Source organism: Bos javanicus, chromosome 16 (assembly GCF_032452875.1).
Source record: "Bos javanicus breed banteng chromosome 16, ARS-OSU_banteng_1.0, whole genome shotgun sequence".
Lineage (NCBI taxonomy): Eukaryota > Metazoa > Chordata > Mammalia > Artiodactyla > Bovidae > Bos > Bos javanicus.
In genome coordinates, this window is record NC_083883.1 from 76,367,111 (window position 1) to 76,503,432 (window position 136,322).

Below are 136,322 nucleotides of genomic sequence, written 5' to 3' on the forward strand. Positions count from 1 at the left end.
CAAATGTAAAATAAAAAAGAAGCTTAAAAATACTAATTACTGGGTAGAGACTTTTACAGGCAATTTTAATATTCTTCATATTTTTCTGTATTTCTGTGCTTTCGATAATGAGCCCACATTATTTTAAAAATAAGTTATTTTAAAATGGTATAGAAAGTAAGTGCGTTGAGTTCCAAAGAATGATATCACTTTGCACTGGAGTTATTTGGGAGGGTAAGTGAATTCTGAGCTGGTTATGCAATTTAGATAGAAGAAAGGTGAAATGTGTTTTAGACAGGCAACCTGGCGGGAATGAGACCAAATCCAATGATGTTTTCAGATCGCCTATGAAATATTTTTTCATTGAACTCTTGGAAAGACAATATTGCTTCTGGGTCTGTTCTGTTTATATTTGGTGACAACATGGCTGCCTATGGAACAGATTTGCACAACTTTTCCATCCTAGCATCCCAATATCAAGAATCCCTCAGAAGAAATGGAGTAGCCCTCATAGTCAACAAGAGTCTGAAATGCAGTACTTGGGTGCAATCTCAAAAATGACAGAATGATCTCTGTTTATTTCCAAGGCAAACCATTCAATATCAGAATCTATGCCCCAACCACTAATGCTGAAGAAGCTGAAGTTGAAGACTTCAATGAAGTCTGTGGAGACCTACAGGACCTTCTAGAACTAACACCCAAAAAAGATGTCATTGTCATTATAGGAGACTGGAATGCAAAAGTAGGAAGAGATACCTGGAATAACAGGCATGTTTGGCCTTGGAGTACAAAATGAAGCAGGGCAAAAGCTAATAGAGTTCTGTCAAGAGAATGCGCTGGTCATGGCAAACATTGTCTTCCAGCAACACAAGAGAAGACTCTACACATGGGCATCACCAGATGGTCAATACTGAAATCAGATTGATTATATTCTTTGCAGCTAAAGACGGAGAAACTCTATACAGTCAGCAAAAACAAGACCAGGAACTGACTGTGGCTCAGATCATGAACTCCTCATTGTAAAATTCAGACTTATATTGAAGAAAGTAGGGAAAACCACTAGACAATTCAGGTATGACCTAAATAAAATTGCTTATGATTATACAGTGGAAGTGAAAAATAGATTCAAGGGATCAGATCTGATAGACAAGAGTGCCTGAAGAACTATGGATGGAGGTTCATGACATCATACAGGAGGCAGGGATCAAGACCATCCCCAAGAAAAAGAAATGCAAAAAGGCAAAATGGCTGTCTGAGGAGGCCTTACAAAAAGCTGAGAAAAGAAGAGAAGTGAAAGGCAAAGGAGAAATGAAAAGATATACCCATCTGAAAGCAGAGTTCCAAAGAATAGCAAGGAGAGATAAGAAAGCCTTCCTCAATGATCAATGCAAAGAAATAGAGGAAAACAACAGAATGGGAAAGACTAGAGATCTCTTCAAGAAAATTAGAGATACCAAGGGACCATTTCATGCAAAGATGGGCTCAATAAAGGACAGAAATAGTATGGACCTTACAGAAGCAGAATATATTAAGAAGAGGTGGTGAAAATACACAGAAGAACTATACAAAAAGATCTTCATGACCCAGATAATCACGATGGAGTGATCACTCGCCTAGAGCCAGACATCGTGGAATGTGAAGTCAACTGGGCCTTAGGAAGCATCACTATGAACAAAGCTAGAGGAGGGGATGGAATTCCAGTTGAGCTATTTCAAATTCTAAAAGATGATGCTGTGAAAGTGCTGCACTCAATATGGCAGAAAATCTGGAAAACTCAGCAGTGGCCACAGGACTGGAAAAGGTCAGTTTTCATTTCAATCCCAAAGAAAGGCAATGCCAAAGAATGTTCAAAGTACCACACAATTGCACTCATCTCACATGCTAGCAAAGTAATGCTCAAAATTCTCCAAGCCACGCTTCAACTGTATGTGAACCGTGAACTTACAGATATTCAAACTGGATTTAGAAAAGTCGGAGGAACCAGAGATCAAATTGCGAACATCTGTTGGGTCATTGAAAAAGCAAGAGAGTTCCAGAAAAACATCTACTTCTGCTTTATTGACTATGCCAAAGCCTTTGACTGTGTGGATCACAGCAGACTGTGGAAAATTCTTAAAGAGATGGGAATACCAGACCACCAGACCACAACTGAGTGACTGAACTGAACTGATCCCAATAGCAAAAGAGGAATGCATCACCCCTGAGCCTTAGGGGCCCAAAGCATCTCTTGAAGCACAGTATTCTCTCTCTTATTCATCTTAGAATATCCTGGCTTATTTGTCTTCTGCTCCCTTATTATATATTTGTTTTAATATAGAAATAATGCTGTTTCCCATTTAAACTACTGAAATAACATTAGAAAAAATATTCTCCCAGGAAGCCTTGCCGTGTTTATTGCATTATTTCTATATCCTATTTGTATAGCAGCCAAGCACTCCCAGGACATATGCAAACACCCTTAGAAAAGCATTGTTAAAGCTTCAAAAAATAAATGACCAATTCGGAATTTTTAAAAAACAAGGCATATTTCATTTTTTCCATTAACAGTCATGAAAAACAAGCTGCTTGACAGAAACAAACTGACTAGCAACCAGAAAGTAAACATGTTGTTCAGTCACTCAGTTGCGTCCGACTCTTTGTGACCCCATGGATTGTAGCACGCAAGGGTTCCCTGTCTATCAACATCTCTCATAGCTTGATCAAACTCATGTCCATTAAGTCAGTGATGCCATCCAACCATCTCATCCTCTGTTGTCCCCTTCTCCTCCTGCCTTCAATCTTTTCCACCATCAGTCTTTTCTAGTGAGTCGGCTTTTCGCATCAGGTAGCCAAAGCTTCAGCATCAGTATTTCCAATGAATATTCAGGGTTGATGTCCTTTAGGATTGACGGTTTGATCTCCTTGCAGTTCAAGAGTCTTCTCCAACACCACAGTTCAAAAGTATCAGTTCTTTGGTTCTCTGCTTTCTTTATGGTCCAACTCTCACATCCATACCTGACTACTGGAAAAACCATAGCTTTGACTAAATGGACCTTAGGTGGCAAAGTAATGTCTCTGCTTTTTAATATGCTGTCCAAGTTGGTCATAGCTTTTCTTCCAAGGAGCAAGTGTCTTTTACCTTCATGGCTGCAGTCACCATCTGCAGTGAATTTGGAGCCCAAGAAAATAAAGTCTGTTACTGTTTCCATTGTTTCCTCATCTATTTGCCATGAAGTGATGGAACCAGATGCCACGATTTTCATTTTCTGAATGTTGAGTTTTAAGCCAACTTTGTCACTCTCCTCTTTCATTTTCATCAAGAGGCTCTTTAGTTCCTCTTTGCTTTTTGCCATAAGGGTGGTGTCACCTGCATATCTGAGGTTATTGATATTTCTCCTGGCAGTCTTGATTCCAGCTTGTGCTTCAGCCCGGCATTTCACATGATATACTCTGCATATAAGTTAAATAAGCAGGGTGCCAATATACAGCCTTGACATTCTCCTTTCCCAATTTGGAACCAGTCTGTTGTTCAATGTCCAGTTCTAACTATTGCTTCTTGACCTGCATATAGGTTTCTCAGGAGCAGGTAAGGTGATCTGCTATTCCCATCTCTTGAAGAGTTTTCCACAGTTGGTTGTGATCCACACATCCAAAGGCTTTAGCATAGCTGATGAAGCAGAAGTAGGTGTTACATAGGCCTTTCCAAATTCATTTCTATTTAGGAGAAAATTGACCTCATCCTGTACATTATTGTTTAGAAAAATTTGAATTGCATGTAACTTAACTGTAAAATGTCTCTCCCATTTCCTTATCTTTTCCTGTGGCCCCTTCTATTGTTCTCTGTTAAATTTAGAACTTCAAACATGTACGTAGATATAAAATCCAGATTTGGATTAATGCACACTGATAGGGGAAAAGGGTAGGTCATAAAGAAAGGAAATTTACTTTAAAAGGTGATGATTTTGTTTCTGCTTCTACAGCAATGGCCTAATCCCTTTCTAGTGCTTTCGGTATGGTTCCTGAAAATGCCCTAAGGATCTTATGGATAAGAAATTTTAGGACTCCTGGCCATAGCTGGTGAATTACTCTATAATAAAGGCAACTGAAGTTTTGCATTTACAAGAAAACCAAGAATTGAAATGAGATACCCTGTGATTACAGAAAAGATTTGAGAGGATGAGTGTCTGTTGGGAGAAAGACCTTCTTGAGAAAAGGGTGTAAAGCCACGGCTTAAAGGAGAAAAATTTTCCCTTGAGAAAAATCTTGATAGGCTGATATGATAGAGTTCAAGGGTTGACAAACTTGTCCTTTTATGGGCCATAAGTCAATATTTGGCTTTGTGTGTCATGCAGTCTCTGTGGCATGCTCTCAGGTCTGCTGTTGTGATGTGAACGAGCCGTAGACGTTGAGTAAGGAATGTATGTGCCTGTGTTTCAGGATAGATATTTGCAAACAGTGGTGTTTAGTTCAGTGTTTCTGCTATTCAGTCTCAGGTGTGTGCCCCTTTTGGTTGTAGCCTAATTTCCCTTTCCACTCCAAACCCTAAGCAAACAGGGACATGTGTATTACAACCGCTTCTGGTAAGGCTACTTTCAGTAGGTGGGATGATGGATAAGGTCTGGTACAAGCCCAAGTGGAGGAGGACAGAAAGGAGAAAGCAGTCACCGGAGGCCAGGAGAGGCCAAGAATTCAGTGGATGTCAGAGCAGCGGAGGAGGTAAGGCCAGAGTCTCCACAGGACCCTTAAGAGGTCCTGCACGTTTAAGGGAGTTGGAGGGCTTGGGAACTTGCCCAAGGAGTCATGCTTAGATTCCACACGAGAAAGAAAAGCTTACTATTTCTCCAAGTTTATAGCATAAATGCAAAGTATAGGAATGTTTTGGAAAAAAAAAACAATCAAAAGCACAGTGCCTGTGCACAGCCCTGACAGTTATCACCCCTAATCACTGGAAAAACAAAAACCCAAGAAAACAACAACACTTTGTTACCACTTGTCCGACTAATGACGATTCATATTCAAATCCTGTTTTCATTTCCAACATTTAAATTGTTGAAAAACATTTGAGTTCAGTGTGTGTATTAGGTGCTTGATATTTTCTTAATTTGCAGAGTTTGAGGATGGACAGTACTGCTTTCTTTGAAATGTAATTGGATAATCACTTTTTTAGATTTTTTTCATCTGTTATTGCTGATTGGCGATGGATAAAAAAATAAGAAAAGCTTATCAATTATATGTTTCTTATAATTCCTTAAAAGAAATTATTAAAGAAGGAAATGGCATGCTAGTCCAGTGTTCTTGCCTGGAGAATCCCATGGACAGAGGAGCTTCAGACTGTAGGCTACAGTACATGGGGTTACAAAGAGTCAGATGCGACTGAGTGAACTAACAATTTAAAAGAAATTAGATAGTAGCTTTCATTTTTAAATTTAGAGCATAATTTGCCTTGAGTTTTTGAAATATTTGCAGTGTCTAAAAGGAAAAACATGACTAAATCCCAGCTTTCAAGGCTAAATACTTATTAGGAAATAATAATAAAACCATATCCACTGTGTCTGGGCTTCCCTGCTGGCTCAGTGGTAAAGAATCCACCTGCCAATGCAGGACACATGGGCTGGATCCCTGGGTCGGGAAGATCCCCTAGAGAAGGAAATGGCAACCCACTCTGGTACTCTTGCCTTCGAAATCGTATGGACCGTGGAGCCTGGTGGGCTAGAGTCCACGGGGTCTTGAAACAGTCGGACATGACTTAGTACTAAAGAACAGCAATCCACTGTGTTAGAAGAATCTAAATTGCCTATTAGACCAGGGCCCATGCCTTAAACAATACCTTTCACTATTACCAAAGTAATGTGATTACTAAATATTATTCACCACAACATTGTGACATGCAGGCTTCACAATGTGAATGTCATTGCGCTGCAATCTTACAAGGCTTCCTTCTTCCCCTGTAGTGAAGATACACGTTCTGTTTTCTGTGCAGTTAATACCCACAGTTAGGAGAGCGGCAGTAGTTGTCCTGAAGGTATACGAGAATAGAAGGTAAACAGCAAATAGAAGTATTGTATTTAATCGCACTCTTAAATGTCAGTAATTTTTCCTGACATCAATCTGAGACCCTGTGTTAAATGAAGTAGAAACTTCAATTTTCCGTATTTTATAAGCAAGGAAATTAGAATTCAGGTAGGATAAGTATCTGGATGGTCTCATAGCTAGTCAGTGGGTGTGAACACGGGTCTTAGCGATTGCAGAGCCCAGCGTCTTACCTAATACTCCTCTGCCTCTTTGTGGGCCATTTAATAAGCACTTCATTTTACATAAGTGAAATGATGAATCATGCAATACCAGTACCTTTCGACTTCAAGTCTGGGTTGGCGTTAGAGATTTAAGAATAGAAGCACAAGAAGGTCCCTCACCCCACCGCTTCCAGATACGTCCTCACTCCTCAGTTACTCTCTCCCTCCTGTGGAGGTTAGATGATGGCATCACTTGAGATGGAAGCGGAGACTGTGAGTCAGGAGCAAAGTTTCCACAGGATAAGGAAGGTCAACTTGAGATTAGGCGTGAGGGAGCACAGACGGCTGGACAGTGGGCTTCCAAGGAGCAGTGACTAAGTGCTTAGGTGAGTAACGGCACGAAAGTGGTCGTGGGTGCTGGGAGGTACACACGGTGTGAGAAAATACAACCTTAGTGAGTATGTGTTCAAAGAATGGCTGAGCAGGTGATTGATGGTGGCTAATGTGAATTTTTTTTTCCAGTAGTTATGTATGGATATGAGAGTTGGACTATAAAGAAAGCTGAGCACTGAAGAATTGATGTTTTTGAACTGTGGTGTTGGAGAAGACTCTTGAGAGTCCCTTGGACTGCAAGGAGATCCAACCAGTCCATCCTAAAGGAGATCAGTCCTGGATGTTCATTGGAAGGACTGATGCTGAAGCTGAAGCTCCAATACTTTGGCCACCTGATGCGAAGAACTGACTCAATGATTCTAGGAAAGATTGAAGGCGGGAGGAGAAGGGGGCAACAGAGGATGAAATGGTTAGATGGCGTCACCGACTCGATGGACATGAGTTTGAGCAAGCTCCAGGAGTTGGTGATGGACAGGGAGGCCTGGCGTGCTGCAGTCCATGGGGTCGCAAAGAGTCGGACACAACTGAACGACTGAACTGAATGTGAATATAGGGCAATGCAGAAAGCCTTTCCAAAGAGCGGCCTTAATAGTTTTGAATTCTACACATAATACTAATGAAGACCTATGGCTTTATCTGACTGTGGACAAGATAGTGTTTTGTACAGAAATGAGAGTGGATTCAAGGCGGAAACAGAGGCAGAGATTAACAGGCTCTGTGGAGCAGTCTAACATTATTTCTCAGTAATCAGTGCATGACTTATCTTGTTTAACACTTGTCACAAATTATTGATGTATTGTAGTAAATACAGAGTAAAATATCGAATATGCTGATAACAGTATTTTTTTTCACCATTGCCCTGAGTGGTAGGGCTTGGGGTAAGGAGTTTGGTGGTGACCAAAAAGATGACAGAGGATTTGATGAGTGTGGAAAAACCCAAAGCAGAGGGTGGGAAATACACAGGCTAAGTAGACATCCCGAATCTGGGAAAGCTGAGGACTGAGGAGTCATGTGAAATCCTCAGTAATGTGATGTATCTAAAGCAGTTTGCTCACTCAGCTCAGTGTTCGTAGAGTGAAACGGTGAAACCTGGGGTGAGTTTAGGACAAGTGGGAGGTGTACCGTTTAACATGGCAGCAAGTTGTGGCAGCATTTCCTGAGGGACAGGAGTGGCAGTTTCATCCATCAGAACCCTTCATTCTCAGGGCACAAAACCCCTAGAAGGCATTGCTAACTGATCACCACGCCACTTTCCTCTGGATACTAAACACACCTGAGCTCACTGACCAGTGTTTGTAGCTGGTATTTCCCCTGCTAACATCGCTGTCTGGCTGCTTCATTCCTAGTATCCTCTCTAAACTGGGCATGAAAAAGTATCTCCTTAAAAAAAAAAAAAGCAATTAGATGTTTTACTAAGAAATTAAAATGAGAAAAAATAAATATACACACACACACCCAGGAAGATCTCAGTGAGGTCTACTCTAACCATTGTGTTAAAGATTGCACGTCCCCCACATGCGTGTTCCTGAGGTCTCCTCCTCTGCTCGTTTACTCATAGCATTTATCCCCTGTGATATGGGTGGTCCAGGTGGCTCAGTGGTAAAGAATCCACCTGCCAATGCAGGAGCCACAAGAGACCCAGGTTCGATCCCTGGGTTGGGAAGATCCCCCGGAGAAGGAAATGGCAACCCTCTCCAGTATTCTCACCAGAATAATCTCATGGACAGAGGAGCCTGGCAGGCTGGAGTCCATGGGTTCACAAAGAGTCAGATGTGACTGAGCAACTCAGCGTGTACACACGCGCATCCCCTGTAATATAATTCATTAATTAAGTGTCTTGTTTCTAGTGTCTTCCTCCACTAGAACAGAAACTCCTTCTAGGCAGAGAAGAAACTTCTGCATTCTGACTATTTAGGCTTAGAATGTCCTTCTCTACTTTAAGTCATGCATTATTTGTAAGATGAAAATAAATGACATTTTGTTACCCCAAGAAGTGAATCAAACAAAAAATATTTTTTTAACATTTTGAAATTTTCATAAACAAAATTTAATAGGTCTCATTCTGAATTGCTTGTTATCCCAAAAAGTGAAGCAAGCCAAAAATAAACATTTTAAAATGTTTTGAAATTTTCATGAATTACACATAATAGGTTTCATTATGAGATGTTTACACATTTGGGAGGTTTGCTCTCTGACCTTTAAGATCAAAGAGGACTATGATCTTTTCCCCAGCCACACTCTCGGTTGCCATTTGTCAGAGAGAGAATGCTCCTCCATGGACGTTACATGTTTATAGAACCTGAAAAAAACAGCAGGCAGGTCTTAAGAGATGGAATACACGAAGAAATGGTATGTGATCTAAGATTGATCAATAAGATTATAAGATAATGATTTCTAAAGAAGTGCTTTTATGAAACGGTTATCAAATCTTGTTTATGTTTGTGGATGACTAATATGAGCTTATGATCTTAAATTACCTGGGTGAAACAAGTCCACAGTTAGACTTGGGAATTTGACCCTCCAGTTGATGAGCAAGGTGTAGGGATGAGGATGAAATAGTTGAAAGGGAGGAGATCCTTCCCTTTAGGTCACTGGCATGTCCAGGCACAGCCTTAAATACCAGGAGGCATTAAGAATATAATAGGCAGCTTGGACAAGGAGAGAGGTTTGAGAGAAAATGAGGGAGCTGAGGCAGAGTTGAACAAGGTTTATTTCCTACATGAAACTATTCCTTCAATATTGAGAAAAGTGTTTATTTCATCTACTATAAATAACCAACACAGAAAGCCAAACAAAATGAAGAAACAAAGGAATATCTTCAAATGAATGAACAAAATAAAACCTCAGGAAATAATGAAATTGAGGTGATTTATTTACATGATAAAGAATTCGAAGTAATGGTCATAAAGATGCTCACCAAACTGGGGAGAAGAATGGATGAATGTAGTGAGAATGTCAACAAAGGTTTGGAAAATAGAAGAAAGTAAATAAGATAGAAGTCACAGAGCTAAAGAATACAAAATAACTGATCTGAAAAATACAATAGAGGGACTCAACAGCAGACCAGATGAAGGAGACAAAGAATCAGTGTGTCGGAAGACTGGGCAGTGGAACTCACCCAAGCAGAGCAACAAAAAGAAAAAAAAAAAAAAATTAAAAAGTGAGTATACCTAAGGAATCCATAGACCACATCAAGAAGACTAACATTCATATCATAGGGATCCCAGGAGGAGAAGAAAAAGAGAAAAGGGCAGAAATCTTATTTGAAAAATAATGACTGAAAGCTTCCTTACCCTGGGGAAGGAAACCAACATCCAGTTCTATGGTGCCGGGAGAGTTCCAAATAAGGGGAACCCAAAGACACCCACACCAATACACATCATATTAAAATGTCAAAAGTTAAAGATAAGAAAATATTATAGTGTCCAGAGGTGTAAAACACCTCGTTACATACAAGAGAACCCCATAAAACTAAAGCTGGCTTTTCAGCAGAAATTTTGCAGACCAGAAAGGAACAGCACAATGTAAAGTGATTCAAAGTGATAAACGAAAAAACTCCCAACCAAGACTACTCTTTACCCAGCAATGTCATCACTCAGAAATGAAAAAGAGATAAAGAGTTTCCCAGGCAAGCCAAAGCCACTAGATCAGCTTTGTAAAGAAATGTTAAAGGGACTTCTTTATGCTGAAAGAAAGGGAGCTAATTTAGCAAAAAGAACATACGTGAAGGGATACATCTCACCGGAAAGGTAAGTATATAGTAAAGGCTGTGAGTTAATCACTTATAAATCTTGTGTGAATTTTAAGAGACAAAATTAGTAAAAGCAGCTATGATTACAACAATTACTTAAAGGATACTCAGAATAAACAGACGCAATATGCAAATTAAAAACATAAATTTGAGATGATAGAGTAAAAATGCTGATTTTTACAGTGGAATCCAACTTAAGTTGTTATCAACTTAGACTGTTATGTGTAAGTTGCTGCTGTACATAAGCATCAGATATCTCAAAAAACAAACACCCATAGTAAATACACAAAAGATAAAGAGAGAGGAAATTTAAGCATACCATAAAAGAAAGTCATCAAACCACAAAAGAAGACATACCAGGGATAAGAGAGAGTAGTAAGCAATAGCTTAGTTTGACTTTTTTTTAAGTTAACTGTTTTAGAGCCTTTGAGGTTCAGGACAAAATTGAAGGGAATGTTCAGAGATTTCTCGTATACCCACAACCCCAATAAAAGCACAGTCTCGTTATCAGCACCCCTTACCAGGGTTACATTTGTTGTAATTGATGAACCTACACTGACACATCAGAACCACCGAAAGTTACTGTTTACATCAAGGTTCACTGTTGGTTTGCAGAGGTTCTCAGTTTCGACAGACACGCAACGTGCCTCCGTCACTACGGTGCCAAACAGGGCATTTGTATCTCCCTAAAATTTCTCAGTGCTCTGCCTGTAGCCCCTCCTCCGACCCAAGCACTGGCAACCACTGATGCTTTTATTGTCTCCAAATTCTAGAATTAATTTTTTAAAATTATGAATGATTTTACTATGAATTAAAATAACAAAATGAATCAAATGACTGCCTAAATAATTAAAGTACGGTTCTTCTAATATTTGATAGTATTCAGACATGTTGTTAACATCATTGAAATTTTGTGTGTGACTGAGTTCTGTACATAATTATTCTGTGTAAAAATATCTATTATGGTTTACAGATTTGTGATTTTCAGTAGATAATCTCTGTCATTATTATTTTCTTACTGCTGGACTGTTTTTGTGATTGATTACTGAAGGAACAGCAGGACAGATATACTGCCTTTGATACTACTCATGAAGAAAACAGAGAAAAGAAAATATAATAAAAGAGAAGCCAAGAGAAATTATAATCACAGAATCAGGGGTAATAATATAATGAAAACTGTTCTCTCATAATACATTTAAAATATTAGCATAATTGGTTACATGTATGTTTCCATAAATGTATATAATCAACATTGACTCAGTTAAATGTTTGTTGTTGTTCAGTTGCTAAGTTGTAAATCATGTATATTCAATAAGGGCTTAATATCCAGATTATATAAAGAAGGCATACAACTTAATATCCAAGACAAACAATGCGATTAAAGCATGGGCAGAGAACCTGAGCATCCTTCCAAAGAAAATAAACAGACGGCCAGCATGAAAAATGGCCCATATCACTAACCATCATGGAAGTGCAAATCAAAACCACTATGAGATATCACTTTACATGCTTCAGAACGGCCATTATCAAAAAGACAGAAACACGTGATTGGTGAGGATGTGAAGAAGAAAGATGCCTCATTCACTGTTAATTATAAATTGGTGTAGCTACCATGGAAAACAGCAGGGGTGCTCCTCAGAAAATTAAAAATAGAACTACCATATGATCCAGGAATTCCACTTGTGTGTATTTACCAGAAAAGGTAAGAATGCTAGAAAAGATATATGCACCTTGTGTTCATTGCAGCATTATTTGATCTAGTCTTTAAGCAACCTGGTGAAAGAAAGAAAACGAAAGTGAAAGTCAGTCGTGTCCCACTCTTTGTGACCCCATGGACTAGTCCATGGAATTCTCCAGGCTAGAATGCTGAAGTGGGTAGCCTTTCCCTTCTCCAGGGGATCTTCCCAACACAGGAATCAAACCCAGGTCTCCCGCATTGCAGGTAGATTCTTTACCAGATGAACCACACGGGAATCCCAAGAATACCAGAGTGGGTAGCCTATCCCTTCTCCAGTGAATCCTCCTGACCCAGTTGAACCAGGCAACATCTTTACCAGCTGAGCTCAGGGAAGCCCAAATGTCCATCAACAGATGAATGGAGTTGGTATAGGTATACAGTGGAATATTACTCAGCCGTAAAAAATGAACTATTGCTGTTTGTGACAACATGGATGGGCCTATGCGAAGTGAAAGATTACAGAAAGACAGACTCTGATTCCATGTGTGTGTGGAATCTAAAAAACAAAACAAGTGAGCAAACAGAACAAAACAGAAACAGACTCAGAGATACAGAGAAAAACCCAGGGTTGCCAGAGGGAAGGGAATGGAGGAGATGGGCAAAATAGGTGAAGGGGACTAGGAGGTAAGCACTTTCACTTACAAGTGGGTCGTGGTGATACGATGCACGACATATGGAACATAGTCAATAATACTGTACTGAATCTGTATGATGACATGGTAACGAGACATGCTCATTATTTCATAGTGTATATAATTCATAAATTATCAAAATAATGTGTACAATATAATTGCTATGTTGTACACCTGAAACCAGTAATATCATAAAATACTTCAATAAAAGCTCGAGAGGGACTGTCTACTAGTCAACAACAAAGAGCTAAGAGAATGACCCTTTATAAGGCCAAATAAAAATGTGAAGGAAGATGAAAAATGAAGAATGACCAGAGGCTTGCGGAAATTATTTCATTGTTTGGAGAAGAATAATGAGGAAGTGAGTGGCATAATTCCTGGGCTTGTATTGCTATTTTAAGAAATAACACAAACAGAATTAATTTTCTCTAATATCTTTTAATTTCATCACTAAGGAGAATGATATTTATACTGGAAAGGATTACTATCAGAGCAGAGCAATTTTAGCTTTTTAAACCCACAGTTTCTAATAAATTTCCTCCTTAAAAAAAAAACAAACAAACAAAAACTAGAAGGGCCATGCAGTACATTATAGCAATTTTCAAATATCTGAGAGATTACTCTGTGGAAGAAGAATTAGAATTTTTCTTTCTAACCCCGGAAACAAATCAGGATCACGTGGAGGGAGTCATGGGAAAACTTACTGACTCACAAATAGGTTCCTTCTTATCCCAGCTGATCTCACTGCCTGAGATGAGACAAGCAGCAGAAGGGGAACCTGTGAGTCAGTACCCAGAAGCTAAGAATCAGACACGATCACACTCTACGCATATTTCCCACTTAAATCACCATGAAAAAATAATAGCAGGAGGATGTTACAAATGACTAATTGGGCATGGGAGACCACAAAGAAGAAGAAAGCCCATCTCCACCTGCAATATGTCCTTTATTTCTAAGGACAAGCTTAAATTCTTATCTCTTTAATTCATCTTCACTCTGGTCTCCGCACAACTTAATGCAGTAGTTTCCTGATTCATCTTGAGACTTTTTTTTTACTTGTCCTTAGGGAACTTCATAAAGTTATTTGTGTGTATTTCTATCTGGGGAATTATAAACTCCTTGATAACAGGGAAGATGGCTAATTGAAATGTGTGCACTCTCTGATACCTAGCCTAAAGACGGTTAAGCTTGGGGTGCTCAAAAAATATTTGTTGGTTTAAGGAAAGAATGATGCCTTTGCCCTGAAGACTGAGTAAGACTCAGAGGAAATAACCATCCTGACTCTTTGCAACCCCATGTGGACTGTAGGCTCCTCTGTCCATGAGATTTTCCAGGCAAGAATACTGAAGTGGGTTGCCATTTTCTCCTCCAGGGGATTTTCCTGACCAGGGATTAAAGCTGAGTTTCCTGTGTCACCTGTATGGCTGGCAAACTCTACCCACTGAGCCATCAGGGAAAGCCCAATATAAAAGGCAAAGGTGCCATAAAATCATTTAGAGTAGGCCCCAAATTTGGAACATTTCATTATTCCATTTTTCATCATTTTGACAGTCTCTCAGTACCATGAGAAATGTCAGGAAAGATACTCAGCCAAGCTCTTCATGTGTTCCAATGTACAATGGAGCTAAAGCCGATAAAGTACAAGGTAAGAGGCACAGTGCAAAGTTATATAACTGTGAGGTAGTTACGGGAACCGCTGAGAACTCTGCGTCTTGATTATCCAAGACACGGGGTCAGGGTAGTCCCCATTTGTGGCAGAGACTGCTGAAATGCTGAAATCTCTTTTATTCACTTTCCTCTTCTTCGTTAGTAACAGGACCCTGTACTTTTCACTGGATCCTTGGCCACCTTCCTAAAGGCTTCATTTCTCAGCTTTCCTTATTGCCATGTGACTGTGTTCCATCTAGAGAGATGCAAGTGGGGTGTTTTGAAAGTGTGTTTAGAGGGATCAGTGCTCCCTCCCTCCAGTCTTCCTCTTTGCTGAAGTGCATTTGGACCATGAGTTGAGATGGACACTGTCATGGAAGGTCCCAGGTTTCTCGGCCTCTTAGAGCCACCATATGAGCCCTGGGCTGCCGATAGTTCTTAACCAGAGAGAGAAGTAACCTGGTATCTTTTTCCCCTTGTCTTTTACAGCTTTTCCCCCCTATCTTTTATGGCTTTCCCCCGCTCTGTCTTTTACAGCTTTTCTAATCTTAACAGATATACCAGTACTTCCTGGAACAGTGACATATAAAGATGACGGGAGCCATGTGAGTGTAGCCGTGACAGGGAATATTTTTGTAGACAGAGTGAGTCAATTTTGTATTTAGTTAGTGATTAAATTTTGCTTAGTGTTAACTTCTTTTTTATTGGCTATCTTGTAATCTTTTAAGCGTGCCAGCATGGCAACTCACTCCAGTACTCTTGCCTGGAAAATCCCATGGATGGAGGAGCCTGGTAGGCTACAGTCCATGGAGTCGCTAAGAGTTGGACACGACTGAGCGACTTCACTTTCAATTTCATTTTCATGCATTGGAGAAGCAAATGGCAACCCACTCCAGTATTTTTGCCTGGAGAATCCCAGAGACAGAGGGGCCTGGCGGGCTGCTGTCTATGGGGTCGCACAGAGTTGGACACGACTGACGCGACTTAGCAGCAGAAGCAAATATTTAATCTTCAGAATTTCTGCAAATAGTTATTTTGAGAACCACTTGAGTAACGAAGAATAATCCTTGCGCTCCTCTGTGTTTCCCTCTGCCGGCCTCCTGTCATACAGTTAAACCTTGCCTTAGGAGCACAGGGTCCTGGGTGTCCTCAGAATTTTGATGTCTAAAGGTTGCTCTTAATGTTCTCATTGTGACTAAGCTAGAGCTTTGAAATAAAAATATGAAGCAAGCCCCAGCCTCTGTATGACTGTAATGTATTGTAAAACACTAATATACTATAGCGGTGATTATATGGTAATTTTTCCCGACCTGGTTTCCCATCTCTGAGAAATACTTTTATTGGAGCCCACGTAGCTCCCTTGAGTACTAGAAATCTGGGTAGCTGTGAATCTAGACTTGTTCAAGAAGAGTCATGAGATTCCTCTTGTCGTTGCTGTTGTTTACTCGCTAAGTCGTGTCCGACTCTTTAGGACCCCATGGCTGTGGCTTGCCAAGCTACTCACTCTGTCCATGGGATTTCCCAGGTAAGAATACTGGAGTGGGTTGCCATGCCCTCCTCCAGGCAACCTTCCCAACCCAGGGGTTAAACCCACATACCTTGCATTACAGGCAGGTTCCTTACTACTGAGCCACCCAGGAAGCCCAACAACGGAGTTTTTCTGGGCCTCTCATTTTTAACCCTCCAAGAAACCTTTCCGTCTAGGGGCTTTCTTTTTCCTTTTTAGTTCTAAAAGAGAACTATTTTCGTCCATCATTTCTTCAATACTTCCTTCTTTTCATTTCTTATTTCTATGGTGCTGGAGAAGACTCTTGAGAGTCCCTTGGACTGCAAAGAGATCCAATCAGTCAATCCCAAGGTCAGTCCTGAATATGCATTGGAAGGACTGATGCTGAAGCTGAAACTCCAATCCTTTGGCCACCTGATGTGAAGAACTGACTCATTGGCAGAGACTCCGACGCTGAAAGAGTGAAGGCCGGAGTAGAAGGGGATGACAGAGGATGAGATGGCTGGATGGCATCACCGACTCGATGGACATGAATTTGAGTAAGCTCTGGGAGTTGGTGATGGACAGGGAGGCCTGGCATGCTGCTGTCCATGGGGTCGCAAAGAGTTGGACACGACTGAGCAACTGAACTGAAGATTCCTATTATTCATATGTGAGTACCGCTATATCTATTCTCCTTATCTTTTAGTTTTTCATTTATATATTTTTTCCTTTGTCTTTTTCTCCTTTGTTCTGGGAGACTTCTTCAGTCTAGAAATCTAATTCATTCAACTGTATCCATTCTATTATTTCATCCATCTGATGTGATGATTATTTTTTTTTAATTTCAACTTTTGTATGTTTTAAGCCAGCTATTTCTGCTTGGTTCTCTCAGCCTCGGCTTATTCTTGTTTCAAGTTGCTAATATCATCCCTATTTCTTTCAGGATGATTATCTGTCTAACTTTGAATGCTTGATCCATCTCTTCTATTATTTCTGTTCTCAGTTGTGTCCGACTCTTTGCGACCCCATGGGCTATACAGTCCACAAAATTCTCCAGACCAGAATACTGGAGTGGGTAGCCTTTCCCTTCTCCAGGGGATCTTCCCAACCCAGGGATTGAACCCAGGTCTCCCATATTGCAGGCAGATTCTTTACCAGCTGAGCCACCAGGGAAGCCCAAGAATACTGGAGTGGGTAGCCTATCCCTTCTCCAGTGGATCTTCCTGACCCAGGAATCAAACTGGGGTCTCCTGCATTGCAGGTGGATTCTTTATCAACAGAGCTATCAGGGAAGCCCCTTTTCTGTTCCAATGAAGCCTATATACTGTCCTTTTTTGAAATACCTGTGCTCTTCAGCATTCTCTTATTTTTCCCTGGAGGACAGCAGCTCTTCTGATAGGGGAAGCATAAGGGAGGAGACCAAATTCCACTCAGTGTGAGTCACAGTAAGCTGAGTAAGGCAGGAACTGAGCACTAAGAAATGAGACTCCTTTACCTGCACACGTCACACACTAGAGAATCATACTGAAGCTTTGGAGAGCCCTTTAAGGAAGATTCGAGAATCGAGGGCTAGGATGGAGTCATTTTTATCTTTTCCTTTTGTTCATGCATCTTGGAATATTTTGTAGTAGGAGAAATTGACAAAGACATTAAAGGAGTTGAAAATTATTAAAGAGAGTTCACAGATATGAATCCGTGGCAGGACTTTTTTTTTAAGGAAACTTAGAACTTTATTGGATTATAAAAGCTGATGTATATTCATTGTAGACATTTTGGAAGTCATGAATAACCCAAAGATCAAATAAGCCACCACCCATAATTCTACCACTCGTTATAGTTAACATTTTGTTGTGACTTGTTCTAGCTTCTTTATCTGAAAATACATGTTAACCCAGATATCAACTGGGCTCAGCTACCTTTACAGCAAGAACTGGTTAAATCGGACACAAGCAGCAATACCACATCTGTAAAGACTCCCACCTGCCCTTACCACCCATCCCCCAAATGCGAGTTCTCAGATACCTTAGGGGTTACTTTCTCGTGTTTTATCTGTTTCTTTACCTCTGTGTCCATATCTGCTGGCTAAGCCAAAGCTTCTGTAGGCTTTTGTAAAAAAGTGACTCAAATTCAATTATTTTATGACTTTATTATGTTTATTGGGAATTTGGAGGATATTCACTTGAACAGCACCTCTATCCATCTTTTTGGCTTCTCTTTTCCTAAGACTCCTTCTCTAGAATAATAAATATCTCATATGTATCTTTCACAGTGCCCTCACATTGAGTTTCCTCTTTTGCTTTGAGTATTTTCTAAATAAATGCAATTCCTTTCCTAAAAATGATGAGTATAATTTTAGTTTCTTTAAACCTTTATGTATAGTTATCATTTAAGCCAAAATGTTTGAACTCACACATTATGCAGTCTTATAACCTTCTTTATCTTTATCAGCTATATTGTGAAATTTTTCCTCATAGTTAATAGTACTCCACAGCATCGTCTGTAGTGGTTGTTTACTGTTATTACTCGGACGGTCCATCATCTAGCTATCTAATTACCTATTCTTGGAAATGAACTACTTTTTAATTTTGATCATTAGAATAAGCACCACAACACACACTCTTGTAGATATAGAAAGAAATGAGGTGGAAACTTTACTGACTTCAAAGAAAGCTCTAGGATTCAGATCTTAAGGGTTACCTAAGAGAGAAGGTTGGATGGCTTCACTGACTCGATGGACATGAGTTTGAGCAAGCTCCAGGAGTTGGTGATGGACAGGGAAGCCTGGCGTGCTGCGGTTCATGGGGTCACAAAGAGTCGGACACAACTGAGTGACTGAACTGCACTGAAGAGAGAAGAGTTATAGATTTGAGTGAAAGGCTATGCCTTGTTTTAAGATTTTAGGTACCTATTTCCAAACTACCCTCCACAAAGTTTTGACCACAATTACTAGCGAGTCAAAGCAGTGCCTCCTTTTCTGAGCCTTTATTACTAGTTTTTGTCAGTTTCCCTGTCTCTTAGGCAATTAAGGTATTCCATTTCTAAAGTGCATTATTTCTCATGTTACCAGTGAAGCTAAACCTTTTCCATATTTTTTTTTTACTACTTCAACTTTCCTTTTATAAATTATTTGTTTTTAATTTGTTAAATTTTTATACTTGGATGTTTCTAATTTTCCCATTTGTCTATTACCTTATGTTTCTATGTACAAAGTTTTATTTTGTATCCATTTTTTAAAATCTTGTCTGTGGTAGAATTTTCCCTTAAGATACATCTCTAGATCTCTCATATCAGAAAGATATTTGCCTATATTTTCATGTAGTTCTGTTATGGTCTTATTTTTAACATTTAATGTTTAATCCATATGGACTTTGCTCTGGTGAATAACCTGAGGCAGGAATCTAACTTATATTTTCAGATAGTTGCCTTATTAATAATTCCAGTTTTCCATGTCTTGAAATACCATGTTAATTACTGTCAAATTCTTACAAAAACTTGTGCTATTTCAATGGATCTGTGTTTAGTTTATGGATCTATGTCTTTATCCCTGCATCATATCAAGTATTTTTTTTTAATAATTTTTAATATCATTTATATTTTGTTCTGGAGCTGAACACCCTTCTTTTTCTACTTCAATAAATTCTGTTGATCAGTCTTATGACATTTATAGTTATTTCATCAAATTAAAAAAAGAATGCCATTGAAACTCTGATTGAAATTACATTAAATTTGCCTTCTAATTCAGAGATAATTAACATCTCCACAGTATTAAATCATCTTTTAAACAAAAATTCAGAGATAATTAACGTCTCCATGATATTAAATCCTCTTTTAAATAACATTTTCATTATTTATTTTTTCAAGCATTTTTTGTATCCCTTCCAAAATGTTTAAATGTTCTAATTTGTTTCTAGATGACTTGTTGCTATTGTGAATGGTACTTTCCCCCACTATATTCACTTGGTAGTTACTCAGATAAAGAATGTAACTAATTTATGAATATTCACCTTTTTACTAGACACCAACTAATATCTCCAATTAACTCTGATAACTATTTTGGTCAAGCAGGAGATGGCAAGAGTGAGCACTGACATTTTAAGAAACAGTGAACAAAAATGGATGGGAAGGGGCAATTTAATTTAGATGACCATTCTATCTACTATGTGGGCAAGAATCCCTTAGAAGAAATGGAATAGCCCTCATAGTCAACAAAAGAGTCTGAAATGCAGTACTTGAGTGAAGTCTCAAAAATGACAGAATGATCTTGACCCATTTCCAAGGCAAACCATTCAACATGATGGTAATCCAAGTCTGTGCCCCAACCACTGATGCCAAAGAAGCTGAAGTTGAACAGCTCTTTGAAGACCTACAAGACCTTCTAGAACTAACACTTTTAAAAAAAAATGTCCTTTTCATTGTAGGGGATTGGAATGCAGATGTAGGAAGTCAAGAGATACTTGGAGTAACAGGCAAGTTGGCCTTGGAATACAAAATGAAGCAGGACAACGGCCAATAGAGTTTTGTCAAGAAAACACACTGGTCATAGCAAAGACCCTTTTCCAACCACACAAGAGACGACTCTACACACGAACATCACCAGATGGTCAATACAGAAATTGATTATATTCTTTGATTGATTATATTCTTTGATTGTTTTTTTGATTATATTGATTATATTCTTTGCTGCCAAAGATGGAGAAGCTCTATACAGTCAGCAAAAACAAGACTGGGAGCTGACTGTGGCTCACATCATGAACTCCTTATTGCCAAATTCAGACTTAAATTGAAGAAAGGGAAAACCACTAGATCGTTCAGGTATGACCTAAATCAAATTCCTTATGAATATACAGTGGAAGTGACAAATAGATTCAAGGGATTAGATCTGATAGAGTGCCTGAAGAACTATGGACGGAGGTTCATGACACTGTATAGGAGGCAGTGACCAAAACCATTGCAAAGAAAAAGAAATACAAGAAGGCAAAGTAGTCATCTGAGTAGGCCTTACAAATGGCTGAGAAAAGAAGAGAAACAAAAGGCAAAAGAGAAAAGGAAAGACATATCCAACTGAATGCAGAGTTCCAGAATAGCAAGGATAGATAAGAAAGCCTTAAGTAAACGATTTCAAAGAAACAGAGGAAAACAATTGAATGGGAAAGACTAGAGATCTCTTCAAGAAAATTGGAGATACCAAGGAAACATTTCATGCAAAGATGGGCACAATAAAGGACAGAAACTGCAGGGACTTAACAGAGGCAAAAGAGATTAAGAAATGGCAAGAAATCACAACTATTCAAAAAAGGTCTTAAGGACTTGGATAACAATGATGGTGTGATCACTCATCTAGAGCCAGACATCCTGGAGTGTGAAGTCAAGTGGGCCTTAGGAAGCATTACTGTGAACAAAGCTAGTGGAGGTGATGAAATTCCAGATGAGCTATTTTCAAATCTTAAAAAGATGATGCTGTTAAAGTGCTGCACTCAATATGCCAGCAATTTTGGAAAACTCAGTACTGGCCACAAGACTGGAAAAAGTCAGTTTTCTTTCTCATCTCAAAGTAGTGTAATGCCAAAGAATGTTCAAACTGCCATATAATTACATTCATTTCATATGTTAGCAAGATAATACTCAAAATCCTTCAAGGTAGGCTTCAGCAGTACATGAACCAAGCTGCTGGATTTAGAAAAGGCAGAGGAACCAGAGACCAAATTGCTGCCAGCCACTGGATCATAGAAAAAGCAAGGGAATTCCAGAAAAATATCTACTTCTGTTTCATTGACTAAGCTAAAGCCTTTGACTATTTGGATCACAACAAACTGTGGAAAATTCTTAAGGAGATGGGAATCTACCAGACCTCCTTACCTGTATCCTGAGAAACCCGTATACAAGTCAAGAAGCAATAGTTAGAACCAGACATGGAAAATGGACTAGTTCAAAATTGGGAAAGGAGTACATCAAGGCTGTATATTGTATATAAGCAGTGTTTTCGTCTTAAACATATTGCCTTCCAATCCCTGAATGTGGATGTTTTTATATTTATGTCCATATTTTTCATTTCTTTCAATGACAATTTATAGTTTTCAGTGTATGTCTGTGTTTCCTTGGTCAAATATATGTCTACAGTGTTATTCTTTTTGGTAGTATTATAAATGGAATTTTCCTATGTCATTTTAGTTTAGGAATGTGTCTTCAAATATCATGTAGTTTGAAGTTTTTTATTTAGTGTAGTTAGAAAGTATAGTCCTTCAAAAGGGAAATGTAAGCCATTTGCGTATACTTTCATACCTGATATGTTTTTGTGTTTGATCTTGCTTGTAGAGTTCTTTCCTTTTTATTTATTTAACAATCCCAAGGACTGAACTCAGCACTGTACAAGACCAACTTTGCTCTTGGTCTGCTGATGCTGTTTTCAGCAAGAGATATAGAAAGCGTCCCCATTCTTCATTTCCTCATTCCTCTTTTGTTACATGGACCAAGTGGTTTTGCTGTTTTGATTATCTTTGTGTTTTTAAAGTTGCATTTTTCCATTTTATATTAGTGTTGAATATCGTTTTCTCTTTATCATGTCAAAATAGGTTTTTCCTATTTTACTTATTCCATATGTATTATAAGTTAAGTACAGTTTTTTTTTCCGTTACTTCATCCTCAACTTCCTAGTTGTATTGACAAAATCTACTACTTTATATCAAGCTTATTATTTGTGTTTTCATTGCCCATGAGTTCTCTTTTAAGATTTGTCATACCATTAAATCTAGTTTCAGATCCATATTTAAAAAAAAAAATTTGGTTACACTGTTTAACTAGTCTGTGCCTCATTACTATTTTATTGATTTCTTCCTTAAAATTCCCCCTGGGTGTGTGAGAGTTTTTCTTTTCATGGGAAGACTATCTACTAATAATTGGTGTGTGTTTTGGGTTCTTGCCTATGTAAGACTATTTATCTGTGCCTTGTAGATACATGATAGCTTGGGTGAGTACAGAAATTTTATGCCACATTTTCTCTCAAAACACTAATTTCTGGTGTTTAGTTATGAAAGACACATTTGATACTGATATGTACTTTCTCTTTTTCTGTTTATTTTATCCCTAGATACTTATAGTGGAGAAGGCAATGGCACCCCAGTCTAGTACTCTTGCCTGGAGGGTCCTATGGACGGAAGAGCTTGGTAGGCTGCAGTCCATGGGGTCGCTAGGAGTCAGACACAACTGAGCGACTTCACTTTGACTTTTCACTTTCATGCATTGGAGAAGGAAATGGCAACCCACTCCAGTGTTCTTGCCTGGAGAATCCCAGGGACGGGGGAGCCTGGTGGGCTGCCGTCTATGGGGTCGCACAGAATCAGACACGACTGAAGCGACTTAGCAGCAGCAGCAGCAGATAGTTATAGTATTTTTCCAATATATGAATTTTATCAATTTTCTCCATGTAGGGCAGGGTCACTTGTCATTAAACTGGCATGTGTTTAGTTAGCCTTAATGACTCAACCTAGATAGCATATTCAAAAGCAGAGACATTACTTTGCCAACAAAGGTCCATCTAGTCAAGGCTATGGGTTTTCCTGTGGTCATGTATGGATGTGAGAGTTGGACTGTGAAGAAGGCTGAGCGCCAAAGAATTGATGCTTTTGAACTGTGGTGTTGGAGAAGACTCTTGAGAGTCCCTTGGGGGATCCAACCAGTCCATTCTGAAGGAGATAAGTCTTGGTATTTCTTTGGCAGAAATGATGCTAAAGCTGAAACTCCAATACTGTGGCCACCTCATGTGAAGAGTTGACTCATTGGAAAAGACTGATTCTGGGAGGGATTGGGGGGAGGAGGAGAAGGGGACGACAGAGGATGAGATGGTTGGATGGCATCATCCACTCGATGGACATGGGTTTGGGTGAACTCCGGGAGTTGGTGATGGACAGGGAGGCCTGGCGTACTGTGATTCATGGGGTCACAAAGAGTCGGACACAACTGAGCAACTGAACTGAATGAGTCAACTAATGGAGTCTTTCTCCTCTTGATCTGGGAAATTAATCATACTTATTTGTTAATTCATACTTCACCTCTTCCTGCTTTCTTTTATTTTCTCATATCTAGGTGTGTGTACACACACGTGAGCTCAAGTGTCTGAATGTATGTGTAATTTATAGTTACACATACATTCAGTGCATAGTTAGTTGGGGCTTCCCTGGTGGCTCAGCTGGTAAAGAATCCGCCCCCAAGGCAGGAGACCCAGTTTGATTCCTGGATCCCGAAGATTCCCTGGAGAAGGGATAGGCTACCCATTCCAGTATTCTTCCCTGGAGAATTCCATGAACCGAGGAGCCTGGCAAGTGCAGAGGGTCACAAAGAGTCGGACATGGCTGAGCAGCTAAGCACAGCACCATAGGTAATTATGGAGAATTTAAGCTTATTTTCTCATGATCTCTTTGGTGTTTCTCTTTCTGGATTCAATCTCCTGATTATTGTTGCTTTTTAGACTTCCTCATGTTTTATTCATGTGTAAAATTTTTGATGTCAAGTCATTAAATCTTGCAAATGGCTCCTATTTTTTCATGAATTTTGTGTTACAAAAATATGAGCAGTTTCTACTATTCTGTTTTGGACTTGTTGTCCCCTTGTGTATTTTAGTACATTGATTTGTAGAAAAGTACCATGTCGGATTTTTTTGATTAGTCTCTCTTATTTTCAATTGCTGTATCTTCCTTTGTGTTTGGTAATGTTTTGTTTGCCCCAAACAAACTTAGAGCTACTAAGCCTAAAGGCTTATTCACAATAGGAGGTGGGAAGGGATTGGTGATAAGATAATGCGTCAACCCCCCAGGCTCAGGAAAAGTGAGAAGGGGCTAATATTGATTTATATTAAACTCGCCTGATTACAGGTACAATAACTTGGATAGAATAAGATAAGACCCGTGACTAATTTTTGCAGGAAGTTTTGATATAGTTTTACCTCTGAAATTGATTTGCAACAGCTGCAAATTAATACGCATTCTTTAATTGTTCTTTCTAAGTTGAGGTAATGGCTCTGAGCATGGTTGCGGGTCTCAGGGCAACGTTAGTAGCAGGAACTCTGTGAAGGCTCCCACTCTGTGTGTGCTTTAACACTTATATTCCACAGAGGTGCTGCAACATTTAAGATTACCCTCCCAAGTCCTGTTCCAGGGCCTCTAGTCAGCTATGTACCCACTGACCTCAAAGATGCTTGCCTGGTTTAACCAGCATTCTTCCTTTCATTTATTTGGCAGGCTGCTCCTTTTATCCAGTGAACATCTTGCTAGGTTTCTCACGTACTGCCTTCAGCAGGAGCCTGGTGCCCTCCTGTAGTTTATTATCCAGGTACAGACTGCTCCTTCATGTTATATTCCTTGGTCATATGCTTTATGCTCAAGCTACTGTCTCAACTTTTTGAAGTACAGATGCCATTAGTCTGGTCTCCATATCTAGGACTGGATCAGAGGTTGGCATTGGTGTTCTGGAACTCCCATTCCAAAGACAGTGCTCCCAATTCGTGCTTCATTTGAAGCACTAATTCGAAGCTACTAATTCGAGCTGGGCATCTGTGTTTATTTGTACCATTTCACAGAAAAGTTCTGGAGGTTTTGCACATGATTTTCTTCCCGTGTAGCTCAGCTGGTAAAGAATCTGCCTACAATGCAGGAGACCTGGGTTCAATTCCTGGTTTGGGAAGATCCCCTGGAGAAGGGAAAGGCTACCCACTCTAGTATCCTGGCCTGAAGAATTCTATGGACTGCACAGTCCATGGGGTCGCAAAGAGCTGGACATGACTGAGCAACTTTCACTTTCACTTTTCTTATGAAACAAGCAGAATTCAAGACCAAGTGTAGAATTCAAAACCCTTTTGTATTTAAGATTCAGCCTGGAGTGTAATGTACTGAGTGGCCTGTATGCTTCTGATTGTTCCACAGAATGGACCCCTTTGAGCAAACACTGTACAACCTTAGAATCAAGCAGATAGAGAGCACACTTTGAGAAAGACTGTACTGCGTCTCCCAGTAAAAGTCATCCCTGATGGAAGAAGTGTTCTCTCCTCCCATGGGGTGCAGAGTCTGGAGCTGATATCAGAAGTGCTCGGGCGTCCAGCACGGATGCGGCAGGGCAGTTCATCCCCGGCATCTTCCCACTCCCGCAGCCCTGCAGGGGAGACCACGGAGGCCCCAGTGTGCTGGAGAACAGAGCAAGTATCAAAGAACCCAGTCCCTTGCAGAACCAGGCACGCTCCCATCTCCACCCAAGTTTAACGTGTTGTCCAGTCAGTAACAGCCCCCTTCCTTGCAGAAGTGTTGCCTAGGACTGTCCCCCACCCTAAATCTTGCTCATAATTAAGTTCAAGAACAGAATTAGACAATAGTCAGACTACAAAGCAGGCAGCAGTGGGCAGGGGGCAGGAGCACAGACTCTGGAGTCAGACCTGGGATCGACACAATTCACTAGTCATGTGATTATGGACAAGCTTTTGAACTACAGTGAGGATCAGTTTCTTCTGCAAAAACGGGAATAATCCCTGCTTCGTCAGACTGTGGTGAGAATTGAAGAGCACAACTTGATGTTTGCATTTTATTTCCTTCTTGTCCCTAGAACAGCATGTAATGTTATTTCCAGGAGGCAGAAAAAGCATAAGACTTTATCTAGAGTCCTGAATAATTGATAAAAATTTTGCGTCTCTTCTTTTTTTTGGTTATGGTATCAGAGGAAGTACAGTCATATTTTCTCAGCTTCAAACAACCACATAGGACAGTACAATTAGGAAATGGAGAATCTCATTTGAACACTGTTTGGAATCTTATTTACAGGCAGAATTCGAAAACAGGACAAAAGAAAACTCCATTCTTGTATTGGAGGATCATCTACTTAATGCAGTTACAGAACACTAACATTTTTTCTGGCACATTAGAGATAGATAAGATTGGCACTTATCGGGGTCTTATTTGAATGATCTGAACACTCATCTGTGGCTACAGAGGAGGAGCCTGTGCTTTTCCTGCCTAGGACACTTGGAAGAGTTGCACACCTGGCTCAGATGACACTTGCCTGTGTGTAGTGGCTAGATCCTCCCAGGCAAATAGGCTGTTTGTTCCCTGAAGAAGTGAAATAATATCAGAAAATGCTTTACATACTGCGAGATAGTTTACAAAGCAGAGAAATGCTAACTTAACTATTAACACAGTTTAATAACAGCTTTGGCTATTTTATTTTGTCATATATTATGTAGGGACTGGTTGTGGAACTAAATAAACTAGCCTAGAATTCATGACTTGTGAATTGCGATTGTAAATTATCAGCTTTGACTTTCATGTCCTTTGAGCATCACTTCGTAACTCTTCTCTGTGCCTTTTGAAGGGACCCTTATGTTATGTCCTGTCACAAGTATAACTGCAGTAAGACATCTTTTGCTCAGGCAAAGGCTGGGTCTTCTGATCGCATCTCCCTCCTTTCTTCAGTGAGAATCCTCTTCTTCTGGAAGCTGGTTTCACATGGTGGCTTAGATTTTTCCATCTTTGTATCTAGCACCATTTGAAATCAGTGTTTTAGGAGTAAGAATTGCAGCACAGCCAAAGGCCACCTTCAGAGGAGCTGCTGCCCTGGGACCAGCTCCCCTCCTCCTGCCAACTGAGCTGGTTCAAGAAAAGAAGAATTGGAGAAGAAAAGTATATTCTTGAACATGTTGGGTTGGGAAAGGGGGACAGTGCAGGGATGGGGCTGTGTTCAGTAGAAACTCAGAGGCTTGAGCAGAGCCAGGGTTTGTGATGGTCTTCCTATGGACAGGTAGTAGCAGCCACCAGTAGGAACCTGTTGGTGGGGCCTTTCAGCGTGTGACTGGGCAGCACTGGGTTGGGTACTTGATCAGTCGGCAGTGGGAGGGCCGTGGACCGGAAGGACTCTCTCATCACACCAGCACTGTCCACCTGCTCCTACACGCCGTGGAACATTCAGCTGCAGTTGCTGAGTAGGTGAAATCAGACTTGCCACCTGTACCATCAAGGTGTGGACCCCACTGAGCACCACCGGACCCATCTCTTACACAGGCTGACCGATTTCTCCTGGTGTTCAGAGTCTGTTTTTGTCTAGCACCATTTGAAATCGGTTATGATGTAGGGGGAAAAGCAGCAGCCTCGAGGTCTCGTGCCAAGTCTGGTCAGCAGCAGCCTGTGGCTTCCTGGAAGATGGATGGGCAGAGAGAGGGGGAGGGAGGTTACACCTTTTCCTACTGACTTCCTTAACTACATCTACAATACTTTATGCACATTGTTGCATTTAATGTATTTTTTAAAACATATCATTACAATGTATCCAGTGTCCTCAGTTTGCTGAAATGTGGTAATGCTGTTCAGTTCAGTTCACTCGCTCAGCCGTGTCGGACTCTTTGCAACCCCATGAATCGCAGCACACCAGGCCTCCCTGTCCAGCACCAACTCCCGGAGTTCACTCAAACTCACAGCCATCAAGTCGGTGGTGCCATCCAATCATCTCATCCTCTCTCGTCCCCTTCTCCTCCTACCCCCAATCCCTCCCAGCATCAGAGTCTTTTCCAATGAGTCAACTCTTCACATGAGGTGGCCAAAGTAGTGGAGTTTCAGCTTTAGTATGATTCATTCCAAAGAACACCCAAGGCTGATTTCCTTTAGGATGGACTGGTTGGATCTCCTTGCTGTCCAAGGGACTCTCAAGAGTCTTCTCCAACACCACAGTTCAAAAGCATCAATTCTTCAGCACTCAGCTTTCTTCACAGTCCAACTCTCACATCCATACATGACTACTGGAAAAACCATAGCCTTGACTAGACAGACCTTTTTTGGTAATGTCTCTGCTTTTGAATATGCTATCTAGGTTGGTCATAACTTTCCTTCCAAGGAGTAAGTGTCTTTTAATTTCATGGCTGCAGTCACCATCTGCAGTGATTTTGGAGCCCAGAAAAATAAAGTCTGACACTGTTTCCACTGTTTCCCGATCTATTTCCCATGAAGTGATGGGACCAGATGCCATACTCTATAAATTTCTTGCTGTTAAATTACCTTTCTGTTAAGAGGAATCTGTAAATGCATCCTGAAACATTAATAGATGTTTTGGTACATTTAATTTATCATATCTTTGTTTCCCATCTTTTATTTTCCACTCATAATTCTATGGTGATGAGAATGGGGTCCCCAAAAAGTTAATTTTATGTGCAGATCTTACCTTCTTCATAAAGAATTTGAAGTCTGTTAAATCAGAAAGATATTTAAAATGTCCATTAAGACAAGAATAAAATTCTCTGAGGCAAGAAATAAAATGAGAAAAAGATCACAGAAGAGAGAAGTGTTGCAGGCCTGGAATGAAGGACGCTATTGCTTGAAGGGGAAACTAACCTTGCTTCCTGCTGAGCAGCAGCCCGGGAGCCTTTGCAGTCAGCCTTCAGGCAGAAACGTTTGCTTAACGGAGCCTGTACTCATGTGGCCCCTAGAGGGAGGTGCGCCAATGAATTCAGCGATGTTAGGAGAGATGCAGGCGTTCTCTACTTTTTTTCTTCCTTTCTATCAACCCTTGAAGACAGAGTGAATCAGTTCTGTAAAGGTGCTCAGAGATGAGCCAGATTTGACTTCACAGGGGTTTCACTTGGGGGGGGGGGTCTTCAGGCTGGAGAGCTGTGTCCCCTTTATTGAACTTTTTGAGCAGAAACTGCAAGGCCAGCCCTGACCTACCTGCAGGACTTTGACTTCACACCTGTTCTCTATACGTGGTGGCACTTCAACCACCTGGGAAGCCTTTCGAGGTCCAGTTCCTGCCAGTCTCCCCCCAGCTGGCTGCCCTGCCTGGTGGGGTGGGATGAAGAGGGTGAAGCATCTGTTGGGAAAACTTCCCTGGGAATTGGGGGGCACCTCCCACTGTAGCTGCAGGGCTGTGTGGGGCTGTTGACTGGAAAATTCAGGTTCTGGTTCCCAGGATGTGATGGGAACAGTTAAGACCCTGGATTGTTTTCTTCACTTCTCTGCTGAGGTAGCTACAATAGATCTATGGGGGTAAAAGCTTTGGGTCAATTGTAACAAACTAGACAGCTTCTGATTCACCTACTGCGTCATTAGCTCCAGCCTATGTATTCCAAATAAAACAAGTAACTCACGGATTCTGCCAGCAAGTTGCTGGCCTTCGGGTTCTCAAATGAGGGTGATTGATGTTAATACGAAAGCAAAATTGCAATGACTTGGAACATCTTTTCCGTAAAAGTAGTTTCTGGTGTTCCCATGAAAGCTTAATTTTAAACAGCGCTCATGGCTGTGTCATGAGAAGCAAAGTGTGTGAGAAACCTGTTCCTTCTAACTGAGGGGCCACTCCTGGAGGAGTGTTTTTCTTTATTCATCTGGACGTTGGGCTCATTACCTAAAATTGGCATTCCTAAGTGGTTTCTGCTAAAAAAAAAAAATGCTAAGCAGAATGTATCTTTTGGAGACATCTTGAGTTTGTTCTTTTGTGACCATGCTTTCCATTTACATAGAAAATTCTTTGCCAGGCATGGTCCTCCTTATCTAAGTTTGACCACACGGTTATCATCTGATACAGGTTTTCTCGGGCTAGCAAATAACAAATTAGGGTGAGTAACTTTCTCAATGTGATCCATTCTTAAAGGGATTTGGTCACCTTCTGCTGGTATGTACACCAGAGAGAAAGAAAATAGTTTATTGACCACAGACCCCTATATCCTACTTAACTCATACATAAGCCAAAAGGGAAAGAAGTTTGTCTCTTTTAAGAAGTTAATTTCTTAGAGGTGAATAGAAAAGAGGTAGTTAATTAAAATAAAATTGAAAATGGCTTCTAGGTATCACAGCAGTGACTGAAACCTCTAAATAATGCAAAGTTTGAACAACTAAGCAAGTTCAGTTCAGTCGCTCAGTCATGTCCTACTCTTTTTGACCCAATGGCCTGCAGCATGCCAGGCTTCCCTGTCCATCAGCAACTCCTGGAGCTTGGTTAAACTCCTGTCCATCGAGTTGGTGATGTCATCCAACCCAACTAAGCAAGGGGCTTGTCAAATACCCTCATGGTCTACAGGAAAGCAGCGGTGCTATGATTCTGTAAAGTCTGCCCACTACATTCCAGGGTGATATTTTCTAGAACAGCCTGGAAATGATGAAAGCAATGCAGCTTAGGAAGAAAAACAGAACTGCTACATCTTTCTGTGACTATCACGTTTGACTCATTTCTGAAAGTCTGTAGACTATGTTAAATGTTGTTCTTTAATACAAACATGCACGTTTTAAAAAATAGGCATAAAAGTTAATTTTTGGATAAAATGCTGTCAGGCATTACGACTTTTAGAATGCAGCGCCAGATTTGCCTATTTTCTTAAATCCTGCAATGTACTTTATCAATCAAAATTCAACTTCCTACCTACCTCAGGTCTCTTCAGAATTCTTACAGAAGACTTTTATGATCACATTAAAAGCTATCTCTGTATATTTTATGACAATTAAAAAAGATACAGTAGTCTCAGGTTATAGGAAAGTAAAATTTGACAAAATGTTTTCTTTCTTTATAGCCAAGCTAATTTTCACCTGGTGTTGGTGTTAGAAAGTTTGCTTTTTTTTTTTTTTCTTAAACTACAGATGGCTTCCTTTGATTAGCCAGACATCAATATCTTAATTTGAGTTTTAGTCGTTTTCTGACTTCTTTAATAATTTTCTCTTATACATATAAGCACTGACTCTGGTCTTTAGGGCTTCTCAGGTGGCAGTAGTGATAAAGAGCCTGCCTGCCAATGCAGGAGATGTAAAAGACTTGGGCTCGATCCCTGGGTCGAGGAGATCCCCTGGAGGAGTGCATGGCAACTCACTCCAGTATTCTGGCTGTGGGTAACAAGGTAGGGCTGAACGCCGTGAGCAGGGGAGGCACGAGGCAGGCTGGGAGGGGAGAAGCCTGGACAGACTTCAGGCTCTGAGACTGGAGGGCTAGAAGGGGTGACTGTGGGAGGGGAACGCTTCCAGAAGGTGGGCCCGATTAGAGGCGCACTCTCATGTGAGATAAAACACACTGGAAATAAACGCATTATCACAAATGAAACTTCTCCACAATGACATTTTATTTTTTAATAGTTTTAAAGATCCAATCAATTCTCAAAAAACAAGCAATACAGACATGAGACTTCTCAGTCCACTGGGGATTCACTCTTGCAGTTTTAAGTTTAAATTCAAATACATCTTTCCCTCTCATTCAAACAGCATTTCTAGAGAACAACGGTTTCCCCATATATTTAAGTAATTGACAAATTATTTGCTAGACAAAATAATTTATATTTGCACATATATTTCAATCACTTATAAATATATAAAATTGGAAAAACTAAATTTTAAGTGGAAACTACTATGAAAGTAAATTTATTTTAGTAAGCATAAAATACTTTGGTTGAAAAAACACCTCCTGAGGGCTTTTAAAGTCTAAGTACTTAGGGCCACCCCCTTGCTTCTAAGAAAGAGCTACAGTCTTGAAAAGCATGTGAAAGTAGGGACAGTAAAACGTCAATGTATAATTTTTTAAGAATTCCTGAATTTATTCTGTTCAAGCTTATACTCCTGAAGTGCCTCACTAGGGATTACCAAGGGAAGAACCATTTACAGAGCCTTATCAACATGTCCTTTGGGAGTAAAAATAATATTTACATGGGTGCACTTTTGATTCCTCTCTCACATCCTTCTCAAGGCCATGTTTCTTTGGCCCAATTGTGCTACTAACTGTGAAGTTTGAGGACTTTCCTGGTGGTCCAGTGGTTGGGTTTCCATGCTTCCGCCTCAGGGGGCATGGGTTTGATCCCAGTCTGGGAAGTTCTGCATGCTGAGGTGCAATCAAAAAATTTAAAAAAAAATTTTTTTTCAAAGGTGTACAACAAAACCTGTGAAAACATAATTTGAGTTAGAGCAGAGTCCCTCCTCTGTGGCCGCTGGTGTGAGGACAGAGAAGCGGGCTGGGGTCTGTCCTGCCCGAGTGTCCAGAGCCACCTGAGCTGTTTCCTCTTTCCTTCCCTTTGCGTGATCTACAGCTAATCCACGGAGTTGAGTGTGCTTTTCTGAAATACAGGGCTTCATTTTTACTCTGCCCTTTACAGATGAGGTGAGGAACCTCACCTCATACAGAAGCCTGATTCTGAATGATTCTTGATTTGTTAGACTGCCTCATTGTTCTTAAAAGGGGTGAAAAACAAATGCCAGCCATAAACTTCATAGCTTCTCTAGATCAACATGAGGTTACAAAGTTCTTAAAATGATATTTCAACCTATTAACTGTAAGAGTGTTTTCTGGTATTATTCTTAGTTAAGAAAGTCAAATTTGTTCAAATTCCCAATATTCAGTGTTTTTACTGTCTAAGGTCTGAAGTAGTGCCCACATGTTTGTAAATGCTTTTTAAATAAACAATATATAAAAAGGATTTTGCAGTGATTGAACAATGAATATTAAGAGTTGGCTTTAATCTTTGAATGCTGCTGCTAAGTCACTTCAGTCGTGTCCGACTCTGTGTGACCCCATAGAAGGCAGCCCACCAGGCTCCCCCGTCCCTGGGATTCTCCAGGCAAGAACACTGGAGTGGGTTGCCATTTCCTTCTCCAGTGCATGAAAGTAAAAAGTGAAAGTGAAGTTGCTCAGTCATGTCCGACTCTTCGTGACCCCATGGACTGCAGCCCACCAGGCTCCTCCGTCCATGGGATTCTCCAGGCAAGAACACTGGAGTGGGTTGCCATTTCCTTCTCCAACGCATGAAAGTGAAAGTGAAGTCGCTCAGTCATGTCTGACTTCTAGTGACCCCATGGACTGCAGCCTACCAGGCTCCTCCGTCCGTGGGATTTTCCAGGCAAGAGTACTGGAGTGGGGTGCCATTGAAATGATTTAAAAATCACTTTCTTTACAAATGAAATTTAATTAATTTCATTTTGAAGCATATTTCTCTAAGTTTGGAGATTTTATTTAAAAACCACATTTTCTCACCTAGATACTACTGGGGACTGTCTTGACTTGCCCTATAAATACAAGTGTTATTGAAGTGAAAACAGGCAAGGTGTTCAACTCCAAATTCCTACATGTTTCAGAGAAATGTGAAGGATGGTGAGCACATTAGAGCCCAAAGTAAAATGTTAGCACTGTGAGGTAGTTGCATTCATGAGCGTGAAAGAAATCAGAGAATAACTTCTGTAGATTGCTTTTTTCCCTTCTGTTTTCACTGAGACGTAATTGATATACAGGCATACCTCGGAGACATCCGTGGGTTTGATTCTAGAGTGGCTCATTAAAGTGATTTATCCCAATAAACTGAGTCACAGGAATTGTTCATTTTTTCCAGTGGATGTAGAAGTTCTGTTTACACTATCCTGTGGTCTGTTAAGAGTGCAGGAGCAGCGTGTCTACACAACAAAGTACATGGCTGAGCTAAAAATTACCTTATTGCTAAAGATGTTAAACATCACCTGTGCCATCAGTGAGTTGTAGCAGTGACATCCAAGGTAAGTGAGCACAGATCACCATGACAGAATCGTAGCTTTAAAAGCTTGAATTATTGTAAGAGTTACCACAGTGTGATACAGAGACCTGCAATGAGCAAATGCTATTTGAAAAATGACACTGATAGAATTGCCGGATGCAGGGTTGCCACAAACCTTCATTTGAACACACACAAAAATGCAATATCTGCAAAGGGCAGCAAACCAGAGAACAAGTGAACAAGGTTTGCTTGTGTAACGCTGTACAGGCTTAAGATGCTCAGCATGATCTGATAATGAGACATTTGTGAAATGATTGCCACAGTAAGTTTTCTTAACATCTATTAACTCACATGGTTACCAAATTTTTTTCATTGTGATCAGAACATTCAAGACCTTCTTCCTTAACAACTTGCCAAGGTAGTCACCCCTTGATATCCAAAGAGGATTGGTTCCAGATCCCCAACCACTTCCCTGCAATTAAAAATCTGAATCCTGCAGACTCATATAATATAGCATGGCATTGCTGGCCCTCTGTATCCAAGGATGCTGATGCAGAACTATTGGATGCAGAGTGTGGACTGTATACAACACAGCATTACTAGTTATAGTTACCCTGCTGTATACACTGGGCTTCCCTGGTGACTCAGCCATGAAGAATCTGCCTGCAGTGAAGGAGACCTGGGTTCAATCCCTGAGTTGAGAAGATCCCCTGGAGGAGGAAATGGCAACCCGTTTCAGTATTCTTGCCTGGGAAATCCCACAGACACAGGAGCCTTGCAGGCTGCAATCCGTGGGGTCGCAAGAGTTGGACACAACTTAGCGGCCAGACCACCACCACCGCCACGTACATTGTATCTTTGTACTTGTTCATCTTATATCTGGAATTTTGTACCTTTTCACCCCCTTCACTCATCTCACCACCACCTCTCAGTCCCCACTTCTTGCAACCAAACATCTGGCTTCTTTTTCTGTGAGTGCGGATGTCTGGATTTCGAATACTTATGAGATCGTACAGGATTTGCTTCTCTCTGTGTGACTTACTCACTCAGCATAATTCCTTCAAGGTCGTTGTGTTGACACAAAGGGCAGGGTTTCCTTACTTCTCGCGGCTGGATAGTACTGCAGTGTGTGTGTAAACCGTGGCTTCTTTGTCGTCCCTCAGCGGACGCTTCCGTTGTTTCCATGTCTTTGTTATTGTAAATAATTCTGAGGTAAACAGAAAGGTGTAGTTACATCGTCCATGTGGTGGTTTCATCTCCTTCAAATACATATCCAGATAGAACCGCTGGATCATATAGTGGTTCTGTTAATTTTTTGAGGAAAATTCATGCTGTTTCTCACAGCAGATCTTAACATTTTAAAGGAATCAAAGGGTAAAGGGACGCATGGATTTATGGAAACCTTTTAGTGTGTCTGTACTACAGGAGTGGTCAAATTTTTCTAATAAGTGGTGGATGGAGTGCTAAACTCTGTTTCCCTACAAGGTAAGGTAAAAAGACAGCATCAGAGATGAACAGAATTAAGTACATAAATTAAATTCCAGCAGTCCAGTTAGAAAATGGACAATTAAAAAACAACTGCATTTTGCAGTAAGTCACTGAACAAAGGATTCTTTTAAAAACACACATTTTTCTAACATTGCAATTTAAAATGTTGCTCTGAGGGGGAACCTTTAAAAAGGTAATGATTCTGAGTGTTCAATTTCAGGAATGCCTTGCTTACCCCTCACTTGAAGGAAATCATGTGTTCTGGTTAGAGTCTCCTAAGTAACTAAAACTTACATCACATTTTTTGGTGACAACAGACAGCTTTCTAAAATTTATTATTCAATTCCAGCATTGTCCAAAGAAATATAATGCAAGTTACGTAGGTAATTTTGAATTTTCTAGAAGCCACATTAAAAAAAAATGAAAAGAAGCAGGAAAATTAGTTTTCATATATTTTACTTAACCCCCGTGCACGCGAGCTCACTTTACGTAGGAGGAGCCAGTTTAGACATTGGCAGCAGCCACTCAGGACCACCGGCTCTGGAGCTGGGAAACGCAGTTCCACTCCTGCTTCGGAACCGGACTACAGCAGACAGACTACAACCGAACGCGGAGGCGCCGGTTACTGACAGTGTGCCCGCCCAGCGAACCCTCGGGTGCCTGCCTCATGAAGAGCTGACCATGTGAACGCCGGAGACTTCATTATTCCCCTGGAGGGGAGGCTTCACTATGAGCCGGCGCTGCCGCGCGCGGTACTTGTTACATGGCCGTGTCCTCAGGTCTGCTGTGGAGAGCGATTCAACAGTCAGGCCTCTCACTGAATCCTTGAAGATGACTATTTTTCTATTTTTTGAAGCAATACTTTTTTTTTTTTTTTTCTGTTATAAGGAAATGCTTCTCTTTAAGTAGTATTTTAAATAGAAATCTAATGTTTGGCAAGGATGCATGCGTGCATGCTAAGCGGCTTCGTTCATGTCCAACTCTTTGCAACCCCATGGACTGTAGCCCACCAGGCTCCCCTGTCCATGGGGATTCTCTGGGCAAGAACACTGGAGTGGGTTGCCATGTGCCCTCCTCCAGGGGATCTTCCTGGCCCAGGGATTGAATCCGCGTCTCTTACGTCTCCTGCATTGGCAGGAAGGTTCTTTAACAACTAGCACCACTTGGGAAGCCCTTGACAAAGATAAATAAGTATTACTATAAACTTAAACAGCTCATTTGATATAACAAAGAACCTGATTAAAACAACGAAGATGATTAAAATGTGAGCTAATTACAGTTATGTTAAATTACCTTCAGCATTCCTTAAGTCTACTCCAAGTGTTCACAGACACTTGAACCTCATGGGCTGTCTGAACACTCTTTCCTGGTTGGCTTTAGCCTCTAAGGAATTCTTAGAGAACCGCACGGAAACATAGGGCTGGCTAGGCCCACATGCCGTTCTAGATGGGATTCTTTGTCTTCACCTTTTACCCTGTGATGAAAGACACCGCTGTGCTCTTACTAAGAAGTTGCCCCTTACCGGCCTTTGTAGAATCTGCTCCCAAAGTTGTGACTGTAACCTAAGGTAGCACCACACATCACAGGTTATGTAAAATTCACCTCCTCTCTTCCCGGCTCTGTGGACACACGTTCTGGTCCCCCCAAAAGAACTTCTAATTCATTTCATTCAGAGACAGAAAGTAGAGGGGGGTTACACATCTAAAGGCGATACATTTCATGATTTTCCCAAACCGATGGATTTTTGTTGGTGGTGGATTTTATTACATGATAAAAATATCCTGGTCAAGGAATGCCTTTGCAGAATTAATATTTACAAGTTGAAAGTGAATTTCTTTACAAAATTAAGTAAAATGTATAGTGATTTCTATTTTAAAAAAACCCCAAAGTGAATATAAAATGAACAGATTCTGTTATTATTTCTCACTGGGCTAAAAAATTCCCCCATGTTTTGGATTCCCAGCTCCTAGAAGGTAGAGGAGTTAGTCTGATGGCTAACTCTGTGGTCAACAGTTATTCTAATAAGTAAGTAAGTGTTAGTCACTCAGTCATGCCCGACTCTTTGCGACCCCATGCACTGCAGCCCACTAGGCTCCTCTGTCCATGAGATTTTCCAGGCAAGGATGCTGGAGTGGGTTGCCATTTCCTTCTCCAGGGGATCTTCCCAACCCTGGGATGTAACCCGGGTCTCCGGCACCACAGATTCTTTACTGACTGAGCTACAAGTCTCCTAAGTCAAAGCAAAACGTGTGAGTGCACATTATTTTACACAAAAACAGGGAAGGTAGGAGAAAACATCAATAATCTAGCAAAGGGAACGGGAAACCAGGTATCCCTTGGATGTCCACTGCCAAATTAGCTTAGTGTCAACAGCCAAATATTCATTGAACATCTCTGAAAAAAATGTAACAGAAAAGAGATACTTTTCAATGGTAAAAGCAAACCTTTCTCTCATCTCTTCTCAGAGGGAAATAAAATTTCCTTGTCTGTAGCTCTCACCAGTTAGGTATGTGCTGAACAGAAGGGGAGAGTGCTGAATGAAATAGTGACGTCACACAGAAAGGAAGCAAGGGTGGCATAAAAAAGGGATGAAATCAATGAGGGAGGAGAAGGGAAGTAAGCTGACAATTAAGTTTATACATCATGGCTCTCCTGATTCTCATTAGGAGCCTGAAACAGGAATTTGGTGCAAAAAACCACTTTACCTCCAAAGTCTTATAGATCATTCAGCAGATAAATGGATTGTAAGTTTGTGTACAATCTGTTTGCCCATGAAACCACTTAGCCTCAAGTGACTAATGTAAACTCTTATTTTCTCCAAATGAGACGGGATGAGGAGAAATGGTCCTGGCCTCTAACACCTTAGATTTTGAGGGACGCACAGAGCAAGTATTAATTTCATGTAATGTTGTCTCTGAAATCGATTTTTATGACGCCACACATTTTGAGATGGATCTTTTGCGTTGAAGACAGTTTCTTCCTGCGCCACAGTTTTTTCCACCTATACAGCTTATTATATAACCTTTCCTTTTCCCGACATGGATCTAAATTTTGTACATGCGCTCTCTCAACTAATCAAAAAAATCCTTGTTATTAGTTTCTGTTTAAATTTTTTTTGAAAAGTTTTTTGACTGCTCAAGAAGAATAGCCAACTAGAAAAAAGTTCCAATTAATTTGATCCTTCAAGTTTTTGCTGCATAGCTTACACTCCCACTGCCTGCGTTGGATTTATTGACTCCAAAAAACTTTAGGAAAGCTCATTTAAGCAGACAGCTTAAAAACTACAGTTTCTGGATGAGTCGTTATTTATATAACATTAAAATAATTTTAAGTTTTAACGAATAAGGGACTCCAATCAAAATGGTGAAATAGGAGTTATAGCTCACCTCCTTCCTCAGATACAATCCTCACAGAATGCCTCTTAAAATGCTGACAGAAAATTTCAGATACCTAAAAGTACAAAAAAGATCTCCACCTAACTGGGTGGCGTGAAAAAACAAAACAAAAAGGAGGCAGAAAGTTGCCTGCATGCACGGGGGGAGGGAGCCGTAAGAGGGAAGGTTCCTGCGCCCTGTGAAGTCCCTTCACTGGCTGGGACGGAAAGAGAGCTTCGAGGAGTCAGCGGAGAGCGCGCCATTCAGTTTTCCGCAGGCAAACCAGACCTGCGCTGACGGTCTGTGCCGCCGCCCTGCGCTCCCCAGCCTGCGACGTGCATCCGCTGATGCAAGCGGGGCCAGGGCACCGAGACTATGGAGGATTGACCCAGAAGAGGACGAGGGCTGGCTGCAGGCGTTCCGAAGGGCCTGGAGTGTAGTATGGCGGCCACCGGCAGGTGTATATGGAACAAACCTGGGCTCCCCCTAGAAGTGAAGCGCCGCTGTCAAGGGTCACTGGAATGGAGGGCAGGGTCTGAAAACAACAGCCTGACTTTTGGTGTGCTCAGAGTGGGTGTGGTGCCACCCCCGAAAGCCCATTGTTCATGAGCACAAGCACAGGGAAGGGAAGGGCCTGCCAGAGCAGCCTCTGTCCCATCGAGCTCCCAGCGGACTCTGGACCACCTCTGGGAGATTGCAAGAATGCAAGCAGCAGGGAGGTGCCCTCAGGCAGAGGCGGGGGATGGAATCAGAGCTGATCCGTAGAAGATGCTCTTTGAGAACAGAGCTGAAATCTGAGCCCTCTCCGCTTGGCTGTGCTATTCACTGATTGAAGCCGCTGATACCTGCTTTGTAATCTGAGCACCCACGGAACCTCCGAGTGGACAACAGGTGCTCTCACAGCGGGGAAAGGTCTAGCCTTAGCCTCCAGTGGGTGTGGGCACATAGAGACAGGGCCAGGCCAGGGTCTGGGTTGCTTCCATAGCTCCCAATGTGCATCCATTTGCACAGAAGTGGCACTCATACCTGATATCAGTGCATAGACACTTAGCGATCGGCACTGATGGTCTTGTGAAACCCGTGCCTGAAGGATGACAAGACTGATTGCTGGTATCATACCCATGACTGACGTGGGGCTGAGGGCAGTACTTGGTGAGCCCGCACAACAGGTGACAGGTGACGCCACAGTGTGCGCGCCTGTGGGCAGAACCAGTGGAGGAGTACTGGGCGGTTCATCTCCCAGGGGGCTCCCAGTCCCGCCTGCTTCACACCACAGCGCGGAAACATATCTGGGGCCTTCTGATCCAGCAACTAAGGAGCAGACCCTGCCCCCTTTCTGGTTGTAACAACCACAGAACAAGGACAAGGTCCTGCTCAGTATCTAGCAGAGGCTCTGGCCACCACTATACCAGTCACACACTCTTTCTAGAGGAGAATGGCCAGCACACACTGAGGAAAGAGGTAGCAGTCATCCATAATAAAAACAGCCCTTCCACCAAAAATATTAAACCCATGCAGGCTAGACAGGGATGGGCCCACGTGAAAATAGTCCTCCAGGGCCACAGTAGGTAATTGTTTCTACCAAATTCATAGAGGAAGAGAATTTAAGCAAAATGAGGAAGCAGAGGAACTCCCAATTAAAAGAGCAAAAGAATTGACCGGAAATAACTGATAATGAGTCAGAGGGAGCCCAGATAGACAAAAGGAGCCCACAAAAATTAGAAAACTCATTTCCTGGGACAAAAACTGACCTAAAGCCAGTAAATTGAAGATTGAATAATGCAGAAGAATGAATAAGTGATCTGAAAGATGGAAAAATGAAAATCACCCAATCAGAAGAGCAGACAAAGTCAAGTGAAAAACAAAATGAAAGCAATATAAAAGACCTATAGGATAATATAAAGTGGCCAATTTATGCACAATAGGGATTGCAGAAGAGGAAAAAGAAAAGGGGAGTGAAAATATATTTGAAGAAATTATGGCTAAAAACTTCCCATACCTATCGAAAGAAGCATATCCTGGTATACAAAGCACAGAGTGTCCCAAGCAAGATGAATCCCAACAGTTCTACAACAAGCCATGTTACAATTAAAATGGGAAAATTAAAGATAAAGAGAGACTAGTAAAGGTAGCAAGAGTTAATTGAACAAAGAGTTAATTACAAAGACTTAAAAATAAGATGTGTGTGTGTTTGCCTGTGTGGGTTAGTCACTTAATTGTGTCCAACTCTTTGGGACCCCGTGGACTGTAGCCCACGGGCTCCTCTGCCCATGGAATTCTCCAGGAAAGAATACTGCAGTGGGTAGCCATTGCCTTCTCAAGGGGATCGTCCCAAACCAGGGATCGAACCTGGGCCTCCTGCATTGTAGGAAGATTCTTTACCATCTAAGCCACCAGGGAAGTCCTGAGCAGTCTTTAAAAAAAAAAAAAATACAATTACCTTGAACCACTGAAACATTTTCCAGTAAGCCTGGTGATGTTTCTTCAAAGTTAAAGAGCGTGGGCACATCAGTAACAGTCTACACCCTGGTTTCTCTCAGTGTCGTTCAGGCCCAGCAGCAGCCTCACTGGGGAACTCTTTAGAAATGGGATCTCAGAACTCTAATGCTACTGATATTGGTGGTAGGATGCTCATATAATTGCTTGGCTTTAAAAAAACTCATTACAGTGAGAGACAGTTTGGTTAATGCTTGAGAACTTTTAAGCATTTTGCTGATGTTTTAAACAATGAAGGAGTAAGGAGCAGAAAGCTATTTTGCTTTGCTTCTTTAGAGGTTATTTCTACAACAAGTCTTTTGGACCTTTAAAAATATCCTTTAAAAATATATCATCAATTTAACTTTCTCTTAGACTTCTGTGTATACATAATTTAAAAGTACTGCTGATAGAGAAATCAAATATGCCTATCATGCATTCCATTAATATAAGACTTAAGATTCATATCAAGGCATTTTGGGTATTTTAAAAAAGATTATGAAACAACATTTAAAAAATTTGAAAAAAAAAATTTGAGCTCTAAATGAGTGAAGAAGTTACTTTTATTATGTAGTCCAAGCTCACTCATTAATATAAAAATGTGTATATTAAAACCACAAGTAAACTAGGAGTACTAGGAGTTCGTCAAGGCTGTACATTGTCACCCTGCTTATTTAACTTCTATGCAGAATACATCATGAGAAACACTGGGCTGGAAGAAGCACAAGCTGGAATCAAGATTGCTGGGAGAAATATCAATAACCTCAGATATGCAGATGACACCACCCTTATGGCAGAAGGTGAAGAGGAACTAAAAAGCCCCTTAATGAAAGTTAAAAAGGAGAGTGAAAAAGTTAGCTTAAAGCTCAACATTCAGAAAATGAAGATCATGGCATCTGGTCCCATCGCTTCATGGAAAATAGATGGGGAAACAGCGGAAACAGTGTCAGACTTTATTTTTCTGGGCTCCAAAATCACTACAGATGGTGACTGCAGCCATGAAATTAAAACACGCTTACTCCTTGGAAGGAAAGTTATGACCAACCTAGATAGCATATTCAAAAGCAGAGACATTACTTTGCCAACAAAGGTCCGTCTAGTTAAAGCTATGGTTTTTCCAGTGGTCACGTATGGATGTGAGAGTTGGAGTGTGAAGAAAGCTGAGTGCTGAAGAATTGATGCTTTTGAACTGTGGTGTTGGAGAAGACTCTTGAGAGTCCCTTGGACTGCAAGGAGATCCAACCAGTCCATTCTGAAGGAGATCAGCCCTGGGATTTCTTTGGAAGGAATGATGCTAAAGCTGAAATTCCAGTCCTTTGGCCACCTCATGTGAAGAGTTGACTCATTGGAAAAGACTCTGATGCTGGGAGGGATTGGGGGCAGGAGGAGAAGGGGATGACAGAGGATGAGATGACTGGATGGCATCACTGACTTGATGGACGTGAGTCTCAGTGAACTCCGAGAGTTGGTGATGGACAGGGAGGCCTGGTGTGCTTCAATTCATGGGGTCGCAAAGAGTAGGAGACAACTGAGCGACTGAACTAAACTGAACTGAAACTATGAGTTGCAAAAAGCCTTAAAATTATTAGTTTGATTTGAAAGCTATTTCCAAAGCATTATAAAGGGAAATTACTAAAAATCATGAATTTCAAAACACCTTATCTTAGTCTATGCTTCATGATTTATTCTAAGTCTTTTGTTGTCAGTTATTTCATTACAATTTAAGCTTGATTAAAAAACCCTATTCTCCTCACAAGATATGCATTTATATATATTTAAAAAATCTAAGTCCCCCTTCCTTTTTTAAATTTAGATATAAAAAGATATACAATATTAATGAGATGTCTTGTAAATCTTAACCTGCCGGGGTCCAGCCCCGGCTGATCCAGGGAGTTCGAAGTGGGGACCGTGACAGTGAGGATCAGGATACAATAGCTTCAGTTAGATGTTAATTAAAGATATAAAGAGTAATAGAATGAGGATAGCTCAGTAGGAAAATTCAGTGGAGAAAAGAGGCTGAGTAGCTTGGTTTACGCGGGAGACCAATAAAACTTCAAGACAAGAAGTTTGCACCACTTACGTAGGCCGCAGGCGTCCTTCCGTTCTCCCGAAGGAGAGGAGACATTGAGGCCTCCCCAGTCGGATCTTAGAAGCCCAGGTAAAATTAGTAAGCTTGGTGGGTTCCTCGCTCCAGATGGAGACTCAGCCAGAGTGTAACAGAGAGAGCAACATGAGACCAGTATTTTGAGAAACTGATCCCCATTCTTTATTTTCCATGGTCTACTTTTATACACTGAGATGTTATGCAAGAGTCACGCGGGGTCAGCAGTCCTGATTTTTATCAAAGTCAGGTGCTTCATACAAATGTATACAGAGGTCTTAGGGGTGTTACATCATCTTCTGGCCAGAGGGCCTGCTGACAATTTATGACCCTCTCCTTGTGACAGCGGTCAGTCAACCAGGACACTTATTTCTCCAGGGGTGATTATTCTTAAAACAGACGCCACCCAAATAAAGTTACATTCCTATAGGGTGAGGGTATAGTGGGTTTTAGTTAAGGAAAGAATTTACTTAGCCTAAGGTCTAATGTGATTTATATCAAAGGTTAATACTTATTTCTTCTATATATTCATTAATGTGTGTAAGGGCAGGGGATGTGGAGACTTAGCAACAAATATTGGCTCAACAAATGAAAAACCCTTCACCAATACAATTTCTAATCAGCCCACTATACTTATACTAATGGTTTTCTAACTTTTCTAAGGAACCTGTTTTTAGAAGGTTTAAAGCATCTTGTGCCTCTCACGGTTGGGAGGCTGTGAGCAATCACATGTGGCCGGACAAGCCTGTCAGGCAGGCTAGAGAATCTTCAGAGGAGTTTGTAGGTTAAAACACTCTTGTCACGCCCAGGAGATTTTATTAACTGGAGCTCTAAGTTAACTCCTTCTCCGAAAGAGGTGGTGGGGGACAGCCCCCCGTAAAGTCAGAGGTGTAGGTGAGAGCACAAGTAGTAAAGTAGGCAGGCTCTGGTTATGGGGGTAGATGCTCAAGGATTTCCAGGGTGACTCCTGAGGCTCGATCCCGCCTTTGCGTATGTCGAGCCTCCTTCCTCAGAGTGCCTCACTCTGGCCCCCAACATTAACCCACTCAGCAACTTAGTTTAACCCCATCAGTTTTACTGCTACTTAGTAAATTAAAACAACATAAGAGGGAAATCAAATAGTGTTGCTTTTAACCCCCAGTTTAGCCTGGATAAATAACAACTCTAAATGAAAAGAAATCAAACAGGGTATTTGAATTAAATACCTAAGGAGCTTCTTAAAACTACCTAAGCTATACAGACAAATGAAACATTTACCATAACAATTTCAGCGACTACAGTTTTCAAGTCTCCACAGCTAACCATTTTAAATTTAATTTTGGCTATCTGTCCAATCTAGACAGTAGGGTACATCTAGGGAGGGAAGACCCATGACTTGCTGCAGCACTTAAACCTCTAATCCCACAGAAATTTTTCTTAAAATAGCTGAAGTGACCAGCATGGTCACTCTTCTTGAGTTGATATTAACAGCAGATACAGACATTTTTAGTGAAGAAATTCTACCCCAATGGCATACACATGCACACATTTTTTTTTTTAAAGTCAGCATGGAAAATAGAGTACAAACAAAACTTCACAGAAGTATGTCAAGAGTGAGAAGGACAAGTAAATTAAAGAAACATGCTTTAATGTACCCTCTCTGTCCGCTCTGCGGAATATTTGTACAGGCAGGCAGTAACTATTCCAGCAGCAATAACTACAAAAAACCAGGAAACAAGGGACATGTAATTGAAAAATCACTTCCAAGATTCAAAATCTAGCAGAAGAAATAAATGTTGGTTAGATTTCCATGGTCAGAAAATGATATTTTATTTAAGCAAGTACACATTTTTATTCTGTTTTTCTCTTCACTTTCTGAATCCAATTCTCTGGAATCACTTACATAGTTCACAGTAAGTCAGAGAAGCCCTAGATTAATTTCAAAAATGACCCACAGCATATTTGGGGTGTAAACTCATATGGCTATGCATCTTGAAACAACATATATTATTTAGGGTTTGTTAGTAAGTGGACATATACAATATAAAAGAATATATACATAAAAGATAGTATATTACATGAAAGTTTATGTTTTCCTAAACTGGTTTACTTAATTTCACAATATTAAAACTAAAGAAATGAAAAATCACTAAAAAATTAATGCACTTCTTCAGAGTGATATCTTGATTTAAGTGGTATCAAAGTTTGGAATACTTACGTACAGAAAGAATAATCACAGCAATGACTGCTGCATCTGAGAAAAACAAAAACACTTTGATGATAATTGAGCACGTAGGTGTCTCCAAATAGCTGTTGCATCTTAATGTGTAGATCCGCTATAATTACAGCGAAGAAAAAATTATCAATCTAGTTTTAGCATGACTGCAAGTGCATCCATGTCATTCTGACCACAGAACTTTTCAAAATAGATTCCTTTTGAAATTCTTAACAGGACCCTTACATTTTAACATTGTGTGCTGCAACTACCATCCTAGGTTATTCAGTAAGGTAGTGGGAACAATTAGAATTCAGTAGATTAGAAGAAAATTGTTTTAAAACATTTTATCCAATTGTAGTTCAGAAATATCAATAACCTCAGATATGCAGATGACACCACCCTTATGGCAGAAAGTGAAGAGGAACTTAAAAGCCTCTTTATGAAAGTTAAAGTGGAGAGTGAAAAAGTTAGCTTAAAGCTCAACATTCAGAAAATGAAGATCATGGCATCCGGTCCCATCACTTCATGGGAAATAGATGGGGAAACAGTGGAAACAGTGTCAGACTTTATTTTTCTGGGCTCCAAAATCACTACAGATGGTGACTGCAGCCATGAAATTAAAAGACACTTACTCCTTGGAAGGAAAGTTATGACCAACCTAGATAGCATATTCAAAAGCAGAGACATTACTTTGCCAACAAAGGTTCGTCTAGTCAAGGCTATGGTTTTTCCTGTGGTCATGTATGGATGTGAGAGTTGGACTATAAAGAAAGCTGAGCATAGAAGAATTGATGCTTTTGAACTGTGGTGTTGGAGAAGACTCTTGAGAGTCCCATGGACTGCAAGGAGATCCAACCAGTCCATTCTGAAGGAGATCAGATTTCCCTGGGATTTCTTTGGAAGGAATGATGCTAAAGCTGAAACTGCAGTCCTCTGGCCACCTCATGTGAAGAGTTGACTCATTGGAAAAGACTCTGATGCTGGGAGGGATTGGGGGCAGGAGGAGAAGGGGATGACAGAGGATGAGATGACTGGATGGCATCACTGACTTGATGGACGTGAGTCTCAGTGAACTCCGAGAGTTGGTGATGGACAGGGAGGCCTGGTGTGCTTCAATTCATGGGGTCGCAAAGAGTAGGAGACAACTGAGCGACTGATCTGATATGATCTGATCTGATTAAGTCTATTCCCTATGATTTTGTTAGGAATTTTACATACTTTTCCCCCAAAAGTGTGATTGTTTAATAAACCATAATGAAGTTCTGTAAGTCTATCAAACATATGCTATTTGCCATCTTCACAAATGATAGCTTTATCTTATCATCACCCCTCTATTTCCCTGTCCCTGGAATTAAGATACAGTCCTAATTATAAGGAGATTTTCTCTAATAATGCAGATGAAACATCAGGGCACATGGATAAAAATTACACACCAAAATGTAAACATGCATTTTTTAAAAACTATCCAGAGAACAATAAATAAACCACCAAATGGTAATTCTCAGAAATGTCTATCAGTAGCACCTCTGCTTCTAAACTACCATTATTTGTATTATCTAAAACTCAGACCATAAAATGTCATGTTAGGTCCCGCTCTTTTTATTCCATAAACATTATGAAGTATTAGCATCTGAAACAGAAGATATGAAGAGGTGGCAAGAATACACAGAATAACTATACAAAAAAAGATGCTAATGACCTGGAAAACCGCAGCGGTGTGATCACTCACCTAGAGCCAGACATCCTGGAGTCAAGTGGGCCTTAGGAAGTATCACTACAAACAAAGCTAGTGGAGATGATGAAATTCCAGTTAAGCTATTTCAAATCCTACATGATGATGCTGTGAAAGTGCTGCACTCACTATGCCAGCAAATTTGGAAAACTCAACAGCGGCCACAAGACTGGAAAAGGTCAGTTTTCATTCCAGTCTCAAAGAAAGGCAATGCCAAAGAATACTCAAACTACCACACAATTGTCCTCATTTCACATGCTAGCAAAGTAATGCTCACAATCCTTCAAGTCAGGTTTCAACAGTATGTGAACCGAGAACTTCCAGATGTACAAGCTGGATTTAGAGAAAGGCAGAGGAACCAGAGATCAAATTGCCAACATCCATTAGATCATAGAAAAAGCATAGGAAAAATCATCTACTTCTGCTTCATTGACTACTCTCAAGCCTTTGACTGTGCGGATCACAACAAATCATGGAAAATTCTTCAAGAGATGGGAACACCAGACCACCTTACCTGCCTCCTGCAAAACCTGTATGCAGGTCAAGAAGGAATGATTAGAACCAGACATGAAACAATGGACTGGTTCAGAATTGGGAAAGCAGTACGTCAAGGCTGTATCTTGTCACCCTGCTTATGTAACTTACATGCAGAGGACATCATGTGAAATGCCAGGCTGGATGAGGCAGAAGCTGGAATCAAGATTGTGGGGAGAAATATCAATAACCTAAGATATGCAGATGACACCATCCTTATGGCAGAAAGCGAAGGGGAACTAAACAGCCTTTTGATGAAGGTGAAAGAGGAAAGTGAAGAAAGCTGGCTTAAAACTCAATATTCAGAGGATGAAGATCATGGCATCTGTTCCCATCACTTCATGGCAAATAGATGGGGAAACAATGGAAACAGTGACAGGTTTTTTTTTTACTTTGGCTCCAGAATCGCTGTGGACAGTGACTGCATCCATGAAGTTAAAGACGCTTGCTCTTTAGAAGTAAAACAATGACAAACGTAGACAGCTTATTAAAAGCAGAGACATTACTTTGCCTACCAAGGTCCGTCTAGTCAAAGCTATGGTTTTTCCAGTAGTCATGCATGGATGTAAGAGCTGGACAATAAAAAAGGCTGAGTGCCTAAGTTTGATACTATCAAACTATGGTGTTAAAGACTCTTGAGAGTCCCTTAGAGAGCAAGGAGTTCCAACCAGTCAATCCCAAAGGAAACCAACACTGATTATACATTGGAAGGACTGATGCTGAAGCTGAAGTTCCGATACTTTGGCCACCTGATGAAAAGAGCCAACTCCTTGGAAAAGACCCTGGAGCTGGGAAAGGTTGAAGGCAGGAAGAGAACGGGACGACAGAGGATGAGACACTTGGATAGTATTACTGACTCAATGGACGTGAGTCTGAGCAAACTCTGGGAGTTGGTGATGGACAGGGAAGCCTGCGTGCTGCAGTCCAGGGGGTCGCAAAAGTCGGACATGACTGAGTGACTGAACAGCAGCAAGAGTAGCCTCTGAAGACAGCCCTGCAGAGTGGTAGTGGCAGTCTGGCCACAGTTTTCAGAGGGGAAAATGTAACAAGCCTCAACTGCAGTTTATAAAAAGATTAACCCGACTAAACTAGTCTAACGTAAAGAAAAATAATAGCTATTTCTCTTCATTTTCTTATCAAGAAATATTTATATTTCATTTAACTGTCACCACTATAATTCACCAAGCTCTTAAACATATATTGTGTGAATTATGTGAGAAAAGATATAGTGGGCAACTCCTGCCTGTTGTAGAAAAAATATTTCACTTGTCCATGAGGCTTGTGTATACAACATAGCAACAGAAAGAAAATCTATCTACAAATCTACATCACAAAATAACTCTATCAAATGGCAAGCAATACATTTTAATGTACACACGACCATAGCATTTAAGAAAGTTACATCATCCCATTGGAAATCCTAAATTGGGACACATCTTGAAAACTGTGTTATCTACATGTCTACACATAATGCTACTTACATTGGTCACGGGATTTGCACTGTTAAAATAATAATGTATGTCAATAACCACCAATATGTGACATGATGTTTCTTCTCTAATTACAGATCATTGAAATAATTTCATGTAGAACACTAGGGTTTCACAATGCAAGGTTATTTATAACCAAAATAATACCGAAGTCCTCAAAATATTCAGGCTCTAAGTCAACAGTTGGAGAGACATATGCTGAAAAAAGAAGAAAAAATTGGTATAAGAAAAAAGGTAGAAGAAGAAAATTATAAAGGTTAAAAGATCTATAAATTTAAGGGGTTTGATTTGTTTCTAAATTAAATCCCTAATTTCATTTTCCCCTGCATGAATTATACTAATGCTTCTCTTTAAAGCTAGTGTTATAAAATCATAAATTTATATTCAATGTCAAAGCATTCTTCTTCCTATCCATCAACATTTCCTAGGATAATATTATGTGGTACAGAAAGCAAATTTATCATTACTATAATGCCAAAATTAGCTATGAATTTAATGTGATTTCACTTAAAAGTAAAAGATGTAAGATGGCTTAAATATCATTTAAAAGTTTATCTGCAATAGAATGAAATTCAACATAATAAAGATCATTTATGAAAAACCCGTAGCTAACAACGTACTCAATAGTGCTTTTGTGCTCACTCAGTCGTGTCTGACTCTTTGAGACCCCGCAGACTGTTGCCCGCCAGGCTCCTCTGTTCATGGAATTTCCCAGGAAAGAATACTGGAGTGGGTTGCCATTTCCTACTCCAGGGGATCTTCCCAACCCAGGGATTAAACCTGTGTCTCCTGCATTCTTTACCTGTGAGCCACCTGGGAAGACCCATACTCAGTAGTAAAAGATTGATTTTTTTCCCTTAAGTCACAATACAGGATGCCCACGTTTGCCATTTCTATCAATATAAAATGATATTTTAATTTCTTTTTCTTGCCTAATCAGAGCAATTAGGCAAGAAAAAGCAATAAAAAGCATCCAAACTGGGGAAGAAGAAATAAGATGATCTTGTTCCACATTAAATAATCTTTTAAGTGGAAAACTCTAAAGATTATACACACATAAATGCACAAATACACACAAACCTATTAGAAAAATTAATTCAACAAAGCTGGAAGCTACAAAATCAACAAAGAAAAATCAGTTGCATTTCTATACACTACCAATGGACAATCTAAAAGTGAAAGTGTGAGTTGCTCAGTCATGTCCGACTTTTTGCGACCCCATGGACTATACAGCTCATGGAATTCTCTAGGCCAGAATACTGAAGTGGGTAGCTTTTCCCTTCTCCAGGGGATCTTCCCAACCCAGGGATCGAACCCAGGTCTCCTACATTGCAGGCAGATTCTTTGCCAGCTGAGCTACAACAATCAAAAATAAAATTAAAAAAAAAAAAACCAATAAAGTAGCATCAAGAAGGATAAAATACAAGAGGGATAAAAGTAACCTAAGAGGTGAAAGACTTGCACACTGAACTACAAAGCATTGCTTAAAGAAATTGAAGAAGACATAAAAATATGAACGCAAATCCTGCATTCATGGATTGGAAGACAATATTCTAAAGATGTTAATACCATACAAACCAATATACAGATTAAATGCAACCCTTTGACCATACTGAAAATGCGTTTTTCATAAAGAGACAAATTAAACCTGTAATTTATATGGAATCTCAAGGGAGTAGAATAGACAAGAAAATCTCCCGATAAGGAAATGCAAAGTTGAAAAGACTCACTTTTTCTAACTTCAGAATTTACTTAAAAAACTACAATAATCAAAACAAATTGTATAATCACAGAGGAAAAACACACGGACCAATACAACAGAATGGAGAGCCCAGACACAGCAGGATATATTGTACAGCACAGGGAAATATGGCTATTATTTTGGAATAACTTTAAATGGAGTATGAGCTTTAAAAATAAAAAAATCACTATGTTGTACACCTGAAAATAATATAATACTGTAAAATAGCTATATTTCAATTGAAAAAAAAAAAAAAAACAACAGAGACCCCAGAAATAAACTTTCACTTTTACGGTCAAATGACAGCTCACAAGGGTACTAAGGAAATCTGATGGTGAAAGGACAGTCTTTTAAAAGTGAATCTTGGGAAACTGGATGTGTGCTAGTTGCTCAGTCGTGTCCGACTCTTTGCAGTCCCATGGACTACAGCCCACCAGGCTCCTCTGTCCTTGGGATTCTCCAGTCAAGAACACTGGAGTGTGTTGCCATTCCCTTCTCAGGGGATCTTCATGACACAGGGATCGAGCCCAGGTTTCCCACATTGCAGGCAGATTCTTTACCAGCTGTGCCACCAGGGAAGCCTGATTTCAGTATTGACCACCTGGTGATGTCCATGTGTAGAATCCTTTCTTGTGTTGTTGGAAGAGGGTGTTTGCTATGAGCAGTGTGTTCTCTTGACAAAACTCTGTTAGCCTTTGCCTTGCTTCATTTTGTACTCCAAGGCTAAACTTGCCTTTTACTCCAGGTATCTTTTGGCTTCCTACTTTTGCATTCCAATCAAGGAATTTTTTGCATTCCAATCTGTGTTTTTTTTTTAATTTTTTTTTTGGTGTTGTTCAGCTTCTTCAGCATTAGTGGTTGGGGCATAGACTTGGATTACCATGATGTTGAATGGTTTGCCTTGGAAACGAACCCGAGATCATCCTGTCATTTTTTATTAAAGAGATTAGATCTGGTATATAGAGTTCTGAAGAGGTATGGAAGGAGGTTCCAAACATTGCACAGGAGGTGGTGACCAAAACCATCCCAAAGCAAAAGAAATGCAAGAAGGCAAAGTCATTGTCTGAGGAGGCTTTACAAATAGTTGAGAAAAGAAGAGAAGCAAAAGACAAAAGAGAAATGGAAAGACACACCCATCTGAATGCAGAGTTTCAGAGAATAGCAAGGAGAGATAAGAAAGTTTTCATAAGTAAACAATGCAAAGAAATAGAGGAAGGCAATAGAATAAAAAGACTCGTCACACTGTTTATTTAATTTCTATGCAGAGTACATCACGAGAAATGTCTGGCTGGATGAATCACAAGCTGTAATCAAGATTTCTGGGAGAAATATCAACACCCTCAGATGTGCAGATGATACGACTCTAATGGCATAAAGTGAAGAGGAACTAAAGAGCCTCTTGATAAGTGTGAAAGAGGAGAATGGAAAAGCTGGTTTAAAACTCAACATTCAGAAAACTAAGATCAAGGCATCTGGTCTCATCTCTTCATGGCAAATAGATGGGAGAACAATGGAAGATTTTATTTTCTTGGGCTCCAAAATCAGTGCAGGTAGTGCTTGCAGCCATGAAATTAAAAATGCTTGCTCCTTGGAAGGAAAGGTATGACAAACCTAGGCAGTATATGAAAAAGCAGAGATATCACTTTGCCAACAAAGGTCTGTATAGTCAAAACTTTGCCGGTAGTCCTGTATGGATGTGAGAGTTGACCACAAAGGTCATGAAGTGAAAGTTGAAGGTGTTAGTCTCCAGCAGGCAGATTCTTTACAGTCTGAGCCAACAGAGAAGCCCCCAAAAGGTTGAGCACCTATGAGTTGATGCTTTTGAATTGTGGTAAGACTCTTGAGCATCCCTTAGCTTGCAAGGAGAGCAGACCAGTCAGTCCTAAAGGAAACAAACCCTGAATATTTGCTGGGAGGACTGATGTTGAAGATGAAGCTCCAATCCTTTGGCCACCTGATGTGAAGAGCTGACTCACTGGGAAAGACCCTGATGCTGGGAAAGACCGAGGGCAGGAGGAGAAGTGGGCAACAGAGGAGGAGACAGTTGGATAGCACCACCGACTCAACGGACATGAATTTGAGCAAGCTCCAGGAGACGGTGAAGGACTGGGAAGCCTCCCATCCTGCTGTCCATGGGGCTGCAAAGAGTCAGGCACGACTTAGCAACTGAACAACAAATGGATGAAAATGACCTGAAAACTAGCATAAATGATCTTTACAACGAAAGATATAAAGAAGGAACCAATGTGAGACAGGAAAGAGGACCAGAGACATAGTATAAACAGTAACTGTGACTCTGGGGAGCTGACCCACAAACTTGGCGACCATTACAATTGCAGAAGCTCTCCCCACAGAAGGAGGGGTCTGAGTTTCACATGGGATTCCCCAGCCTGGGGGTCCTGCACCGGGACAAGCACCCCTCACCCCAGAATGTTGGCTTTGAAGGCCAGCATGGCATACTTCTGGGAGGTCCAGGGAGTTTTAGGAAATAGAGATGCCACTCTGAAGGGTGCGAATAAAATGTCATATACTCTCGAGACCCAGGGCCAAAGCAGCAATTTGAAAAGATCTCAGCTTAGATCTACTTGCTGATCTTGGAGAGGCAGAGGACAGAGAGGACTCACTCTGGGGACCAGAGGCTGGCAGTAGCCACTGTTAGGAACTCATACCACAAAGACTCTGGTGCTGGCAAGCATCATTTTGAAATCCTCACTCTATCTGATTAGCACCAAGACTGTGATATGAACCTTCCCCCCAGGAAGGTGGGCAAAATGGTCTCAACACTGCAGACTGAGCAGTTATTGGGGTGGTAACACAACACCACCCACAAGCAGGGAAGTGTCATCTTGCATCCTCCGGGACCCATCCTTGCCCTCCAGACGGTCCAGGACCTGACCCAGTACGCTGCAGTCAGACCCTAGTCCCTGGCTTTCCTCAGCAGTGGGCCAGCACGAGTCCTGGAACCCCATGGGCAGCAGCCCCACCAACTGCAGCCTGATACCAGCTCCAGCAACTGTCAGCCCCTCAGCCAGCTTCCCCAAGGTCAGACCCCATCCAGCAGCAGGACAGCAACAGCTCCAGGACACCCTGACACTATAGTCAGCTACGTCAGGATATGACCAGCTCACCAGGACCCTCCAGGCCACAGCCCTATGGACCAGAAGGCTGACACCTGCTCTGAGGCCAACAGCCTGTTTCCCCAGCTCTACCAACGAGTCAGCCAGTACTAGCCCTGCTACAGTAAAATCATCTATATCCGCCATAAATAGTTAAAAGATGAGCAAAACAAAAATATGATGGGACAAACATTAAACGTGATGGAATGGAGTAAAAATCCAGCGTTGTTAGAATTAGTTCGAAATTAAGAGTTTAGCAACTAAAATAACCATATGTTGGATATTTTTAAATCTCATGAGAATCATGAAACAAAACTCTATCATAAATACTCCCATAGGAAAGAGTAAGGAACCCAATATAACACTAAATATAGTCATCAGAGCACAAGTGAAGAGAGGAAAAGAAGAAAGGAACAAAAATGAACCACGAACTTTAGAGCTAAAATTATGAAACTCTTAGAGAACACGGAGGCCAGCTTCAGGATGTGGGGTCTGGCAGTGATTTCTCGGATGTGACACCAAAAGCCCAAACACACTGGGTTTCATCAAAACCAAAGACTGATGTTTAAAAAGGGACACTGTCATCAGAGAGAGAGCAGTCCACAGAATGGGAGGGAACAACTGCATTATATATCTGATAAGGGACTAACCTTCAACATATATTATGAGCTTTTAAAAATTGAAAAAAGATCCAAATCAAAATTGGGCAAAGGACTTGAACAGACATTTCTCCAGAGAAGATACAGAAAAGACCAACAATATGCACATGAAGAGATAATCAATCACTAAGAATTGTAGAAATGCAAAGAAAACCACAGTGAAATACTGCTTCTCATATACTGGTATGGATTGTATAAAAAAAACAGGAAATAACACGTGCTGGCAAAAAGATGGAGAAATCAGAACTTTTATGCATCACTGGAGGGAACATAAAATAGTCAGCTGCTGTGGAAGACTTTATGGCTGTTCCTCAAAAAAAATAAACATAAGACTACTATATAACCCAGCAATTTATTCCTAGGTACATAACCACCAAATTAAAAATAGGGACTCAGATACTTGAATGCCGATGTTCAGAGCAGCGTTATTCAGAATATCCAGCAGGTGGAAACAAACCAAGATTTCAACAAATGAAAGAATTAAGGAAATGTGGTTTATATAATGGAATATTATTAAATTACAAAAGTAATACAGTTCTGATACATGTTACAAGGTGGATGAACCTTGAAAACATTATGTGAAGTGAAATAAACCAGAAGTGATTCCAACTCTGTGAGGCACCTCGAACAGTGAAACTCATAGACACAGGCAATGCTTAGCAGGGCTAGAGGAAGGAGAAGGGAGTTACTGTTTCATAGGCATAATGTTTCATTTTGAGATGATGAAAAGCATTTGGAGATAGATGGTAGTAATGGCTGCACAAAAATGTGAATATACTTAATGCCACTGAAATGTACAATTAAACTAGTTAAAAATGTCAGCAAAATAAAACAGAAGTTTGTCTAGAAAAATTAACACAGAGAGTAGCCTGAGCATCTGAAAAGGAAATGTACTGCCAGATATTAAACGTATCATTGTGCTGTAATCAAAACATCGATTTGGTGCTGGCGCAGGAATGGGCAGAATTCAAGGGAACAGAAAGACCAGATCACACATGAATTTAACGTGTGATAAAAACTGGCACTTTCACAGCTGGAAAGGAGATGACTTACTCAACAAATGGTGCGCTTCTTATTGGTGTCGGGACCAGCCCAACAACGAACTGACCTGAGCGAGTGGTGCCGCAGAAGAATAAGGAAAAATAAGACTCAGACATAAAGTGGGGATCAGGGGGCTGATGCCCTTCGCAGGCAAAAGCCCAGATCCTAATCCTCGCATGCCTTTTATTTTTAACTTCTACTTCCTTCTGCAGATATGCTCTAGAGATATCTGTTCTTTACAATCTCAGATCCCAGATAAAGATAAACAATGCACAGTCCTCAGTTTCAAACCTTCAGGCCTTTGACGACTTTGTTTAGCTAGTGACGCCCTTTCTCAGCAACTCCCTCAAGGCTCTGGTTACGGGAACAGTCACTATGGTTTTCCATCTCTCTCATCAGTACTTCAACATCTTGTTTTCAACATGTCTTTCCACAATGTACTTTTTACTGCTCCCAGCCCTTCATCTGGGAGTGATGAGAAAATCATTTTTATTTTTCAAAGAGGCCCTGTTAATTATAGTACAGGCCTGTGCACAGCATATTCCCTACAACTGGATGAAGGTCGGTGGAATGAGGAGGAGTGCGATCTCATTTCCCAGGGCATAAAGAATGTGAGATGAATCAGTGATCTAATGCAACCACACAGTTACATTGTGGAAAATTTATAAAATTTAGCATGGAGAAGATCTGAAACTTTTTTTAAGAGAGACACAACACTCATAGTCATTAGGGAAAACATCAATGCATCCAACTTCCTATTAATGTAAAAATTCTGCACTCATAAATTACCACTGAGATAATAGTTGAGTGAAATATGGTACATGTTAAAATCATCATTTAAAAAGATGGGAATAAATCTAACTACAGCTCCAGTTCAAATGGAAAAAGTGCAAATTTCAGAAAAATATGAACAGCATAATGACATTTTTGGATAAAAAAGAAAAAAATGCTAAAATATGTATAGAAATAAGAATGCTGATGTGTAGAAATAGATTAAAAAGACACCCTAAACTCTAAAGATATTAGCTTAGATAATAGATCAGAGAAAGAGGTGGAGAACTAATCTTTTACTCTGTATGCTTTTGCAACGTTTGCAATTAGCTCAGATGGTAAAGAATCCGCCTGGAATGCAGGAGACCCAGATTTGATCCGTGGGTTGGGAAGATCCCCTGGAGAAGGTAATGGCAACTGACTCCAGTACTCTTGCCTGGAGAATTCCACAGACGGATGAGCCTGGGCTACAGTCCATGGGGCTGCACAGAGTGGACACGATGGTGTGACTAACTTTCAACTTTCATTTTTCCTATTAGTATCTACTTATATAATTAAAAGCTGCAGAAAGCAATCTATAGGAAATAGAATAAAATCTTAAAAGAAAACTGACTAGTAAAATAAGGCAAAGAAAAAACCTAGAAGAAAATTCCACTTCATGTTAAAAGAGCTTAAATAATAAATTGACCAAAAAAAGATTTCAGAAACTTCATAGAAAAATGAACAAAGTACCAAAATACATGACAGCAGATAAAAAATTCAGCTTTACTGATAATTTAAAAATGTAAATTAGTATATTACATCATTTTCACTAATCACCTTATTAAATTCTAACCAATGTTAGTAAGATAAAGAGGTACTGAACCTGTATGACTTGATGTTGCAGTTGTAGCTGGACGAAGACCTGGAAAAATTGATTGGATTTAATTCACTCATTTCATCAATACAAAATTATAGATTTAATTTTGATGTTTCACTCTTTAAGATTATTTCACAAAATGAATGACTTCTCAGAATGAAAAACATACATCCTTTCCAAACTATGCTATTCTACTTCTGGAAAGTTAACCAAAATGTATATTAACATAAGTACATAAGAATGTATACATACAAATGTTTACTATAGCTTTGTATTACATAATGGAAATCTTAGAAATTAAGAAATAATAAATCACAAAGATCATCTATTCAGAATACATACATAATGTTTTAAAAATACCATCCGCATAGTATCATGCTACAGATTTTGTATTGTTTCTTTTTCACCTCATATTTTGCCCACATTTTTTCATACACACATAATCACATAATCACACGTCCCTGGAAGGGCATAAGATTCCCAGGTGGCACAGTGGTAAAGAATCTATCTGCTAATGAAAGAGACGAAAGAGATGCGGGTGTCCCTGGGTCTGGAAGATGCCCTTGAGAAGGAAATGCCAATCCACTTCGGTATTCTTGCCTGGAAAATTCCATGGACAGAAGAGCCTGGCAGGCTACAGTTAACGGGGTCACAAAGAGTCAGAGGCGACTGAGCACACACACACACAGTCACATATACTTTATGCCATTACATTTCACTACTGATCCTTTTCATAGTCTTTTTCTAACTGATGATAAAAACTCATGTTCTGATCATAAAAATTCTAACTCGTGTCCTCTCATGAGGAATTTTGATTTTTATATTTTAAAAAAGGTCTTTGTAATTTATCTTCTTTATAAACCTGCCCCGACAAGTCTGTCTTCGTTTAAACACTAAACTGGATCAGTGTTTTATAAATGCTTTATGAAATGCTTACAGTCAACTCTTTCAAAAGAGCATATCAATATAGTCACCACAGTGCCTATTCCCATTAGGAACAGGTGATTAAACATTGGTGGGTCAATGAGTAAATATACGCAATCTTTATATATCATCCACCAAAAAAAAAAAAAAAAAATCTCTTTCCCCACAAAACTTCACAGCACTCACCAAGGTACTCAATGAGTCAACTCAGCGAGGGTACCAGGTTTATAGGAATTATAAAATGATGTTCCAGTTACCATGTTAACATGAATAATGCCTCTCACTTCCTCAAAATGTTAGGGCAGAAGGAAAAAAACAAACAAGAGGCAGTAAGTGACATTTGTTTCGAGTCATTAAACAACGGGAAACTGGAACCTATAGAAACGATGTTACTTGTGAGCCAAGCCACACTAGGACCCTGAGTGAGGTCTGCCCAGGCTGATGCTGTTCCTACTGTTCTTGTCTCTTGCTTCTGCTGAAACGAAGAGACGCCAAAGACAGCAGCCCTGAAGTCAGGAAGACAATTCCTTCCACCACATCAAAGTAGTCTCTCAATTCTTAGGCAAGAGTAACTGATCAGTTCCTGTCCCTGCCAGAAAACCTCCATTTCATTTCAATAAATAAGGGCAAATCTTACAAATGTATGTTAGATACTACTTTTGTAATTAAAAGTTATAAAAAGCAATCTATATTCAATAGTATAAAATCTTACAATTTTATACAAGTGATTAGTAAAAATAAGGCAAAGAAAAAAACTAGAAGAAAATTCCACTTCATGTTAAAAGGGTTTTAATGCATATAATGAGTTCTGATAAGTCAACAAGATAATTACTTCTGAAACCACACAGGTAAATGAACAGAGGTGCAAGAATGAGTGAAAGTAGATAAAAATTCAGCTTCATTGATAATTTAAAAAGCAAAATTAGCACAGGATATCATTTTCACCCATCACCTTATTAAGTTCTAATTATGTAGATAGGCGATGGCACCCCACTCCAGTACTCTTGCCTGGAAAATCCCATGGACAGAGGAGCCTGGTAGGCTTTAGTCCATGGTGTCGCTAAGAGTCAGACACGACTGAGCAACTTCACTTTCACTTTTCACTTTCATGCATTGGAAAAGGAAATGGCAACCCACTCTAGTGTTCTTGCCTGGAGAATCCCAGGGATGGGGGAGCCTGGTGGGCTGCTGCCTATGGGGTCGCACAGAGTCGGACACGACTGAAGCGACTTAGCAGCAGCAGCAGCAGCAGCAAGTAGATAAGATAAAGAGGTACTCAACCTGTCGTACTTGGCACTGTGGTTGTATTTGGACGAGGACCTGGAAAAATAAATTTAATTCATCAGTCTCATCAGTACAAAATTATAGAATTGATTTTGGTTTTTCAGTTTTTAAAAAATTATTTCTCAAAATGAAAAATAAATGTATTTTCCCAATTCTGTTATTCTACTTCTGGGAAGTTAACCTAAATATACATTTATATAAGTACATAAAATTGTATGCATAAGAATGTTCACCATATAGCTGTGTATTATGTAGAAGGTAACAAATAATAAATTATAAAAATCCTGTCTTCCTACTCTTTCTCTTGTTCTTGCTTCTGCTGCAACCAAAGAAAAGAAGATAGAGATAGCAGCTCTGAAGTCAGGAAGACAATTCCTTCCACCATATCAGAATAGTCTCTCAAGTCTTAGGAAGAGTAGCTGATCAGTTCCTGTCCCTGCCAGAAAACTTCCATTTCATTTCAATAAATAAGGACAAATCTTACAAATGTATGTTAGATACTACTTTGTAATTAAAAGTTATAAAGCAATCTGCTGGGGACCAGCCCCAGCTGATCCAGGGTATTCGAAGGAGAGACGGCCTAGGCGACTATTTATATGCTAATTAGAGATATAAAGAATAATAGAATGAGGATAGCTCAGTAGGAAAATTCAGTGGAGAAAAGAGGCTGAGTAGCTTGGTTTACGCGGGAGACCAATAAAACTTCAAGACAAGAAGTTTGCACCACTTACGTAGGCCGCAGGCGCCCTCTCGAATAGCGGAAGGTGCCTCACCCTAGACACCTTTTCGAGTGGGTCTTAGAAGCCCAGGCATAATTAGTAAGCGTGGTGGGTTCCGCGCTCCAGATGGAGACTCAGCTGGAAGTTAAAGGGAAGAATGACATGGGGAGACCAAGCGTTGGTGAGCAAGGCCCGTAGCTTTATTTTTAACAGGGGCTTTTATACCCTAAGTTACACGCAGAGGATAATAGGGGATGCAAAGTAAGCAGTCTTTGATTCTTATCAAGGTTTCTTTCCTGTAAATTTATCGTATACAAATGGTTTAGGTGATTTACATCATCTTCTGGCCAGAAGGCCTACTAACATTTTATGACTCTTGACAAGGACTTATCAACAAAGACTTACTTTCTCTAAGAGTAATTATTTTAAGGTTTGGCGCCATCTTCCAAAGATAAAATTGCATTCCTATAGGGCGGATGTGTAATGGGCTTACAACAAAGAAAAGAATTTATTACCTTAAGGGTCTAAAGTTACTAACACCAAGGCCACTACTTATTTTTTTCTATATACCAACTATTAATTAATACACATTCGAGGATACAATTCAGGGGATGTGAAAACTTGGCAACAAGCATTGACTCATCAATGAAATCCTTTACTAGTTTATTCTGACAGTTTTTAACTCTCTGAGAGGCTCTAAGCTATTTGAATATCTTAAGCTTCCTGTGCCTCTGGAGGCTGGGAGACTGTAAACAATCGTATGCATAGCTGCAGGAGTCCGGGTAAACTTGTCAGGCGAGTTAGAGAGCCATCTGAGGGGTTTGGATTTAAACACTCCTAATTGCCCAGGAACTTTATTAATTGGAGCTGTAAGTTAACTCTTTGACAGAGAGAGTGAGATGGTGGTAGGGGACAGCCCCCAGTAAAGTCAGAGGTGAGAGCACAAAGCAATAAAGTAGGCAGACTCTGGTTTTTTGGGGGGAAAATGCTCGAGAATATCCGGGCGGACTCCTGAGGCTCGATCCTGCCTTTGCGTATGCCGAGCCTCCTTCCTCATGACCTTTGTCACGAGCGGAATGCCTCACCGGCTCCCGGCAGCAATCTATATTCAATAGTATAAAATCTTACAATTTTATACAAGTGACTAGTAAAATAAGACAAAAAAAACCTAAAAGAAAATTCCACTTCATGTTAAAAGGGCTTTAACTTACAATGAGTTCTGATAAGTTAACAAGAAAATACTTCTGAAACCACACAGAAAAAATGAACAGAGGTCCAAAAATCAGTGAAAGTAGATTAAAAAATTCAGCTTCATTGATAATTAAAAATGCAAAATTAGCACAGGCTATCATTTTTCTCCCGTCACCTTATTGAGCTCTAGCTATGTAGGCAGGATAAAGAGGTACCGGACCTGTCGAGCTTGGCGCTGTGGTTGTATTTGGACGAGGACCTGGAAAAATAAATTTAATTCATCAGTCTCATCAGTACAAAATATAGAATTGATTTTGATTTTTCATTTTTTAAAAGATTATTTCTCAAAATGAAAATTGAATTTATTTTCCAAACTGTGTTATTCTACTTCTGGGAAGTTAACCTAAATGTATGTATACAAGTACATAAAATTGTACGCATAAGAATGTTCACTATAGCTTTGCATTATGTAGAAGGTAACAAGTAATAAATCATAAAAATGCTGTCTTCCCACTCTTTCCCTTGTCTCTTGCTTCTGCCGCAACCAAAGAGAAGAGACAGCAGCCCTGAAGTCAGGAAATATCAAAATAGTCGTTCACGTCTTAGGAAGAGTAGCTGATCAGTGGTCGCTGCCAGGAAGTCTCTATTTCATCTCAGTAAGTAGGGACTTTTCCTGCCCTTCAGTTGTTATAAAACTTATTTTCCGCTGTCACACACACAAAAAAAAGCCAAGTAAAGAGAAAAATAATAATTTCATGGGTTGGCGGATATTGGGGGTGAGGAGTAGAAACACCAGTCTTGTTCTGAAGACAGCAGAAATTCCTCAGTTAAAATTACACTATTTAAAAAGAACCAAATTCCTTATTGGCAGGAAAATGAAACACATTCCTGGACCCAGATGATACTCTGTACAGGTGTCAACAGGTCACTTTTAAAATGAATAAATGATCAATGTTGATGATACAGAAAACATACATGTTAAAAAACAGAAGCTGTGGATCTTCCTCTACACTAATACTAATTACAGTGAAACTGGGCATCAGGTGAGCTCTGTTTAAGAGCTTTCTAGACACGAGGTGCTGTGCTAAGTGCTTTAAATGCATCCCATTGTAACTTTGCTATCACACAGTGAGGGAGGCACCCCATCATCACGCGTGTACGTACACAAGTTTATACACATTACCTAAGTTTACACGTCTGGTTTAGTAAGTAATTTTAGACTAAGTACAAAAATGGTTGTGAATGCATTCTCCCTCCTTCTATGACCAAAAATTACAGCGAGTGTAAGTCACCAGACGTTTAAAAGATTTTGAAAATTCACAAAGAATTTAAAGGATATTGACAAATATGAGCAGGACTTTATGAAACCTGAAGCATGGGTAGTTGAAGGCTCAGTAGGAACAGCAACTGGCGCTGGAAAACAAAAATATAAACTCATTGAATTACTTGGAATTTACCACTTTCTGTTCATTTACACACTTATTTATGTAAAAATGCAATTGCTTTAATTTACACTGAAAAATTTTTCCTATCCATTTTACATGTAAAGATGCTGAACAAGAGAAATGTATGCATCTGTGATGTACATACATCACATTTTAAGAGCCTATAAAAGCACAGAAAGATCAAAACAGCAGCTTTCTTTGTGAATTAGTTGGCATGCATGTAACATGGAAATGGCTATAAGACAGATATGAGCACCAAAAGTGTTTCTTTTCTGTTATTCTGTATCATTGAAATTTATTGTCAAAAAAAACAAAACAAAACAAAATAAAAAAAAAAACCCAATAAGGAGAAAGACACCTTCGTACCTTTAGTACACGTTGGTAACTTGGGCTCCCAAACACTGTTTGCATTACAGACAATTGTGCTGCTGCCATGAAGGTAAAAACCCTGGTTACATTTAAATACAACTTGTGCTTTGTAGTAAAATTTTCTTCTAAATCCCGATAATATCATTCCATGTTCAACAACTGGATAGTCACATTTGACCACTGAAAAGTGGAGAAATTCCAAAATTAATGGAAATCTGCTTCACATAGGAGCAAAAATCTAGTGCAAAGTAATAATTACCAGTGGGAAGAAAGAAGCAAGGAATGAAAGGCAGGGTGTTAATTAGAAAAAAAAAAAAAAGACTTTATTTGTGCATTCAACTTCCAGGGAAACAGATTTAGAGGGATCTAATAATGTTTTTCTACTAGGAACAGACAATCATTATAGTTTATTGACTTCTCTACATTTTTTTTCCCCCAGTGCTGACAAGTTTTGAAAAGGTCTGACTGTCAGATACAAATTCAGGGTAAGTTCAAAAGTGACTTTTGATATTCTTCAGCTCTAGGATTTTTTTCAGCTCATGCTGAGACTAATTACATACCTTGTTCTTTTAGAAAGATAGTAAAGACTTTTGGAGAAGGTAATAGTTGGGCTCAAATTTAAAAGTTTAAAAGAAGCCAGTTATGAAAAAAATAAAAAAGTTTTCATATGGCAAAAACACACAGGAATTGGGATGTTCAAGAAATACAAAGGCCAATGTAATTAGGACAGCGTTTTCCAAACATTCTGGACTACAGTCAAGAGATCAGGAAACAATTTTTAAGTTGTAAAGCAGTACACAAGCACGCAGACCCAAGATCAGGTTTCAAGTTAATACTTAGCCTCACGCCAGTGTGCTCTGCTACTTCCCACTCTACTCTGCTTCTCCAGACTTCCCTGGTGGCTCAGAGGTTAAAGCGGCTGCCCGCAATGCAGTAAACCTGGGTTCGATCTCTGGGTTGGGAAGATCCCCTGGAGAAGGAAATGGCAACCCATGCCAGTACTCTTGCCTGGAGAATCCCATGGACAGAGATACAGTCCATGGGGTTGCAAAGAGTCGGACACAACTGAGTGACTTCACTTTCTCTTTCTGCTTCTCCAGAAGTAAATTACAGATCATGACACTCTAGCTTGACTTCAGGATCTACGAATAGGTTTTGCAGAACTTGGAAACAAAACAAAACCAAAAAGCGCTGGACTGGGCAGTGACTTCAAGAGAATATCTTATGAGATTAAATCTGCAATAGATGCAAGTGAAAAAGTGGAGGTGGTAGTCATTCAGCCTTGTCCGACTCTCTGAGACCCTACAGACTGTAACCCGGCAGGTTCCAATTGACAGGAAATTCTCACTTGTTTCCAGAGCGGGATGATTATGATAAGGATGCTATGAACATTCTCATGGAGGTTTCCATCTGTACATGTTTGCACTTGACTTGGATTGCTGAGTTATTCCTTGAAGTGTTAGTCCCTCAGTCACGTCCAACTCTTTGCAACCCTATGAAACATAGCCCACCAGGCACCTCTGTCTACGGGATTCTCCAGGCAAGGATACTGGAGTGAGTTGCCGTGCCCTTCTCTAGCGGATCTTCCTGACCCAAGGATTGAACCCTTAAGTGGATGCTTAACTGTATAAAATATTGCTAAATTGTGTTCCAAAATGGTCATACCACTTTGCATTCTTAACAGTACTGTATTGGAGTTTCAAATACATCATATCCATACCAAAATATGGAATTGTTAGTTACTGTTTTTAATTTCAGGCATTCTAATAGGTTTTAGTGGTTTCTCATCATGGTGTTAAATTAAGTTTCTGTTATTACTGATGATATTGAGCAACATTTCATATACTTCACTGGCATTCACATTTCTTCTTGGGTGAAAAAATTCCATTCAAATATGTTCCCCCCCTTTTTTTTGTAAATTGGGTTGCTTCTTTCATATTGTGTTTTAAGAGTTCTTTGTTTATCATAGTTTGAAGTCCATTCAGAAATGTCCTTGGCAAACATTTTATCCCAGTCTATGGCTTTTTTTTTCTTTCTCCAATGTGTTTGAGAGCAGCAGTTCTGAGATTTTAAGAAGTCTGGTTTATTTATTTTTCTTTAAAGGATAATGCTTCTAAGGTTTTCAAAGCAATCTTTGGTTACTCATAAATATTTTCTATCTCTTCCCATAAAGTCTTAGAGTTTAGGTCTTACATTTGAATCTAGGATCAAATATCTTTTCCAATCACAAATCAACCGCAGAAGAAAACTGGAAAAAAATGCCACATGGAAACCAAAAAACATGTTACTAAACAGTCAGTCATTCACTGAAGAGATCAAAAAAATATAAAAATATTTTTAAGATTAATGAAAATGAAAATGGTGTGTTTCAAATCTGTGCAACACAGGAAAAGCAGTCTAAGAGAGAAGATTATAGCCACACAGGTGTACCTCAGGAACAAGAAAAGTCTCAAGTAAACAACTAAACTTACACCCATAGCAACAAAAGAACAACCGTCCCCACAAAATGTGTACAAGGAAGAAAATAATAAAGAACAGAGCGGAAATAAATGAAATTGAGTAAAAAACAATGAAGATAAGAGATGGTTCATTGAAAAGATAAAATTGACAAGCATATAGCCACACTCATCAAGAAACAAAAGAAAGGACACAAGTAAATGAAATAAAAAATAGAGGTTACAACCAATACCACAAAAATACAAAGGATCATAGCGAATACTATGAACAATTATACATCCAAAGTTGGAAAGCCTAGAATAAACGGATAAATTCTCAGAAACATTCACTCTCCCAATACTGAGTCCAGAAGAAATAGAAAATGTGAGTATGCTGACTACTAGTAATGAAATGGAATCAGTAATCAAATAACTCCCACAAACGGAATAAGGATTATGTGGGTTCACAGGTGAATTGCAATAAACATTTAAAGAACAGTTAATTTCTACTTCGAAAGACAGTGTATAGAAATGAATACAGTGAGCCATAGCCTAGGGGAAAATAGAACCACTGTATGATCCAGCAATTTTACTTCTGGGTATTAATCCAAAGAAAACAAAATACTAATTCAGAAAGATTTGTGCAGCACTTTTTTCATTACAGCATTTTTTTTTTTTTTTTAACAATAGCTAGCAAGGTAATGCTCAAAATCCTCCTAGTTAGACTTCAACAGTACGTGAACCAAGAACTTCCAGATGTACAAGCTGGATTTAGAAAAGGAAGAGGAACCAGAGATCAAATTGCCAACATCCGTTGGATCATAGAAAAAGCAAGAGAAGTACAGAAAAACATCTACTTCTGCTTCATCAACTACTCTAGAGCCTTTGACTGTATAGATCACAACAAACTGTGGAAAATTCTTAAGGAGATGGGAATACCAGATCACCTTACCTGTTTCCTGAGAAACCTGTATGGAGGTCAAGAAGCAACAGAACCAGATAAGAAACAATAAACTGGTTCAAAATTGGGAATGGAGAACGTCAAGGCTGTATATTGTTACCCTGATCATTTAATGTATATGCATACTACATCATGTGAAATACTAGGCTGGATGAAGCTCAATATGGAATCAAGATTGCCAGGAGAAATATCAATAACCTCAGATATGCAGATGACACCACCTAATGGCAGAAAGCTAAGAGGAACTAAAGAGCCTCTTGATAAAGGTGAAAGAGGAGAGTGAAAAAGCTGGCTTAAAACTCAACATTCAAAACAAGAAGATCATGGCATCCAGTCCCATCACTTCATGGCAAAAAATAGAAACAGTGACAGACTTTATTTCCTTTGAGTTCCAAAATTACTGTGGACCGTGGTTGCAGCTCTGAAATTAAGATGCTTGCTCCTTAAAAGAAAAGTTATGGCAAACCTAGACAGTGTATTAAAAAGCAGATACATTACCTTGCCAACAAAGGTCCTTCTAGTCAAAGCTATGATTTTTCCAGTAGTCATGTATGGATGTGAGAGTTGGACCATAAAGAAGGCTGAGTGCCAAAGAATTGATGCTTTTGAACTGTGGTGTTGGAGAAGACTCTTGAGAGTCCCTTGGACTGCAAGGAGATCCAACCAGTCCATCCTAAAGGAAATCAACTCTGAATATTCATTGGAAGGACTGACACTGAAGCTGAAGCTCCAATACTTTGGCTACCTGATGCGAAGAGCCACCTCACTGAAAAAGACCCTGATGCTGGGAAAGACTGAAGGCAGGAGGAGAATGGGACGACAGAGGGTGAAATGGTTGGATGGCATCATCGACTCAATGGACATGAGTTTCAGCAAGCTCTGGGAGATAGTGAAGGACAGGAAATCCTGGTGTGCTGGAGTTCATGGGGTTGCAAAGAGTCAGACACGACGTAGTGACTGAACAACAAGATATGGAAGCCGCCTAAGGGTAGTCATGGATGAAAAAGATGTGGTATGTATACAATGGAATATTACACAGTCATAAAAGGAATGGAATCTTTCCATTCAGGACAGCATTGATGCACCTAGAGGATATTATGCAAAGTAAAATGTCAGTCAGAGAAAGACAAATACCACATGATTTCATTTATATGTGGGATCTACAAAATAAAACAAATGGACTAACAAAACAAAACAGAAATAGGTTCATGGGTACAGAGAACAAGTGATAAACTGAGAGGAGGTGGTTGGGAGGATGCACAAAATAAAAGAAGTGGATTAAAAGGCACAGACTTCCGGTTATCAGATAGATAAGCTATGAGGTTACGACATACACAATAGACACATCATGGTGATCAACTTGCTTTGATCTTGTAAATGTCAAATCGCTATCTTGTACACAATCTGGTTTTGGCCTCAGAGCAATGCTGTCCTCATGAATCGAGTTGAGGATTCCCTCTTCTTATATTTTCTTAAGGCTTTCTGTAGAACTGCTACCATCTATTCCTTAAATGTTTGGTAGAATTCCCCAGTGAGGACACAGGGTTTATAGTGCTCTTTGGGAGAAGGTTTAAGTTGTCAAATTTATAGGCATACAGTGGTTTGTTTTCTTCCTTATTATTCTTCAAATGTCTGTAGGATATTTTGTGATATTCTCCTTTTCACTATTGTTATTGGTAATTTGTATCTTTTTTCCTGTCAGACTGTCTGTAAGTTTATCTACTTCATCTATTTTCTCTAAGAACCAGGCTGATTTCTTTGATTATCCCTGTTTTGTGTCTCTTCTCAATTTCATGGATTTCTAACTATTATTTCCTTGTGTTTTCTTGCTTTGGGTTTAATTTGTTCTTCTTTTTTAGTTTCTTATGGTAGAACTTAGATGATTGATCTGAGAATTTTCTAACATAAGTATTTCACACTAAAAATATCTTTCTGAACAATACTTTTGCTGTATCCCACCTTTCGATATATTGATCTGTTGTGTTCTAATTTTTATTTGATTCAAAACACTTTCTAGCTGTCCTTTTGACTGCTTCTTTGACTCATAGGTTCCTTAGTAGTGTCTTGCATACTTTTCAAATATTTGGGAATTATACATATAACTTGCTTTTTCTATGATCCAGCGAATGTTGGCAATTTGATCTCTGGTCCCTCTGCCTTTTCTAAAACCAGCTTGAACATCTGGAAGTTTATGGTTCACGTATTGCTGAAGCCTGGCTTGGAGAATTTTGAGCATTACTTTACTAGCATGTGAAATGAGTGCAATTGTGCAGTAGTTTGAGCATTCTTTGGCATTGCCTTTCTTTGGGATTGGAATGAAAACTGACCTTTTCCAGTCCTGTGGCCACTGCTGAGTTTTCCAGATTTGCTGGCATATTGAGTGCAGCACTTTCACAGCATCATCTTGCAGGATTTGAAATAGCTCAACTGGAATTCCATCACCTCCACTAGCTTTGTTCGTAGTGATGCTTTCTAAGGCACATTTGACTTCACATTCCAGGATGTCTGGCTCTAGGTGAGTGATCACACCGTCGTGACTATCTTGGTCGTGAAGATCTTTTTTTGTACAGTTCTTCTGTGTATTCTTGCCACCTCTTCTTAATATCTTCTGCTTCTGTTAGGTCCATACCATTTCTGTCCTTTATTGTGCCTATCCTTGCATGAAATGTTCCCTTGGTATCTCTAATTTTCTTGAAGTGATCTCTAGTCTTTCCTATTCTGTTGTTTTCCTCTATTTCTTTGCATTGATTGCTGAGGAAGGCTTTCTTATCTCTTCTTGGTATTCTTTGGAACTCTGCATTCAGATGGGAATATCTTTCCTTTTCTCCTTTGCTTTTTGCTTCTTTTCTTTCCTCAGCTATTTGTAAGGCCTCCCCAGACAGCCATTTTGCTTTTTTGCATTTCTTTTCCATGGGGATGGTCTTGATCCCTGTTTCCTGTACAATGTCAGGAACCTCCGTCCATAGTTCATCAGGTACTTTGTCTATCAGATCTAGTCCCTTAAATCTATTTCTCACTTCCAACATTCAGAAAACTAAGATCATGACATCTGGTCCCATCACTTCATGGGAAATAGATGGGGAAACAGTGGAAACAGTGTCAGACTTTATTTTTGGGGGCTCCAAAATCACTGCAGATGGTGACTGCAGCCATGAAATTAAAAGACGCTTACTCCTTGGAAGGAAAGTTATGACCAACCTAGATAACACATTTCAAAGCAGAGACATTACTTTGCCAACAAAGGTCCATCTAGTCAAGGCTACGGTTTTTCCAGTAGTCATGTATGGATGTGAGAGTTGGACTGTGAAGAAAGCTGAGCACCAAAGAATTGATGCTTTTGAACTGTGGTGTTGGAGAAGACTCTTGAGAGTCCCTTGGACTGCAAGGAGATCCAACCAGTCCATCCTAAAGGAGATCAGTCCTGGGTGTTCATTGGAAGGACTGATGCTAAAGCTGAAACTCCAATACTTTGGCTACCTCATGGGAAGAGTTGACTCATTGGAAAAGACCCTGATGCTGGGAGGGATTGGGGGCAGGCAGAGAAGGGGACGACAGAGGATGGCTGGATGGCATCACCGAATCGATGGACATGAGTTTGAGTAGAATCCAGGAGTTGGTGATGGACAGGGAGGCCTGGTGTGTTGCGATTCATGGGGTCACAAAGAGTTAGTTGGACATGACTGAGCGACTGAACTGAACTGAATATTCCATTACACACATACACTATACCACACCACATCACACCATATCTTCTTTATCTATTCATATAGTGATGGATACTTAGTGGGTTAGTGTTTTAATATTCCTGTAGCCAGAAGTCTCAGAGATCTTGTAATACAAGATAAAATTTTCTTATTTCTTAAGCCAGGGTGTGTTGAGTTTTCTGATGCTTTCAAACAAACAAGAAAACCAAAAAGTTCTAGCTCATGCATATACACAGTAGCTCATGATGTATAAATTGGAATGCCAAGGACATGTGGAGTGACTGGTGGGGAACTCTGCAACTAGACTTATCTTTTAATTTGATTTGACCAATATTAAATTAAATTAGAAGTCAATTTAGCAAGAGGAGTAACTTTATGACTGTTTTGTTTACTTGTAGGTAAAACTATTTATGAAGTGCTTCCATGATCTTTGCAGACTCAGGAGGAAATAAATGGAAATATTATTACCTTTACACTCCGGAGGATCACTGCTCCATCTGTCATAATCAACACAAATAAGCGTACTCTCCCCAACAAGGGAATATTCATCTGGTCCATTTGAAGGATCACACATATAAATTACTATCTCATTATACTGATATTCATCCTTGTAAACGGTAAATCTTCCATTTTTTATATTTCCAGGTGTGGAACACAAAATCTCTTTAAAGGGGGGAAAAGGACATGAAGCAAAGATAAAATAGACAGCATTAGCAAAGTCCTGAACTTCCTTCAAATAATTCATAACATATGATTAATATAAGCTAGCTGTGAATCCAATATCCAATTAGAAGAAAGTCTCTATGTCAAAATGTACTATTTCAAATTCAAACGATTAATTTAGAAATTAACTTTTAGAATGAAGCTTATTCCTGAAATATGACATACATATATTTATCTGCAAGGCCATTCTAAGTTTTGTTTTCACTATCATAAAAGAGGCTGACAATTTAATGCAAAAATGTACTTGTGATTAAAAATAAAACTCTGTGCTAAGAAAATCCTTTATGATTTATAAATATCTCCACTAACAAATTGATTGTTAACATTAATACTATTACTATAATTAAGACTATTGCTGTCGTTTTTCAGTTTCATCCCTTTGAGAGTATGGTTAAATTTTTCAGAGGTTACAAACTGTGTGATTTTGCAATAGGCTGAATCCAGACGTCTTCCTTTAAGCCAGATATTAAAGTAATTTGCAGACTCCCTTGGTGTACAGAGGATAGGAATCCATGTGTCAGTGCAGAGGACATAGGTTTGATCCCTGGTCTGGGAAGACTCCACATGCTGTGGGAAGCTAAAGCTTGTGGGCCACAGCCACTGAAGCCGGAGGGTTCCAGGGCCTGCAACCCGCAGCTAACGAGCCCTGCGCTGCAGCCACTAAAGCCCTGCATCCAGAGCCTGTGCTCCACACCGCAGGAAGAGGCCTGCGCACCGAAACAAAGATCAGCCTCACATGGAAACGTGCAAAACCACCGGTCACTACAGAAATTCAAATCAAAATGACAATGAGATATCACCTCACACTGGTCAGAATGGCTATCACCAAAAAATCCACAAACAACAAATGCTGGAGAGGGTGTGGAGAGACGGAAACCCTCCTGCACTGTTGGTAGGAATGTAAATTGGTACAGCCACTATGGAGAACGGTATGGAGGCTCCTTAAAAAACTAAAAATAGAGCTACCGTATGACCCTGCAATCCCACTATTGGGCATATACCTAGAGAAAAACATGGCTCGAAAAGATACATGCCCCTCAGTGTCCATTGCAGCACTGTCTACAGCGGCCAAGACATGGAGACAACCCAAATGTTTATCGACATAGGAACGGATGAAGGAGAGGTGGTGTGTATATATATACAGCCATTAAAAAGAATGAATTAGGCCATTCACAGCAAAATACAGACGGACCTAGAGAGTGTGATCTGGAGTGAAATAAGTCAGACAGAGGAGAAACGTCATATGACATCCCTTGTATGTGAAAACTAGAAAGAAATCATACAAATGAACTTACTTAGAATACAGAAAGAGACTCACAGACTTAGAAAACGAACTCATGGTTGCCGAGGGGAAGGGATAGTTGAGGACTTTGAAAAGCTCATGTACACACTGCTATACTTAAAATGGATAACCAACAAAAACCTACTGTATAGCACATGGAACCCTGCTCAATGTTATGTGCCAACCTGGATGGGAGGGGGCCTTGGGGAAGAATAGATACATGTGTATGTACAGCTGATTCCTTCACTGTTCACTGAAACTATCACAAAATTATTAATCAACTATACTCCAATACAAAATGACTTTTGTGTAAAAATAAATAAATTAATTAAATAAAATAAAAAAGAGTAGCCTCTTGCTCACAGTAACTAGAGAACACCTGTGCATAGTAACAAAGACCCAGCATAACCAAAAATAAATTAACTTAAAAAAATTAAAAAGTGTGCGTGGAATCTAGAAAAAAATTAAATAATATGGAAAAAGGTAAAACAGTACCACAATTCTATTTGGTTTAAAATCTTTTGATTTTTCATAAAAATTTGTTGCATATATTTACATGTATTAAGATTACTCTCCTTAAAAATGAATTAATAATTATTTAAATTTTTTTCAGCTTTAATTAATTCCAGTATAATATTAATATCAATAGACATAACCCATATAAAGAAAAGCTCTTGGATGTCTACTTTAGTTTAAAAGAATAAAGGGATCCCTGCATCAAAGGGGCTTCCCTTGAGGTTCAACTGGTAAAGAATCTGCCAGCGATGCGGTAGACCTGGGTTCAATCCCTGGGTTGGGAAGATCCCCTGGAGAAGGAAAAGGCTCCCCACTCCAGTATTCTGGCCTGGAGAATCCCATCGACGGTATAGTCCTTGGGGTCGCAAAGAGTCAGACACAACTGAGCACCTTTCACTCACTCACACTCACCACATCAAAAAGTTGGAGAAATGCTGCTCTATATTCTAAAGAGAGGATGTACTTACTTTCACATATTGGGGAATCATCATTCCAGTTCACATTATTTTCAGAAATTTCACAATATAGAATTCTTGCTCCAATCAGATAAAAACTAAATGAGAAAAGAAAAGTTACTATGTTCTTTAGCAATTAGAAAATGTGGATAAAAATGAAAAAAATGTTTATAGGGTTGTCTTTCTACACTATAGTAAATTGAGGAAGACATTTCTTAAAATATCATAGATACGCTAAATCTGGAACTCAATTGAATAGAGAGTTTCTGCATGTGGACCCACTTTGGCCTACAGTAAAATGTGTAACTGTGAAGAAAGCTGAGCGCCGAAGAATTGATGCTTTTGAACTGTGGTGTTGGAGAAGACTCTTGAGAGTCCCTTGGACTGCAAGGAGATCCAACCAGTCCATCCTAAAGGAGATCAGTCCTGGGTGTTCTTTGGAAGGACTGATGCTAAAGCTGAAACTCCAATACTTTGGCCACCTCATGTGAAGAGTTGACTCATTGGAAAAGACTCTGATGCTGGGAGGGATTGGGGGCAGGAGGAGAAGGGGACGACAGAGGATGAGATGGCTGGATGGCATCACTGACTCGATGGACGTGAGTCTGAGTGAACTCCGGGAGTTGGTGATGGACAGGTGTTGGGAAGCCCGGTACAAAATAGCCGGTTGCGGGAAGTCCTTGGGAAAATGGCGAAGGGCCAGAAATATCCTGGCTTGGTGTGCTCGGGCAGAAAAACATCTCCTGCCTTTGGTTATGCCCGGCGCCAAGATTTAATAGTAAATATTAAGGATGTTGCTTGAGAAAACGGGTTATGGGATAAGCACACGGGTCACTTAGAGCGTGCTGTCCTGGAAATATTTTTACTGATTAGGTGTTAACCCCGTACGCGCTCTGCTGGCTGTATACTCTAAGCTCTTTGTTCCTGCTTTTATAAAAAGGCTTGACTGCAGAAATAAACTTGTCAGTCCGGGCAAGAGACTGTCCGAGTGTCCTTTCAGGTTCGTTGCTTCCAAGTCCCAGGGAGAAAGTCCCCAACAAGTGGCGCCATGAACAGGGACTTGAGAGGAAGGCTGAACAAAGCGACGAGCCCCTGCAGAAAGAGGCCAGCAGGATGGGACAACATAGCAGTGAAATTCCTTTCATTTCTATAATGCATCATTTTTTGAAACAAAACGGTGTTAATGTTTCAAGAGATCAGTTGAACGACTGCTATCATACTTTACTGGGCCAATTCATGGTTCCCAGAAGAGGGGACACGCAATCTAGACATATAGAAAAGGGTTAGAAATAGTGTTTTGCGAGCATATCGGCAAGGGTTACATGGTCACTCATACGGGCTATCATAGAACAAGTTGAAGGGCATAACGTTAATTTGGAAGTGAAAAACTATTCAATCTTTACATGAATATGAGCATAAGAAACAAGATATGCAAGGTTCTTTGAAATATAAGAATGTTATGCTCAATCAGACACAATCCTTAGAAAAACAACTGAGACATATATACAGGATATGTCAAAACTGAAGCCACTTAGAACAGAGGTCATTTCATTCAACAGACAGCCCAAACCTGAGGTTTCCCCTTCTGCTCCGCCTGTAACAGCAATTGCTACCTTTGCTCATACTAATCATTTCACTCCTCCTCGGGAGATGCCTGCTTGCGCTTTCCCTTTCCCAGTGCAATTTAATCAACCTGCCCAAGGCCAAAATACTTGGGCTAATCTAGATTTTGGCATGTTGTCTAGCTTTAAGAAAGCATGTGTTCTGTATGGACCTACTTCTCCTTACTGTATAGAATTTCTCAGAGGATGGGCTGACCATTGGATGCCATATGATTTTTTTCAAGTAGCAAAGATGGTTTTCAATCCTCAACAATTACTTCAATGGCAAATATGGGTTAATGATGAGGCCCAACAAATGCTGATTGACCAGCAATCTCATGGTAACCCTGCAAATTTAACCTACGATATACTCACTGGAACAAGAGCCATGGCCGATATGATTGCACAATTAGCTAATATTACCCCTCAGATGTTACATTTCATTAAAGAAACTGCCTGCAGGGCGTAAGCAAAGGTTGATAGCACTAACTCTGATGGTTCATTTGTTAAGATTATTCAAGGACATGAGGAGGAATATTCTCAATTTATAGGAAAATTAAAGGATGCAATTGAGAAATATATTAAGGATGTGACTTTATAAAATATTATTTTAAAACAACTTGCTTTTGAAAATGCTAATGAGGAATGTCAATCCGTGCTCAGACCAATTCGAGAGACTGGCTCTCTTATGGAATATTTGAAAGCATATAAGGACATCAGATCTATGTCCCATAGAACAAAATTGGCAGCATTGGAAACCTTTAATGTACAAAAAGCTGCTAATGCCAAATGTTTTAACTGTGGGAAGCCCAGCCATATTTAAAAACAATGTCACATGCCAACACAGGCCGGAAAAAATAATACTACTTCTAATAAGAAGAGACCCCCAAAAATATGTCCAAGATGTAAAAAGGGGCTTCATTGGCTGAATTAATGTCATTCTAAATTTGATAAGGATGGAAACACTTTGAACCCCGGTGCACAGCAAAAACAACAGGGAAACTGATAAAGGGGCCATCCTCTAGCCCCACTACAAAAGGAGGACCTAGCGTTATGATGCTACAAGCAGCTACATCTAAGAGTGCTTGTATTGATATACCTAGTCCTTATAATATGGAATTAATAGAATTATACAACACTCACAAAATTCCCACTGGATACTATGGCCTGATTCCACCCGGGACAATGGGACTGATTTTGGGACATAGTAGCTGCACAATGAGAGGTTTAATGGTATTGACTGGTGTTATGGATGAAGATTATGAAGGGGAAATACGTGTTATGGTAAATGTTGTGAAAATGGGAAATATATACTTACAAAAAGGGGAACGTTTTGCACAATTATTACTTTTGCCATATGTCAAACCAATGAAGGCATCTGATAAAGTTCGGCAGGGAGGCTTTGGCAGTACCAACCTTACTGCTGCACTACCCACCTTATTAAAGGAACATCAGAAACCCATACTTACTTTATGCATACAGGGAAAAAATTTCACAGGCATGTTAGATACTGGAGCTAACATTTCAATCATTGGAGCTGCAGAATGGCCCCTCGATTGGGGTAAGGTTGTGGCTCCTTCTAGACTATTAGGAGTGGGTGAAACTGATGCCACACAAACTTTTGTCAGTGCATCCTATTTACAAGTGTATGGCCCTGATCAAATTGTAGCTTATCTTAAACCATATATTACTAATATCCCTATCAATTTATGGGGATAGGATTTTCTTGAACAAACGAAAGCCACACTTTCTTTAAATGAACCTTTTTAATGGGGGCCATTGAGTTAACACCGCTGCCTCTCGATTGGGAATCTAATACCCCAGTATGGACACCTCAATGGACCCTAACTAAAGAAAAATTGGCAACTCTTACACAATTAGTAAATGAACAATTACAAAAAGCTCATATAGAACCTTCATTTTCCCCATGGAACTCCCCTATTTTTATAATAAAAAAGAAATCAGGAAAATGGTGAATGTTAATAGATTTAAGAAATGTTAGTAACACCATGTCACCTATGGGGCCCTTACAACCCGGATTGCCCTCCCCTTCTATGGTACCAAAAGGATGGTCTATAGTTATTATTGACTTACAAGACTGCTTTTTTACTATACCTTTGCACCCTAAAGATAGAAAACATTTTGCCTTTTCAGTTCCTTCTATAAATCACATGGCTCCTGTTAAAAGATTTCAATGGAAGGTGCTACCTCAGGGAATGATGAACTCTCCTACCATTTGCCAATAGCTCATATCTGTTTTATTACAACCTATTAGAGATAAATGTCCTACTGCGTTTATAATTCATTACATGGATGATATACTTCTTTCTATGAAATCTGAACTCTGTTTGCAACAGTTACGATGAAGTTACTACTACTCTTCAAAATCATGGCCTGCTTGTTGCGCCAGATAAAATTCAATGGAAAGCACCCTTTAATTATTTAGGACATGTTATAGAAGAATCTAAAATCAAACCTCAAAAAACTCAAATTTCTGTGCAATCTCTACGCATGCTGAATAATTTTCAAAAATTGCTAGGAAATATTAATTGGCTACGGCCATCTGTTGGCATCCCCACCTATGACTTACAAAATCTATTTAAAATTTTAGAGGGGTCCCCTGACCCTAATAGCCCTAGGCAGCTAACAAAAGAGGCCAAAGAAGAACTGGCCTTTATGGAGAAACGCATTCAACAATCTTTTTCAACTCGGCTAGATTATGATCAACCAGTTTCTTTATATATATTCCCCACTGAACATTCGCCCACTGCAATTATAGCTCAACATAGCCCAGTAGAATGGGTATATTGAGAAAATAGGGCACTTAATTGTGTCAGGAAGAAGCCATATACAAACTTTGGATTTGATCCATATGCAATACATGTTCCCTTGACAAAAAAGGAATTGCAAATTACCTTACAGTATAACTTGACCATGCAAATGGCATTAAGTGATTTTCAAAATGTTACCTCATTTCATTTGCCGAAAGGAAAATTATGGGACTTTCTACAATGTACTAAATTCATTGTAATTAATATCATTACATCCCAACCTATTTCCAATGCACCCACCTATTTCATTGATGGCAACAAGAAAGGCATTGCAGGGATTGTCGGCCCTGATATCAAAGAGAAATTACCCTCTACCTATTCTTCAGTACACAGAGTTGAATTGTATGCTTTATATGCTCTTTTGTCACTTCAACCATTATCCTTCAACGTATATACTGATTCCAAATACCTTGCTTCCCTTTTTCCTGATTTTGTTACCGCCTTTTTATACAACCTAGGTGAAGAATTATATACTCTCTTTTCACAGACTCAAGCTTTAATTCGCGCACGTACAGAGCCTTTCTTTATTGCACATATACGTGCTCATTCAGGTTTACCTGGCCCTCTGGTTGCAGGAAATGATGCTGTTGACAGGCTCATAGCTCCCATTTTTATGTCTGCCAATGACGAACACGCTAATCTTCATACCAGTGCTAACAGATTGCACTCTAGATACCATATTCCTCTCACTGAAGCGCGGCATATTATTAAAGCCTGTGATGTCTGCGCCCCTCTGCGCTTACGAACTATGATTTCAGGAGTTAATCCCCGGGGGCAACAGCCTAACTCCCTTTGGCAATCTGATTTCACTCACTGCTCCTTAGGAAAGTTTTCTTTGCTTTTTATCTCAGTTGATACATTTTCAGGCTTTATCTGGACAATACCTGTCTCTTCAGAATCCAGTAAACACACCATTTCCACACTCTTACTCACCTTCCCCATTATGGGGATTCCTTCTGTCTTGAAAACAGACAATGGACCTACATTCACCTCACATTCGTTTCGTTCATTTTTATCAGAATGGAACATAACACACGTTACAGGAATACCCTATAATCCTCAGGGTCAAGCCATTATTGAAAGAGCCCACCGCACCCTAAAAACTCATTTATTAAAACAGTAAGGGGGAATATAGAAGAGGAGATACACTTCTTATCCCATGAACCCTCAATTACTATTATCTTTAACTCTTTATTCCCTGAATTTTTTAAACTTAATAAAAAATAATTCTGACACTCGTGCAGAAGACAAAAACAGCAAATTAGAAATCAATACACCAATATGGTATAAGCAGTTTAATCAATGGCTGCCAGGAATCTTACGACTTCTAGACAAGGGTTATGGTCCTGTCGTTACAGATGGAGAGGAAATCTGGGTTCCCCTTCGCCATGTCCTTTACCGAGAAGGACCCCAAGACCAGACTCCCTCGGCAAGTGACGAAGTTGACACGAAGGGTCTCATCAATGACTTTGGAGGAGCCAATGAGGAAACACCGTCGTCTGAACCCTTACCCGACATGGGCTCAAGTGAAAAACATGACTCGTCAGGCTGAGCAGACACTGAAGAGTACTGGAACTCCTATGACTCCAGATAAGCTGTTTCTGGCAATGTTAGCTGTTCTTTCCTGTTCCTCTGGGTAAGTGCAGAATATGCTTATTGGGCATACATACCCAACCCACCACTTCTCTCCATAGTGGATTGGGTAGATAAAGCCCCTATGATCTTTACCAATGATAGCATGCATTTTCCAAGTCCCTGGTCCATAAAGCGACCAATCCATGAAGAAGATGCGGGAAAGCCAATCAACATTTCCGTGGAATTCAAAACCTTGCCTATCTGTTTCGGATCTCACCCACTTTGCGTGACTATCTTCCCACAGTGGTGGGCATACTCTGCCAACAATGGGACTGCTTTGCGTCTGGGAATGTTTGCTGTGGCATCTTTCTTACTTAATGGCTCCAAGTGACATTATCCAGGCCAGATAGCCAACTATTCGAACATGCTTTTTCAACCAGAGGAACCTTCATGTCACACTGTATCTTGGAGAAGAAAACAGGAGATACAACCGTTACATTGGTCTGATTGTCGAGGCCAATTTGGGAAAGTTTCTATAATTCAGCAAAATCATACTAATCATACATTTAAATTTGTTGATTGGGGACCTCACGGGTTGTTTGTAAACTGTTCTGAAGAGCAAGAAGAACATCATAACTGCTCCTGGTTTAATAGATCAAGCATTGGAGGCTTTCATAAATCTAAGACAAGTTTCTGGACTGATAAGGACATATTGCTGAATTGGTATAATGGGGGCTTATCACCCCCACGGCCCAGGATTGTCGTCCCCATTGTGGGGCCAAAGCAATGGCACATTTGGAAAATTCCAGCAGCCTTAAAGCACTTCGCTAGTGTTTATGGGACTATGGGTATGTTTCGTCCTTCTAATTATACCTTCCTATACAATAGTACTGGCTATATTCAATCATTAGAGAAGGCAATGTCACCCCACTCCAGTACTCTTGCCTGGAGAATCCCATGGACAGAGGAGCCTGGTAGGCTGCAGTCCATGGGGTTGCTAGAGTTGGACACGACTGAGCGACTTCACTTTCACTTTTTACTTTCATGCATTGGAGAAGGAAATGGCAACCCACTCCAATGTTCTTGTCTGGAGAATCCCAGGGACGGGGGAGCCTGGTGGGCTGCCGTCTATGGGGTCGCACAGAGTTGGACACGACTGAAGCGACTTAGCTGCAGTAGCAGCAGCATATTCAATCATGTGTTCACCTTCCATATTTGTTTATTGTAGGGCATTTTGATATTGACTTATTGACCAAGATTGTCAATTGTACTGCATGTGCATTGTATACCTGCCTTAATCACACCATTTCATATCACAATGCTAGCATTGCACTAGTTAAACAAAGATCTGAGTTATGGCTTCCCGTAAACTTAACTGAGACTTGGACTGATTCTGTATTTCTTTCTGTATTGTTGAAAACTGGACTTAGGTGATCTAAGTGCATCATTGGGTGGATTGTTACAGGCATCTTAAGCCTTATCTCCACTGTGACTGTAGGAACTTTGTCCGGTATGGCTTTACATAATTATATACAAAATCATGATTTTATCACTGCTTGGCGCAAAGACTCTCATGATCTTCGGACTCGACAAACTCAAATAGATCAGCAATTACAAACACGAATTAATGAGTTACAAACTGCGGTTATCCACTCAGGAGATCAAGTGCAGCAACTGGCTCTCCAAACACGTATATGTTGTCACTGGAATTTTACTTCTTTTTGTCTGACTAACATGCCCTATAATAGCACTGAATATCCTTGGGATAAAGTTAGAGCGCATTTGCAGGATCTCACAGATAACTCAAGTTTAGACATCAATTTGTTGAAACAACAAGTTGCTAATTTTCAAGTTAAGGTACCTAAGGAATTGTACAGCACTCAATTTTATGATACTTTAACCAAAACCCTATCATCTCTAGATCCTAGAGCTTGGTTTTCAGGAAGCAACATTTTTATATATGTATTAATCACCCTGCTTTTTCTGTCATTGCTTATAGGATATAGATGTCTCTACTCGAGACTCCATGCCTCCCACAATGGAGTCCAACTAGCAGCTTCCATGCTTAAATTAAAAACAAAAGAAGGATATGTTGGGAAGCCCAGTACAAAATAGCCAGTTGGAGGAAGTCCTTGGGAAAATGGTGAAGGGCCAGAAATATCCCAGCTTGGTGTGCTCGGGCAGAAAAACATCTCCTGCCTTTGGTTATGCCCGGTGCCAAGATTTAATAATAAATACTAAGGATGTTGCTTGAGAAAATGGGTTATGGGATAAGGACATGGGTCACTTAGAGCGCACCGTCCTTGAAATATTTTTACTGATTAGGTGTTAACCCCGTACACGCTCTGCTGGCTGTATACTCTAAGCTCTTTGTTCCTACTTCTATAAAAAGGCTTGACTGCAGCAATAAACTTGTCAGTCCGAGCAAGAGACTGTCCGAGTGTCCTTCTTTCAGGTTCGTTTCTTCCAAGTCCTGGGGAGAAAATCCCCAACAACAGGGAGGCCTGGCGTGCTGCGATTCATGGGGTCACAAAGAGTCGGACACGACTGAACAACTGAACTGAGCTGAACTGAAAATGTGTAAATTACTGTCACGCTGGTCAGTGCAGCCCCTCTGCTCCCTCTGGCAAGTGTATTACACACTGACTTCTACTCTTTGCTCACACCATTTTGCTCAGTAAGGGCTGAGCAGAGAGATCAGGGCCCTAGAACTTGCCGCCTGGATTCAAGTTCCAGCTCCATGACTGCCTTGAGCTTGAGAAATCTCTTAATGCTTCCCTAATGCTTCCCTGACATAACTCATGTGATTGTTCTGAGGATTGGATGAGATAGCCTCCGGCACATAGTGAGTACGAGGCAAGTTTTAACTCTTATTGCTAGTTTTTTAGATCAGAATACACATGCACCTTATTTTATTTCTCTTAACTTTTTGAGATTTTAACAAACTGAAGGTGTGTGGCAACCCTGCATTGAGCAAATTCATTTGTGCCATTTTCCCAACAATGTTTGCTCCGTTTGTTTCTCCTGGCACAGTTTGGTAAATATCACATATTTCAAACTTTATTACTGTTATTATATTTGTTGTGGTCATCTGTGATCACTGCTATTGAATGTTACTACTATGACTTACTGCAGGCTTAGATTTGGCAATACGTTATTTTAAAGTTAATATATGTACACTTTTCAGATATAATTCTAATCACAGTAGACTATGGTATATGTTGTTGCTGTTGTTGTAAACATATGTGAAAAATTCATTTTACTTGCTCTATTGCGGTGGTCTGGAACTGAACTTGCAACATCTCCAAGGTATGTCTTCACCTTCCTAGGATTATGGGCTTCCCTAGTGGCTCAAGGGTAAAGAATCTGCCTGCAATGCGGAAGACCCAGGTTCCATTCCTGGGTTGGGACGATCCCTTGGAGTAGGAAATGGCAACCCACTCCAGTTTTCTTGCCTAGAGAAGCCCATGGACAAAGGATCCCAGCGGGCTACTGTTTATAGGGTTGCGAAGAGTCGGACATAACTCAGTCACTTGACTTCTTAGGAGTAGCTCAGGAATACTCCTACTTGATGAAATTTTCTGTGATGATTTAAATTCACAATACACACTCTCTTCCTTCTGGAAGTTCACTGTAATGATTGTGAGTGATTCTATCTATTTGATACTTCTTCTCATTTACTACTACGCTTTGACTCCTCTTTGTGTATGCTGTATTTCTCAAGAAGGATACAACTTCTTTGGGAAAAATCTATGTAGTAAAGTTTTGGCATCCCTCAAAGTATCTAGCAGAGCCTCTCTATATAAATATTCACTGAATGTTCCATTATTTTTAATTGACCACATTAAAAAATACCCTATCTGCTTCCAGCTGACTTTTTCCACAAGGCTCACTCATTGATTTTAGATTGCAATGTGTATTTCTGGGAGGACAGCAATTTAAGAAGTATCAGGAATCTGCCTCCCCACCTTGATAACAATTGCACCGGTAGAATCTGCCTGATGTCACTATTTTGGAACTCTGCCTTCTGTTGATAGTTTACAGTTTCCGTGAAGATGGAGGCAGGCAAATTGACTTGTTTTGGTCAATCTCAACTCTTGTCTAGCACAGTGGGAGTGACCCATCCTCACCCATAGCAGCGTGGCAGGGTTCTCTGCATGTGTTCCCAGAGCAGCTTACAAGTAGCTTGTGGGAGCCAAAGTGGGCAAAAAGGACCCTGCCCTCCAAATATGAGGCTCTGTGTTCTTGTCACCGATTGCTGCTTCTGATCACAGATAATCAAAGAGATGGACTTCCATTTTTGTCGCCCCTTGCCCCATTCTTGCAAGCCCCTCCTATCCTGGATGAAGTAACTTAAAGGGGCTTAAATATTTAGTGGCCTTTGTTCCCCCTTTCATTGTTTGCTTTTTCCTCTTTCAGGAGCCAGACATTCAACATCAGGACATTCAAAAGCAACTGCATGTGTAGGGGAAATAAGTAGGTGATCGTGTATGCCCAGGGAAAGGCTCAGGAAAGACCTAGATAATCTTCAGTTTATATAGCAGGCTGATATTCATCATAGAGATACAAAAAACATTAACACAAAAGAGCAACCCCCAGGTAAGAGGGGAAATCTAATTTTCAGAATTACCAAAGTATTAGATTCAAGTGTTTTTTGTTCAGTAAGAAAATCACAATGCATACAAAGAAACAAGAGTACAAGCCTTTCAAAGGAAGAAATAAATAAAAAGAAATTGTCTTTGAAAAAGAACTGATGGAGAGAGGAGCCAAGATGGCGGAGGAGTAGGACGGGGAGAACACTTTCTCCCCCACAAATTCATCAAAAGAGCATTTAAACGTTGAGTAAATTCCACAAAACAACTTCTGAATGCCGGCAGAGGACATCAGGCACCCAGAAAAGCAACCCAACTCTTCGAAAGGAGGTAGGAAAAAATATAAAAGACAAAAAAAGAGACAAAAGAGGGAGGGATGGAGTTCCGTCCCGGAAAGGGAGTCTTAAAAACAGAGAAGTTTCCAAACACCAGGAAACCTTCTCACTGCCGAATCTGTGCCGAGCTTTGGAAGCACAGAGGGCAACATAACAGGGAGAAAAAATAAATAAACAATTAAAACTCGCAGATTGCGAGCCCAAGGTAACTCCCCCAGTGGAGAAGCAGTGCAGACGCCTGCACACGCCATTAGCAAGCGGGGGCTGGGCAGGGAGGCGCGGCGCGGGCTGCATCGCTTAGAGTAGGAGTCTGGCCTGAATACCCCGAGCGCTATCTCAGCGAAATAATTTGGGCTAGCAAACCAGACTGTGGGATATCTACCACGCGAAAAGCCAGCCCCAACCTAAGACACCGCCAGGCCTGCACACGGAACAAAGGACTGAACAGAGATAGCCGGCTGCAGACCTTCCCCCTCCGGTGACAGGCAGCCAGAGCCGGAAGGGAGCAATCGCAGCCCCAGACAGACATTATCTATAAAACTGTAAGCAGGCTTCTTTGCTAACTAAAACTTCTTGGGGGTCTGGACGGTCAACATCTGCCTGAGAAGGTGCGCCGGTTTTACACCCAGATAACCGAGTGGCGGGGAGGCGATAAGTCGCAGCATTGGCGCTCGCCAAACACCTCATCACCTGAGCTGCTCGGACCTGGGAAGAGCACAAAACGCAGGCCCAACTGAGTCTGCGCCTCTGAGGACTACCTGAGTGCCTGAACCTGAGCGGTTTGGACCTGGGAGGTGCATGCAGCCCTGGCCCGGCCTCGGATTGTTCCCGGCGGAACAACCTAGAGCCCGAGCAGTGTGGGCAGGGAGGCTACACGCACCGTGAGCGGGGGCAGACCCAGGGTGGCTGAGGCACTGCGAGCCCACGCCAGTGTTATTTGTTTGCAGCATCCCTCCCTCCCTCCCCACAGAGCGACTGAACAAGTAAGCCTTAAAAAAAAAAAAAAAAAAGTGTCCTCCACCGTGCCCTTTGTGTCAGGGCGGAAACCAGACACTGAAGAGACCAGCAAACAGAAGAAGTTATAACAGAAGGAAACACCTTGGAAGCTACAGGCAATAGATTAAACCCTGTGGTTACTACAGACTACATAGGAAGGGGCCTATAGATCTTGAGAAATATAAGTCAGACCAAGGAACTAGCCAAAAATGAACTGAACATGCAATACTCACAACAAAACCAAAGAAAGTCCTAGATATATTTTTACTATTTTTACGATCATTCTTTTTTTTTTTTTAATTTTTTTAAAAAAAATTTTAAGTCCTCTATTGTTCTTTTAATTTTCACTTTTATAACATATTACTTTGCAAAAAAAAAAAAAAAGACCCTATTTTTTTCTTCTTCAGCAAACTTCATATATATATATTTTATAATTTTTGACCTTGTTTTTTTTTTCTTCTTTTCTTTAACATTGTATTTTTGAAATTCCAAAGTCTACTCTAGATTTTTAATTGTAGCTTTTTGGTATATGTTATCAATTTTGTACCTATAGTTCTTCTTATAATTTCTGTGACTTTTTTTTTTCTTTTCTCTGTTTCTTTCTCTTCTCCTTTTATATAACATTGTATATCTGAAATTCCAAACTCTACTCTAGATTTTTAATTTATGCTTTTTGGTATTTGATATCAATTTTGTACCTGTATTTTCTTTATAATTTTTGCGACATTGTTTGTTTTTGTTTGTTTGTTTTCTCTCTTTATTTTTCTTCTTCTTTTTTTTTAACATTGTATTTTTGAAATTCCAAACTCTACTCTAGATTTTTAATTTTTGCTTTTTGGTATTAGTTATCAAATTTGTACCTGTATTTTCTTTATAATTTTCGCGACCTTGTTTGTTTTTGTTTGTCCGTTTTTTCTCTCTTTCTTTTCCTTCTTCTTTTCTTTAACATCGTATTTTTGGAATTCCAGACTCTACTCTAGATCTTTAATTTTTGCTTTTATGTATTTGTTACCAATTTTGTACCTTTAAGAACCCAATCTTCAGGACCCATTTTTCACTAGGGAGCAAGATTACTGGCTTGACTGCTCTCTCTCCCTTTGGACTCCTTTTTCTCCACCAGGTCTCCTGTGTCTCCTCCCTAACCCCTCTCTACTCTACCCAACTCTGTGAATTTCTGTGTGTTCCAGATGGTGGAGAACACTTAGGGAACTGATTACTGGCTGGATCTGTCTCCCTCCTTTTCAATCCCCCCTTTTATCCTTCTGGCCACCTCTGTCACCTTCCTCCTTCTTCTCTTCTCTGTATAACTCCGTGAACATCTCTGAATGGTCCAGTTGTGGAGTGCACATAAGGAAGTGACTACTGGCTAGCCCACTCTCTCCACTATTGATTCCATCTCATCTCATTTGGGTCACCTCTAACTCCCTCCTCCCTCTTCTCTTCTCCATGTAATGCTGTGAACCTCTCTGAGTGACCCTCACAGTAGAGAAACTTTTCATCTTTAACGTAGATGTTTTATCAATGGTGCTGTATAGAAGGAGAAGTTTTGAAACTACTGTAAAAATAAGACCGATAACTGGAAGCAGGAGGCTTAAGTCCAAACCCTGACTCCAGGGAACTCCTGACTCCAAGGAACATTAATTGACAGGAGCTCATCAAACGCCTCCATACCTACACTGAAACCAAGCACCACACAAGGGCCAACAAGTTCCAGGGCAAGACACACCAAGCAAATTCTCCAGCAACAAAGGAGCACAGCCCTGAGCTTCAAGATACAGGCTGCCCAAAGTCACCCCAAAACCATAGACATCTCATAACTCATTACTGGACACTTCATTGCACTCCAGAGAGAAGAAATACAGCTCCACCCACCAGAACACTGACACAAATTTCCCTAACCAGGAAACCTTGACAAACCACCTGTACAAACCCACACACAGCGAGGAAACGCCACAATAAAGAGAACTCCACAAACTGCCAGAATACAGAAAGGACACCCTAAACTCAGCAATTTAAACAAGATGAAGAGACAGAGGAATACCCAGCAGATAAAGGAACAGGATAAATGCCCACCAAACCAAACAAAAGAGGAAGAGATAGGGAATCTACCTGATAAAGAATTCCGAATAATGATAGTGAAATTGATCCAAAATCTTGAAACTAAAATGGAATCACAGATAAATAGCCTGGAGACAAGGATTGAGAAGATGCAAGAAAGGTTTAACAAGGACCTACAAGAAATAAAAAAGAATCAATATATAATGAATAATGCAATAAATGAAACTAAAAACACTCTGGAGGCAACAAATAGTAGAATAACAGAGGCAGAAGATAGGATTAGTGAATTAGAAGATAGAATGGTAGAAATAAATGAATCAGAGAGGATAAAAGAAAAACGAATTAAAAGAAATGAGGACAATCTCAGAGACCTCCAGGACAATATTAAACACTACAACATTCGAATCATAGGGGTTCCAGAAGAAGAAGACAAAAAGAAAGACCATGAGAAAATACTTGAGGAGATAATAGTGGAAAACTTCCCTAAAATGGGGAAGGAAATAATCACCCAAGTCCAAGAAACCCAGAGAGTCCCAAACAGGATAAACCCAAGGTGAAACACCCCAAGACACATATTAATCAAATTAACAAAGATCAAACACAAAGAACAAATATTAAAAGCAGCAAGGGAAAAACAACAAATAACACACAAGGGAATTCCCATAAGGATAACAGCTGATCTTTCAATAGAAACTCTTCAAGCCAGGAGGGAATGGCAAGACATACTTAAAATGATGAAAGAAAATAACCTACAGCCCAGATTATTGTACCCAGCAAGGATCTCATTCAAGTATGAAGGAGAAATCAAAAGCTTTTCAGACAAGCAAAAGCTGAGAGAATTCTGCACCACCAAACCAGCTCTCCAACAAATACTAAAGGATATTCTCTAGACAGGAAACACAAAAACGGTGTATAAATTCGAACCCAAAACAATAAAGTAAATGGCAACAGGATCATACTTATCAGTAATTACCTTAAACGTAAATGGGTTGAATGCCCCAACCGAAAGACAAAGACTGGCTGAATGGATACAGAAACAAGACCCCTACATATGTTGTCTACAAGAGACCCACCTCAAAACAGGGGACACATTACAGACTGAAAGTGAAGGGCTGGAAAAAGATTTTCCATGCAAATAGGGACCAAAAGAAAGCAGGAGTAGCAATACTCATATCAGATAAAATAGACTTTAAAACAAAGGCTGTGAAAAGAGACAAAGAAGGTCACTACATAATGATCAAAGGATCAATCCAAGAAGAAGATATAACAATTATAAATATATATGCACCCAACACGGGAGCACCGCAGTATGTAAGACAAATGCTAACAAGTATGAAAGGAGAAATTAACAATAACACAATAATAGTGGGAGACTTTAATACCCCACTCACACCTATGGATAGATCAACTAAACAGAAAATTAACAAGGAAACACAAACTTTAAACGATACAATAGACCAGTTAGACCTAATTGATACCTATAGGACATTTCATCCCAAAACAAGGAATTTCACCTTTTTCTCAAGCACACATGGAACCTTCTCCAGGATAGATCACATCCTGGGCCATAAAGCTAGCCTTGGTAAATTCAAAAAAATAGAAATCATTCCAAGCATCTTTTCTGACCACAATGCAGTAAGATTAGATCTCAATTACAGGAGAAAAACTATTAAAAATTCCAACATATGGAGGCTGAACAACACACTGCTGAATAACCAACAAATCACAGAAGAAATCAAAAAAGAAATCAAAATTTGCATAGAAACAAATGAAAATGAAAACACAACAACCCACCCGTGGGACACGGTGAAAGCAGTCCTAAGGGGAAAGTTCATAGCAATACAGGCACACCTCAAGAAACAAGAAAAAGTCAAATAAATAACCTAACTCTACACCTAAAGCAACTAGAAAAGGAAGAAATGAAGAACCCCAGGGTTAGTAGAAGGAAAGAAATTTTAAAAATTAAAGCAGAAATAAATGCAAAAGAAACAAAAGAGACCAGAGCAAAAATCAACAAAACCAAAAGCTGGTTCTTTGAAAGGATAAATAAAATTGACAAACCATTAGCCAGACTCATCAAGAAACAAAGGGAGAAAAATCAAATCAATAAAATTAGAAACGAAAATGGAGAGATCACAACAGACAACACAGAAATACAAAGGATCATAAGACACTACTATCAACAATTACATGCCAATAAAATGGACAACGTGGAAGAAATGGACAAATTCTTAGAAAAGTACAACTTTCCAAAACTGGACCAGGAAGAAATAGAAAATCTTAACAGACCCATCACAAGCATGGAAATTGAAACTGTAATCAAAAATATTCCAGCAAACAAAAGCCCAGGTCCAGATGGCTTCACAGCTGAATTCTACCAAAAATTTGGAGAAGAGCTAACACCTATCCTGCTCAAACTCTTCCAAAAAATTGCAGAGGAAGGTAAACTTCCAAACTCATTCTATGAGGCCACCATCACCCTAATACCAAAACCTGACAAAGACCCCACAAAAAAATAAAACTACAGGCCAATATCACTGATGAACATAGATGCAAAAATCCTTAACAAAATTCTAGCAACCAGAATCCAACAACACATTAAAAAGATCATACACCATGACCAAGTGGGCTTTATCCCAGGGATGCAAGGATTCTTCAATATCCGCAAATCAATCAATGTAATACACCACATTAACAAATTGAAAAATAAAAACCATATGATTATCTCAATAGATGCAGAGAAAGCCTTTGACAAAATTCAACATCCATTTATGGTAAAAACTCTCCAGAAAGCAGGAATAGAAGGAACATACCTCAACATAATAAAAGCTATATATGACAAACCCACAGCAAACATTATCCTCAATGGTGAAAAATTGAAAGCATTTCCTCTAAAGTCAGGAACAAGACAAGGGTGCCCACTTTCACCATTACTATTCAACATAGTTTTGGAAGTCTTGGCCACAGCGATCAGAGCAGAAAAAGAAATAAAAGGAATCCAAATTGGAAAAGAAGAAGTAAAACTCTCACTGTTTGCAGATGACATGATCCTCTACATAGAAAACCCTAAAGACTCCACCAGAAAATTACTAGAAATAATCAATGACTATAGTAAAGTTGCAGGATATAAAATCAACACACAGAAATCCCTTGCATTCCTATACACTAATAATGAGAAAACAGAAAGAGAAATTAAAGAAACAATTCCATTCACCATTGCAACGGAAAGAATAAAATACTTAGGAATATATCTACCTAAAGAAAGTAAAGACCTATATATAGAAAACTATAAAACACTGGTGAAAGAAATCAAAGAGGACACTAATAGATGGAGAAATATACCATGTTCATGGATTGGAAGACTCAATATAGTGAAAATGAGTATACTACCCAAAGCAATTTATAGATTCAATGCAATCCCTATCAAGCTACCAACAGTATTCTTCACAGAGCTAGAACAAATAATTTCACAATTTGTATGGAAATACAAAAAACCTCAAATAGCCAAAGCGATCTTGAGAAAGAAGAATGGAACTGGAGGAATCAACCTACCTGACTTCAGGCTCTACTACAAAGCCACAGTTATCAAGACAGTATGATACTGGCACAAAGACAAAAATATAGATCAATGGAACAAAATAGAAAGCCCAGAGATAAATCCACACACATATGGACACCTTATCTTTGACAAAGGAGGCAAGAATATACAATGGATTAAAGACAATCTCTTTAACAAGTGGTGCTGGGAAATCTGGTCAACCACTTGTAAAAGAATGAAACTAGAACACTTTCTAACACCATACACAAAAATAAACTCAAAATGGATTAAAGATCTCAATTTAAGACCAGAAACTATAAAACTCCTAGAGGAGAACATAGGCAAAACACTCTCTGACATACATCACAGCAGGATCCTCTATGACCCATCTCCCAGAATATTGGAAATAAAAGCAAAAATAAACAAATGGGACCTGATTAACCTTAAAAGCTTCTGCACATCAAAGGAAACTATTAGCAAGGTGAAAAGACAGCCTTCAGAATGGGAGAAAATAATAGCAAATGAAGCAACTGACAAACAACTAATCTCAAAAATATACAAGCAACTCCTACAGCTCAACTCCAGAAAAATAAATGACCCAATCAAAAAATGGGCCAAAGAACTAAATAGACATTTCTCCAAAGAAGACATACAGAGGGCTAACAAACACATGAAAAAATGCTCAACATCACTCATTATCAGAGAAATGCAAATCAAAACCACTATGAGGTACCATTTCACACCAGTCAGAATGGCTGCGATCCAAAAGTCTACAAATAATAAATGCTGGAGAGGGTGTGGAGAAAAGGGAACCCTCTTATACTGTTGATGGGAATGCAAACTAGTCCAGCCACTCTGGAGAACAGTGTGGAGATTCCTTAAAAAACTGGAAATAGAACTGCCTTATGATCCAGCAATCCCACTGCTGGGCATACACACTGAGGAAACCAGAAGGGAAAGAGACACATGTACCCCAGTGTTCATCGCAACACTGTTTATAATAGCCAGGACATGGAAGCAACCTAGATGTCCATCAGCAGATGAATGGATAAGAAAGCTATGGTACATATACACAGTGGAGTATTAGCCATTAAAAAGAATACATTTGAATCAGTTCTAATGAGGTGGATGAAACTGGAGCCTATTATACAGAGTGAAGTAAGCCAGAAGGAAAAACACCAATACAGTATACTAACGCATATATATGGAATTTAGAAAGATGGTAACAATAACCCTGTGTACGAGACAGCAAAAGAGACACTGATGTATAGAACAGTCTTATGGACTCTGTGGGAGAGGGAGAGGGTGGGAAGATTTGGGAGAATGGCATTGAAACATGTAAAATATCATGTAAGAAACGAGTGGCCAGTCCAGGTTCGATGCACGATACTGGATGCTTGGGGCTAGTGCACTGGGACCACCCAGAGGGATGGTATGGGGAGGAAGGAGGGAGGAGGGTTCAGGATGGGGAACACATGTATACCTGTGGTGGAATCATTTTGATATTTGGCAAAACTAATACAATTATGTAAAGTTTAAAAATAAAATAAAATTAAAAAAAAAAAGAACTGATGGCAGATGAACTAGACAAAGACTTTAAAATAACTGTCTTATGAAGGCATTTGCAGTGGTAAATCAATTAATGCCAGTTCTGCTGTCTGATTTTTCTTCAATGAGGGGGCTAAGTGGAAGACATAGAGCTGAAGATCTTTATGAACGCCCTGCAAGTAACAACATCACTCTCAGGGTCAAGTTCAATGTCACCATTGAGAATATCAAAGCTAAAACCCAAGAAAAGGGAGACGTCCTGTTTGCCTAACAGTTTTGAATTTTGGGGGCATATAGCTGGAGGTTGACCACACACTCTCAGACCACAAATTCAAGAAAGGAGTCAACTCACACTTCGCGCTTTGCCTGTGGGGTGGCATCACTAAGCCTTCCTTCCACAAGTTTGCCCCCAAACACACTGTTAGTAAACCATCTCTCACAAGTATTTGCTCACTTCCATCTCAATGCTGCCAACTGCCACAAGAAGAAATGTGTCCACACCAACAACCTGTGCCTCCAGAAGAACATTAAATGATTCCCATACCTTGGTGCCTCTTTGCCAGCAGGGAGGTCTCTTGCCAAAACCCCAAGGTCCTGAGCCCCCAATAAAATTTGATGGAAAAAAATGACTGCCTTAATGATGCTTAAAAAACTAAAGGAAGAAATCTAGAAAATCAAGAAAAGCCGTGTAAAACATGGAAATCTCAAACAGGAGACAGAAAAACTAGAAAGAAGCCGAAAGGAAATTCTGGAGTTGAAAAGTTGTTCCATCGCTAAGTCATGTCCTACTCTTTGCGACCCGCATGGACTGCAGCATGTCAGGCTCCCCTCTTCTTTACTCTCTCCTGGAGTTTGCTCAAATTCATGTCCACTGAGTCAGTGATGCCATCCAACCCTCTCATCCCCTGCCGCTCCCTTCTCGTCTTGCCTTCAACTTTTCCCAGCAGCCCTACATTCATTGCTGTGTAAAGTAGAGATGATACAGTAGCTAACTATATGCCCTTCAGGAGACTAAAGGGATTAAGAACATAGGGATAAACAAACACAATGGACTATAGCTCAGCCATAAAAACAGGGAAATCTTGCCATTAGCAACAACATGGGATGGGCCTAGAGAATATTATGCCAAGTGAAAAAATGAAACATTAATATTGCATGATTTCATCTATAAGTGCAATTAAACACAAAGCAAACGAGAAACAACAAAACACAAACATACTCCAGCCACAGAGAACAAAAAAGTGGTTGCCGGAGGGAGGGGGTGGAGGGAGAAATGAATTAGGTGAGTGAGATTAGGAGGCACAAATTTCTAGTTATGAAAGAAAGAGGTTATGAGGATGAAAGTAGGAAACCAGTAATAACTGTGCAATAACCTCGTATGCTGACAGATGATAACTAGACATCATGGTAATCACTTTTAAACATACAGAAATATCAGTCCCTATGTGATGTACTTGGAGAAGGTGATGGCACCCCACTCCAGTACTCTTACCTGGAAAACCCCATGGATGGAGGAGCCTGGTGGGCTGCAGTCCATGGGGTCGCAAAGAGTCAGACACGACTGAGCGACTTCACTTTCACTTTTCACTTTCATGCATTGGAGAAGGAAATCGCAACCCACTCCAGTGTTCTTGCCTGGAGAATCCCAGGGACGGGGAAGCCTGGTGGGCTGCCATGTATGGGGTCTCACAGAGTCGGATACGACTAAAGTGACTTAGCAGCAGCAGCATGTGATGTACCTGAAGTAATTTAGTTTGTAGGTAAATTATTCTTCAATTAAAGTAAGAAACCTAATGTTACAACTTAAGGAATTAGTGAAAGAAGATAACCCAAAACTACCAGAAGGAAGTAAATAATAAAGATTAAAGCAGTAAAATAGAGAAGAGACCGTCAGTGAAATCAAAAGTTGGTTTTCCAAAAGAGCAAAAACACTGACAAACCCTTAGCTAGATGGACTAAGAAAAAAAGAAAAATCTAAATTACCCAAATCAGAAATTAAATGGGGATATTATCACTTAGTTCTACAGAATTAAAAATATGAGACCTCTATGAATAATTTTATGCCAACAAATGATAGCCTAGACACAGTGAACAAATCCAGGTAAACACAGTATCTACCATGACTTCATTAAAAAATTACAAAATTTGAATTAAATATGACAAGTTAGTAGATTGAATCAGTAACCAAAAATCTTCCATTAAAAAAAAAAAAGTCCTGGATCTGATGCTTTTCAACTCTTTAATTCTGCCAAATGTTTAAAAGAGAAGTTATACCAATCGTTCTACAAGAGGGGGATTTCACGATGGCTGAGAAGTAAAACATAGAGACCATCTTCCTCCCCACAAATACACCAAAATAAATCTGCATGTGGAGCAACTCCTATAGAATACTGAAATGCTGGAAGAGACCCCAGACTTCCAAAAAGGCAAGCTAATTTTCATGTAACGGGGTAGGGCAAAAGAAATTTAAAAAGGAGACAAGGGTATGAGGACATGACCTGTGCCTCTGGGAAGGAGCCATGAAGGAGGGAACGTTTCCACACACTAGGAAATCCCCTAATGGGCGGGGATAGGGGTGAGCTTCAGAACCTCAGAGGGGAGCCTGCAAACAAGTGCTTGGAAAAAGAAGTGGAAAGAATTCACCACAGACCTCAGTGCTGACAGCACTTCCCAGTCTGAGACATTTGTTTGCGCGCCTGCTGTGGCGAGTTGGTGGCTGGGTGTTGAGGCTTGGGCTTTGGAGATCGGGCCATAGGGAGAGGACTGGGGTTGAGGGCCATGATGAAAGTCTGTGCAGCACAGACGAGGGATTCCAGGGAAAAGTCTGTGCCAGCCAGAGGGTTAAGAGATCACTGCTGTGGGGACCTTCCAACTCTGTGCGCTTGCAGACAGCAGGACACTGCCTCCGTGAATGCCAGAGGTGAGATGGGCTGCGGTCTGTTGTCCCAGAGGTGGACAAGGAGGCTGGCTGCCACCAAAGCATGTGCCAGAGATGGGGGGCAGAGTGCCACGGCAGACCCCTGCCCCAGAGGTTGGCATGACGTCCACTGCAGCCTCCACCAAGCTGTCAGCAGGCAAAAGTCACTGCCCGTACCTGTGCGGCTTGGCGCTGCCAAGGGACCCTCGACCTGGGGCCAGTTCCCCTGGGGGAGCAGACGACCTGCCTGAGGCTGTAGTAACTTCCTACAGGTCTCTGCTGCCAAAGGTTTTCCTTGCACATCCCAACTGTGTCTGCCATATCGCTCCCTCTGCCCAGACTGACTTAGCAAGTGAGCCCCAATAAGCCGCAGCTTTTGCCTCCATTGCCTGGGCGGGGAACACACACCAGACGACAGTCTATAAAAAGAGAGGGGGCCAAAACCAAAACTGAGCACCAGGGACTCAGAGGAAGGGAATTCGCTTGTGTAGCCCCAGCAGCAGCCTACTAAATCCCCACAATTAGCTTAAGGCTGTGGACTTTGAGGGCAACTGTAGACTTTGTAAGCAAGTAAAAGCTGGAGTAAAACCAGATCTGAACCTGAGTTGACCCCACAGGGCCCACAGCAGGTGCCAGAGGCCTTCCTAGAATTTTTGGAGAACTTCCTGAGTAGGAAGACATGCTGGAGCTCTCTGTGTGACATGGACACAGACAGGAAAATATTCTTACTACCAATCTTTCTCTAAATATCTTCTCTTTCTTCTTTTTTCTATTGTTTTATTGTTCTTTACTACTGCTTTTATTTTTCCTTTACTTAATGCTTTTTGCTTTTAAATAAATGTTTTAAAATGTTTTTCCCATTTTCACAGTACTTTCTCATTATCTTACCGTTTTCCCCACGTTTTTGATGTTGTATTTTTGCTAGTCTAGTTTCTACTCTTTGTTTTCATTTATGGGTTTGTTTATGGTTTAATTGCTCTTTTCATGTTTTTATTCACATTTTCATTCTTTAAAAATTTTTTTTTAGTTTGTTTGATAGTATGTTATTACACGTTAAGTGCTGCTTTTAATATTTGTCTTGGGCCTTTGTCCATTATTTGTTTGTTTGAATTTTTCTTTTTTTCTGTCTTTTTTTTTCCTCTTTCTCTTCTGTGCTGTATGGCTTGTGGAATCTTGGTGCTCCAGCAATGGGGTTAGGCCTGAAACTCTGAGATAGGAGACCTGATCCATGATGTTAGACCACCAGAGAACTTAAAACCTCATGGAATATTAATTGGCAAGAACTCTCCAAAAGGCCTCCATCTCAACCATAACACCTGGACTGACACAAAGGCCAGCAAGTTCCAGTGCTGGACACTTCATGCCAAACAATTAGCAAAACAGGAATAGAACCCTACCCATTAGCAGACAGTCTGCTCAAAGCCATACCACGTTCACAGACATCTCAAAATACACTACTGGATGTATAGCACTGCCCTTTAGAGACAAGATCCACCTCCAACCACCAGAACAGGCACTGGCACTGCCTACCAGGAAAGCAACCCCACCCATGGGAGACAGACACCACAAGTAGGAGGAACTACATCCTTGCAGCCTGTGAAAAGTAGACCCAAGCACAGCAAATGAAACAAACTAAAAAGACAAAGAAACATGTAGCGCATGGAAGAGTCTGGTAAGAACTCACAAGACCAAACAAATGAAGAGAAAACATGCAGTCTACCTGAAAACGTTTAGAGTAATGATAGTAAAGATGACCCCAAATCTCAGAAATAAAATGGAGGCATAGATAGATATGATGGAGGCATGGATAGAGAAGATACAAGAAATGTTTAATACAGACTTGGAAGAAATGAAGAACTGTCAATCAGCAATGAGCAAGGCAATAACTGAAACAGAGTACACTAGAGGGAGGCAAGAGCAAAATAACTGAGGCAAAAGGACGGTAAGTGAGCAGGAAGATAGAATGGAGAAATAACTGAAGCAGAGAATAAAGAAGAATGAAAATAAGACAGGACGGTCTCAGAGTCCTCTGGGAAAACATTATGCAAACCAACATTCAAATTACAGAGGTCCCAGGAGAGAGTGAGAAAAAGAAAATTATGAGAAAATATTTGAGGAGATCACAATTAAAACCTACCTGACCTGCCTCTTGAGAAACCTGTATGCAGGTCAGGAAGCAACAGTTAGAACCGGACATGGAACAACAGACTAGTTCCAAATAGGAAAAGGAGTACGTCAAGGCTGTATATTGTCACCCTGCTTATTTAACTTATATGCAGAGTACATCATGAGAAACACTGGGCTGGAAGAACCACAAGCTGGAATCAAGATTGCTGGGAGAAGTATCAATAACCTCAGGTATGCAGATGATACCACCCTTATGGCAGAAAGTGAAGAAGAACTAAAAAGCCTCTTGATGAAAGTGAAAGAGAAGAGTGAAAAAGTTGGCTTAAAGCTCAACATTCAGAAAACTAAGATCATGGCATCTGGTCCCATCACTTCATGGCAAATAGATGGGGAAACAGTGGAAACAGTGGCTGACTTTATTTTTCTGGGCTCCAAAATCACTGCAGATGGTGATTGCAGCCATGAAATTAAAAGACACTTACTCCTTGGAAGGAAAGTTATGACCAACCTAGACAGCATATTAAAAAGCAGAGACACTACTTTGCCAACAAAGGTCTGTCTAGTCAAGGCTATGGTTTTTCCAGTAGAAATGTATGGATGTGAGAGTTGGACTATAAAGAAAGCTGAGCATAGAAGAATTGATGCTTTTGAACTGTGATGTTGGAGAAGACTCTTGAGAGTTCCTTGGACTGTGAGGAGATCCAGCCAGTCCATCCTAAAGGAGATCAGTCCTGGGTGTTCATTGGAAGGACTGATGTTGAAGCTGAAACTCCAGTACTTTCGCCACCTGATGCGAAGAGTTGACTCATTTGAAAAGACCCTGATGATGGGAAAGATTGAGGGCAGGAGGAGAAGGGGACGACAGAGGATGAAATGGTTGGATGGCATCATCCACTCGATGGACATGGGTTTGGGTGAACTCCAGGAGTTGGTGATGGACAGGGAGGCCTGGCGAGTGCAGTTCATGGGGTTGCAAAGAGTCGGACACAACTGAACGACTGAACTGAACTGAACTGAACCTTATTTTCTTTAAGTAGCATCTTACTTACCCCTGATTACAAACAAAGTGAGCCTGTGAACCAAACAGAACACTTCCATTGACGAAGTAAACTTGACCATTCACTGGATCGCCCAGATTAGGACATGATTTTCCTAAGAGAAAATATTCAAATTTGTTGGTTTACAGCAATTTCAAAAATAGATTTAAATCAAATTCAAAATTCTACAATTCTTGTTTGAATCCATGGGGATCTTATTATTTTATTTAATTATTATTTTCTTTCCATATTATATGGTGAAACATGATTCGTATCTACCCAGGTAACCAATTGCCAAGAAGATTATTCTTTTGGGATTTTTTAAGCCTGAAAAAATGCATTGCCATCTAAAACTTATATTCACATGAGAAAACCATTATTGCAGTAGATGAATATGTGCACTAAAATGTGTGAAAGTCTCCAGAGCAATAATAAAAAAAAGTTTACTCACTTGTACAGGCCTCCTCAAGAGCTGACCATGTATTGTCATCCTCACAAACAGCAGATCTGGGACGAAGAGGAATTATGGGCTTGAAACCTAGGCGACAGTCATATTGTACACGTTCTCCAGGACCATACCTGGGTTTAGGTGCACCCCGGAGCCGCATAGTTTCAAACCTTGGTGGATCACCACAGGCATCTAGGAATAAAGAGAATAAGAACATGAAAATAAAGTAGTTTATTTCATCAGGCAGGGACTGTGGACTGGCATCAGATCAGGTAGGTAGTACAGAATAAATAGAAAGATTCTTGGCAAGGTTTTAAATGACTATTATTGCTTTTACCCAAGTGATAATTGTCACAAAGGATGTGTCTTCTTATTTTAAATGACAATCTATGAGCTTTCGGTTTGTTGAGGATTAAGGTAAAGTTTCATTCAACACTAAATTGAAGAGATAGCATCAATGTTTTTGGTTTTAAAATATGTTTATAGGTATGTGTCCTTCCCCACTTCTTTCTAAACTCATTATTTTGACATTCACCTCTCCTCTAAGAGGTCTTCCATAGTCTATAGCACTCTGCTCAGATTCTGCTTCCATAGTTTGAAACACAAACATATGATCACCTATCCCTTCGGGCTCAGTTTCCTCTCAGAAGGCAAGGTCCTAGAGGGCAGAGAGCATATACCTTCTTTTTGTTACACTCTGTACACACTGGGTGCTTGAGACATGCTATGGCAAGAGGTAAATATCAAATAAGCCTTGTGGATATCAGAGATCAAAATAAATATTGGCTAAAATATTTAAAATTATGACTTCCTTTTATGTGTTTTGTATTAGTGAATTGAGCATTTTGCAAATAAATGGAAACCCTTGAAATATCAAATTTTATTACTTTGAATAGCCTTAGTAAGAATTGGTTTCTTGGATGTTCCAGTAGTAATAATTTAATCTTCTTTCACTGATTAATGAATTGTGCATTCCCTTAGAAGCCCCCTGCAGGGGCTTTTTGGGCTGTTTATCCAATGCATCCGGACAGTAAAGCTGTTATATTGTTATGCTTTTAGAATTTTTTTTTTTACCTCTGTCCTTTTTTTGTGGGGGGTTCTTCCCTAGAACAGTGTTGTTCCTACTTCAGCAAGTCCTCTTCCTTTTAATTATCTGTGCTCTTGAAAATCTTATAAATCTGTTAGAAAATAATGTAAAATATGGTGGAGACACATTGGTTAAAGTCCTAAAAGGATGCAGAGGCCTCTCCTATAAGGTCATAGGACCTAAGGAGGTGGGAGATAGACTACTTTGATCCCTGAGGGAAATTTTCTTTCTTATTCTTTGGGTCTAGGTCTTTAGATTGAAAGACTAGTCAAGAGAGAACTCTAAACAAGTGAATGTTATCCTCCTTTTTCATCATTTTCTAAATTCTAAGTTCCTCTCTTGACATTCTGTCCAACATTTCACTACACCACGTGCTGAAATCCACTTTTGGCAAAATGTTTTCAACATTTCCAGCATTCTGGTCTTAATATATGAATTCTCCTCAATCAACTGCCCAAAACAAAAGCAACAAATAAACAAACAAAAAAGGATGTAGTTATTAAAAACAGTGTTTAAAGATCAGTACTAAAGAGCCTCTTGAAGGTGAAAGAGGAGAGTGCAAAAGCTGGCTTGAAACTCAGCATTCAAAAAGCCAAGATCATGACATCAGGTCCCATCACTTCATGGCAAACAGATGTGGAAAAAGTAGAAGCAGTGACAGATTTTTTATTTTCTTTTTCTTTTATTTTATTGCAGACAGTGACTGCAGCCATGAAATCAAAAGACGCTTGCTCCTTGGAAGGAAAGCTACGACAAACCTAGACAACGTGTTGAAAAGTAAAGACATCACTTTGCTGGTAAAGGTCTGCGTAGTCAAAGCTATGGTTTTTCCAGTAGTCATGTACTGATATGTGAATGGGACCATAAAGAAGGCTGAGTGCCAAAAAATTAATGCTTTGGAATTGTGGTGCTGGAGAAGATTCTTGCAAGTCCCTTGGACAGAAAGGAGATCAAACCAGTCAATCCTAATATTCACTGGAAGGACTGGTGCTGAAGCTGAAACTCCAAAACTTCGGCCACCTGATGCGAAGAGCCAATTCATTGGAAAAGACCCTGACGCTGGGAAGGATTGAAGGCAAAAGGAAAACAGGTGGGCAGAGAATGAGATGGTTAGATAACATTATTGACTCAATGGACATAAATTTGAGCAAGCTCTGGGAGAGAGTGAAGGACAGGGAAGCTTGGTTTGCTGCAGATCATGGGATTGCAAAGAGTCGAACACGACTTATTGACTGAACAAGAACAACAAAAAGATCAGTATAGCGCTGAATTTTATTAATAACATTAAATATACTGAATATTCTGAGCCATACATTGTCATTTTGCAATAGGAAAAAACTGGATTAGAAATGCAATATAATTCCTATTAATAGATACAAATATATAACATCATTCAGAGTTTCCTGGAACCAAGAGAGAAATCAAGTTAATAGCACATCCATAATTAATTATATAAGTGTCATTTCTTTATGTATTTGACTTCACTACCTATCTCGAACCATATCATGAAGAAAGAATTTCTAATATGAAAAGAAAAGAAATGTCAATGGGATGGTTTAATCCATTCAGCTAGCGAGTACTTCTTCCCACTAACAAGCATCATGAAAGGCACACTTTCAACTATATACAGTTTGAAATGTATGCTTCGGCAACCAGTTGAATACAAGGTTTAAACACTGTAATGATTGAGTCCAATATCACGCTTTTTAATTACCAAATTTCTTCTCTCACTCAGAATACTGAATTCTGTACTTCCATGAGGATTTTCAAACTAAACATTTCTAGTTTCAGAAAAATAGTATTATGACTAAGTTTTTTTCTAGATAGTTTACAATATAATAATTATTGGGTTGCAATGCTGTATGTTTGCCATTGTATAATATGACAGGCTGCATTCATAAAATTCCCTAGTTTTCCAGATGAGTTTCAGGAAGATGAAACAGTCTCTACTATGTATCAAGAGAACTGTTCACTTTCTGTACACTTACAAAAGTTGTGCAGAGACTCTCTACCTGCTTGCTAAATTTAAACATTACTCTGGTACTCGTACACAAAACCAGATCCTCCCCCAGGCAGTACCTTCAGTAAAATTCTGGTCTCTGATCAAGTGAAATCTCATTGAAACCTGACCATCCTGCCCCTTCTCTCACTGTCTACATAGACTACCTTTTAAAATGAATATGAAAAACAAACATTTATTGAAATTAATGTCCATGCTCCTTTAGTGAACTTTTTAGAAGGCTGGTACAATGCTTGTAAGCAAGAACATCTACATTCTATAACACTGCACACCTTTTTTTTTATCAAACCTGGAAAATGTGCTACAAAATCATGTTCTGGTCGGTGGGGAAGATGAAACTGGATGGAAGATGCATCATCAGTTGTAAAGAAAAGATACTGAATCCAAGTCTTCATAAACAATTCATGACTATTTCTTACTTTCTGTCTGTTTGCCTTCCTTTGCAGGTAGGCCCCCAGCAGGTAGTCTGGGGTATAAAAGTTTTTATAAAACACCACGTACAGTATTTTGATTAGTTAGAATTCACCTCTATACATGGTTAACTTACTTCTTTGGAACTTTAACATGCATAAAAAGTATGAGGGTAAGTAGGTGCAATAAGGCAGGAAGAGAATGATTCAACCTGTTAGAAATTAAAAGATTTTTTTCCCAGCAGGTGGCACTACAACACAAGTCTTTGGTTTCTCTCTTCTGTGCTGCCTCTGGCAATATCTGCAAGTGGGCACTTTTCACCCTCTACTGCCTCTTTCACAGGTCTTGCCCAGTGGCCACCTTATTATTTTTTATACCTCTTGGATGTTGGTGCCTTGCTGCTGCCAGCGTCAATGGCATCACCACGTGGGGCACAGGAATGGTGACTTCTGCCACCTCCAGGATCCTGAGTTACAGCCTCCACCACCAAAGAGGGACTGGGAGGGTGGGGGGAGTGGGTGGGTGGGGGGCCCACCCAGCACATGTTCTTATCTGACCTCCAAATGAACTTCCCAGCCCCCACAAAGCAAGCAGTAGCTTCCTGGGCCCATACTTGGCACATCTGGGTGGCCACTTCTACAAAGTACACACTAGGGAACACTGTGTGGGCTCCCCTAGCCCAGCCAAGCCCCAGGGGCACAAACACCCCTACTCCCAAATTATCAAACTGGCCAGAGAATATAGGGCAAACCCTCCCCACAGGCACAACAGCAGCCTAACTACATCCCCCGGTGCCTGGGACTCACGAGCAAACCGCACCACCAGCACCAGATCAGCAGTTCTGTGGTTCATTTGGTCACTTTATGAGAACTGACTCGTTGGAAAAGACCCCGATGATGGGAAAGATCGAAGGCAGGAAGAGGGGGACGGCAGAGGACGAGATGGTTGAATGGCATCACCGATTCAATGGACGTGAGTCTGAGCAACCTCCAGGAGATGGTAAAGGACAGGGAAGCCTGGTTTGCTGCAGTCCATGGGTTTGCAAAGAGTCAGATACGACTAGCGACTGAACACCAGCCTGGCCTCAGTTTTGCCCATCACCCCGCACCGCTGGGTGCCCACCGCAAGCAAGACTTCTCTTCCAGCGCTATGTGGTCCCTACTCCCCTAGATCTCGACGCAGCACGGCCCGCGGACGCTCTGGTCACGCTTTTTACTCCAATTCCTTATGGCCCCGGAGTGGACGCAGCCCCACGACTCTCCCGAGAGACTAAAAGCAAATCTCCTCCCACCCTCGGTTCCAGTCGGCCGGCCTCGCGAGCCGCTCCGGTTCCCCACCAGCGCGCACACTCTGCAGGCTCCTACCGGAGACGGAGGGCAGCAGGAGCACGAGGACCACCAAAAGCATTCCTACGAGGCACCAGCAAAAGGGGCCTCTCGGGGCGACCAGGAGGGGGCTTGCGCGATACGAAAGCCTCTGTCACTTTCGGGGAGACCAGCGGGAAAGCTGAGCCCAGCCGGGCGGAGATCAGCTCGGTTGTCAGACGCAACAATCCCCAGACTCACAAGGTGTCCAGAGCGGTAACGCGAAGGGGCGTGGCTGGGCCGTGCCGGGGGCGGGGTGAGGGTCTAGCGGGTCCAATGGGCGGGCTGCAAGGCGGGGCCTCGGAGCGGGGGGCGGTCCCTGCTCCTAGAGGGGCGGTCCCCGCGCCTGGGGGAGCTGTTCCTGCGCCGGTGGGGCGGGGCGCGGCGCTGCAGAGGGTTACCTGTATGCGCGGCGCGGAAGACGGTTACCCATGGGCGCGGAGACGTCGGAGCGCCTCCGCCGGCACACGGCGTGTCTCTGGTTCCTCTGCCTGCAGACCTGAAGAAGAGCCGCAGCGACTCGGCGGGACCCTCTTGCTGAAAAGACTGTTAATCACCCTACGCAGAAGGGTGGAAAGGAATCAAGGGCTGGCGTGGTCATCATTGTCCCTTTTCCGGAAAAATCAAGCGTAACGACCTGAAAATAGAAATCTAGAGTTTAGGCAGTGGTAAATGTGGGACAGACAACCGTCATGACTCCTTTTGGACCTGAGGCCCTCCATATTGTCGGGACACCTGGGCCCTTGCTCGGCCTTTGCCATTAGTCAGGCATCATTCACGACAATATTTGAGATTTCCGTGGCTGAGCCTCTGCTACTGAAGCCTCTCGTGGCCGGATAGATTTCAAAATCACGAAAGGTTTGTCCATCGCTCTCCCACCTGCTAAAATCAATTTGTTCTACCCTGTGTTCCAAGGAGAGCATCTCTGGGAAAGTAAATGGTTAAACAACCCCTGGTCGTTAGCATGAGTGAGTGAGTGAAAGTCGCTCAGTCGTGTCCGACTCTTTGCGACCCGGTAGACTATACAGTCGGAGAAGGCGATGGCACCCCACTCCAGTACTCTTGCCTGGAAAATCCCATGGACGGAGGAGCCTGGTAGGCTGCAGTCCATGGGGTCGCTAAGAGTCGGACACGACTGAAGCGACTTCCCTTTCACTTTTCACTTTCCTGCATTGGAAAAGGAAATGGCAACCCACTCCAGTGTTCTTGCCTGGAGAATCCCAGGGACGGGGGAGCCTAGTGGGCTGCCGTCTATGGGGTAGCACAGAGTCGGACACGACTGAAGCGACTTAGCAGCAGCAGCAGCAGCAGCAGCAGCAGCAGACTATACAGTCCATGGAATTCTCCAGGCCAGAATTCTGGAGTGGGTAGCCTTTCCCTTCTCCAGGGGATCTTCCCAACCCAGGGATCAAATCCAGGTCTCCCGCATTGCAGGCAGATTCTTAGCATAATGGGTTGGGTTGGAAGCTTTGCTATTGAGGGACTAAATGTTTTATGGAAGATGAAATACACATACATGAAAAAGGTAAAAAGAAAGCTGCATTAAGGGCCAAATTCTTGGAAGCAATGAATGTCTTATAGTTGGGAGGAGTAGGAGTTGGTTAGGTGGAATGGATAAAGGGGAAAACTTTTCTGTTGAAACACTCTTGCAAACAATGCTGGAAAATTAAGAGTGAACATGATTTATGTGTAAAGTTGTAAGTAAACCTGTATGGTTAGTAGAAGAAAAACGAAAGTAACATGGCTGGCATTAAGGAGCAAACAAAAGGAGCTGCCATTTTCTCATTACTTGGCAAAGAATAAAAAGGTCAACCAGTGTGAGTAAATGTGTTGAGGGGACCAGTACCCCCAAACTTTTAGTTTTTAACATAACACTTTTGTATGTTAAAAGTCTTAATATGGACATGACTTTTAAATCAGCAGTCCCATTGAGAATTCATTCCAAAGAAATCATCAGAGCCATGAGCAAAGATTATAGTTTTGGGAAAATTTTAACCCTATGTGTCTAGCAGAAGTCTTAAGGATTTTATGATAGGTAGTTTACAGCATGGGAGTCTGTGCAGCTGTGTAAAAAAATATGAATGTGAGAAACTATGATATATTTTAGGTGGAAAAAGAAGACTCCAAATCACTACATAACTTTTGTCATTTCTTCTATTAAAACAAAAGGACTACTTGATACACATAAAGGGATTAGCAGGAAATATTCCATAATTAACTAGTAGTTGATAGGATTATGGGTATTTCATTTTCTTTGTGCTTTTCAGCTTTCTGTATTGACCCTATGTTACCATTTCTAATCAGGTAAAGAAAAAAGAATATTTACATGTGTTTGGCGTTTCAAATGTTCATAGAATGGTGGGGACAGAGCCTGCATCCCACAGAATAAAGCAATGAGAAGATGGTGAGGAAATGGAAATTCTCCCTGTAAAAGTCAAATGCACCAGATGGAATTACAATACATTTATATACATTTAAGCAATTTTATATCTGAAATATGCTAAAGATATTCTGGGATACACAAACCATGGGATTTCTTCTTCCTCCCAGAACAACACAGTTTGTTTAATTCTTGGAAGAGAATATAAAACTCAAAGTGTGGGTGTGATAAAAAAACATCTTGGTGTCTTGTTTTTATGGCCTGTGGGTTTCTCTAATTGTGGCATGCAGAATCTGGGGTGTAGTTGTGAAGCACGGGCTTAGTTACCCCATGGGCACGTGGGAATCTAGATCCCGAGACCAGGGATCAAACCTGTCTCTCCTGCATTGGAAGGTGGATTCTTAACCACGGACCACCAGGAAGACCATACCTTAGTATCTTGGGTTAAAAAATCGAGACTTTCTATGATAACACAACTAAATGAGATATAAGGAGACTTATGAAAGAAAATATAATGAGGGGGCATTGTCATTTCTTTTAATTCTTACTGTTGTGAAAGAGTGATATAAAGGAAATGTTTTGTGGCTCAGTGTTGGCAATACTTTGTGAGAAGAGGGAATCCTTTTATTGTTCTCTGCAACCATGTGTACACAATATTCCATCTAAAGTGTATCTCATAAAGCTGAAATAACTTCTCTTTTATTTTTAGGCTTGAAAGTAAGTTTCTTTTTAATTTAGCATGGTTTTCTATTTACAGGTGATAGATTAGATTCAAAGGTTGTGTTTACTGAAACTTTATGACAGTGAAATTTCTGCACCCAGGATCCATCAATTCATTCTAAGTATAATTGAAGACTTCACACTGATTTCTGAAATTATTTTTGACCCAACGGAGGTTCCATTTGAAAGGTTTTGGGCCTTGTTCCCTATTTTTCTGAACAAGCTCCATGAGGCCAAGATGTAGTTTTCGTGCTCTAGCTCCAGTGCTGAGACAGTTCTAGATCTATACTAAGTGCATAAAAGTACCCACTAGATACTAAGGAAATACATGAGTGTTGCCATCAAATGCATTTATCATGTGTCTGTTGATCCTCCCCTTGCCTGCATTTACCAAATTCTGGGGAATTCTGAGAAATTTTGATTTTAATAAGGCGAGGCACTGAAAACAAAGCAGCATTTGTCTCTGAAAGGAATGACCTACAACTGTCTGCACAGAAAACGTTTCTAAATCAGGAAGACAAGCTGACCTATGACGTGAATCTGTTCACTGTTTAACACTTAGCCTTGAGATCATTTTAGTGACAGAGTTCAAAGGGAGGGTATTGACTGTGAACTTCCTAAGGTCCTGAGAGGAACAGAACTCAGGAGTCTAGGCTTTGAGTGAAGTAGGGGAGAGACCACACTAGTGGTCTCTCCAACAAACTGCCAACAGAAAACTGAGGAGAGAATGGAGAACATGATTGTTTGTAGACCAGGTTTTGAACGATGCAGTAGCTCTCCTGCAGGCTTTAGGAATGGTGGTAAGTAGAGGGAGGTGTCTGGGGATGTTCACTAAATTAAATGATGTTAGATGATCCTTTGCCTCCTCAATGGGTATATTTGCATTCTGCTTTTCAGAAGTGGGCACAGCAGCATGAAGGGACCTGTGAACGCTCTCAGAAGGGGCTTGCCCCTCTCTACACGTTGGGCGTTTGCAGAAACCTGAAAGAGAATGGCTTAACGAAGCATAGTTAAGCCGCCTTTCTGATGTCCGTCCTGGGAGCCCCGCCACCACTGCTTGCACCTGGTAGGCGCCTGCCAGACCTCAAGAGAGTCACTGTGGAGCCACACCCGACACAGGGATCCGGAACCGCCAGGCGCAGGGAGGAGGGCCTTGCTCAGAAGGACCACGCGCTTGCTTTGTTTCCTCTTGGCTTTCGGAAGCTTCACACAGTAAATAAGTTACAAACCGTATTCCAGAAGTAGGCTTGCAAAGATAAAATCTTTAATTCCTTTCTTATAATGGTGGAGACAGTACATTTAAACATCATAGACTTTAACTTACAACTCACACATAACTGTACAAAAAGGCAAATGAAACAGGAAAATTAGAATGCTATCACTAGGAATAACTTCAAGACCCATTGTTCCAATCCCTGCTTTTCAGATGAAAATGTAAGGCTAGAGGTGAGCAGAACCTCTCAATAATACAAGCAAAGTCAGGCAAAATAGTATTTTACCCATAGTTAGTATAGGGCTGCCATCTATGGGGTTGCACAGAGTTGGACACAACTGAAGCGACTTAGCAGCAGCAGCAGTATATAAAATATTCCCTATAGATAACTGAAGTTAAAAAAAATTATGTGTCTCTAGAAATTACATTTTTCCCCTTGAGAAAGTGTGAATTGATACAGCATATTATTGTGACAGCATATTATTGACAAAGCATGCATTACTCTATCTGGAGAAATATATTCTGATCTTAAAAGAATAATACCTATTTAAAAATAACTAACAAAAGTATGTGTATTAGGAAATATATGAAGAAAGATTATCAGAAAAAGAATTAAAATATTTATTAACTGGTTATCACTAGGTAATATAATTACACACAACTGACTAGTTTTACATGTCTTCCTCATGAGTTCGGAGAAGGCATGGCACCCACCTCATGCATTTTCCAAATTCTCCTCAATTACCCTTCTATATTAAAAATATTAATTAAAATATTTGACAATAAGTAAGAAAAATGACTGGGCCTCCCTTGTGGCTCAGCTGGGAAAGAATCTGCCCACAATGTGGGATACCTGGGTTCAATCCCTGGGTTGGGAAGATTCCCCTGGAGAAGGGAAAGGCTACCCACTCCAGTATTCTGGCCTGGAGAACTCCATGGGCTGTATAGTCCATGGGGTCACAAAGAGTAAGATGTGACTGATCAACTTTGACTTTCACTTCACTTTCACAAGAAAAATGACAAACATATAAACAGAAATCCTGGGTGACATCTTTCTTTAAGTCGTTGTTCAGTTCAGTTCAGTTCAGTCACTCAGTCGTGTCTGACTCTTTGCTACCCCATGGACTGCAGCACGCCAGGCCTCCCTGTCCATCACCAACTCCCAGAGCTTGCTCAAACTCATGTCCATTGAATCAGTAATGCCACCCAACCATCTCTTCCTCTGTCATCCCCTTCTCCTCCTGCCCCCCATCTTTCCAAGCATCAGGGTCTTTTCCAATGAGTCAGTTCTTTGCATCAGGTGGCCAAAGTATTGGAGTTTCAGCTTCAGCATCAGTCCTTCCAATGAATATTCAGGACTGATTTCCTCTAGGATGGACTGATTGGATCTCCTTGCAGTCTAACGGACTCTCAAGTCTTCTTCAACACAGCAGTTCAAAAACATCAATTCTTCGGCACTCAGCTTTCTTTATAGTCCAACTCTCACATCCATACATGACTCTTGGAAAAACCACAGCTTTGACTAGATAGACTTTTGTTGGCAAAGTAATGTTTCTGCTTTTTAATATGCTGTCTAGGTTGGTCTTTGTAACTACTTATAAATCCTAAGAGTAGTTTTCCCTGACTAGATAATCTATGCTTTCAGCACAAGAGAACAGGGTGAAGGGGTGACCAGAATCCAGAGTAAGAGGAGGGAGCTTCGTTGCATGCTGGGAGAGCTTCAACATCTTTGAGGGTACATGTTCGCATTTCTGTGAAGTCACTTAAAACGTTTTATGAGTCTCAGCTTTCACTCTGGTGACATGAATTGGCTCCTTCCCAATCAATATTTTAATTTGACGTGTTTTTCAGCTTTGTAGTACTTTGTTAAGGAAGGACACTGAAATAACAGATTTTTATTCAGATTAAAGCATGGTCAACAACTGAATTACCTAAATTAATAGGCTAATAATTAGAGCCAGACATCCTGGAATGTGAAGTCAAGTGGGCCTTAGAAAGCATCACTATGAACAAAGCTAGTGGAGGTGATAGAATTCCAGTTGAGCTATTTCAAATCCTGAAAGATGATGCTGTGGAAGTGCTGCGTTCAATATGCCAGCAAATTTGGAAAACTCAGCAGTGGCCACAGGACTGGAAAAGGTCAGTTTTCATTCCAATCCCAAAGAAAGGCAATGCCAAAGAATGCTCAAACTACCACACAATTGCACCCGTGTCACACGCTAGTAAAGTAATGCTCACAATTCTCCAAGCCACGCTTCAGCAGTATGTGAACCGTGAACTTCCAGATGTTCAAGCTGGTTTTAGAAAAGGCAGAGGAACCAGAGGTCAAATTGCCAACATCCGCTGGATCATCAAAAAAGCAAGAGAGTTCCAGAAAAACATCTATTTCTGCTTTATTGACTATGCCAAAGCCTTTGACTGTGTGGATCACAATAAACTGTGGAAAATTCTTCAAGAGATGGGAATACCAGACCACCCGATCTTCCTCTTGAGAAACCTATATGCAGGTCAGGAAGCAACAGTTCGAACTGGACATGGAACAACAGACTGGTTCCAAATAGGAAAAGGAGTGCATCAAGGCTGTATATTGTCACCCTGCTTATTTAACTTATATGCAGAGTACATCATGAGAAATGCTGGGCTGGAAGAAGCACAAGCTGGAATCAAGATTGCTGGGAGAAATATCAATAACCTCAGATATGCAGATGACACCACCCTTATGGCAGAAAGTGAAGAGGAACTAAAAAGCCTGTTGAGGAAAGTGAAAGAGGAGAGTGAAAAAGTTGGATTAAAGTTCAACATTCAGAAAACTAAGATCATGGCATCTTATTTGAAGATGAAGTGAAGTCCCATCACTTCATGGGAAATAGATGGGGAAACAGTGGAAACAGTGGCTGACTTTATTTTTGGGGGGCTCCAAGTCACTGCAGATGGTGATTGCAGCCATGAAATTAAAAGACACTTACTCCTTGGAAGGAAAGTTATGACCAACCTAGATAGCATATTAAAAAGCACAGACATTACCTTGCCAACAAAGGTCCGTCTAGTGAAGGCTATGGTTTTTCCAGTGGCCATGTATGGATGAGAGAGTTGGACTGTGAAGAAAGCTGAGTGCCTAAGAATTGATGCTTTTGAAGTGTGGTGTTGGAGAAGACTCTTGAGAGTCCCTTGGACTGCAAGGAGATCCAACCAGTCCATCCTAAAGGAGATCTGTCCTGGGTGTTCATTGGAAGGACTGATGCTAAAGCTGAAACTCCAATACTTTGGCCACCTCATGCGAAGCGTTGACTCATTGGAAAAGACTCTGATGCTGGGAGGGATTGGGGGCAGGAGGAGAAGGGGACGACAGAGGATGAGATGGCTGAATGGCATCACCGACTCAATGGACATGAGTTTGAGTGAATTCCGGGAGTTGGTGATGGACAGGGAGGCTTGGTGTGCTGCAATTCATGGGGTCGCAAAGATCGGATACCACTGAGCGACTGAACTGACCGACACACATGGCCTGTGGTCTCTATGTTGAGTGCAAGAAAGTGTGGCATAAACTGAGACACTGAGTATAAAAGAGAAAGAGTAACCCGACTTTTCTGCATAGCTCCTTTCGTCAGCAAAAAAGTGTTCATTAGAGTTGAGCAACTAAATAAAAATAGCCTCATTTCAGAATACACACAGGTCACGAGCATCACACCCTATGACTCCTTGTGCCAGTGGCATTAGCGTTCTGAGACCCCATTTCTAATGAGTCCCCCAAAGAGGCTGCTGCTGGGCCTGGGCGACACTGAGAGAAACCAGCGTGTAGACTGTTACTGACGTGCCCACGCTCTTTAGCTTTGAAAAATCACCAAGCTTATTGAGAAATGGTTCACCTGTTCAAGATAACTGGATTTTTGAAAGACTACTCAGCTGTGTGTGGGCTTTCCAAAAACAATGTGGGGGTAATAACTTAGCTTTAGTTTGCTTTCCTTTTAAAAAGGTAAATGTTTTTATTATGTTATTTGCACTGTTGAATGCCCACTTTCTCTCCAAAATTGCCTTTGTTGTTCATTTAAATTATGATGAAAAATGGCCACAAGGTTAAAGCATTCGGCTGTAGCTTTCTATTTTTTAGCTCCCAATTCAATTCCAAACATATACAAAGCAGAGAGAGAAGGTAATGAACCCAGTGTCCTCATCACTCCATTCAACAAGTGTCAACATATGGATAATCATATTTTATCCAGACACTCCATTTTTCCCTATCGGATTTATTTTTAAAATAATCACTGACATTATGTCATTACTTTATTTGTACATTTTTGATTTCTCAATTTTTTTAAAGAAAAAAATGTAAATTTAGGTAACATATAACATTATATAAATTTCATGTGTACATTTTATTCCTAGCTCTGCACACCTAAAGCATGTTCACCATCAAAAATTTAGTTTCCATCTCTCATCACACAGTTAATCCCTTTGTGTATTTCACTCTCCCCTCTACTCTTCCCCTCTGCTAACGGCTCCTCAGTCTCTGTGTCTACCTGTTTCTTTTCGCTTGGTTTATTTATTTTGCTATTTTTAATATTCCACGTGTGACCAAATCATATGTATTTATCTTTCTCCATCTGACTTATTTCACTTAGTATAATACCCCCGAGGTTCACCCATGTCATTGCGATTGTCACGATATCATATTTTTTCCTGGCTAAGTAGTATTCTCTCTCCATCTCTCTCTCTATATGTATAATATATAGAATATGTACACACGTATGTGTGTATGTGGATGATCTGTCCATTGATGTAAGTGGGGTATTAAGTTCCTATTATTATTTTATCGCTGTCCATGTCTTCTTTTATCTGTTAATATTTGCTTTATGTGTTTAGGTGGCCAATTTGATATACATATTTATTTACAATTGCTATATTTCCAACTTGGATTGATCCCTTAATCTTATGGCTTTCTTTGTTTCTTCTTACAGTCTTGTGTTAAAGTCTCTTTTGACTGATACAAGTATTGCTACCCTGGCTTTATTTTGATTTTCATTTGCATGGAATACCGTTTTCTACCCTCTTGCTTTCTCTGTGTGTGTGTGTCTTTGGAGCAGAACTGAACCTTCTGTAGGCAGAATATATATATGGGTCTTATTTTATGTCTATTCAGTCGGTGTATGTGTTTCGATTATTTAGTGCATTTACATATAAAGCAACCATTGATAGGTATGTAATTGTTGCTATTTTATTATTTTGTTTTTTTTTTTAAGTTCTATTTTATATTCTTTTGTCCTCTTCCCCTGTGATTGGATGACTATCTTTACTGTTAGTGTTCCTAAAGGAAATCAACCCTGAATATTCACTGGAAGGACTGATGCTGAAAATGAAGCTTCAATACTTTGGCCACCTGATCGAAGAACTGACTCATTGGAAAAGACCTTGATGCTGGGAAAGATTGAGGGCAGGAGGAGAAGGAGGCAACAGAGGATGAGACAGCTGGATGGTATCAGTGACTCAATGGACATGAGTTTGAGCAACTCCAGGATAGGTTTAATTATATTTATTAAAGAGCTTTTACTATCTAAATGGTAATTACGTCAATTACAAATTCTTTGTGTTTGATCACCAAAATCATAAAATAACTGCATTAACCACGTTAGTAATTACTTACATTTTGCTGGAACAAAAACTGAGCTGTGATTGTTACTGCTGTCTGTGACTTGCTCATGTGATTTCAAACTCCGGGAGGTGGTGAAGGACACAGAAGACTGGTGTGCTTCAGTTCACAGGATCACAGTCGGAAATGACTGAATAATTAAAAAACAACAACAGCTCCAACACAGCTCCGCGGGTGGGTGAGGCTGGTATTGGGGCCAGTACTGGCCCACTGGTGAGTGAGGCTTCTTCTCAGAGTCTCTGGTTGCAGGGTGTCTGGTGCGTTAGGGCTTGTTCTGGTGCACAGACGTGTGGGGAGTGGACACTCTGATGGACAGGGCCATGACCTGAGCAATTCAGTGCTCAAGGGGTCTTAAGGCAGCCAGCCTGCTGGCGGTTGGGGCTGTGTCCCTGCTTTGCTTGCTGCTTGGCCTGAGGCATCCCATCACTGGCGCTGACAGGCTGGGGAGGGGGGTTGGGTCCAGAAGCTAATAAGCTAGAGGGAGGAGCTCCATTGCCAGCGTCCTCATGAGAGAATGAGCTCCCCCAAATGACTGCCGCCAGGGTCTGTGTTCCCAAGGTGAGCTACAGTTGCATCCTGCCTCTCTGAGACTCTCTAAACTCAGCAGGCAGGTCGACGTGGGATCATTTTAAACGATTGCTTCTGCCTTGGGTACCAGAGTGCGTAAGATTTTGTGTGTGCCCTTGAAGAGTGGAGTCTCTATTTCTCATAGCCCTTTGGGTCTCCCAAATGGAAGTTCTCTGAATTCTAAAGCCGAACATTCTGGGGGCACATCTTCCTGGTGTAGGATGCCTGGGCCGTGGAACCTGATGGGGGCTCAGAACCCCTGCTCCTTGGAGAGAACCCTGCAATTGCAATTATCCTCTTGTATGTGGGTTGCCCCCCTGGGGGTGTATGGGTTTTTACTATACCCATATACTAACCCCACTATACCCATGTTTCTGCCCCTCCTAGCTTATTTTGACTCCGTTAGAACTTCAGTTGGAGAAGATATTTTCTACTAGCTTTCCAGTCTCTCATTCACAGCTGTTCTAGATATAGTTGTAAAGTTTGTTCTCCTGTGGCAGGAGATGAGCTCAGGCTTTTCCTGCTCTATCATCTTGGCTACATACCCCCTTGTATATTTATATATTTATATTACTTACTTATATTCAGCTTTATGTCTCTAGAAGGTTGAGTTTGTTGTATATCTGAGTTTTATACACATTGAATGTTCTTGTAAAGTTCTACCATAATCCTATAAGATGTCCAAATAGATTTCTAGCAAGCTATTTTAACAAATACCAAAATGAAATGAACATTTTTAAATCATCAAGAAAAAAAAATTTTTTTAAATCTTGCCTTGCTCTAGTAAATAGCGTAGGATAAATCAGTAATGTATTGATATATAAAACACTTTTACCTGTTTTCAATGACTGAATTTTTGGAATATTTTGTTGTAGTGTATGGTTTGGGGATTTAGGGCACCTTATTTCATTTCAATTTGTCTCACCTCCTTGTTGTTGCTGTTGTTGAGTTGCTAAGTTGTATCTGACTCTTTGCAACCTCATGGACTGCAGCGCTCCAGGCTTCCCTGTCCCTCACTATATCCTGGAGTTTGCTTAAACTCATGTCCATTGAGTAGGTGACGCCATCCAACCATCGCATCCTCTGCTGTTCTCTTCTCCTTTTGCCTTCAATCTTTCCCAGCAGCATGACCTTTTCTAATGGGTTGGCTCTTATTGGCCACCTCTTATATAGATGGCCAAAGTATTGGAGCTTCAGCTTCAGCATCAGTCCTTCCAATGAATCAGTCCTTCCAGGGCTGATTTTCCATATGATTGACTGATTTGATCTCCTTGCAGTCCAAGGGACTCAACTCCTTATACCATACTAATTTTATGATAAACTGTTTTCTTTTCCCTATAACATATCATATTTTATCATAACATGGCATTTTATATATTCATTTTTAAGCTTGTTTACTGATTTATTTTCTTTCTCCCCAAATAGAAATGAACTCCATGAAAGGAGGGATAAGACTCTCCTATTTAGCACTCTCCCAACATGGACAGTTCTGGCACATGGAGAGCCTTCCTTGATCAATGTGCTCAGTCGCTTAGTCCTGTCTGACCCTGTGACCCCATGCACTGCAGCCCGCCAGGCTCCTCCGTCCATGGGGATTCTCCAGGTAAGAATACTGGAGTGGGTTGCCATGCCCTCCTCCAGGGGATCTTCCCAACCCAGAGGTTGAACCCAAGTGTCCTGCATTGTAGGCGGATTCTTTACCAACTGAGCCACCAGGGAAGCCCTCCTTGATAAATACTATGGACTAAATGAGAGGCTGGATAAATAGTTCAAATATGTGAGGGGATAAAAGGACACAAAAATTTTAAGAGAGATTACTCCTTCGCAGTGAAACTAAAAAAAGCAAGTAACTAAAGTTTGATGTACAGTTATGTTTTCTTTCTCCCCACATATTCTCTACAAAATTCAACACTGGCAGGAAACAAATGACTTACCATATTAGTAACATGAGCATATGATGTATAAGACATACCAGATCTTTTAAAAATTCTTACAACAAAGAAGTGTTTTGCCAGTAATTCAGTTAAATATAGATCCAGGCAACAGGTGATTTCAGGAAGTGGAAAAAAAACAAAACAAGATACCCAGGCTGCAGGGTTATTCTTTATACTCATAGGAACACTGCTCTTCACACACAGGAATGCTGCTGTTACAAGGGCTTTTCATTCCAACCAAAACACAATGACTAGCAGAGCTGCCTTTTAATTGGAACCTAAGGAAAAAAGGGTAGCAAGCAGGGGAGAAATTCCTGTCTCTCCATCTCTCCACTGATACATGCTCAGCTTTCTCACTTCAGCCTAAACACCATTTGGTTCTTAGGCTCAGAACAAGTTGGAAGTCTCGGTTCATTAGGGACCTGAATTTAGTAGCTGCCAGAAGTTCAGAAGCCAAATTATGCTGAAGTGTCATGGTGTCCTGTGACAGACAAAGAATCGGAATGTGCACACTTAATAGTCAAACAGACATCATATCCCAGTGTCACTTCAGGAGTTTCTGAACTCTGACTCGATTCTCCACTGTGCCCGAGACCCTCACCTGTGTGTCAGTGACAGACCTCTGGCATCCCTGTCATCTTTATTACTGGGTCCTGAGCAAGAATGGCTCCTGATTGGGGAAGCAAAGCAGATAACATCCAGAAATGAACCAACGTTGTTCTCACCACTATGGCTGTAATGGCCGAAAGAGGCTCACAGAGGTCTCTGCCATGCTGAAATGCCCAGATTATTATTGTATCCTGTTGTTCTTATGAAATCTGCTCATTATTATTGGGTGGCAGACTTTGTAAACATCAAAGATTCATTGGAAATTGTTTAACTACCATAGTGGCCAATGGCATTAGCTCCCACAGACTGAATTTTACCAAGAGGACTAGATCCAGAAACTAATAGTACTCCCTGAAACAGTGACATTGGCCATTATAATCCCCCAATCCAACACGTGGCTGATGCAACACGTGACTGAATTAGTTCTTATCCATACACTATTACAAATTCCACTTTTGATTGGTTTTTATTTTCCCGAAACAACCTTTGCCTGATTTATCACATTTCAAACAATTTTTATCCTATATGGCCAATATATGTCCTATATATATAGCAGATTTCCCAGAAAATTACATGCTCCTGCCTTCAAACTACTATCTCCCCATTTCCTTCAAGTTCTAACCATGAATTCAAACTCAGTGTCTATATTTATGGTTGTATTCAACGTTGAATCACATGTGGCATTTTCTTTATGTCCTTAATAGTGGTGCCCCCTTTCTTTCAAAACTGCTGGGTAGTCAGTCAGTCAGTCTGGGTACTTCTATTCCATAGGTCAGCATCCCTTTGTGGATTAACCCCAGAACCCAAGAGAGTCACTATTCATCACAGGGTCTGGCCTCCATTCTAAGATTCCCTCATCGCAAAAGAAGGATACTTTTATGCTAAGTTGGAAATGAAGTGGAAAGAGCATGTGTCCATTAAGGAGTGGGTCCAGGAAGTCAGCACATGCTTTCCCTAGGGAAAAATAACACAGGAGTGAGACATCCACATGGGGGAGAGACAGGCTGATCCTCAAACCAGATGAGAATATGGGCACCAGTACTCTGGGGGCTGCCCGGTTCCACTCTCACTGGGAGGAACAGTGCAGAGAAGCATCCTTCCTGACACCACAGCCAGGCTCACAGCTGTGAAATACTTCCTGCCCAGGACTAAATTCAGCCTTGTGTCTTGGGATGTGCTGACCAGACAGGATTTCTGGAGGTGGCTGGCATAGTGAGGAAAGAGCAGCAAAGTGCCTGTCAACCATGCGGAATAGTTTCTGCTGCATCCTGCACTGAAAGTCAAAGTGAAAGGCGCTCAGTCATGTCCGACTCTTTGCAACCCCATGGACTAAACGGCCCATGGAATTCTCCAGGCCAGAATACTGGAGTGGGTACCCTTTCCCTTCTCCAGGGGATCTTCCCAACCCAGGGATCGAACCCAGGCCTCCCGCATTGTGGGTGGATTCTTTACCAACTGAGCTATCAGGGAAGCCCTGTGCTTACTAGGGAGCTTAAAGATCTGACTTACAGAATGTGGATCTCAAAGATCTGCTTTGAGAATACCCATGTTTTACTGATAAGCAAACTAACTCCATGGGGCAGAGCTGTGAGTATGAACGATTCTCCAACACCTTGTCTGTGTTGCTTTCTACTAAAATATTCCAAAGACTACAAGCAGAATTTTCCTTTGTTTTCCAGGACTGGCTATGCAGGACAGAGCTGAGTGCTGGTGGGTTGTTCCACTCTTACACTTTCTAGAAAGCTCTCCTTTCTGGCCTCAACAGGGGACATCTTTGCCCAACTGTCATTGAACAGGCCTCTTGCCTAGCTTATTGTATGTCAGCCTTGCATCCCCCTTCATCTTTACTCCTGGCTTCTCCTCCAGGACTGTAAGCCTCTGCTTGGTCTGTATATCTCAGCCTGTTTCCTTCCCATTCCACAGCTAAATCAGTCATTTCAGCATAAGAAGGCAAGAGAAGCCATCAGGAACAAAATCTCCATAAAAGAAAAAAAGCTATCCACTTTGAGAATATATTGTATAGAGCAAGCATGTGTGCTAAGTCACTTCAGTCGTGTCTGACTCTTTGTGAACCTATGGACCGTAGCCCACCAGGTTCCACTGTGCATGGGATTCTCCAGGCAAGCATACTGGAGTGGGTTGCCATCCCCTCCTCCAAGGGATCTTCCTGACCCAGGATCAAACCTGCCTCTCTTATATCTCCAGCATTGGCAGGTGGGTTTTTTACCATTAGCACCACCTGTGTAGAGCAAATTTTGACTCAAATTGTAGCTGCCTCCATTCACAGCCCAATTGGTGTGTGCTCATGGCATCAGAACACATTTGAGTCTCTATCTTAACCATATGCAAGGTATTACAAATGAATTAAAAATAGGTCCTATTTCAGAATGAAAGCATAGAAAGTCTTGCACTCACATCCTCCCACGGACACACTTGAATCTATAGCTACATATGAACGATTTCCTCTTAAATCATGTGAAGACCTGGCTGAGTGACACATTGCCCAAAGTCACCTGGGGACGTCGAAGTGGGTAGGAGACCCCAGGAAACCATCTTACCATAAACCCTACCCCAAACATCAGTATGGTGTTCCACAACTAGGAGGACCTTTGAACCTCGAGTTTCTCCCTGAAGAGCAGGGATTTCAGACTCCACATCGGGCATTCCCACTTTGCAGACATACACTTGAGAGAGGAGCCTCCAATTATCTGGTTTTGAAAACCAATGGGATCACTTCCCAAGACCCACAAGATGGCAGCGATATGACAGGCCACTCTTAAAGGGCTCCTACTCAGAGTTGCCCACCCCAGAGCCCAGCTCATAGTCAGCCAATAGTGTCCAGACTTAAAGCGAAAAGGGTCATCTTCTTACATTCCAGCTGAGGCCTAAGGGGGAGGTATCTAATTAAGCAGATGTTTGGAGCCTCAAGCACCCCAAGAACAGACTGCTGCATGGCATCCTCATCCTGTTGCTGTGCTCCAGATCACTGCTGTCTCCGGGAGGGGAACTTTTCCATGTGTCTAGTGCTACTACTTTTTGTGGCTTCTTTCTTGGGAACATCTCTTCATCCATGGCTCATTTCTCTGGGGGGAGCTTGTGTTCCTGTTCTTTAATATTTGGTGTCACCCAGAAAGGATCTCATATCTCTATCTGGTGCCCCGATTTTTCAGACTGCTGCCAGGGGACACTTCAACACTTGGCTCTGGAGGCCAGTGGGACCTACCCTAGTGGGTGTCACAGGCCTGTAATCCATGGAGACAGAGTTTTTAAACACCATCCCCTGGCCACAGCAAGAGGCAACAGGCTCAGGAGCTTGGTTTTTCTGTGAAGGTTTTTAAACTGGTCATCCTGAGTTCTGCTCAAGGGGTGGGAATCTGACTAGGCAGGATCATGTTGTTGTTCAGTCACTCAGTCTGAGTTCAGTGTCTGAGCCTTTGTGACCCCATGGACCAGAAAAGAGTTTATACATTTGTCTGAAGCCCTAATGTCTGTGATGGTTACTCAGGGGGCACCTCCAGATTGGCTGGCTCTGGTGATCAGTGGAGGTTATGCCTGTGGTCCCAAAAAACTGTATGTATTTCACACTGTTAAAAGCTGATGCCTGACAGTCTGTCTTCCAGTCAGCCTGAATCTAGGTGCTGAGATCCTGCCTTTGGGTCACTGACATGGCTTGGCACATCCTTAACTGTTGGGAGCTATTAAAAATACAGTGGGTAGCTTGGCCAAGCACAGAGATTTGAGAGAAAATGAGGAGCTGAGAAAGAAAGAGTTGAACATGGTTTGTTTCCTACATGAAACTACTCCCTCAATACTGAGAGAGGTGGTCGTTTCATCTACTATAAAGACAAAGGAAAAAAAAAAACAGAGTTTTGCCAAGAGAACACACTGATTATAGCAAGCACCCTCTTCCAACAACACAAGAGAAGACCCTACACATGGGCATCACCAGATGGTCAATACTGAAATCTGATTGATTACATTTGTCACAGCCAAAGATGGAGAAGCTCTGTATAGTCAGCAAAAAGAAGACTGGGAGCTGACTGTGGCTCAGATCACGAACTCCTTATTGACAAATTCAGACCTAAATTGAAGAAAGTAGGGAAAACCAGAAGACCATTCAGGTATGACCTAAACCAAATCCTTTACAATTACACAGTGGAAGTGAGAAATAGATTTAATGCATCAGATCTAACAGACAGAGTGCCTGAAGAACTATGGATGGAGGTTCATGACTTTGTACAGGAGGCAGTGATCAAGACCATCCCCAAGAAAAAGAAATGCAAAAAGGCAAAATGATTGTCTGCAGAGGCCTTATAAATAGTTGAGAAAAGACATGAAAGGCAAAGGAGAAAAGGAAAGATATACCCTTTTGAATGCAGAGTTCCAAAGAATAGCAAGGAGAGATAAGAAAGCCTTCCTCAGCAATCAATGCAAAGAAGTAGAGAAAAACAGAAGAATGGGAAAGACTAGAGATCTCTTCAAGAAAATTAGAGATACCAAGGAAATATTTCATGCAAAGATGGGCTCGATAAAGGACAGAAATGGTATGGACCTAACAGGCAGCAGATAATAAGAAGAGGTGGCAAGAATACACAGAACTATACAAAAAAGGTCTTCATGACCCAGATAGCCAAGATGAGGTGATCACTCACCTAGAGCCAGACATTCTGGAAAGCAGAGTCAAGTGGGCTTTAGGTAGTATCACTATAAACAAAGCTAGTGGAGGTGATGGAATTCCAGTTAAGCTATTTCAAATCCGAAAAGGTGATTCTGTGAAAGTGCTGCACTCAATATGCCAGCAAATTTGGAAAACTCAGCAGTGGCCACAGGACTAGAAAATGTCAGTTTTCATTCCAATCCCATAGAATGGAAATGCCAAAGAATGTTCAAACTACCGCACAATTGCACTCATCTCACACGCTAGCAAAATAACACTCAAAATTCTCCAAGCCAGGCTTCAACAGTACGTGAACTGTGAACTTCCAGATGTTCAAGCTGGTTTTAGAAAAGGCAGAGGAACCAGAGATCAAATTGCCAACACCCACTGAATCATCGAAAAAGCAAGAGAGTTCCAGAAAAAAACATTCACTTCTGCTTTATTGACTATGCCAAAGCCTTTGACTGTGTGGATCACAACAAACTGAAAAATTCTTCAAGAGCTGGGAATACCAGACCACCTGACCTGCCTCCTGAGAAATCTGTATGCAGGTCAAGAAGCAACAGTTAGAACTGGACATGGAACAATAGATTGGCTCCAAATTGGGAAAGGAGTATGTTTAGGCTATTTGTTGTCACCCTGCTTATTTAACCTCTATGCAGAGTACATCATGAGAAACGCTGGGCTGGATGAAGCGCAAGCTGGAATCAAGATTGCTGGGAGAAATATCAATAACCTCAGATATGTAGATGACAGCACCCTTATGGCAGAAAGCAAAGAAGAACTAAAGAGCCTCATGATGAAAGTGAAAGAGGAGAGTGAAAAAGTTGGCTTAAAACTCAATATTCAGAAAACTAAGATCATGGCATCTGGTCCCATCACTTCATGGCAACTAGGTGGAGAAACAGTGGAAACAGTGAGAGACTTTATTTTTAGGGGGCTCTAAAATCACTGCAGATGGTGACTGCAGCCATGAAATTAAAAGACATTTGCTCCTTGGAAGAAAAGTCATGACCAACATAGACAGCATATTAAAAAGCAGAGACATTACTTTGCCAACAAAGGTCCATCTAGTCAAAGCTATGGTTTTTCAAGTAGTCATGTATGGATGTGAGAGTTGGACTATAAAGAAAGCTGAGTGCCAAAGAGTTGATGTTTTTGAACTGTGGTGTTGGAGAAGACTCTTGAGAGTCCCTTGGACTGCAAGGAGATCCAAGCAGTCCATCCTAAAGGCAACCAGTCCTAAATATTCATTGGAAGGACTGAAGCTGAAGCTGAAGCTCCAATACTTTGGCCACCTGATGCAAAGAACTGACTAATTGGAAAAGCCCCTGATGCTGGCAAAGACTGAAGGCGGGAGGAGAAGGGGATGACAGAGGATGAGATGGTTGGATGGCATCACCGACTCGATGGACATGAGTTTGAGCAAGCTCCGGGAGTTGGTGATGGACAGGGAAGCCTCACATGCTGTAGTCCATGGGGTCGCAAAGAGTCGGACATGACTTATTGTATTGAAAAATGCAATAAGGGACTGAAAACAAAGCAAAGATCAGTGTATTGGAAGACACTGAGAACAAACTTGTAGCTGCCAAGGGCAAGGGGATGGAGGTGGGGTAGCTTGTGAGTTTGGTATTAGCACATGCAAACTATCATATGTAGGATGAGTAAATAAGATCCTACTGCACAGCACAGGGAACTATATTCAATATCCTGTAATAAACCATAACAGAAAAGAATATGAAAAGAATGTATTTATATGTATAACCGAATCACTTTTCTGGGCAGCAGAAATTAATACAACATTGCAAACCAGCTACACTTCAATAAAATAAATTAATTTAAAACAAATAATAAATCTCCTTAATGGAAAAAAAAATTTGTCCTAGTTTATAAAATACATACATTTCGGAATAATTCTAATGAACTCAGCAAACTCTTATTTATCCTGTGGTGATTTAATTGGAGTAAGCGAAATCATTCATTTATGAAAGAAAAATCACTACAAATAAGTGAAAACATTATATAAACAAAGGGTATCTTGTTTTTGGAACCACAGTCCGGACTTGCATGATGGGACTCAGGCAGTGGCAAAAGAGATGGCAAAGGTTGTGATTCCTAAGTCTGAAAAGTGTGTTAGAAGTGTTAGTTAAGAAAGCAGCCCGGGAGGGAAAAGGGTGTAGACGGAGCCCATCAGACCAACTGGGATCCTGTTCTATTCTTAGATGAGAGCTAAGAAACAGAAAGCTACAGCAGAACGCTTGAACCTTGTGGCCATTTTTCGCCATAATTTAAATGGACAACAAATGTAATTTTGGAGAGAAAGTGGGCATTCAACAGTGCAAATAACATAATAAAAATATTCATCTTTTTAAAAGGAAAGCAAACTAAAGCTAGGTTATTACCCCCACATTCTTTTGGAAAGCACACACATAGCTGAGCAGTCTTTCAAAAATCCTGTCATCTTGAACAGGTGAGCCATTTCTCAGTAAGCTTGGTGATTTTTCAAAGCTAAAGAGCATGGGCACGTCAGTAGCAGCCTACACGCTGGTTTCTCTCGGCGTCGTCAGGCCCGGCAGCAGCCTCACTGGGGCTCATTAGAAACGAGGTCTCAGAAAGCTAGTGTCACTGGCACTGCATCCTGGGGGTAAGATGCTCAGATAACGGTTTGGCTTAAAAGACGCGTTACAGTGAGTTATAGAGACGTTTAAGTATTTCGGCACAGTGATGTTTTAAAAAAAGACAGAGAGCGAGGAGCAGAAAGCTACTCTGTTTTGTTTCTTTAGAGGTTATTTCTACACAAGGCTTTTGGACCTTTGGAAATATTTCACCTAGGACTTCCCCGGTGGCCCAGTGATGGAGGATCCAACTTCCACTGCAGGGGATAAAGGGTCGATCTCTGGTTAGAGAACTACGATCCCACAGGCCTCAGGGCAGCTAATCCTGTGGGCCACAGCTGCTGAGCCTGAACGCTCTAGGGCCCGTGCTCTGCGACAGGACAGGCCTGCAAATAGCAAGAGAAAGCCCACAGGGCGCAGTGAAAGCCCTCGGGCTGCAACGAGGGCATAGCACAGTCAAGAAAAGGAAAAAGATCATCCACAGAAGTTTGCATCCAGATTGCTGTGTTCGTGTATTTTTAAAAATATACACGGACAGAGAAATCAAATATGCCCATCATGTATTCGATAAATATAAGGTTTAAGATCCAAATCAAGGCACTGTGGGTATTTTAAAAAGATAACCAGGCAACACTGAAAAAATTTGAGCTCTGTATGAGTGAAGAAGATATTTTTATACTTAGTCCAAGCCCAGTCATCAATATAAAAATTATACAATATTAAAACCACAAGTAAACCCATTAATATAAAAATTATATATTAAAATCACAAATAAACCATGAGTTGCAAAAGTCTTAAAAGTATTAGTTTGATTTCAAGACCAGTTCCAAAGCATTAAAGGGGGAAAGAAATCATTAAAAATCATAAATCATAATCTTAGTCTATGCTTCATGATTTATTCTAGGTCTTTCATTGAGTTGTAAATTACTTCATTATAATCTAAGCTTAATTAAAAAACCCTATTCTGCTTAGAATATATGCATTTGTACTTGGAAAAAAATCTAAGTTCCCTTCCTTTTTCTTCACTTTTTTAGATAAATAGATAATATTAATGATGTGATGTGTAAATCTTATCCCACTCAGCAACTTAGTTTAACCCCATCAGCTTTACAACCCAGCAAATTAAAAGAACATATGAGGGGAATCAAATAGTGTTGCTTTTAATTCCTTAGTTTAACTTGTATAAATTACAACTCTAAATGAAAAAAAATAAAACAAGGTATTTGAATTTGACAGCTATGTACCTTCTTACAACCACCTAAGTTACACAGGCAAATGAAACTTTTACCATAAAAATATCAGGGACTAGAGTTTTTAAGTCTACAGTGAACTGTTTCAGATTTAATCTTGGATATTAGTCCAATCAGAGCAGTAGGGTATATCTAGGGGAGGGAAGGCCCCATGACAGTTCATGACTTGCTGTAGCACTTAAACCTCTAGTCCCACAGAAAATTTTCTTACATCACAATAGCGAAAGTGACCAGCATGGATTATTTTCTTGAATTGACATTAAAAGCAGCTAAAAATATTTTTAGTAAAGAAATGCAACCCAAACAGCATACACATGCAGGCACGTTTTTTTTTTTTTTTAAGTTGGCATATAAAACAGAGTATAAATAAAACTGCATAAAACTATGTCAAGAGTGAGAAAGACCAATAAATTAAAGAAAAATGCTTTAATGTACCCTCTCTGGCCATGTGGACAATCTGTGCAGACAGGCAGTAACTATTGCAACAGCACCAACTACAAGAAACCAGGAAACACATAGCATGTAACTGAAAAATCATTGCTTAACGTTCAAAATCTAACATAAGGAAAAAATGTTGGTTAGATTTCCATGGTCAGAAAATGATATTTTATTTAACAACATATACATTTTTATTCTGTCTGGTCCCTTTACTATTTGAATCCAGTTCCCTGGAATCACTTAAACAGTTCACAGTAAGTCAGAGCAGTCCTTGGTTAATTTAGAAAATTACCCAAAGCATATTTGGGATGCAAACTCATATGGCTATGCATCTTGAGACAACATGTATGATTGTTTGTAAGTGGACATATAGAATATAAAAGAATATACGATCACCAACAAAAAGTAGTATATTATATAAAAGGCTATTTTTCATAAACTGCTTTACTTAAGTTCACACTATTAAAATTAAAGAAACTGAAAAAACACTAAATAAGATAATGCACTTCACAGTAACATCTCGATTTAAGTTGTATCAAAGTTTGGAATACTTACATATGGAAAGAACAATTGTTGTAATGAGTGCTATATCTGGGGAAAATAAAAAAAATTGATGATAATTAAACACACACGTGTCTTCAAACAGCTGCTGCATTTTAATGATCTGATCATAGATCAGCTATAATTACAGCAAATAAAAACATTACCAATCTAGTTTTAGCATGACTGCTAGTGCATCCAGGTCATTTTGACCACAGAACACTTCAAAATATATTCCGGGGTTAGGATCTATCTCATGAAATTCTTAACAGGAACCTTACTTTTTACAGTGTGCAGTAGCGACCACACCAGGTTATTTAGTAAGGTAGCTGAAACAATTAGAATTCACTAGAAGAAAATTGTTTTAAAATATATTATCCTATTTTCAGTTCAGTTGCTCAGTCATGTCCAACTCTTTGTGACCCCACGAACTGCAGCATGCCAGACCTCCCTGTCCATCACCAACTCCTGGAGTCCACCCAAACCCATGTCCATCGAGTTGGTGATGCTATCCAACCATCTCATGCTCTGTCGTCCCCTTCTCCTATTACCCTCAATCTTTCCCAGCATCAGGGTCTTTTCAAATGCGTCAGCTCTTCGAATCAGGTGGCCAAAGTATTGGAGTTTCAGCTTCAACATCAGTCCCTTCAATGAACACCCAGGACTAATCTCCTTTAGGATGGACTGGTTGGATCTCCTTGCAGTCCAAGGGACTCTCAAGAGTCTTCTCCAACACCACAGTTTAAAAGCATCAATTCTTAGGTGCTCAGCTTTCTTTGTAGTCCAACTCTCACATCCATACATGACCACTGGAAAAACCAAAGCCTTGACTAGATGGACCTTTGTTGGCAAAGTAATGTCTTTGCTTTTGAATATGCTATCTAGGTTGGTCATAACTTTCCTTCCAAGGAGTAAAAGTCTTTTAATTTCATGGCTGCAATCACCATCTGCAGTGATTTTGGAGCCCAGAAAAATAAAGTCAGCCACTGTTTCCACTGTTTCCCCATCTATTTCCCATGAAATGATGGGACCAGATGCCATGATCTTAGTTTTCTGAATGTTGAGCTTTAAGCCAACTTTTTCACTCTCCTCTCTCACTTTCATCAAGAGGCTTTTTAGCTCGTCTTCACTTTCTGCCATAAGGGTGGTGTCATCTGCATATCTGAGGTTATTGATATTTCTCCCAGCAATCTTGATTCCAGCTTGTGCTTCTTCCAGCCCAGCATTTCTCATGATGTACTCTGCATATAAGTTACATAAGCAGGGTGACAATATACAGCCTGACGTACTCCTTTTCCTATTTGGAACCAGTCTGTTGTTCCATGTCCAATTCTAACTGTTGCTTCCTGACCTGCATACAGGTTTCTCAAGAGGCAGGTCAGGTCGCCTGGTATGCCCACCTCTTTAAGAATTTTCCATAGTTTATTGTGATCCACACAGTCAAAGGCTTTGGCATAGTCAATAAAGCACAAATAGATATTTTTCTGGAAACTCTCTTGCTTTTTCGATGATCCAGCGGATGTTGGCAATTTGATCTCTGGTTCCTCTGCCTTTTCTAAAACCAGCTTGAACATCTGGAAGTTCACAGTTCACGTATTGCTGAAGCCTGGCTTGGAGAATTTTAAGCATTTCTTTACTAGCGTGTGAGATGAGTGCAATTATGCGGTAGTTTCAGCATTCTTTGGCATTGCCTTTCTTTGGGATTGGAATGAAAACTGACCTTTTCCAATCCTGTGGCCACTGCTGAGTTTTCCAAATTTGCTGGCATATTGAGTGCGGCACTTTCACAGCATAATCTTTCAGGATTTGAAGTAGCTCAACTGGAATCCCATCACGTCCACTAGCTTTGTTTGTAGTGATGCTTCCTAAGGCCCACTTGACTTCACATTCCAGGATGTCTGGCTCTAGGTCAGTGATCACACCATCATGATTCTCTGGGTCATGAAGATCTTTTTGTACAGTTCTTCTGTGTATTCTTGCCACCTCTTAATATCTTCTGCTTCTGTTATTATTATAGTTTGGTATTCGATCTAGTCCTTATGATTTTATTAAGAATTTAACACACTATTCCAATAGTGTGATTTTTGAATAAATGACAATAAAGCTCTATAACTCTTATCACACAAATGCTATTTGCAGTCTTCACAAACAATACTTTAACTTACCATCAACCCTTCTTATTTCCCTGTCCCCAGATTAAGACACAGTCCTAATTACAAGAAGATTTTGTGTAATAATGCTAATGAAACATCAGGGCATATGGATGAAAATTTTGTGCCAAAATGTAAACATGCATTTTTGACGATCCAGAGGGCAAGAAATAATACTAACATGTTTTTATAAATGTTCATCAGTAGGACCTCTGCTTCTACCTTTAACTCAGAGTATAAAATGCCATCGTAGTTCTGCTCTTTTTATTTCATAAATGTTAACTGTAACCATCTTATGATGACACCAGGACTCCCCTGGTGGTGTAGTGGCTAAGAATCCGCCTGCCAATGCAGGGGACACAGGTTTGACCCAGGGTCTGGGAAGATTCCACATGTTGTAGGGCAGCTAAGCCCGGGTGCCACCTACCGAGCTCTAGAGCCTACGAACCTCAACTACTCAACCTGCGAGCCACAGCTACCAAGCCCGTGTGCCCAGAGCCTGTGCCCTGCAATGAGAGGGGCCACCGCCACGAGAAGCCTGTATGCCGCAACGGAGGAGTGCCCGCTCGCTGCAACTAAAGAAAGTCTACATGCAGCAGTGAAGACCCAGTGCAACCAAAAATAAAAATACACAAATACATCTGAGAGAAGAAAAGCTCAAGCAGCTTTACTCCGCCACCAAAAAAAATAAAAAAAAAGGCCCTGGGTTCACCTGGCAGACTGGCAACTGGACCAGTTTTCAGAAGGAAACGTACCAAGCCTGAAGTGCATTTGATGAAAAGATAAACTTGACTACCTCACTCTGATACAAAGGAAAGTAATAGATCTTTTCTTATCAAGAAATCTTTATATTCCAACCAGCTTCACCACTATACTTCACCATGTTCTTTAACACATATTGTGTGAACTACGGGAGACAATCTGAAGTGTGCTACCCCTGCCTGTTATAGAAAAACTATCCCAAAATATGGTACATAAGGCTTGTGAATACAACATACCAACAGAAAGAAAATTTATCTACAAATCTCCAGGATAAAAGAACACTATCACATGATAAACCAGTTACATTTTATATATTTTAACCTGCACGTGACCAAAGCATTTAAGAAAGTTATCTCACTCCACTGGGAATCCTCAGTAGGGGCACTTCTTGAAAATCGTGTTAGTTACAAGTCTACACAGGAGAAGGAAATGGCAACCCACTCCAGTATTCTTGCCAGGAGAATCCCATGGACAGAGGAGCCTTGTGGGCTGCAGTCCTTGAGGTCGCAAAAACTCAAACACAACTGAGCAACTAACACTTTCCACTTTACATACCACCACTTAAATTTATCATGGGATCTACACTATTAAAATAACATGATTGCCAATTAACACCAATTTGTGATATGTTATTTCTTCTCTAGTTATTGCAATAGTTCCATGTAGAACTCTGGAGTTTCATAATGCAGGGCTACTTATAACCAAAATAATACCTAAATCTTCAAAACCTTCAGGCTGTAAATCATCACTTGGATTGGGATATGCTGGAAAAAGAAAAAAAAAATGGAAATAAGAATAAAAGGTAGAAAAAGAAAATAATAAAGCTTAAAGACCTATACATTTATGGGTTTTGATATTTTTTTTGTTGCCTTTGTACAAAACCCCTGATAATTTCCCTTTCCCTACATGCATTATCTCAATGCATCTCTTTAAAAGTAGTATCATAAAAAGCCAAGGCTGAGCGCCCGAGGCAGGGAACAAAATGGCAGTCTCAGAGGTTGCAGCTGTCAGCAAGCCAGGAACAGGCCCAGGTTATGACACACAGTTTCCTGGAGCCTGTGCAGCTTGGCTTTGCCAAGGGACACCAGACCCGTGCCCAATCCTCCTGGGAGACCACACGGCCCGCCTCAGACTGTAGCAACTTCCCGCGGGCCTCGGCTGCAGCAGGCACCCTCAAACACCCCAGCTGTAGCCTACACACCCCTTCCTCTCCCCAGGCCGACTGAGCAAGTGGACCTTAATAAGCCTGCTCTGGTCTGGGTGGGGAACAGGCGCCGGAGGAAGGCCTACAAACAGAAGCAGGCACCAAACCAGAGCAGAGCGCCAGGGGCTGCGCAAGCGCAAGGAAGGGAACTCACCCTGGCAGCCGCAGGTGCAGCTGACAAGATCCCCGTAATTAGCGAGGCTGTGGACTCTGGGGGCAATTGTGGGCTTTGGGAGCAAGTACAAGCTGGAGTGAGGCCAGATCTGAGTCAGAGCTGACCCCACAGAGCCCACAGCAGGTCCAGAGACCTTCCTAGAAATATTGGAGGAATTTCTGGATAGGTAGATTGGCTGGTGCTCACTGTGCAGATTGGACAATGGAGGACTCAGGAGGACATTCTTCATACTACTGGTCTCTCTCTCTATATATATTTTTTGTATTGTTCTAATGTGGTTCTTTATTATTCCTTTAGTTTTCATTTGTTTTAAATTACATATTTTTAATGTCTTTTAAAAATTACATACAGTTTAGTTTTTTTTTTTAATTACATATATACAATGGAATATTACTCAGCCATAAAAGAATGGATTCCAGTGAGGTGGATGAACCTAGAGCCTGTTCCACAGAGTGAAGAAAGTCAGCAAGAGAAAGGCAAATATCATATATTAATGCATATCTATGGAATCTATAAAAATGTTATTGATGAACCTATTTTCAGGGAAGGAATGGAGATGCATATATAGAGAATGGATTTGTGGACACAGTAGGGGAAGGAATGAGAGAGTGGAAGGAAGGGGAAAATACTATTGCACAGCCGTAAGAACACCACCATGTGTAAAATAGCTAGCTGGTGAGAAGCTGCCGTATAGCACAGGGAGCCCAGCCTGCTGCTCTGTGATCACCTAGAGTCACCTAGATCACCCACCTAGATCACCCACCTAGAGGATGGGATGGGGAGAGGGGAGGGAGGTGATACATGCATAATTATGGCTGATATATGTTGTTATACAGCTTCCCTGGTGGTTCAGACAGTAAAGCATCTGTCTGCAAAGAGGGAGACCTGGCTTCAATCCCTGGGTCTGGAAGATACCCTGGAGAAGGAAACAGCAACCCACTCTAGTCTTCTTGCCTAGAAAATCCCATGAACGGAGGAGCCTGGTGGGCTACAGTCCATGGGGTCTCAAAGGGTCGGACACAACTGAGCAACTTCACTATGGCAGAAACCAATACAATATTATAAAGCAATTTTCCTTCCAATCAAAACACACAAGAAGATTGAAAAACAAAAGACATACAATGGCCTAAAACCATTTAAGAGCTTATCTGCAATAGAACAAAATTCAACATAATAAAGGCCACTTATTTTAAAAAAAGCATAGATAACATCATACTCAATAGTGAAAGACTGAATTTATTTTCCTTAAGTCAGGAGCCATACTGGATGTTCACATTTGTCACTTCAATCAATACAACAAAATATTTTAACTTATAACTTGCCTAGTGGGAGCAGTGGTAAGAGAAAAAAATAAAAAATCATCCAAACTGAGAAAGAAGAAATAAAACTCTCTCTGTCCCAGATTATATAATCTTTTAAATGGAAAACTCTAAAGATTATGCATGCTCACACACCAAAACACACACACACACACACACACACACAGGAACCTATTAAATAGAACTAATAAATTAATTCAACAAAGTCAGAGGTTACAAAATCAACAAAGATCAGCTGCATTTCTATACACTACCTATGAACAGTCTAAAGAGAAAATTTAAAAAACCAACTCCACACACAGTAGCAGCAAAGAGGATAAAGTACTTAGGAATAAACATTAACTAACGAAGCGAAAGACTTATTCCCTGAAAACCACAAAGCACTGCATAAAGAAATTGAAGAAGACATAAGAAAATGAAAGGACATCCTGCATTTACGGATTGAAAGATAATGCTGTTAAGACGTCAATACCGCATAAAGCAATCCACAGATTAAATGCAGCCCTTTGACTATATTGAAAATGTGTTTTGCAAAATAGACAAATTAAACCTAATATGGAATCTGAAGGGAGTAATCTTAATAAAGAAATGGAAAGTTGAGAGGACTCACATTTCCCAATTCCGAAACTTACTAAAAAGCTACAATAAGGATATACTGTACACCACAGGGAAATATAGTTATTATTTTGTAATAGCTTTACCTGGAGTTAAACTTTAAAAATATTGAATCTCTATGTTTGGAAATAATAGAATATTGTAAAACAACTGTATTTCTATTTAAAAAAAATAAAAGAGCAGAGAGACCAGAAATAAACTTTCACTAATATGGTCAAATGATTGTTCACAAAGGTTTTAAGAACATTTAATGGGGAATGGACAATCTTTTCAACAAATGATTTTTGGAAAATTGGATATCCATATGCAAAAGAATGAATTTTGACACCTACCTGACACCATACACAAAAATTAATTTAAAAGATAAGGAGCTAAACTTAAGACCTAGGGAAGTTGTTAAATCAGTAGAGTAGAAAGACTCTGAGTTTGCATCCTTCCTTGGGCACATGAACATCTCCACTATTTGCAGAACAGTGGATGAGAATGACCTGAAAACTAGCATAAATGATCTTCTACAACCAGAGATATGAAGAAGGAACCAACATGAGACAGGAAAGAAGACCAGAGACATGGCACACTCAAGACCCATAACACCAGGCAGGTGACCCACAAACTAGGGGGATCATGACAATCGCACAAGTCCTCCCCAAGGAAGGCAGGGTCTGAGATTCACATCAGATTCCCCAGCGCAGGGGCCCCGCAGGAGACAAGCTCCTAGAATGCTGGGCTTTGAAAGCCAACACGGCATATTTTTGGGAGATCCAAGGGGCTGTAGGAAAAAATCTGCTCTTAAGGGGGACGGACAAAATGTCACACACTCTTGAGACCAGTGCAGAAGCAGTCGTTTGAAAGGAGTTTTGGTCAGACTGACTTGCTCATCTTGGAGAGGTGGAGGACAACGTGGACTCACTCTGCGGACAGAGATTCTGGCAGTAGCCACTGGTGGGAGTGCATACCAAAAGGAGTCTGGGGCTGGCGAGCGGCAGTTTGGAATCCTCCCTCTAGCTTATTAGCACCACGATATGACCTTGCCCCCCAGCAGGTGGGCACAAGTTCTGGGACACCCCAGGCCCAGCAGTTATTGGAGCAGGGACAGAGCCTGACCCACAAGCAGGCTGACTGCCTTAAATCCCCTCATCCTCCAGCTGCCTGGACCTATCCCTGTCCACTAGAAGGCCCAATACACCACAACAGACCCCAGCACCCGGCTCTGCTCACCAGTGGGCCAACATCAGCCCCAGAAGCCCACGGGCCCAAGCCCAGCAGTCAGATTTCAGCTCCAGGAACAATGGGCCCCTCAACCAGCCTCCCCAAGGCAGACCCATCCACCCGTGGGCCAACACCACCTCCAGGACCCCCTGGACACTATGATCAGCCAAGTCAGAAAATGACCTTGCCTGCCAGCAGGGTGACACCAGCCTTCGGATCCCTCAGGCCATAGCCCCACGTACCAGTAGGCCGACACTTGCTGAGACCACAGCCAGCTGCCCCAGGACCCAGCTCCAGCAGCCAGGTGGTCAGCACGAGTCACCCTAGTAGTGCACATCAATAACCACAGGAAGTAGCTAAAGGATGAAAACACAGAAAGTGGTAAAATATGATGCTACGAACGTTAAATGTGGTGGTATGGAGAAAAAGTGCTGAGCTGTTAGAATGTGTACAAAATAGAGATGAGCGACCTAAAATGATCATGTGTATATATATATATATAGCTACATATAGACCTCATGAGAAGGACAAAACTCTAAAATAGATATCCCATAAGAAAGAGTAAGGAATCCAACATAACATTAAAGATACTCATTAAACCACAAGTGAAGAGAGGAAAAAAAGAAAGGAAAAAAAATGAACCATAAACGTAAGACCTAAAATTACGAAACTCTTAAAGAGAACACAGAGGACAGCTTCAGGATGTGGGGTCTGCAGGGATTTCGCGGATGTGACACCAAAAGCACAGACACGCCGGGTTTCATCAAAACCAAACACAAGCTGTTTAAGAAGGGACACTGTCATCAGAGAGAGAGCAGTCCACAGAATGGGAGGGAACTGCATTATATATCTGATAAGGGATTAACCTTCAACATATATTATGAGCGTTTAAAAATGGAAAAAAATTAAATTAAAAAATGGGCAGAGGACTTGAACAGATATTTCTCCAAAGAAGATATACAAAAGATCAATAATATGCACATGAAAAGATGATCAATCACTAATAATTGTAGAAACGCAAAGAAAAACCACGATGAGTTAGTACTTCACATATACTGGTATGGCTTTTATCCAAAAAAAAGAAATAAAGAAAGACAACAACTGCTGGCAAAAAGGTGGAGAAATTGAAACTTTTGTGCATCGCTGGAGGGAAGGTAACATTGTGTAGCCACTGGGGAAGATTCCCTGGTTGTTCCTCAAAAAAATAAACATAGTAATACTATGAGGAAAAAGTGAAAGTGTTATTTACTCAGTCATGTCAGACTTTTTGCCATCCCTGGATGGTAGCCCACAAGACTCCTCTGTCCATGTCCAGAATACTGGAGTGGGTATCCATTCTGTGCTTTAGGGGATCTTCCTGACCCAGGGATCAAACCTGGGTCTCCTACATTGCAGGCAGACTCTTTACCATCTAAGCCATCAGAGAAGCCCAACATACTATTACATAACCCAGCAATTCTATTCCTAAGCATGTAACCACCAAAATTAAAAATAGGGACTCAGATAGCTGAATGCCACTGTTCAGAGTAGTGTTATTCAGAATAGCCAAAAGGTGGAAACAAACCAAGGGTCTTTCAACAAATGAGTGAATTAAGGAATTGTGGTTTATATGAAGATATTCAGTTCAGTTCAGTTCAGTCGCTCAGTTGTGTCCAACTCTTTGCAACCCCATGGACTGCAGCACGCCAGGCCTCCCTGTCCATCATCAACTCCCAGAGCTTACACAAACTCATATCCATTGAGTTGGTGATGCCATCCAACCAGCTCATCCTCTGTCGTTCCCTTCTCCCACTTTCAATCTTTCCCAGCATCAGGGTCTTTTCCAATGAGTCAGTTCTTCACATCAAGTGGCCAATGTACTGGCGTTTCTGCTTCAGCATCAGTCCTTCCAATGAATATTCAGGACTGATTTCCTTTAGGAGGGACTGGTTGGATCTCCTTGCTGTCCAAGGGACCCTCGAGAGTCT

General features: G+C 40.6%; 1 protein-coding gene across 1 annotated transcript; it reads right to left on the reverse strand.

Annotated features, from left to right (window-relative positions):
• Positions 1 to 35,629: 35,629 nt before the first annotated feature.
• Positions 35,630 to 104,438, reverse strand: LOC133228185 (membrane cofactor protein-like). The gene is made up of 13 exons (XM_061383670.1): positions 104,355 to 104,438; positions 99,476 to 99,664; positions 99,037 to 99,139; positions 73,882 to 73,967; positions 71,362 to 71,556; positions 63,791 to 63,973; positions 63,348 to 63,392; positions 62,200 to 62,238; positions 60,067 to 60,105; positions 57,868 to 57,906; positions 49,822 to 49,872; positions 45,919 to 45,954; positions 35,630 to 45,417 (listed from the first exon to the last, which is right to left on the reverse strand). The coding sequence occupies exons 1-13, from the start codon at positions 104,395 to 104,397 to the stop codon at positions 45,347 to 45,349; spliced, it is 1,119 nt and encodes a 372-aa protein (XP_061239654.1). The 5' UTR covers positions 104,398 to 104,438; the 3' UTR covers positions 35,630 to 45,346.
• Positions 104,439 to 136,322: the final 31,884 nt, after the last annotated feature.

Bases quoted from the DNA above. Each gene is read 5' to 3' on its own strand.
- LOC133228185 (XM_061383670.1), bottom strand. From the start codon at position 104,397: ATGCTTTTGGTGGTCCTCGTGCTCCTGCTGCCCTCCGTCTCCG. The intron at 63,974-71,361 runs GTAATAATATTT...TCCACTTTTCAG, and splicing joins TGATCCTCCGGAGTGTAAAG to TGGTCAAATGTGACTATCCA. The intron at 60,106-62,199 runs GTCCGGTACCTC...TTATTTTTCCAG, and splicing joins CACAGCGCCAAGCTCGACAG to GTCCTCGTCCAAATACAACC.